Here is a 117,500-nt window from a genome sequence, read left to right as displayed (position 1 = left end):
CAAATTCCCCTCTGACGTCTGCATTCGTGAACGGGCTCTCGAATGTACACACACTTGCACGTGCGTGAGCACACACACACACACACACACACACACACATTTTTTAAAACTTCCTTTCTGTCTAAATCCAGGGGTTTTCATTCTTTGGGGTGGGGTAGGTTGGGGTGAGGAGGGAGAGGGAGGAGACACACTGGGTGCGGGGATTGAATCCAGGGCCTTTCACTTCCTATGCAAGCACATTGCATGAACCACGTCCTAAGCTTGTTTTCTGACACAGCAGCAAAAAGGCCTAATTCTATTGTGTGGCAGTCCCCACGTGGGGGTCAGTCAGCCCTCGGCCCTCAGCCTGAGACTCCACGGGCTCTGCAGCAGAGGCAGCAGGGAGAGCTGGGAGGAGGCAGAAGGCAGTGGCAACCAGGAAAAACCAGTGACTTACTCAGTAGGCCTATGGTAAAGTATGCTGGGCAAGGGGTGTGGTTCGGTCGGTAGAGTATTTGCCCAGTAGGCACAGAGCCTGGTAAATTGCCAAGCCCTGTAAATAAACAGGCGACACTCTCCATTCTGTTACCTCATATTTCCCATCCTCCCAGAGTTTACAGAACCCTTAGATTAATAACCATATCATAAAGGAGGGTGGCTCCTTTGTCGAGGGGGAAACCTTCTACTACTTGTAAAAACAGGGTCTCGGGCTGGAGAGATGGCTCAGTGGTTAAGAGCCCTGACTGCTCTTCCCGAGGTCCTGAGTTCAAATCCCAGCAACCACACGGTGGCTCACAACCATCTGTAATTGGATCCGATGCCCTCTTCTGGTGTGTCTGCAGACGGCTACAGTGTACTTATATATAATAAATACATACATCTTAAAAAAAAAAAACCAGGGGTTGGGGATTTAGCTCAGTGGTAGAGCGCTTGCCTAGCAACCGCAAGGCCCTGGGTTCGGTCCCCAGCTCCGAAAAAAAGAAAAAAACAAAAACAAACAAACAACAAAAAAAAAACCAGGGTCTCAATATACAGCCCTGTCTGGCCTGGCACTGTTTCTGTAGACCCTGTTGAACTCACAGAGTTCCTCCTGCATCCAAAGTGCTGAGATTAAAGGTATGTTCCACCACACCTGGCTTCTCCTGTTTTCAGAACTGGAAACAGTGGTTCTGACAGAAAGCCTGGGTTATCAGAGGAAAGATGGTTTGTTGAATGACTGTATAAGTGTACAGGAGTTCACAGAACAATACACCTTGAAGTGACCAGAATCTAGGGCTTGCAGACACCCTAGTAAGAGGGGAGTCGCTTTTAGTTGAGCGTGCGAGATGTGTTCTTTTTGCAGAGAGTCTCTGTACTGGCTGGTTTTGTGTGTCAACTTGACACAAGCTGGAATTATCAGAGCAAGGAGCCTCCCATGAGGAAATGCCTCCATGAGACCCAGCTGTAAGGCATTTTCTCAATTAGTGATCAAGGGGGGAGGACCCAGCCCATTGTGGGTGGTGCCATTCCTGGGCTGGTGGTCCTGGGTTCTATAAGAGAGCAAGCTGAGCAAGCCAGGGGAAGCAAGCCAGTAAGTAATATCCCTCCATGGCCTCTGCATCAGCTCCTGCTTCCTGACCTGTGTGAGTTCCAGTCCTGACTTCCTTTGGTGATGAACAGCAATGTGGACGTGTGAGCTGAATAAACCCTTTCCTCCCCAACTTGCTTCTTGGTCATGATGTGTTGTGCAGGAATAGAAACCCTGACTAAGACAGTCTTTTTAGGTGGCGTGTGTGTGTGTGTCTGTGTGCGCACGCGCGTGAGCTATGAGTCTATTCTCTCCATCTTGGAATTGGACAGTCTAGGGTTGTTGTTGTCTCAGACCCCAAGACAAATAGTGCCTATTTATTTATTTATTTTTTCTTTTCTTTTTTTTGGAGCTGGGGACCGAACCCAGGGCCTTTCGATTGGTAGGCAAGCGCTCTACCACTGAGCTAAATCTCCAACCCCAATAGTGCCTATTTAACAAATCAAATCTGACCTGGCTTCAGGTTCTCCCAGCATCCCTCAGTCAGGGTAAGGCCAGCATACTCACCCTCTACCTGGAACTCTCCAGCCCAGGGGCTGGGCTGCCCTTCCCCCAGATGCTCTTCCCTGGTTACCTGCCCTGTCTCCCTGCCTGGCCCAACTGGGTCTGCTCGTGTCCACTCTGCTGGACTCTCCCAGATGTCCCTGCCCTGGCTACACTCTCCCTTCTATCTACAATAAACTTTCTTCTCCACTTTGGAACAGTCGTTTCCTTGGTTGTTTTGTTTATTGTTTGTTTTTAAATTTCCAGTTGCCAGGCTCGTGGGGTGAGCCTCTCTTCTCACCTAGCATCTCGCCTGTCCCTGTTCAGGTCATTTCTTTCCCGGTAGGGATAAATAACAGGAAATGAGGAGGCTGCATTTCAACTGTGAAACTCCAGAAAGGGCCTTAGGAAAGGTGAGTTCTACAAATAAGGTGGGCAGTGAAGGAAGGTTCAGGGGTTTTGTTTTGGTGCTGGGGATCCAACTCAAGACCTTGTGTATGCTGAATTACACCCCCCCCCCCCAGCCTTTGAAAAATGTATTTGTAATTTGGCTGGGAATCAAGAAAATCACCTCCACTTCTGTTCCAAGCAAGGGAGGTTGCGATTGCGAGCTGAGCCGCCTCGGCTCTGCGGTCCCGCCCATCGCTTCCCTGCTGTGCCCCACCCCCACCCGGTCCACTGGTGAACACTCGGTCCAGCCCCGCCGGGCCCACAGTTTCATTCTGCATACAACAGCAGTTAATGCGCATGTCACCCGAGAAAGTTCACACGTCACACATGTCCCGAGGCATGTAATTTCCCTCAGAGTCGCTAATGCTGGAGAAAACCAGCTGCGGGTGGAGACGCTAGGGGCTTGAGAGTCGGGGCCAGAGTTTTGTTCACTTAACTGCCATATTACCTACTTGGAGGGGACCAAGCTCCAACCTGGTTGGATCACTCAGTCCTGCGGCTTTCCTGAGGCCACCTTTCTTTCGGCTCTTCCTCTTGTGGTGAGGATGCAGGGCCGGGGACACCAGTGGCCCAGCTCTCAAGTGCCCGATTGACTGTAGGTCATGCCTGACTCTCAGGGCTAAAACGAGGAGTCTCGTTTAACTGATTTTATTTGTTTTGTTTTGGGTTTTGAGACAAGGTCTGTCTTCCTAGCTCTGGCTGGCCTGAAAGTTGCTATGTAGATCAGGCTGGCCTCTAATTCGCAGAGTTTCTGCACCTCTGCCTCCAGTGCTAGGATAAAAGAGACACACGGCCACACCAGCGTATTTGCACGACTTTAAAGGAAAGAAAAATGTACAAATACAGATAACACATACATACCCCCTACACACACACACACACACACACACACACAGTTTCTTCTTTAGATTTCCACTCTGATTTTTGCTCAGTTAACAGAGTCCAGAAAGGGGGGAAAAAATGGAAAAAAAAAAAAAAAAAACAATCCCAAAGTGGAGAGATACTGAAGTCCATCTGTAGACCACATCAGAACAGAGAGAGAGAAGGAAGAGAAAGTCAAGGCTTGTGAGAAGGTCACGACCTTTTTCCCACTGAGGAGGGTGGCTGTCTCACAGTCTTTGGGGCTTCACCGGCTGGGCGGGGCTAGGCCGTCTTGCTGACACAGCTCTTTCTCAGGGGAGTTCTTCAGAGCTAATGGAGCAGCGCCAACACCAGCCGCTGCACCTGCAAGGGCCTTTGAACAGGGGACTTCATCTGCTGGCCACATCATGATTTCTGAATGCAACTATGTGGGCTTGACATTTGCGTTGTGGCTTATAGCTGCCTCAGTTCTGTCACACCTCAGATGCACACCCCCATCCACAGCGCCCTGGGGCCCCATTCTACAGTCATTCTGCCCAGCCAGTAACAACTAAATATGTTCTCTGTGTGTGTGTGTGTGTGTGTGTGTGTGTGTGTGTCTTTTTATCTCTATCTCTGTGTCTCTCTGTAGCTCTGTCTCTGTATCTGTCTTTATCTCTCCCTCTCTCTGTGTGTCTCTGTCTCTGTTTCTGTCTCCAGAGTCTAGCTAGGATAGTCCAGGCTTGCCTCCAACGTTTCATCCTCCTGCCTCAGCCTCCTAGTGTTGAAATTACAGGTGTGTCCCATCACACCCTAACTAAATCCATCAGTGAAAATTTCTGTGGTACTCTGAAGTCACAGTGCTGTGAGCTCTTCCACTGTCCTCAGCCAGTGTCTAGTGACCGTGTTAAAGAAGGTCACCACAACACAAGCCGGGCACATGGGAGACCCTCTAGGCTGGTGGGAGGTACCCTGACCCCACATGCTCCCAAGTCCTTCCCTCTTGTGGATAAAATAAAGCACAGATACATGACATTTCACAGTGTTGTGTTTTATAAAAAGGTAGGGAGGGGGGGTTGGGGATTTAGCTCAGTGGTAGAGCTCTTGCCTATGGCAAGCAAGGCCCTGGGTTCGGTCCCCAGCTCGAAAAAAAAAAAAAAAAAGGTAAGGAGGAAGGAATCTGTTTGGTGGGAAGTCAGGCGTGAGGGGAGGGGGGGCACCTCTGCGGCCCATGATGAAGCATCCCCTTCCCACTGAGGGACCAGTCACAGGACAGTATGGGATAGATTAGAGTTATTCAGGGCATGGGGAGGGGAGTTGAGGGAAAAGTAGAGCCAGAGAAAGGCAGAGAGAGAGAGAGAGAGAGAGAGAGAGAGAGAGAGAGAGAGAGAGAAAGAGCCAGAGGGTCATGAAGCACGTGGAGAGAGAGGAAGGGGAGGGAATAGGAAGAGAGAGGGTAAGGAGTGGGAGCAAGAGAACAAGAGAGAGAAAGGGGGGAACAGTTTTATAGTGAGTCAGGCACACCTGGCTGTTGCCAGGTAACTGTGGGGCGGAGTTAAGAAATGCCAACACAGAGCCCTCAGGATTTCCTCTTAGTTCTGTTCAAATGGTTGTTAGCCTGGTGTGGTGGCTCCCACCTTAATCCCAGGAGGCTGGGGCAGGAGAGTCACAGGTTTGAGGCTAACCTGGACTACGTAGAAAGACCCCATTATAAACGTTATTTATGGGCTGGAGAGACGGCTCAGTGGTTAAGAGCACTGGCTGCTCTTCCAGAGGTCCTGAGTTCAATTCCTAGCAACCACATGGTGGCTCACAACCATCTGTAATGGGATCTGGTGCCCTCTTCTGGTGTGTCTGAGGACAACTACAGTGTACTCATATAGGTAAAAGAATAAAAAAATTTTTTTAAAAATCACTATTTATTACTGTTGTGTATATGCTCGGTGCATGTGGGTGCAGGGGCCAAAACACACATGAGGTTGAAGGAGCACCCTGTGGGGTGCAGTCTCCTTCTGCCTTTATATGGTGTTCCCATGATCAAAGCCAGGTTGCCAATGTGACAAGAGCCTGGACCCACACAGCCATCTTGCCGGCTCCCTCTGGAGAACTGAGGGGCATCTGGGATTGGCTGGGGAAGCCAAGCACACTCTCTAAAATGCTCAGCACTCTCCTGGGAAAGATCTTCCTTTTATTTTAAAGACAGAGTCAGTTCAGGCCTTTAATCCTAGCACTGGGGAAGCAGAGGCAGGAGGATGACTGGGTTCTAGGAGGGCCTGTTAAACCAAGCAAATTCCAGGGCTGTTCCACAGAGAAACCCTGTCTCAAAAACAAAACAATGCAAAAACAGACAGACAGGCAGGCAGGCAGGCAGAAAAAAAGAAAAAGAAAATACAGGGTCTATGTAGCTCTGGCTAGCCCTGAACCTGCTATGTACTTGAGGATGACCTTGAATTCTGACCTTCCTGTTTCTACCTCCCTGGTTCTGGGATTATAGTTGTCCTCCACCTTGTTTGGCAGGAAAGATAACTTAAAGGCCACTGGTTCTGGTTCCAGCACTTATCTAATATTGGAATCTGTCTGACGAGCTTCCACAGAACACATCCTCCTTCCTTCCCCTTCGAGCGTGACTCGGAGATTGACCAGATCTTTGGGATCCTTTGTACCCTGGGGACCCCAATGAAGCAAGGCACTGCCCTGCTGCCTGACTGTGGGACAAGCTCCCATAAGTGGCATGGGAAGGGGCTGGAGTTCTCACCCAGTTCAGAGCCAGAGGGCAGAGTGCCCTGTCTCATAACAAAACAAGACAAGCTAATATCCTGACAGGGCTCTTTTGGGGAAGTGACGTCACCACACCTCAGGATGTGTAAACTAAGGAACATTTTCCTTGGAATAAACTGTGTCCCCAGGGCTTCTTAATGAGCCCTTTCTGTGGGAACAGCACAATGGTTGGACCCAACTGCCTGTTTTCACTCTGTTATGTTATCCAAAACAGAGGCGTATCTTGTTTACTTGGTTTTCATTGAGGGACATTCTTTGTCCTCCAAGGAGTACATAAGAGCTCCTATCTTAGAACGTGTGAAGCCCTGAAAGGTGGCTTTTCCACGGAAGCCTTTAGACTGAACCACTGAGCTCCACTCTGGAGAGGAAATAGACCTTGGCTGCCGGGTCTCAAGAGCCTTCAAGTACCCCTATACTTGGGACTGAGACAGAGCCATTTCTGAACTCCGAGCTCCCCACTGCACCCCCCCCCAAGAGTGTTGGCGCTTCAGCAATGACTGTTGGAAGCAGCTGTGCACTGGACACTGCCTTGGGTTGGTAATGGCACTCAAGAGCCAGCCAGCAGGCTGTGGATGGATTTTCCCCCCTTGGCAGACCCACTGCTATAGATTAAGGAAGCCTGACGCATCTTGGATATTTAATTCTCCAAATAGCCCCAAACTGGAAGCGACCAAAGATAATCAATTAAAGAAATTTGGGATGATGCTTACGCGATTTTGATGAGTAAGAGGCAAAACCGGTTTCAAGACCCCATATGATTTATGGGACAACAGACTATGTTGTTTGGTTTTCCGTCAGCTTGACACAAACTAGAGTCATTGGGGAGAGAGAACCTTAACTGAAAGGATATTTCCCTCTCTTAATGATTGACATGGGAGGGCCCAGAACTGTGGGCAGTGACACCCTTGGGCTGGTGGTCCTGGGTTCTATAAGAAAGCAGGCTGAGTGAGCCTCGGGGAGCAAGACAGTAAGCAGCGCCCTTATGGCCTCTGCATCAGCTCCTGCCTCAGTGATGGAGAGTGATTGGGACCGGGACCTGTAAGACAAGGAAACACTTTCCTCCCCAAGTTGCTTTTGGTCGTGGTCTTTATCCCAGGGCTTAAAAATCTAACTAGGATGCAGAATCAGACCAAAGTGACCCATACTGATAGAGGCCAGAAAGACAAGGATGCGGGGAAAGGCTCTCGGCCAGAAGGAAGCATCTGGGACCCACACAGTACATGGTCACACAGAGCAGTCCATTATGTATGTATGTATAGAGACACACGTGTGATCTGTGCACTTTGCTTAACATAACTTCTAGAGGAAGAAACACATGGTGCACGTATGATGACGGGTGTTGTTGATCCCATCTGTAAAGAACAATAAACCAAGGTATGGAAAGCAGACATGGCACTCTGGCTTGCCTGGCATAGGTAAAGCCCTGGGTTCAATCCCCATCACCATGGAAACAAGACATGCAGCCACAGGCATGTCATCCCAGCACTTGGGAGGTAGAGACAGGAGGATCTGGTGTTCAAGGTCAACCTCGGCTGCTTAGTAAATTCAAGGCCAGCCTGGGCTACCAGAAATCCTGAATTAAAAATAGAAAGAAAGGGGGGGGAAGAGCGCGAGAGCTTACTAGGCCCTCGATCACTTCCTGTGTCCCCACTGTAAGAACTTACCACACGTTGACTGGTAAACACCACATGTGCATATTTTAGAGTTTTGGAGGTGGGAAATCCAACTTGGGTGTCAGTGAGCCATGGGGGTAGAACTTCGGGGCTGGCTGATCTCACTATTTTACATAAAAACCTTAATTCCCTATTTTCTACCTACGTCTCTACTGGGAGCACAAACCCTTCTCCCACTCACGGGTCTCAGAACATCCCAGTACTTCTTGGTATCCCTCAGTACTCCTCAGTGTCCCCTCAGTACCCCTCAGTGCTTCTCAGTACTCAATATCCTCAGGGCCCCTAAGGTCGCTGAGACAGAAGCTGGCTGCTAGGAACAGCTGCGCATCCGAAGGGCAAAAGGCAGGCAGGTGGGAAGGAGGATGGCGAGGTCAGTCTGCAGCCCCACTTGAGTGGAGGTCTATCTACGACACAAATCACGTGTGCACCCGGTTATCACGAGACCACGGCTCGTTTTGATGCTGCTTTTCAAGGGCCCACGAGGGTAGAGCGGCCGGACCCTGTTCCTTGCGACCCTTTCCCTCACGGTTCCCGGATGTAGACCTTTGCTTTGCTTTGTCTTCGTTCATTGCAATTGTGCCGTCCAGAAACGGCCCCTATTCCTGCTCCTTCAAGGACCGACAGCCCACCTTGCACATGGGGAGCCCAGGCTTTGAAAACCCCACCAGTGAGTAGGCCTGGAATTTTAAGTTCTGGATAGAGCCTTGGCAGCTGTGCTGGGGCAAGGGCATTTCTGCGGATGACTGGATTTGGTATAGGCCCTTGAGGAGCCAGCCCTTTGTTTCCAGTTATGTGAGGATAAAGGAGACGATCCGACTTTCCATCCCGGGGAGTGGGGGGAGTGGGGGGGCGGGGCTCCTTCCTGCCTGGCGCTGCCCACCTCCTGGAAAGGGATATTCTCAGCTCAAGAGTCCCTGGGTGTCACTGAAACCACAGCTGCCTGTTCTCTGGCTCAAAACACAGGAAAGAAATTGTTTCCTAAATGGAAAGGCACGAAACCAGCCATGGGAGAGAGGTCGTGGGAGACGCTTCCTAAGTACCTCAGAGTCCTTGGCAGTACGAAGCAAGAACATTCGTGTTTAAATATGCCTTGTCAAGGCTTATTTGGTAGTTAGATCGTCGTGTGGTAACACAGATGAGAGGAATGAAGGCATTCGACAGCCTACAAAAATAAAAAAATAAAAAAAGATCACACCAGGACTAAGGTTGGGGGTGGGGGTGGGGGTGGGGGTGGGGGTGTATCGATAAAGTACTTACCTGGGTTTCATTGCCAAAAGACAAAAGGAAATCACATCCCTCAAAGCTCGGGGGTGGTGGGTTCTACTTGTTCGGATAGATCAGTTTGCCAGAGGATCAACTACCTAGGGTGAGCATTCTGAAAGCTGTCAGAGCAGCCGGAGGCAAGCCCACAGCCAGCCTCAGAGGGAGGAGGAACTATCCTATCCTCCCTGCAATGCAGATGGTGGGAAGGGAAAGGGAGAGGGCCAGGCACCAGGACTCTGAGCTGGCTGCAGCCTGGGCTCTGTAGGGTGGTGTATTTCTGAGAGCTCAGATTTCTACCATTCCTTCTGTGTAAGAACTGATGCAGACAAGCCTGCTAGAAACCGGGGGGTTTCAATCTAAGATTTGAAGGGCTGTCTGTCTCTCCTCTCCTTTCTCTCTGTGCCCCTCCCTCTTCCCCTCCTCTTCCCTCCCCCCTCTCATCTTTGTCTCTCTCCTTCCCCAGGTTCCACCTTTGGGTCACTAGGCATACACCCAGGACCAAACCAGTGCTCTACCCAGCCCAGTGAGGGGATATTTGCTCTCGTTTACTTACTTTTGTCAGTAACAGGATGTTTCAACAGTCTTGGAACTTCACAGGCTGTCTCTGCAGCCTCCTCTCATCCCTTCTAGGACCTGTCTTGTAGGGTATTTAATGAGTCTCCCACCCAGCCTCACAGACTGCTTCGGGTGTGAGTGGGGACTGGGCTATGAGTCATGACAGTCTATCCCTCCCCATCTCCTCGTCCCTCTTCCCCCCACTTCGGATTGCTAGGCTTTGACCCAGGAACAGGCCAATGCCCTATCTCAGCCCCACCCCCACCTCAGTGAAGGGATTATTTGCTTGTTTATTTCTCTAATCCACTTGGAGGGTGTATGTGTATGTGGGTGTGTGTGTGTAGGTGTATATGTGCATGTGTATAAGTATGTGGGAAAGTGTGTGTGCATGTATGTAAGTATGTGTAGAAGGGCGTACATATGTGTGTAAGTATGTCTAAGTATGTGTGCATATGTGTGTGCACGAGTGTGTATGAGTGTGTGTGTGTGTGAGAGAGAGAGAGAGAGAGAGAGAGAGAGAGAGAGAGAGCGCGCAACTTCAGGCCTTCACCATGCTAAGCAGAAGCAGCCACATTCCTCATGTATGGCTTGTTTTGTCTGTGGTTTTGTGTGTGACTGTTCATATATGTGCCACTGTGTGTGGGGCTACAGGTTGGAGGTCAGAAGTCTTCCTTAATATCTTTTCATTTTGTTTCTTTTGACATGGGAGTCTCTTCCTGAACTTGGAACTCACTGATTCTGCTGGATTATCAGCCAGCCGATCCTCCCCAGGGATCCTCCTCCCTCCCTAGTGCTGAGGTGACAGGTACTATGGCTTCCTACATGTGTGTAAGGAATTCAAACGCCAGCCCTCAGGCCTGTGGGGCAGGCAGTACACTGACCAAACCATTCCTCAACACCAAACCAAACCTTATTTTTTTTGAGACAGGATCTCTCTATGTAGCCCAGGCTAGAACACATAACAATCCTCTTACCTCAGGCTCCTGAGTGCTGGGATTATAAGTGTGCAACACCCCCGACACACACACACACACACACACACACACACACACACACACACACACACACTCCTACACTCCATCCTTACAAAATTGGATCTTGGCTTAGTCAGGGTTCCTATTCCTGCACAAACATCATGACCAAGAAGCAAGTAAGAGCTTGCTCTCTTATAGAACCCAGGACCATCAGCCCAGGGACGGCACCACCCACAATGGGCTGAGTCCTCCCCCTTGATCACTAATTGAGAAAATGCCTCACAGCTGGGTCTCATGGAGGCATTTCCTCAAGGGAGGCTCCTTCCTCTGTGATAACTCCAGCTTGTGTCAAGTTGACACACAAAACCAGCCAGTGCAATCGACCCCTTGTCCACCTGACACCCAAACACATCACTGTTAAGCCTCAACCCTTACTTTCTTATTCATCCCCAAGATCTAAATAACTTTGAATCCCATAGTCTTTACAAATTCCTTACATATTAAATTTTCAATCCCTTTAAAATATACAATCTTTTTTTTTTTTCTTTTTTCTTTTTTTTTCGGAGCTGGGGACCGAACCCAGGGCCTTGAACCCAGGGCCTTGCACTTGCTAGGCAAGCGCTCTACCACTGAGCTAAATCCCCAACCCCATCCAATCTCTTAAAATTCAGTCTTCTTACAATTCAAAGTCTCTAAACTGTGGCCTTACTAAAATCCTCTTCCTTCGAGAGGGAAACACCAGGCGCAGTCACAATCAGAAGCGAAACCAGACCCCAACCACCCAGCATTTGGGACCCACGCTCTTCTGGGCTCCTCCACGGGCTCGGGTCACGGCTCCAGCTCTGCCCTTTGGAGCACACCCCTTGTCTCTGGGCTCCAGATGCCTGCGCTCCACTGCTGTGCTCCACTGCTGTGCTCCACTGCTGCTGCTGTGCTTGGTGCTCATCTGCATGGGACTGGCGTCTCCAATACTCTGGAGTCTTCTGCTGCAACAAGGCTTTACCAATGCCTCTCACAGGCTCTCTTCGTGGTGCCAGGCCTCAACTCCTTTGCATGACCCCTTCAGTCCTGGGCCATCAACTGCACCTCAGGCTGCACCTTCACCAATGGCCTTCCATGGCCTCTCACAGTGCCCAGCCTCAGCTGCTCTCCATGACCCCTTCATTGCCTTCAAATCCAGTGCCACCTGGGTGACTCTTACACACTACCAAGTCCAGCCACAGCTGGTATAACCTGGGCTATCTCTGGAACACTGCCAGGAGCCTCCTGTCCCCCCCATTCTTTTGCCTCCTCCCAGGTCTCTGCTGAAACCCCCCACCCCACCCCACCCCCGCTACAGGTCAGGCCAACTGGTGCCCAGATGTGAGACTTGGGTATGGGGATCCAACTGAACGTTACTCGCCCATGGACATCCCCCTCTCGTAGGATCACCGCTTCCCGGAGGACGGGAGAGAAGATCTGCATTGCGACTGCCACAGCCGCCCACTGTGGGTCCGATCTGCGTAAGGTAAGATTAAGCAACACAATTATGGGACAGGCATTGGGTAAACATGACTTCTTTTTAAAGGGTCTTAAGGAGTCCCTCGAGGCGCACGGAACTCGGGTTAGGGAAAAGGACCTTGCTAAATTCTTTATAGTCATTGATGACGTTTGTCCTTGGTTTCCCCAAGAGGGAACTATTGATGAAAAAAGATGGGCCAGAGTGGGAGATTGTCTGGAAGATTTTTTATAAGACATTTGGCCCAGAGAAGGTCCCTGTTCAAGCCTTTCCCTGCTGGAACTTGATTAATGAAAATACTTAGGGTTTACAAAACATGGCCAGATATTCAAGAGGTACTTAGTGAGGGAGGAAAAGCCCTACAGCGCCACTCTCAAGCCTCTTCAGTTTGTGATTCCATTTCTATTGTCCCGCCAGACCTAGAACTCCCCCCCCACCCCCATCCACCCACCAAGTCCCAGCAGGCATCGGCAAAGGTCTCTACTTTTAAAATCTACCCCTCCTTGACTGAGTTGAAAGCCCCATTCCACAGCGAGCCCGGACGAGGTGCCTCCCTCAAAGAATTCATTATCCCTAGAAGAGAAGGCTGTTTCACCCTTGCACGCTGTCCGCCCTAAGCTACCCCCCTACGCCATTGCTCCCCCATTTTGCGCTCCCGTTTTTTTATTTTGACATGTCATATATTGCCAACGCTACTGAAAATGCGAAAACAAAACTTTGCTGGGAGGTAGCTTCCCTTAAAGATTTACTCTAAAAGAAAAGGGAACATCTTACTCTACTGAGGGAATTACAGGCTTTGGATCTTGAGCTAACCTGGTCACTACCCAAGCCCACCCCTCTTAAAATTGAGACGAAGCAAAGTCCTAAAACTGAAAAAAGAAAAAAATCCTCTAAAACCCTTCAAGTGTTCCCAGTCACAGGGATCAAAAGAGCCCCAGCCCCCCCCCCCAGCCCTTCCTAAGGAACGGCTGGAGACCCCGCCCCCGCCCTCGTTTCAGCTGATGAAGCCTCAGATAATGAGGTTTTAGGAGATTCAGGTGGGGGTGGGGGGGTGGGGGAGAAGTTAGACATCAACAGTGTCACCGCCTCAGGTTTAAACTCATAAAAGAATTAAAAACAGCAGCGACACTCTATGGCCCGGTGGCCCTGTTTACTTCATCCATAATTGAAACCTTGAGTGACCGATGGCCCAATGATTGGTATCTTGTGGCGCAGGCCGCCTTGTCAGGGGGCGACTATGTTCTCTGGAAAACTGAATTTGCTAAATAAAAATTGTAGAGAATCAGCAATGCGCAATTCCAAACGCAAAACCTCCAAGTATAAACTTTTAGGTCACAGCCCCTATGACACCAATGAAAGACAGGCTAAGTTCCCTCCTGGCCTCCTAGCTCAGACACAAAACGCTGGTCTTAAAAGTCTGGAAACAACTCCCTGCCAAGGGGCCGGCAACTACCTCACTGGCCAAAATATGACGGGGTCCCGATGAATCCTATTCCGTTCGATCAGCTCTCTCAGATGTGGCTGAAAGGCTTGTCAGCCAAGAGGAAAATGAAAGCGAATTCATTAAACATCTTGCTTTCGAAAACGCAAACCTTGCCTGTCACGCTGCCATACAGCCCCCACCATATTGGCAAGGACATTTCAGACTATATCAAACTCTGAGCGGGCTTCGGTTGGGCTCATAATATCCGCTTAGCCATCGGAGCTGCCCTTAAAGACTTCACCCAGGAGAGCCGCCCAAAGACTTGCTTCAGTTGCAAACACCAGTCCATTTCTCCAGAGAAAGCAGGGCCCGGAAGGCTGAACGCATGCCTCCCTCCTCCTTGCGTCCTCAATGCAAAAAAGGCAGGCATTGGGCTTCTGAGTGCCCCTCCCAGAGGGGCCAGGGGTTATCAGGTTTGTCCCCGCAGAGGGATAGCTCAGCCCCAGAAATATTAGAAAGTGATGAAATCCAGGGAAGAGAGTCTGCCTGAGATCCCTCTTTCCTTTACTCTTCACAGGTTAAGAAAAATGGATCCTTTCCCAGTCAAGAACCGAAGAGGACTTGATTTGCTCTTCCTCCAGCAAGGGGGGCTATGTGTGGCTTTTAAAGAAGAAAGTTGCTTCTACACCGACTATACCGGGGTAGTCAGAGATAGTATGGCTAAGGTTAGAGAAGGCTTAGAACTAAGAAACAAAGAGAACAAGAAGAGAGGTGGTTTGGGAGCTGGTTTTCCTCCTCTCCCTGGCTCACCACTTTCCTCCTCCCCCCCCCATTTTGGGGCCCCTGGTTGGTTTCTTCCTGCTCCTGGCTTTTGGGCCTTGGGCCTCTAACCAGCTCACAGGCTTTATCAGACAACAAATTGACTCCCTGGCATCCAAACCCCTACAGGTTTATTACCACAAGCTTGATTTGGCTGACAGAGGCCTAACGGAACCCTGTGATGATCCTTTAGAAGCTGCGTAAAACAGATTTCTGCTCACCTGTATTGGCGTGGGTACCTGCAAGGGGTACCAGACTAAGTCCTGTAAGGGGAGGACCCTATTGTCCGTCTGAGTCCCCTGAGAAGTAAACCTGATTGCATAGAGGTTGGTGTTAATCTCTCCCTTGGTCAGATTTCACAGATAACACTTCCGTCGAGATCACCAAGACAAAAATTCCTCTCCTCTCCAAAAAGACACTAATACTGCACAAAGTGCTGGGAGGATCAGGTCAATGCTTCCCCGCTCTGGTTAATGTCCATTTATCCTCATAATGCAACCATCCCTGGCTGCTTACTGGCCGCATAAAGAGTTAAAAAGGGAGGAGATGCCGGGAGGAGCCATGCTCTGTCTCAGGAATTTTCTCAGGCTCTTTTACTACAGCCTTTTGTCTCTGGAAAACCCAGCCAGTTGTCTGTTCTTATCAGTTATACCTGCAATTTACGGTTTATGGCTACAGGGAGGGTGGTGATGGGGATGAATTGGTCTTAGACCTTGCGTGGCCTTCCTGCCTGTCTTTTTAAGCCACTGCCCTGAAATAAAGTTTGAGAGCTTGAGCAGACAATTGACTTGCTCTCCTTCAGGCCTCCTGTTCCCCATTCTTTCGTTCCCTCCCAGGTCTCTGCTGACCCCCCTCCTTCCCCGCAGGTTGGGACAGAACATAGCCTCTTTGTTCTCTCAGAAAACACTTCTTAGAAGAGTTCACCTCGGGGCTGGGGATTTAGCTCAGTGGTAGAGCGCTTACCTAGGAAGCGCAAGGCCCTGGGTTCGGTCCCCAGCTCCGAAAAAAAAAAAGAACAAAAAAAAAAAAAAAAAAAAAAAAAGAGTTCACCTCAGTGATGCCAGTCTCCTCTTAATCACCACTAATTTCTTAGCTCCAGCTGACCAGCATCAGTAGTCCCAGTACTGCAAAGGTCCGCTTTAGTAGTTCTGGTATCTTGTTAATCACAGCTGATTCTTCAGCCCCAGCTAACCAAAACCACAGAATCTTCACACTCAAAACAGCAACAACCCTGATAAGAGTCTTTAATCTTCCCTCTGAAATTTCACAAGCCAGGCCTCCATCTTCTGCACTGTTCTCAACATTATCTTCCAAGCTCCCACAGAAATCCCACAGAGCTCTTAACATTCCAATGAATCGTCTAGCTCAAAGTTCCAAAGTCCTTCCGCAGTCCTCCCCAAAACATGGTCAGGTTATCACAGGAATAGCCCACTATGCTGGTACCAATTTGTCTTAGTCAGGACTTCTATTCCTGCACAAACATCATGACCAAGAAGCAAGTTGGGGAGGAAAGGATTTATTCAGCTTACACAATCACATTGCTGTTCACCACCAAAGGAAGTCAGAACTGGAACAGGGCAGGAAGCAGGAGCTGATGCAGAGGCCTAGAGAGACATTACTCACTGACTTGCTTCCCCTGCCTTGCTCAGATTGCTCTCTTATAGAACTCAAGACTACCAGCCCAGGGACGGCCCCACCCACAATGGACTGGGTCCTCCCCCCTGATCACTCATTGAGCAAATGTCTTACAGCTGTGTCTCATGGAGACATTTCCTCAAGGGAGGCTCTTTTCTCTGTGAAAACTCCAGCTGGTATCAATTGAGGCACAAAACCAGCCAGTACAGATCTGAAGCATCCTCTTTGGGTGTTAGTTAAGGGGATCCACCCAATGGTTTCTGTCTTTCCCCACTTTCCTGGGTCAAGGATCTTCAAGTCATCTGTGTGTGGGGATACTTCTGAAGACTTGTAGAGACCCAGATGACAACTCTGTCAGATAGTGGTGAGTGTGTGGTTTTGCATTTTGATTCTTTCTTTTTTAGTTTGTTTCTTTTCAGCACCTTCTTACTGTGCCCAAGGCCAACCTGGAGCTAACTCACTGTCCACACAAGCATCAAGGGTGACTGAGAAGAATGGTCACTTTCAGCAGAGCCAATGAATTATTCAGACCCTCAGGGGTCAAGCCTGAGACAAGCACTTTCCCTGGGGAGTGGGCCTGTCATCAGTGAATTGATCAAGAGAGCTGGCCACTTTGTGACCTTGGATATCTCCTTCAGAAAGGATCAGGGATAGATCTGGGAACTGGATACATTTGGTTACTATAAAGCTCAGGGGGATGGGAGGGCTCGAGGCATTTTACTTACTCTCCCCTGTCAAACCTACCGATTTAGAATCACCTAGAAGATATTTCCACAGATTTAAAGAGGAGGAAAGACTCATCCTGAATGTAAGGGGCATGATGTCATGGGCTAGAGCAGTGGTTCTCAGCCTTCCTAATGGTGCAACCCTTTAATACAGTTCCTCAGGTTGTGGCGCCCCCCATACCATAACATTTTCTTTGTTGCTAAATTATAACTGTAATTTTGCTACTGTTAATGAATTGTAGCATAAATATTGGGTGCAGAATATCTGATATATAACTCCTATGTAAGGGTCATTTGGGTCATGACCCACAGGTTGAGAACCCCAAGGCTAGCGGCATGGAAGGGGCAAAGGTTGGGATGATGGAAAGCCAGATGTGGTGATTAATGTTGATTGCCAATTTAAAAGGATCTAGAATCACCTAGGAGACAAACCTCTGGGTGCCGGGTTGGTGAGATGAGAGGGCCTTTGACATCATCCCGCAAACCATGCATAGTCTTCCCAAATTACAAGGAGAACATGGGTTGAGCATTCAGCTCGCCTCTCTCCATTTCCTGACTGTGGTGACTGACTGTGGAGCCGATGTGACTTTACTGCCTCAAGCTCCCGCCATCATGACTTCTCCACTCCTGCTATGAGGTTGTTATAGCAACAAGACAAGACCAATACCCAATGAGTATATTCACAAGTCTATGCTTCCTGTCCACCATGGCACCTGCTTCCTGTCTCCCATGGTACCTCTGTTTTCTGTCCACCATGGTACCTCTGTTTTCTGTCCACTGTGGCACCTGCTTTCTATCTATCAGAGCAGATCATGTGCTGGACTGTCATAATGTTCTGCCAAGAAAGCACAGCAAGCCCTCCAAAACCGTGAGACAAAATAAATCCCCCATGCAAAGTCAGGTACGTCCACCCCAGGATTGGGAAAAGTACCTCATACAGCTAGCTCTCTGGGCCTCCCTCAGACTGTTGGAATCCTTACCCTGGAGATGGTAACCACCTGTGTAGAACAGAACGGTTGGCTTCCTCGCAATGCCTCTCAGGAGGGCACAGCATGGTGAGCCCCTCCAGAAAAGGGTGCTCTGACATTGGCCAACCCCTGCACAAGGACCACCTTAAAGTTCCCTTTAGCCTGAAACCATGAACTAAGCACTTGAAAGTTGGAGGCGGGGTTGGGGATTTAGCTCAGTGGTAGAGGCCTTGCCTAGGAAGCACAAGGCCCTGAGTTCGGTCCCCAGCTCCGAAAGAAAAAAAAGAAAGGGGGTTGGGGATTTAGCTCAGTGGAAGAGCGCTTTCCTAGGAAGCGCAAGGCCCTGGGTCCGGTCCCCAGCTCCGAAAAAAAGAACCAAAAAAAAAAAAAAGAAAAAAAAGAAAGTTGGAGGCAAGACTGCGTGACATTGGGGCAACTGGATGATGGGAATAACCTGATTTTTCCCGTCTTGGCCTGTCATGGCCAGTGTCCGTGTGGATGGAGGTATATAGCATTCAGAGCCACAAAGGATGAGTTTAGCCAGCAGCTGCCCAAGACAGTGGAGAAAGTCCGTTTCCCTGCAGTGTCCCTTAACCCTAATGTTCCTTCTCTGCAGTGCCCTGCAGTGTGTCTCTCTCCTTCTCCATGAAGAGTCTAAGTCAGTCAACTTCAGCAGTACATCCAGTTGACTCCCTCAGAACAGGCAACGGGGTGTTGTGGAAACGTGCCCCCAGTTGACAGGCAAAGAGCAAGTAGTTGACAAGCAAAGAGCAAGTCTGTCCCGAGCCAGCAGGACTGTCTGTCACCCTAATTACAAGGAGTGGTGAAGGAAGGCACATGACTCATTAAAGAGGCTTCTAATCTCCGCCCAGCGTGGGGGCCTTCCTCCGAGCCTCCCACACGCTCAGTGGAATGGACATTTTCTGTTATGTAATTCGCTCCAGGGTGCCACCAAATCCAAAGGTAACAAAAGCTTAGACCAGTTCCAGCTTTGGTCCAGGAATGGCACTCAACCTAGGGAGAGCTTTGGCCCCTATGGAGTCTGAGATAAGACTCACTTCCTAAGTCAAGGTTATAATTATGTCTCCTTCCTGTAATTGTATTCATGTGCGTGCTGGCACACCCACAGGCCGGCCATCTATATTTGGTTTGTATCACAAACGATGCTCCACAGGGCCTGTCTTATTATTCAGGGAGTGCAGGCTTTGACTGGCATGTTAATCCCAGGGGACTTCAGATAGAATAGAAATAACTAATGCCTTCCAAGAACCATCCTACCACCGCCAACAAGATGAAGGCCGCCTTGGTTTTGCCAACTTCCCAAGCAGGGCAAAGCACTATCTCCACGGAGGCAGTTGGGAGAGGCCAGAGGCTACCTGTCTTTCGGGTCAGGGATGCAGGCATGGGAAGAGTAGCTGTTGCTCTTGGGAGTCTCAAGCCCTCAGTAATGAACAAGAAAGCACAGAGGACAGTCCCCAGGGCGTGGGAGTTGGCAGGAGATAGACTAGGTGTGACTAAGGAGGCAAGCTCTTGGGCCAGCAACATAGCTCGGCTTATGCCACTGAGCCTAAGTTCAACACGTAGGACCTGCATGGTGAAAAGAAAGCACCAAGTCGGGGTTGGGGATTTAGCTCAGTGGTAGAGCGCTTGCCTAGGAAGTGCAAGGCCCTGGGTTTGGTCCCCAGCTCCAGAAAAAAGAACCAAAAAAAAAAAAAAAAAAAAAAAGCACCAAGTCCTTCCCTCTGACCTTCACACACGCACTCTTTTTTTTTTTTTTTTTAAAGTATGTGTTTGATGACATGTAAGCTGAGAGGACAGGGAAGCACCACCCAGAGAGAGCATAATTGCCAGCAATTAATGGTGTCTTCATCCAAAGGCACCCTGACATTCCAACTGCACATACTTCTGTTCCGTACGTCATCCCCGGATTACATAAACCGTCAGGCTTACACCTACACGTGCCATCCACCCCTGCAAAGGCAGCGAGGATTAGAGAAACGGTGGCTTTGCCGACATGGTTCCTTTCCCACGCCAAGGAAAGTCAGCCTTTCGGAACGTGAGGAATCTGACCTTGGCCTAACCCTCTCTCCCGATTAGCCAATACTGACCGGACAACGTCCTTCAGAGGGCATCCATTTTCCTGCCTAGAGCGTTATCAATTTTCAGAAATATCTTCAAGGGTGAACTTGGAAGGGCCCTGCAGAAGGAGACCACTGGGGAGGGGCTTTGCAATGCCTCTGCCCACCGAGTACGGGATTAAATACTTGGGACCTGTCACCACATCCAGGCATTCGGTTTAGTTTTGACACAGGGCCTTGTGGATCCCCATCTGTTCTTGAACTGGATGCGGAGCCAAGGATGACCCTGAACAGAATTCTTTCTGCTCCTTCTGGCTGGAGCCCGGGGGCTGGGACCACGGGCATGCACACTGGGTTTCTGTGAGGTTGAGGATGGACCCAGGGTTTCAATGATGCGAGCACCGACTGAGCCACACGCCCAGCCCATTCTATTTTATTGTTATTTGCTAAGGATGAAAGCTCAGGGCCTCCTACATGCTAGCAAACACTAGCACTGAGCTCCATTCCCAGCCGTGGCCCCTGTTCTCAGACCTTCTCATCACATTCTTGTTACAAGTATTACCTTACAGCATGGAAATTTGAAACCTGCTTGCCGTACAGTGTGGGAAAGTAGAGTCACGTGATCACGTGGTCCTGCAGGAGACTGTCTCGGAGCACAGACGGTGGTGCAGGGAGCTAGGTCCTGAAGAGATGCTGAGGCAGACTTTAGCAGCTTCCCGGGTGAGCCAAAAGTTTCTCAGATTGGGCCAGTGGTTGCCCCTGGCACCCACCCAGGGCCTTCCCACAATTCCGTGAACCCTGCAGTCCATCCTCAGTCCCTAGCGTGAGCTGGCCAGAGTGAACTCTGTTGTGTGCAGCTTTTCATTCTCACTGCCTGGCTGCGGCAGATAGGGCACAGGTATCGAGGCCTCGGGGTCTACACCATCCCCAACCCTTCCTTTCCACGGCTGTAATAGACTGTGTTACAGGACAGAAAAATAAACCCAGAATGATTGCGTAGTCAAAGGGCAACCCAGGGACTCGGACCCAGACCCTTAGCGCTCAGAGCCTGTTGTCCCACTGACACTCTACATGGATGGTGTCAGCCCTCACAAAGGCTTAGAAGCTGTTTGCCCACTCTCAGAGCCCAGGCATAGACTGGAGACACCACAGTTCACTCATTTGTGGTCTAACAGGTTGAGGCACTTGATAGCCAGTATCCTTAGAAAACAGACACACTGGCAGGTTTCCCAGAAGCAACGGCAAACTTCAGAGACTCCTTCCCTGCGGTGGCTTATGGGAGCTCCTTACCACGGCTATTCAAACACTGTGCGCGGTGTGGTCTTGTTTTGTTTTGTTTCTACCAAAGGTGGGTGTGTTGCTTTTGTACTTAAGAGCCCCACTTCGTGACTCCATGCTTGCCTTGTTTTAGAAAAGATGGGAAAGCAAGCAAGTGTGACTGCTTGCGGAGGCCGTGGGTGGCTTTTATTCTCCATGCATTTCTGCTCCGAGCACATCTCTACAACGGGGCCGTACACGTGTTGCTCCTTGCTACAAAGAACAGGACGTCTCCCAAAACCTGAAGCCTAGTGGCGGAGGGCCCTCGGCACAGGGGGAGCAGCAATGCCACCAAGGACCGCTTTTGTTCCTCTAGGCTTTCCCTCGTGGGCACAGCCTGGAATCAGAGTGGGCAGGACACTCTCCATGTGTCACAGTGAGGTCTTCCTTCTGAGAGTACCCAGTGCCTTCCAGAACCCCTGACCTAGGTCGAATGCTCATCCTCTTCTTTTTTTTTTTTTTTTTGGTTCTTTTTTTTTTGGAGCTGGGGATCGAACCCAGGGCCTTGCGCTTCCCTAGGCAAGCGCTCTACCACTGAGCTAAATCCCCAACCCTTTTTCTTTTTTTTTTTACGGAGCTGGGGACCGAACCCAGGGCCTTGCGTTTGCTAGGCAAGCGCTCTCCACTGAGCTAAATCCCCAACCCCTGCTCATCCTCTTCTAAGTGAGTCCCTAGTGGGGGTTACTTTAGTCTCTGGTCTCTCTGTTGGAGTCACCCACATGTAAAGGAGGGCGAACGCCTGAGCAAAACCCTGGCCTTGAGAGGGAGATGTGGGTCAGTAAATGCTTTGTAGAGAACCTGTGTGTCTGTCATGACGCATATGAGTGTTGATTTTGGTTGGTTGGTTGGTTGGTTCTGAGACAGGATGACCTTGAACTTCTTATCCTCCTGCTCCCATCTTCCTGGTGGATGTGGCTCAGTTGGGAGGGTGCACCTAATGAACTGGCAGTGGTGGTGCACATGGTAGTCACGTAGGAAAAGGCAGGAGAATGAGTTTGAGGTTATCTCCGCTACACAGTAAGGTCAAAGCCAGCCTACTCTATAGGAAGGAGTCCTTTTCTCCAGCTACTCAAGGTCACTCTAGAAGCTGGTCCCACTTTCACCTTAGGAGAGAATGTATTCCTGCTGCCCCAAGCTGTCAGATTTGTGATTCTGTGTCAGGCGAGAGAAAACCTGTTCACCTACTGCAATGTTTCCCCAAGGCTCTGTGGCAGAGCTACCAGTTCTGTGAAGTTCAAAGCGGTCCTCTGTGTCCTCAGGGCACCGAGGAAGGTCAGGAAGGCTCTTGGTTTTACGTCAGTGTGGTTACACATTTCTGGAACACAGTGGAGCCCCCCGCTAACGAGTGCCCTGCAGGAAGTTGGAGGTCACAGGTCAGTCGTAGAGGTGAAGCTATAGGCTGCTGGCAGCGTTTACAGGACAGAGACCAGAGGCTCTGAGACCATGGCTTGGCATTTTGAAGTCCAGTGAGTGTTTGACCTTGGAGAAGGTGGGAGACTGACCACCTGTGCCCAGCCAGGTGAGAGAACAATCTCTCTGTGAACCTCAAATGGTCTCTGAGCCCAGATAACTCCTAATTAATAGAGAGTGATTTACCAAACAGGACCCCAATATTTTTCCCTGAGCTGTCTATATTGAGAGCCCCACAAACAAGCATTGGTCTTTCCATCTCATTCCTGTCTGGTCTTTGGAACATTTTTCGTATTGTTCTCTGTTTGGGAGGAATTTAAGATGGAGAAAGGACTTATTTAAATATAGAGGGTGTTGTTAGTAACCAGCTAGAACAGTAGGCAGGGTGGTAATAATAACCTCTGTGAACAGAACATTCTGGAGGCAGAGCTGTAGGACTCATGGCTGTGGGAAGTATTTACAAAGTGCGTTTGCGGGGTTTTGATACAAACATTTTCTTTTCTTTAAAAATGTTTTTAAAGAAATTTAATCTTTAAAAAATTAGACGAGAGCTGGGTACGGTGGCACACTCCTTTAATCCCAGCACTCCAGAGGCAGAGGCAGATCTCTGAGTTTGAGGCTAACCTGGTCTACAGAGTGATTCGAGGACAGCCAGGGGATACACAGAGAAACCCTGTCTTAAAAAAAAAAAAATTCTTTTCTGTCAGAGACTGCTCTGTGGGTAAAGGTATCTGATACCAGGCCTGAGGACTGGAACTGAACTCCAAGGACCCACGTAGTAGAAGTCAAGAAGTGGCTCTTGGGGGCTGGAGAGATGGCTCAGTGGTTAAGAGCACTGACTGCTCTTCCAGAGGTCCTGAGTTCAAATCCCAGCAATCACATGGTGGCTCACGGTCATCTGTAATGAGATCTAGTGCCCTCTTCTGGTGTGTCTGAAGACAGCTACAGTGTACTCGTATATAATAAATAAATAAATAAATCTTAAAACAACAAAAGACACAGCTCATGAGAGTTGGTTCTCTCCTTCCACCATGGATTAAAATCAGGAATTCAGGCTTGTTAGCAAACACCTTTACCCTCCGAGCCATCTCGCTGTCCTTATCCACCGCCCACCCGCACCTGCTTAATTAATTGTTACTGTTTGGGAGGGTGTGCAGGTGCTGTGGCTCAAATGAGGAGGAGGTCAAAGGTCACTTCTGTGGGGTTGGTTTTCTCCTATCTCTATTAACATGGCTGCCAGGAATCAAACTCTGGTCCTTAGGCTGTGTGAGTGCTTTTCCCGTCGGTTCATGGCTCCAGCCCTACAAACACAGTGAGATACATTTGTAACACCAAGTTATAGCAACATTTAATTAAAAGGTTTCTTCTTTTCCTCCAGAGGAGAAAATCCCTAAAAGCTGTGGTTGGCAAAATAGGCCCCACGGAGGCCTCACCCAGGCGGGTGTGAAATGAATGGGCGCCACTGTCCTCTAGAAGCCGCAATGCATGTCGGGACCTTTCCAGGGCATAGCATAGGAGCCCCAGTTGACCAGAACTGAACAGAGCCTGTGGTGCTCTGCCATCGTCCACAAGCAACTTGCAATTTCTCGGAAAAGACAGACCCAGTTCTGTGATGGAAGTGTGCAGGGCTGTGGGCCTGTGGATGGGATGAGGCACCAGAAGGGGTTTGCCAGGTAGGGATTCAGGGTGCGGGTGGGGGGCTGGGAGTAGCCAAGGGCTGTCGCCGAAAAGTTCAACCGAGTATCCTAGAGCAAAGGCTCAACACCTTGAAGGCTTTTATTTTATTTTATTCTATTTTATTTCTGTGTTGGTAAGGACCAAACTAAGGGTCTTATATACAGGGCAAGCAGCTGTAAGCTACTGATGAGCCCCTCCCCAACCTGTTTTTTTTTTTTTTCCTTTTCTTTTCTTTTTTTCGGAGCTGGGGACCGAACCCAGAGCCTTGTGCTTGCTAGGCAAGCGCTCTACCACTGAGCTAAATCCCCAACCCCTCCCCAACCTGTTCTTATGAAACCTTTCTTTCTGTCTTTCATTTTAATTAATTTACTTTGTTTAAAATGATTTATTATTTATTTATGTATATGAATACACTGTCGCTGTCTTCAGACACACCAGAAGAGGGCATCTGATCCCATTATGATGGTTGTGAGCCACCATGTGGGTGCTGGGAATTGAATCAGGGTCCTCTAGAAGAGCAGTCACTGCGCTTAACCACTGAGCCATCTCTCCAGCCCCAGCCTGGAACTTTCTATGTAGAACAGGCTGGTCTTACATGATCTCTCCATCTCGAGCTCCGGAACACAGGGTTCACAGGTGTGCACTGCTATGCCAGGGTGAGCATGCACGGTGGTTTTCTCTACTCCAGCGCTTAGCCTACTGTCTGAACGAGTTACGCTGCGGAATCTCGATTTGTTGAATTAACAGAGGACTGAATAAAGGGGCAGATCAGTGGAGATGAAAATGAAGTTGTTCTGAACAAAGGGCGGTCAGGGACAGAATTCATAGAGAGGTCGGCTTTGAAGTGTGAACTGCTTTGAAGCTCGAACTGCTTTCCCTAGCCAACATGGCTTTGGGCAAGAGAGAGTGAGTTCATTTGTACTTTTGAAAAAGACTTCTGCTTGCGGTGCCTTGGGGGAGGCCTGGCTTGGGTGGGGGAAACTATATGAAGGCTTTGCCTCTTTTGGCAGAAATGAAATAGTTTAAAACTCTGTGAAGTTGGATGATGCCTTCTGCAGATCTGGCTTCTTGGCCCAACATTCTTGCAGCTTGGGGATGATACAGTGCATTAGCTCAAGGCTGCTGGGTGGTTGCCAGGGCTCCATTGGGAAATTGTGCCTGCGGGGTAACCTGCACTCACAGTATTTTTCCAGGCTGGGAACTTTGCCAGAGGCCCATGTCAGGAGACTTTTGCCATGCCTTTCAAGGCTGCCTTTAACTCCTTTACCACCAGGTGGGAACAGGGACCCTCTATCCCGAAAGTGGGTCCACGATCACCACAGATGCAAACAGAAATGTCCATCCTATGTGTCAAGGCAGAAGAGTGTGAAAAAAATTATCCTGGGCCTCTCTTGTTTGTTTGCTTGTTTGTTTGTTTTGTTTTGTTCTTTGAGACAGGGTTTCTCAAATAGTCTTGGCCATCCTGGGACTTGCTCTGTAGATCAGGCTGGCTTCGAACTTCTAAGATCCACCTGCCTCTACCTCCCTGAGTGCTGGGATCCTACCACGGAGTTGTTGGCACTTATCTCTTTCTTTGGGGTATGAAGAGGTTGGACTCTGGAGGCTGACCGACTCACTGTCTTTTCCTGTGGTGACTCTCTTCTAATCAGTACCTCCAGTCGTCTTGTACCACCAACTCCTCAAGCTTTCATTGAGAAAGGTTCCTCCTGAGGCTCATGGAGAAGACGTGGTCTAGAAACAGCAATAGCATCCTTCCCTCTGGTTAGGGAGGGCGTCACCTGCCACAGTACTGAGATGTTGAGGGCCATGAGGGTGTGTGTGGCTGTTGATGCTGTACTCAGGCTGTGAGCCAGAGCCAAGGAATGGTAGCCTCACACCCAGGCTTCTAATTGGGAGGAGGTTAGCTCAACCCAGCAGCTCAAGGGAGCAAGTGCCTCGCTATGTATGGTTGCCGGGACTTGGGTCTCCTCAGCCTTTGTTCCATGGGCACCTGTCAGATGCCCATATCCCTCAGGATGTCTAAGGTGTTCAGCTGTCCGTTCATGATGACAAGACTCTGGTGAGAGGAAGAGAGGAGGTGTGTACGCTTGCTCTGGAAGGTGGGGTGGGGGACTCCCAGATTGCATGGAGGGACTCAGGCAGCATCGCCACTGCCCTTGTCAGCCCACGAGTGACACTATTCGCTCAGGGAATCTAAAGAAAGGAGAAGTGCCACTTGAGCAACCCTGGCAAGCCATAAACAGTTTGGGCGGATCTCTTCTGGTTTTGTTTTTGTAAGACGATGAAGTTTCATCACATGACTTGAGTCTGTGCATCATGTGCTGTTCTAATCAGTATCTTGGGGTTGACTGCGTTGATGACACAGGACTTTCCACCCCTCCTTTGTGACCAGGAGACATTTCCATTCTCTCTCTTCTTATTTCACTTCTCCAGCAGCTTCAAAGTCTTTCTTCTGGTTCTTACTCACGATCCAACTCTTTCTCTAAAGGTTTACCTTCTAATTATGTGTCTCTCCGTGTGGGTATGTGCGCCTGGCTGCAGGAGCCCGTGGGGGCCAGAGATATTAGATTCCCAGGAAGCTGTATGTGCTGAGAACATTTCTCGTCTTCTGCCCGAGCAGTGGGTCCTCTTAACCACTGAGCTGTTTCTCCAGGCCCCATGATCTAACCATTGAGGCATCTCTCCAGGCCCCATGATCCAACTTTTTTTCTTCTTTGTTTTGAGATTGTCTTTCTATGCAGTTTTAGCTGTCATGGAACTTGCTGTGTAGACCAGGCTGGCCTGGAATTCACAGAGGTCCTTCTTCCCAAGTGCTGGGATTAAAGACGTGTGTTTGAGTTCTTTAGAGTTCTGCCCTTGGCCCTTCTCTTTACCTCTTCGTGCTCCTTTGTGTGTGTGTGTGTGTGTGTGTGTGTGTGTGTGTGTGTGTATGCGTGCGTGCATTCGTGCGTGTGCGTGCACGCATAGATGCTCTTTGACCTTTACTAGTTCCACCACTGACTTCATCTTGACCTTGGATAACCCCTATTTCATCGTGTTCCCTCTATGAGGCCTTCCGCACCCCACCAAGCATATTCCCAGGAGCTATTCTTTTTTTTGCTATAGCATATTTCTCTTTTTCTTTTTGAAAATGTCTTAAGTAGCCCAAGCTGGCTTTGAACTTGTCATGTAGCTGCGGATAACTGTGAACTCCTGCTCCTCCAGCCTCTACCTCCCGTGTGCTGAGACTACGGATGTGCCACCACATCCCATTTTTGCAATGTCAGGGATGAAACCTAGGGCCAGGCAGGTACTCTAGCTACTGGGCTACATGCCCCCGTCCTCCCTTCCTCCGATACTGGGCGTCTTCGAGCAAGCGTACACAGTGAACAGACTAGTTTGCTTTCCCCCTTAGTGAGAGACTGTTAGTCACCCTCAGCATTTATCCTCTGCTCTTTCTAGCTAACAGAACTATTGGTTTTTACTTGGATCCATAGCAACTTGGAATGTAGGTTGCATTACATGCCCAGCCTTCCTGTCCCTTAAGCATGCTCATGTGAACACATTCTGGCCAGTGGATATAAGGGGAGCCTCCCCATTTCCCCTCCTCCAAGGAAGCATATTTCGAGAGAATGTTGGAGGCAGGAGATGCCTTGCAAGCAGCGAGACGGTGGGGACCGATGTCCCTAATGCTTTTGGGTCCACACAGATTAACCCTCAGGACTGAGAATTTTATCTTCCTATTTTATCGTGGTAATTGTGGCTATTTAACATGCCGAGAGTCAGTGTCGGCCTCACGAGGTTCGCATAGATGTCGCTCCTGCGAAAGAGTCTCATTTTGGCAAACAATTCCTCCCACCTTTGCTCCAAGGACATCAGTTACAGTTTTGAGAACAACTGTTTTCAGTTTTACTCAGTGAGACTTGGGACCTCATCGTTTCCACGGCTTAACTGTTCCATCGCAAACTCCACACAGTCTGATCAGAAGCTAGCCATTAAGATACGCCTTGGGCGCTTGAATGGAGATCCTTAGGCCGGCCATACAGCGTGCCCAGCTATAGGCGCTGGGGAGGTTTTGTTGCCTTTGGTCCATCTGCAGGTTACGTGGGTGGTCATCTGAAGTGTTGACAGTTGGCTGACCATAGAGGTAGACATCTTGCCAGCTGTGGACCTCATTCACGATAGCAGAGACCATAGTGTCTCTGATCACGATGCTTTTGCAGTGGGCTTTTGATCACAGGCAGCCAGATGGGGTCACGGCCACTTCCTACGGTCCTCACCTTCGTGCCTCTCTGAATGAATGGAGAACAAGTACTCTGTGCACATGTGCAGAAAATCACAGTCCCTGAAGCCATTCTTTAACTGTGGCTATGCAGAGGTCCTTGCAGATTGTCTGCCCATGATCAATAACATGAATTTCAAGATAATCAAAAGGGCTGTTGTGTGTAAGCTAAATAAATGGCAGAATATCCTTGGCCTATGTAAAATGTGGGTTGAATACCAGCACAAACAAACAACAACAACAAAAAAACCCAAGCTGTTGTTGATTTTTGTTTTTTATTCTGTTCTTATACCTCTACCTCCCTTCCAACCCCATTTTACCCTGATCCCTTCCCTTCCAACCCCTGACACTAGGTAGAAGAAAAAAGGTTAGAGGGGAAAGGGGCATAGACCTCTTTCAGCCAACAAAATAGACTACTTCCTGATGATTAGTTGTGTTGGGTTCGTGGCGGCAAGTCCAATCTTCACAAGTCCTATCTCCAACTTCAAGTCTCTGTGCTTACAACCACTTGACAAACCACAAAAGCAACCGGGGGGGGGCAGCAGCTGCCCCCCATTTACCTCCTCTCCAGAGTTCCCAGAATTAAGCTATCTGCAGCTGGCAAAAATCACACCCCTTGTTGGTGCTCCAGGCAAACCATAGCCACCTGCTGTGAAGCAGCCTCTTATCCCACCCCTGGGATTAAAAACAAAAACACATTCCCATAACATAACTGGGTTTTGTTAACACCAACTCTCACTACGCTAAGCCACACCCTCTCCCATATATACCACACTATGCATCTAAACAAATGTTTTTTATTTGAGCTTGTTACTTTCGTGGGGTCTGGAGAGACGGCTGAGCAGTTTTGTTTGGTTTGCTTGTTTGTACTTTGGTGCATTTTTTTCCCCATAAAGATTTATTTTATGGATGTGAGTACACCATCCCTGTCCAGACGCACCAGAAGAGGGCATCGGATCCCATTACAGATGGTTGTGAGCCACCATGTGGTTGCTAGGAATTGAACTCAGGACCTCTGGAAGAGCAGTCAGTGCTCTTAGCCGCTGAGCCATCTCCAGTTCCTGGTGCTTTGTTTTTGAGACAGGGTCTCACTAGGTAGACTTGGCTTGCCTGGAACTTGCTATGAAGACCAGCCTGGCCTCTAATTCACAGAGACTTGCTGCTTCTACCTGATGACAGGATTAAAAGCATGCAACACCATGTGTTCTTATTCTTCCCTTTCTTCCTCCGGATTATTTTGTAGCTACTTGCGGGTATTACATTATTTTAGATAAAAATAAATTTCAGAGTCTACCCCCGAAGACATGTTCTCTTAAAATTTTCTCCTTTTTATGTACGCGGATATTTTTGCCTGCCTGTAGGCTTGTGTACCCCTGGCATGCAGCGCCAGAGTCGGCCAGAAGAGGGCATTGGATCCCCTGGGCTTAGCGTTACATCCGGTTGTGAGCTGTCAAGTAGGTACTAGGAACCAAAGCCTGGTCCTCTGGAAGAGCAGTCAGTGCAGTTAAGCATACAGTTGTCTAAGTGATTTTCCCAACTCCTCTTAATCTATCATTTAGACTCCCCCTCATCTTTCTTTAGAAATTATTTGATAAAGACTATGTCCGTTTTGCACCCCTGAGGTCTGGGCTTCTCATGCTGTAATTTAGCACCATCCTCTAGTCTCTGTTTCCTGTTAATTTGTGGTTGCATCTGTAGGCTGGCCAGAATGGTGTGCTCCGGATAAGACCATCTCAGGAGCCATTCACTCATCTTACCCATCTCTCTCTTCCAAAGCATCTTTTTTTTTTCTTTCTTTCTTTTTTTTTTTCCGGAGCTGGGGACCGAACCAGGGGCCTTGCACTTGCTAGGCAAGCGCTCTACCACTGAGCTAAATCCCCAACCCCTCCAAAGCATCTTTTAAAGGTAAATGTGACCCTTACGCGTGGGTGCAAGTCATCATCAGCCCGAGTAACACGGGTAGCAGTGCAGAAAATGATGGTTTGAGTTGGAAACAAAGCGTGATCCAGCAGTGAATGATCTGCTTGTGTGGTGGGTAAACAGGTCCTGAAGGAAATGCCCAAACCCTGTGTGCCAGGCAGCCTTGAAAGTACAAGCCACCCGGGGTGACTAATGTGAACGGAACAACAGTGACATTGATGGAGAAATTGTGTGTTGCTTCTAAAACTAGCTTTGCTGTGTGGGTGGATGTGCCAGGTGTCCGCTTATAGTCACTCGCCCGCCTTGAGGACCCCTAAATGTCTCCATTCGTGCGTCTCTCAAATTTTAAAGTTGGAGACGTTGAAATGCAAGGTACACCTAGCACCCCACTGAGGCCCCTCGCTTTAGCACTTATCCCACAGTCCGACATTCCCCAGCCATCTGGATGTGTTGACAAGGGTGCTTGGGTTACACCCAACTCCTCCCCACCCTGTTCGCTCCATCTCCTTTACTAGGCCAGAATGCAATCAGGATACTCTGAGGAGCGCAGGACGCTTCTGAGCCACCGAGAAAAAAAAATGAAGCCCACGGAGAAGCTCAGACAGCGCAGGCGCGCAGAATTCAAGCTGGAGGCTCAGCTTAGCTGATACCCCGTAGTGGTCTCAGTTCCCGCTCCGCGGAAGGACCCCGGCAGGAATGCGTATTTGAATTTTTTCTGGGGTCTCTGTCTGCTAATTGCGAAGCTCCGCCCGTTGCACAGCCCTTCCCCCTCCCCCTGAAGCCAAGAGAAGGAGCCTCTGAGGCTAGCTCAGAGTCGAGGCAGACCACGTCCTGAGCCCCTCCTACGCACGCGCAGATAGATAACTCGCGCATGCGCAGTAGGGCCCCAAGACAGCCGGGCGGCCGCCCCTCCCCCTCCCTAGCAACCGCCTCCCGCTCCTTCCCCCGCCCCCTCGGCCTGGTGTGCGCACGCGCGTCCCTTCCGGGTTGGTCCCTCCCTCCCCGTCACCCGTAACAACCACTCGAGCCCTCGCCGCGCCCCTCGGCCCTCCCGTCCCGGCCCCCGTCCCCGGAACCGGCGGTCGAGCGGCGGCAGCCGAGCCTGTGGCACGGCTCTCTCCCCACGGAGCCGCCGGCATGAACGCATCCCGCCGCCCCGCGTCCCCGACCCGGTCCTTCTGACAAGAGGTAAGCGCGCGTCGTCGTGGAGGGTAGGAGCGCGCCCAGGTCCCCGCCTCCAGCCGGCTCTCTCTGCCGCGATGGCCGGGGGCGCTCGCCATCTCCGGGACTGGGGAGCCAGCCGGGTCCCTCCGCCGCCGCCGCCGCCGGAACCCAGCCGGCCCCCTCCGTCCAGCCCTGGCCTGAAGGGAGGCGCTCCCCCGGGGCCGACCCTGGGCTGATTTTCAAACACCAATTATCATGCAACAGAGGCAGCCCCGGCCTCCGGTGCCATTTGGCGGTGGTCACTCCGGATGCCCGCGCAGGGTGTGGATCTGGACTAGACCTCCTAAAGCCGAGATTTGGCCCAAGTTCAGGGAGCTGGCGAGCAAGCTGGTCTTTCTGTGTAGTCACTTTAGGTAAGAGTTTCTTAATACAGGCAGCACGCAGCGCTTGCATTTTCTCCTATACCCGTCAGCACCCGGTAATCATACTCCTTTTATTTGGGAGATACCCGATAACTAATTTTCTCAATTAAAAAAATATAAACGATTATTAGATTCCCCACCGCGCGCCAGCGTTGTAAGGTTTACGAGAGTGAATGGAACGCGGTCTCTGCGCTCCAGGACGCGTCAGCGCCTGAATCGAGATTAATGAAGGTTTGAGTTTGGAGAACTGAGGAGTCTGGCTCCTGGCCTCTTGGTTTGAGAACCGGGAGTGTTAGATCCCTCTCACGGAGATGGAATCTGGAAGGCGAATGGCATGCTTGAGGTCACCTAGAGTTACTAGCCTTTGTAGTTTTCCAACTGTTGGAGGGTGGTTTTCCAGCATAACCTGCTTCTTCCGAGTGCTATGCCAAGCAGACCAGACAAAGTTCCAGACCTGATTAAGGCAATATAAACATCGTAGAAGTTGTAGACAGCTGTAGATAGCAGTCCTCTGAAGTATATCAGAGTAGGGATTTTTGTTTTTTGTTTGTTTGGTTGGTTTTTTAAACAGCTGTAATTTGGAATACCTAGATACTTAGTTTTGAACTTTTGATTGTCTTTTGAGTGTACACAAATAAAATAACATCCTTATTGATTGAGCCTCAGCAGGACTACTGGGCTCGCTGGATTCTCCTTCCTTTTTATATTTCTGTTTGTTTCTCTCCTCCTCTTTTAAGTAGGTGAGCAAAATGTTCTAGATGGCTCTGAACACAAGGGTGTTTGCAGAGAAAGCTGCCCTTGCCAGCGCTGGAGTGATTCTGTATGCGAAGGAGGGCTCCTTGACCTCAGGCCTGAGCATGTAATTGGTTGCTTTGCGGGATCACATCTTCAGGAGGCTGGAGGGTTTTGGAACCCCTTAGCTGGAGCTGGGCCATCTCCCTGCTATTTGTAGACAGTCTCTGAAACTGGAGCATACTATTAGAAAACAGGAAAAGACGAAGTTCCCTTTGAAACCAGCCCTTAAGGGGTATTCATCATTTAAGAAAACAGTAGGGTTTCCACCAGGTTTTTGTGTCATCCCCAGAGTGTTTGCCTTAACATGTTACATTTTTTATTTGGCTCCTTGTAGAAGTTGTTCAAGAGAAAAACCGAATAACTGAATCCTAGGATTTCATGGTTGCCGAGGACTAGATCTCCTGACCTGGGCCAGAGACTCAGGGATGCCCATACAGAGGGCAGAGGGCCTCCCCCAGATCAGTGTGGCCCCTCCTTCCATGTGGGCTGTCTTTGCTTGTTCTTAATGCCTTGTTGTTTCCCGTGTCAGACTGTTTCAGCAAATCCTTTCGTCTGCGTGTTTGGGATTATGACCTGTGGCAGTCTCTAGGGTGTGGTACAGTACGTGAATTCAGACTCACTCTTTTTCTGTAATGTGGTTATTTATTACATGTATTTTTGTCTTTCAGGAGTAAGAAGATTGCTATTGAATTACAACCATGGTGCAAAAATACCAGTCCCCCGTGCGGGTGTATAAACATCCCTTTGAGTTAATTATGGCTGTAAGTACTTCACATTTCAGTTTACTCTGGCTTCTTTTTAAGATTAAACTTGGATGATCTGCAAACTCGTTCGTTGTTATCATTGCCTCACGAGCTGCTCCGTTCTGTGATGGCGACTGTGACCTGCGTCCAGTCTGGCGGTTTTAAGCCACATGCCTGTGAAGCTGTATCTGTGTACGTTTGTGTTTGCAGCGTATCTGGGGTGACATGTGAGCCTGCATCATTCACCTCAGAGAAGGCAGAAGTGGGATCCTGACCACACATTTCCTAGGAATTTCGCTGGTTCTCTTTGTTCAAGTAGCTGCTAGACAGGGAGTGCTGCTCCTTCCTTAAACCGTTTGTTTGAGAGAGAGAGAGAGCTCTGTTCCTGAGGGAATTCATCTTAGCTGGTCTGGGAACTAAACACTGTGGGATGGAGTTTCCCCTGCATATTGATAAGTAGTTCTGTTTAGTAAGTTTTTCCAGCAAATAACGAATCCACGATTGTACAAATAGTGTGGCTGAAGTGTTTGTTTTCTATCTACCTGAATTGGGCTAAGAAGCATTTTACTGGATTAAAAACAAGCTAGTGCCTTGTGAGCCCCTGCCCAGCATCCCCGTATTTCTGTGTTGGTGTCACTCTGGTGGTATGAGGCCCACGTGGAAATGTGTGTCACACAGGAAGAGTACATCTGTCCTAAAAGTCACACACCCAGGGTACACCCGTGCTGCTGGCACCAAGCTCAGAACACGCATAGCCCAGTAGAGAGATGAACTCTGCTGCGTCTGGGGTCCTGTGCCCACTCCTGTCAGAATGAGGATCCCAGGCTGACCTGGAACTCATGATCTGCCTCAGGCGTCCGGTGCAGGGGTGGGGGGTGGGGTGTGTGTCTGTTACAGGTGTGCACGTTAAGCCTGGCTGCTGCCTGGTTCCTGCCCCCGGGTAACTTTACCTGTTTCTGTCCTTTGTGCAGAGAAGCTCAGGTTTGCCTGTTCTTGGAACTTCTCAACAGTATGCTCTGAGATTAGTTAGATCAGTAGTCTTGATAAGCAAAATAAAAACTTAAACCCTCTCAAGGGAACATTGCTTGCTTTTTTCCTGATTGAAGTGTTATTTATGTACAGTGAAAAGGCCTCTTGTAGCTGTTCGGTTTAATCAGTTACAACAATAGTTGTCCACACCTCTGTCAGGTAGGACATATGCATCCATTTGAACAGACAGCTTTGTTCAGCTCTGTCAAGTGTGAGGTCTGTTTGTTGTTATGGTTGGGGTCCTTGTATCTTAAAATAATTGTGTATTTCCCTTAAATATTTTATGTGAATGATTTGTGAGAAAAATGCTTTTCCGTTTGCGTGCTGGCTTGACTTTTGGTTGTATGGGGCAACCTACCCTCTCCCTCGTGCACCCCCACCCCAGCCAGCTGAAGTGGAGTTGTGTTAGAGGAACACACGTGTGGTGTGATAGGAATTGCCCCCGGGACAGGCTGGAGCCTGTGGTGTGGGGTGGCTCCTGGAAGCCGTTATCTGTACCTGGCCCAGCCCCTACGTAGTCCCCTCTGTCCTACTCCCCACTGGCTTTTAGCCTATCCCATCTCCCATGGGTCTGCTGAGCCAGCCATAGCCTGTGGTCCCAGGTTAGCTCAGTGGCATTCCTGGTTGCATCTGAGTTTTTGAGCAGCCAATTCTTGTCACATGGCCCACTTCACGTTCTAGAGAGAGACTGGACCTGTCCTCTTCTTCCTTAGACTGAGTCTCAGGGTGTCCCCTGGGGAGTCACCTGACCTTTCTTCAGTTTGCAAGGCTGCTGGAGTCAGGGAGGAGGTGTGTGTGGAAGCACAGGATGGGGCTGGCAGGTTCGGTTTGCCAAAACCGTTTTAAAAAGCACGATGTGGGCTGGCGAGTGGATCAGCTGGTGAAGGCACGTGCTGCCAAGCCTGTGATCTGAGTTTGTTCCTGAGACCCAGGAGGCAGAGAGAGAGAGAGAGAGAGAGAGAGAGAGAGAACCGACCTGTATTGTCAGTCCTCTGATCTGCATTTGCACTCTGGTGTGCTTACCCTCCGCATAAGAAATGGAAAAAAAAATCTTTTTTCCAAAAGCCTTGCAGTGAGTGTGGTCAGAGGCAGAGGCTAAGCCCTTCTAGCCCCGGATTCCATAAAATGCTGTCTGGGTTGCTTAGCCTTCAGACTTCTTGATGTCCTTTTCGGAATTAGGAAGTTTCCTTTGCAAATTTTATGCAAACTTTGCATAAATTCAAATTCTTAGCCACCCCTAGTTTTAAAAACCTTGTAGGCTGCTTTTCTGTTTGGCACTGGCTAACTTCCTCTTGGATTGTTAATTTTTTTCTTAGGTCTGAAAATAAAATATGGTTCCTTCCTCCTTCCAGAACTAGACCGGTCAGCTGCCCCAGCCCTGTACAGCACCACTCACCTTTTTCCTGACTGATTTTGAGGAGAAAGAGCCTCACTGTCCGCTCTGATTTCTTTATTCTTTATTCAGGCAAAGGGTAGCGTAGTATATGTGTTGTGTAACCAGTAGCCCTGAGAGCAACATTGTAGCTCGAAAGGGAAGGGGAAGGGGAAGAGAAAGGGGAGGGAAAAGGGGAGGGGCGGGGCACTATTCAGGTACTTGCCAGTCCCCAGTCCTGGGAGAAGGCTGTGAGTAAAGGGACTCCTCCAGCTTACCCCTGTGTTCCTGTGAAGCCAGGTCTTGTGACTGTGGATTACAAAAATTGTCAGCTGAGCATTGCCTAGTACAGACAGTGGGGTCACATTTTAATTGCATTTTGATTAAATAAATGAAAGTTACTTGTTGGCTTGGGCATCAACAACATTTTAAAAATGTTAAAGATTTCTTTAGCTCATTTGAATTAGAAAATGGCATTTAAGCAAACTTAGAGCTGAAAGGACGGTGTTGAGCAGGCATTTGTGACACTCTGCAGGGTTCTGGTGAGAGAGCCGTTAGCCTAGAAACGCCTGCAGGAGTGGAGAAGATGGCAGCTCCTTGCCCTACAGTGGGTGAGGGGAGTTGTTGGGACAGTGGTATTCTTGGATCCGTGGGGGTTTTTTTTGCCATCCATGCTTCTGATAACGTGCATTCTGACATAGTTTGTGAAGGTTCTGGTCCACAGTATTTCTACATCTTCAGGTATCAGCTCGACACATTTCCTAGATTTCCACTTTCCCTTCTGCTTGCTTTAGCTGCCTTGTCTACCCAAGGGTTTATGGCCTCCTGGGAGTACCCAGTGTGCTCCACAGATCAGGTTTCAGGGCCTGGCAAAGGTGGGTGTGCTGGGGTGGCACCGTTTCCTTTTGAAAAGTCTAGGACAAACACAGGCTTTAAAGCCCAGCAAGTGAGGCCATGCATGGGGCTGCCAGGGAGACTGACACTCAGACCATGGTCAGACCCTGGCTCAAAGACAAACAGCAGAGAGAATTTTAGGTATGTTAAAGACCCTCGGGGTTGGGGATTTAGCTCAGTGGTAGAGCACTTGCCTAGCAAGTGCACGGCCCTGGGTTCGGTCCCCAGCTAGATGTGGTGTGGGAGGGCAGAGAGGCCATGTTGTGAGAGCTGTGGTGTTTTTCTGTCAAGGACAGCTGTCCCTGTGGACAGGGGAGATGTGTGATGGAAGGGCTCTGATGGCGTTGCCCCACCCCCAGCACTCATAACTGTCCTGGCCTGCTCCTGGCCTGGCCTCCTGCTTTGGGGACCAGGCACACTGGGCACCCTCTCCCTCCTGTCCACATCCTGGTTTCTCTGTCTCTATGCTTGCCACAGAGCCTCCTCCTCGATGCTATAGTCGGACACCCTGAAGATTGTGCCTTTGTGTCATGCAGTCTGTCCCCTCAACCTCTCAGCCTGAGCCCTTGTCCTGTAAGCAATAGGGACCCAGTTCCTAGTTCATTTCCCCCTCAGACTTTGAGCCCCTCAGGGCACATGTGGACTGCCCTCCTCCTGTTGGTTCTGGAGGTGATTCCCTGCTACCTGCTGTCCCTACGGGCCCTTCCTGCCTGCTCCTGGCCCTTTAAAATCTTGTTTGTCGCCTGTGAGCCTGGTGCCTCCCTGCCCCTCATGTCTTTTTATACTCCTTTGCCTCACATGCTTGCCTTTCCATCTGTCTCTTCAGATCTTGTTCAGTGTGTCCTGCCCTGCTCCCTGGTGCCGCTGCAGGCGTCCTCATGTCTCTCTCCCTTCCCTGTTCTTTCCTTTCCCTTTCTCTGCTGGGGGTGGGGTGAGGGTGGGGGATGGACCCAGGGCCTCACACCTCCTGGGCACATGGCCACTGCTGAGTCTCAGCCGCACTTCCGACTTGTCTTTAGTACTTTGTCAGTGTTAGGTCTTTGGCTTATGACTGTGTTTGCTTCTCTTCTCAAAGGCCCTGTGTGGTCCTCAGCAGTGGTGTCTGTCGCCTTGTTTCCCTGGGTCCCGAAAGCACATGGGCCTATTCACCTGAACCCTTGCCTGGATTTGGTGGGGACCCTGCTCTCGGGGCTTTGTGTTTTCTTGGGTCCTTAGGTTATCTAGGGCTCCCTCGAGCCCCTCTGTGTGGATGAACCCAGTGCTTCTTCATCCTGGGAGGCGTGCAGAGCTGTTGGCACACACGGCGGAGCAGTGAGAACCAGCAGCCCTGCTCGCTGTGTGGCTGCTGGTTAGATGGCCCACCGCACATGTGCACAGTGCGCTGTTGCCTTCCTCCCTATTCTGTCCGAGGGCTTTTCCCATTTCCTGTTTAGTTCTCGACGCCTCTAACACAGCTGAAAGGAGGAAAAAAGATTTGCTCAGTGTAGATGCTAACTCCACCTGCGCCCACCCCCAGTGAGTAGCCAGTGATGGGCGCCATATCCTCCTCTGCCCTTTCCTGGTACCTCCAAGTGTCAGAGAAAAGCAAGTCCCTTTGTGCACACAGATGGCTCTGCCCTGAATCTTTTACATCAAATGGCGTTTATAGTTGAACTTTATTATTCCGGCCATTTGTGAACAAGAGGAAAGGGCACTACTGTTTCCCATGAGTCCCTCTGGCCTCCTTAGGGTGCTGGGCAGAATCCTGAGCTAGACTGCATCCTGAGGGGGTGGCTCCTCTCCCTGAGGATGGGAGGGTGGACTGCCTGCTGGAGCCACAGGTCTGCAGTGTTGACTCCAGCGTCGTCATGCAGCCTTTATGATTGTGTGTGCGTCAGAGTTTTGCCTGCATGTGTGTGTGTGCATGATATATGGCTCAGACGTCAGTCAGCAAGGCCATCAAATCTGCTCGAGATCTTGAGCTATAATCGGTTGTGAGCCACCAAGTGGGCGCTGGGAATTGAACCTGGGTCCTCTGCAAGAGCAACCAGTGCCTTAACCGCTGGACCATCCCTCTGGTTCCCTTTTATCTTCTTGAACTGTGTTTTCTTCCCCTCACCTTAGGTTTAATCCCTGGGTCTTTTTCTATTTCTGATCTGGTTCCCAGGTTTATGGTATTAGGCATGAATCGCAGTCCCTGCTGTTTGCTCTTGAGCCAGCCTGGTGTGGCGAGTTCCTTTCCCTGTGGGCACACAGTTTAGGCTGGCTGTAGACGCTTGGTCTGCCTCCGTCTCCAGAGTAGCTGAGATTATAGGGCAGTGCTCAGGTGGGGTGAATTTCTACTTTCACGAATAAGCACGTTGCTCCAGAGGAGAGTTCAGTGTTGGCGCGGCCTGGGGTGGTACAGTACGGTCCGTTCCCTCCGATGGTCACTAAGGGTGTGGTCGGTTATCTGGGTGGTGTGCTGTTCTCTCCGGGCTGTGAGGGTCGTGGTGTATGACCGTGTATGAGTGTGTGGTGGTGACCAAGGGTCCTAGACACACATGCTGTGTCCTGCTCTCTCTGACGAGGTTGTGTTGAACAGAAGCCAAGGTGACTGGGTTGGCCGACTTGCTGTCAAAAAGGCTGTTGTGTTTGCCATCCACGTTTCCACTGCAGTTGACGGTCATTCTTCCTTGCTGTCACTTACGATGCCTCCTTTTCAGAAACCTACAAAGACAGTGGTTTTACTGCTGACTTCAGTGGTTCTCAACTTGTGGGTCTCCATCCTTTTGGGAGGAATATCCTGCACATCAGATATTTACAGTATGACCCACAGCACTAACAAAATTACAGTTACTGAAAATGGTCGGGGTCAGCACAACATGAGGAAGTGTATTACAGGGTCGCAGCATCAGGAAGGTTGAGAACCACTGGCTTACTTGGCTCCTGCTTCAGTAAAGTGGTTTGCATTTGGATGTCTGCCTCTTGGTCCCTATTCTGAGCTCCCTTCCTTCTTGTTTGCATCCAGGCCTCTGATTTGTTAGTGAAACTAGGTCATTTGTCCTGTGTGTTCCCACTGCAACCTTTTGCTGATTCAGTTGTTCTCTTAGCCAGGAGGCAGAGAGGGCCCAGCCTGAGCAGTCATCTGACTGCCGCTCATCCTCCACAGGCCTGCAGGTGGAGGCTAACGCGAGGCGAACGCCCACCCTGCTCCCATTCTCTCCTGAGAGAGTGCAGATGCTGTGGATGTGAGCGCTAAGTGCTCAGTCTCATCAGGGTAAACTGGGCCGGCCGGCTGGCCTATTTATAGTTTCTTTTTAACCTGGTGACTTGGGTGGCATGCTTGTGCTGTGCACCATGGCTTTATTGGCCGGTTTCTGTGGAGTGTATGTAGGAAGCTCTTGGCAGAAGGCTGGTCCATGAGAAGTGGGGTGTGATCAGGTGTCCGCTTGGGCTCTGTCCTGTGCTCTCTCTGCGCTCCCAGTCACAGCCACCACCAAGACCAAGCCTCAAGCTGTCAAGCCAAAGAATCTCCCCGTGGGACCAGCGGGAGCACCCCCTCTTCCCCACCCCCACATCCTGTGGGCCCCCACTCTGTTCTCAGCTCTTCCATGGCTCCCAGTGGTGCTTGGGTGTCCAAGAGCCTGAGAATCAGACGGCCCCAGCCTTGTTGCAGGTCTGGGGATCCCCAAGGTTGCCCCTGTTGTCTTGCACCTCAGACTGTGCTTCCCCATCCTGGAGCTGCACCCTGTGGCTTCTCTACAACACAACACCTGCCCAGTGACTGGCGTGGGGTCAGCACAGTCACCTCCTGTGTCCTGCCTCCCTGTGCCCTGTGGCGGAGCAGAGGCAGGACCCCACCAACCTACAACTGGTGCTACCAACTGGGGCAAACCCAGCTGAAGCATACTCCCAGCTGTGACCCACAGAGACCCACAAAGGAACCCCAGATTACTCAAGGACTGTTTATCTACAGTGCTGCTGTCACAGGTCAGGCAAGACTGACCACCCTCTCCTCAGACCTGCCTTCTTCCAGACACCCCATCTGACTGAAGCAAACATACTGAGACCCACAGAGCACAGACTTGGGAGTTTCCAGCTCCCAGTCAAATGGCAACTGAACTCAGGGAAGTTACGTGATAGTAAAGAAATCATGATGTCTAGCTAGATTAACCTAATGTTGTTTCAAACCAGTGTTAATACCTTGACAGACTACAACCATGGAATAGTTAATTGGTTCTATAGTCCCTTGTCTTCCCAACCCCCACCCTCATCCCTCCTTACCCCTCTGGCTTAGTTGTGCTACCCCTCCGGCCTGTGTAGTGATTTATTTTGATACTTATACCCCACCCGAAATTTTCACTACAAATGACACAGTCACTCCTTCAAAAAGATAATAAAAGGGGGAGATGTGGGACTGTGAAAGGCAGCCTGGCCTGGTTGAGTTATGGCTTCAAACCCTGGAGACCCTGAGTTTCGCTTGATTCCCGGGCACCAGGCTCCTGTCACTAGCCACAGTCCCCATAGATTTGTGGCCGTCAGTCACATGAGGGCAGTGCCCCAAGCTCCTCCACAGGTAGAGGACAGGACCTATAGTCACGTGGGTTTATAATGAGGTACTTAGAGGCCTGGAGGCTTAACTACTAAACTCTCCTTCCCAGACACTCCCTGCAAAAGGTACTTAACCTCAGGCCCACCCTGAGAAGTGGGTACTGTTTTACACATCCTCTTTCCGCCATGACAGTAAATGTCTTAAAACCATGGACTGGGGCTGGAGAGATAGCTCAGTGGTTAAGAGCACTGACTGCTCTTCCAGAGGTCCTGAGTTCAAATCCCAGCAACCACATACATGGTGGCTCACAACCATCTGTAATGGGATCCGATGCCCTCTTCTGGTGTGTCTGAAGACAGTGACAGTGTACTTGTATATAATAAATAAATCTTTAAGAAAAACAAACAAACAAAACAAACCATGGACTGTGTCTCTTCCATCGGATCCGCCGTGGAGAAGGCCTTTGCCTACAGAGCCGCCATACCTGTTCCTCTTTGTCTTGAGTCTGTACAGGAATGAAAGCTGTGTATGTTTTCTAGTGGTGCTGGGTACCTGTAACATGTTGGGTGCTGCCCGTCACCTTTGGAAAGGACATGCTTGGAGGCTGGGGTGACAGTTTTTCTTTTTGTGTGTGTATAAGAAAAATGCTATGTAGTTCTTTCTTAAGTCCCAGCTACTGGGGAAGTTGATGCAGGAGGATCACTTGAGCCTAGAATTTGAGTGCAGTCTGGGCAACATAGTGAGAGCTCACTTGGAGGAAGGGAGAAAAGGAAAGAAGCCATCTGTCTGTCTGTCTGTCTGTCACAGGTATATGCCGCCCTGTTTTGCACCCAGTGGTTGGATGGTCCCTAAGGTCTGTCTTGCTCTTTATCCTGAATGGGTACTGCACGGGTCTGTCTTAGCATGGTTGGTCTGGGAAGGATGCTCGTGTCTCTGCATCACTTCTGCTTCTGGTAATGATGACTTTATCTTTTGTGTTTGGGATTGACCTACACTGAGGGACATCCTAGCCATTGGTCCTGAAGGGTGTGACAGGTGACAGCGGAGCATCTTTTGGTCGGGTGTTTGTGACTCATGCTTGGATCGTGTCCTGAGAGACTGATGTAGATCACAGTCCGTGAGTTGGCTTGAGCTTGTGTTCAGGCTGTGGCTGACCGTCACTGGGGCTGCCTGACTGTGTTTGCCCCACAGCACACCACTCCCGTCGGTTTCCTGCTGAACACAAGGTTCATTCTAAGTAACATTCTTCCCTCTGAGTGAGTAGTTATGGGATTTTCTTTAGTTTTTTGAGACAGGGTTTCTCTGTGTAGCCCTGGCTGACCTGGAACTACCTCTGAGCAGGCTGGCTCCCAACTCACAGAGAGTAATTTTTTTTTTTGTTTTTGTTTAACATGTCTAAGTCTGAGAAGTTCTTAACTGAGTCAGTTTTCTTGGTAGCTGTTATTCTGTGATGTTTGTTCGTCCTAATCAAGAAATGCATTTCTTTTCTTGTTGTGTTTCTTGCCTGTGCACATATTGGAAACCAAGGCCAGAGCTGAAAGTTCAGGTAACTAGATTTAGAAGCAAAACGATTTAGGATAATGGGATGCTTAGGGCTGCTCCCAGACACCAACTTGACCGACCGACTGACTGACCGACCAATCAACCGACCCCTGCATTAGTGGTTAACAGCACTGTTTACAATGCTGGTTCTTACCTTAGCGTGCTGACACTGCTAAGTCTGCATTTCTAGGAGCAGGCATACAGTCTGCGGTGTCACTCACCATCAGGTGCTGTGCTTCTGAAACCTGCTCAAGCTGGAAAGCTGCTGGGTTAGACCCTTCTCAGGGAGTTAAGAGAAAGCAAGAGAAATGTTCTGGTTGTAACATTTTAAACTGAAAATTTGAAAGGAGTAAGGAGTAAGGAACGGGTCCTTCAGCAGCTGTGCACTCAGGTCAGCTCTACTGGCTGCTTTCCTGTGGGGAGTGGGGCACACCCTGGGGGTATTGTCTCCATGCTCTGTGGGCTTCTCCAGAGTGCTGCTCTTTTGGGTAGCCACAAAGTTATGTTAAAAAATGGGTGCTTAACCTGTCTTAACTGTGTGGATGGCTTTATTTGCTAAGTTTCCAGTAGATCTGTACTATATGTTAAATATTTTCTTTTCTTTTTTTTTTTTTTTTTTTTCCGGAGCTGGGGACTGAACCCAGGGCCTTGCGCTTGCTAGGCAAGCGCTCTACCCCTGAGCTAAATCCCCAACCCCTATATGTTAAATATTTATGGTTGTAAAATATGCATATAATAAATTTAAGTGTATTTTAAGTGAGTAGCTTAAGAGTATTAAATACAGACATGTAATTAATTACAATACATCTGTCTTAACCACCATTCCAAACAACACTGTACCAGTAAATGCTGACACACGCCCTAGCCATTGTTCTAGTCTCTTCTGTTGTCAATGCTAGGATGGAACCCAGGGCCATGTGTGTGCTAGGCAAGTGCCCTTCCACTGAGCTACCCGGCTCCAAGTCTGTTTTCTGTCTTCTCTGAGGGCCACAAAGAGGTGGAAGCAAGTTTGATCTTTGGCCCTCCTTTATCTGACTTAGCCTAGTTCTCAAGGTTTATCTGTGCTGGATAAAAATGTCCTTCCTTTTTCTTTTTTCTTTGTTTTTGAAATAGGGTCTTAGAATGTAGCCCTAGCTGGCCTGAAAATTCTTTGTAGACCAGGCTAGTCTAAGACTCAGAGATATGACTGCCTCTTCCTTCCCAGTGTTGGGACGAAAGGTGTCACCACCACACTTGGAATCTGATTCATTTTCAAAGCTGGATAGTGTAGTCCAGTGTATGTGCACACATCTGTTCCTAATGGTCCGGTGTGTGTGCACACTTTAGCTCATTTATTTTGGTTCTTTTTTTTTTTTTTCGGAGCTGGGGACCGAACCCAGGGCCTTGCGCTTCCTAGGTAAGCGCTCTACCACTGAGCTAAATCCCCAGCCCCTTAGCTCATTTATTGATGAACACCTTGGTTGCTTCTACCTTTTGGCTTTGAATGCACACTGTAAACATTTTAAAAATGTTATTCTGTGTGTCTCTGACGTGTGTGCATGTGTGTGGAAGTGAGCAGACCCCTGTCTGGAGTTTATCACGCCTTCCATTGTGAGGCTCTTGGGATCATACCCGTGTTCAAATGCCTTTACCCCGAGTTACTGTGCCAACCCCTGCACTGTACTTTTGAATTTGTTAAGATTTATTTTTATTTTATATGGGTACGTCTTTTGCCTGTGTGTATGCCTGTTTACCGTATGTTTACCTGGTGCCTGCAGGGTTCAGAGAGTGTCAGATCCCTTGGAATGGAGAGATCTCCATATACCCTGTTGTGGGCCACCTTGTGGGTGCTGGGAACCAAATCTAGGTCCTCAGTAAGACAGCAAGTGCTCTTAACCACTGGGCCATGTCTCCAGCACCACACTGTACATTTTAAAAAACTTTTTGTTGTAAGATTAACCAATAATAAATGGTAGGGATTACACGCCTCCCAGGAGTGATTCGTCTTGAACTTGATGACTTGAGGACAAGGTCTGGCTCTAGCCTAGTCTGACCTCAAACTCATGCAGGGGTGGAGGCTTGTGCAGGCCAGCCTAGCTCTAGTGCATCCTTACACAGCCCCAGACGTCGGTGCAGCCATTCCAAGTACAGGTGTGGTGTAGAGCTCGTCTTTCCTTCTGTGGTGTTGGGGCTCAAACCCAGGGCCTTCCCACACAGCACTGTCTTCCCCATGTATCCTGCTGTGGAAGTGGAATGACGCAGAGTCCTCTGTTGTGAGAACTGGTGAGCCCTGCCGTTTTTGGGGGACGACTGTGGCAGAACAAGAGCTTCCTGCAGGTAGCCCTGTGGTTCTGTGCCAGCCTGGACTGCTCTTGGCTTCCGGTCTTCTGCTGAGTGTGACTTAAGCCTGAGTCCCTCAGGCTCTGCGCAGCTGCAGACCTGACAGCAGGGCACGATAGGAACTTTGCTGGGGCCTCTGCCAGCTCCCGGCACTGACCGCTGATCCACGAGGCTTTGACTCTAGCTCATGACACTAGATGATATTTCCCTAGCTCATTACATTCTTTTATGTGGGCAAACACACGGCATTTTAAAGCTGACAGCTGCGATTCCCTGGAACACCAAATGCTTTTCTGAAGGCCACGGATTATCTTACACCCAAAGTCTGTGAACCATTCTACCAAGTGGAGCTTGACTAGGAGGACTGTGCAGGGCGGCTGGATGCGCAGCTACGCGGTCCATTCCGCTTTCTTTATCTTAGTGTTTATATCTCCTCTTCTCGGGTCAGGATCTCTAACCCATGCTGGCCTCCAGCTCCCTGTGTGAGACAGTGACCTTGGACTCCCTACTCACCCTCCGGCCTCCACCTCTCAAGTACTAATATTGTAGGCGTGTGTCACACACTTGCTTTATACAGCTCAGGGGTTGAGTCCAGGGATTCCTAGGTCCTAGGATGCTCTGCCTAGAGAGAGCACTGCCGCAGCCCTGGTGCCCTCGAACCGCTGTAATTGAAGCTGGCCTTTCCTTGGATAACTGAAGAGCGCATCAGGACGCAGAGATGGCTTTCCCATGTGCCTGTGGCCAGGCACTGCCGGCAGCAGTGGTTCGCTTTATTTTTGTGAACAGCAGATAATGCTGTTTTAATAGTTGAGAGCAAACACAAAGAGTGGATTAACATGCTTCCGGTTAGAGCCAAGGACAGCACGAGCTGCCGCGGGATGAGGGTGGGAGGAGCAGTCTGCAGCCTGCTTAGCAGAGAGCCAGAGCTAGGGCCTGTCCCAAGGAACTGCCGGCCCCGTGGTTTACGTCTCGGAGAAGCTGTCCTCTGCTGGCTACCAGGTCCGGCAGAGTGTGCGTTTGTTACTAGAGCTTGCTCATGTGTGAGGAGCCCCTGCCCGCCAGTTTCCTTGCCTGCTTGTTTTTGATGCAGGGTCTGGCCATGTTGGCTGGCCTGGCTCATGCTCCAGGTTGATGTGTGGTCCTTCCACCTCAGTCCTGTGAGCGTCTGGGAGCACCAGTGCCAGCACACTGGGCCTCCTCTACTGTACCCACTTAATAACATTACAATAAAAGCAGCTGCTCAGTGCTTGGGATTGAAGGAATATTTTCTCTTTTAAGAGGGGGTTCTTTTGTTAGCTGGGAGTGAGTGTGGCAAGCACCTCGAATCTCAGCACCCAGCACTGGTGGGCTGTGAAGACAGAAAGTTTGAAGCCAGTCAGGGAACATGAAGAGATTGAGTCAGTCAGTCAGATTCTCTCAGGAATCCGTAACAACCAGACCCTTAATCTGGGTTTTGTTTGAAATCCAACTGGCGATGGGCTGTTGCAGGGGAGGGAGACGTCCTTGCATTGGTCTGTTCGTGTCCACACATGGTTTGTTGACTGAGGAGTGTTAGACAGCTGAGCTGTGTGTGTAGCACTTGGGTGCTGTGGTCCTCAGAGGTTGCTGGATATGGGGAGTTGTCCTCTCATAGCATAGCTTAGGTGGGCTTCGATCTTGTAATCCTCCTGCCTCAGTGCTGGGATCACAGGCATGAACCACCACGTGTGGCCCAAAAGTTTAGAACTTTGAAGAAACTTAGCAAATATTAACTGTGTAGCAGTGAGGCGAGGGAGGACCATGTGTCTCTGGGGGTGGGAAAGGATTCCGAGGCAGCCCAATGTGCCGCCTTCCGGAATCCGGTGGGTCTCTGGAGAGTCAACACATCGCTTACCCTGTGCTGGTTCTCAAGTGTGCAGGGGGCGGCAACGCTGTCTCCACAGGCTGTCTGATGAGCCCATCTGGCCTGGCCTGGAGACCAGCCTGGCTTGCTGTGTGGCTGGACATGCCTGCTGCCGAGCCAGCTGGTGCAAAGCAGAGAGCAAGGGGCAGGGGCAGGGACAGGAGCAGAGTGTACTGTAAACCAGAGCGGCCCCTGCTGTACACAGCCTGAGCTCTCCTCAGCCCCTTTGGTCAGTGGGCAGCTCGCAGTTACCCAGGGGCCAGTTTAGAGTCTCGCTTTAAGAGACCTTCCACCTTTCCCCAGGTCTCTCTCCCTTGGATCCTTCTGGTCTCACCTGCTCCCTGCCATGCCAGTCAGTACCCTTCATCCTCAGCATCCCTCCGTGGTGTTTCATGGCCCACCCAGGCCCTTTTAGGTGGCACAGCATATGTCTGTCAAGCGCTGCGCGTGAGTTTCAGGCTCTAATTTGCCCTCTCATATTGCCTCCCAGTTAGTCTTTGAATGACAGGCCGTGGAGGAGGGCCACCGAATGGACACATGATGACCAAGGGGGAGGGTGTGGAAGCAGAATTCAGGAACTCAGTGGGGGTCATAATGATGCCCACGGCTTGTCTTTGGACCCTATTGCGCAAGGTTGCCTATGTAGGCTGTTGTCTGAGAACAGCAGAATGCTTCCTGGGCTGTGGGACCCAGGCTGGTGTGAACACTTATTCAGGCTGTCTGACATCATTGTGTGGGGAGCGTTAGTACCATTAGCAGGGCCTGCTTCGGGGCAGCCTCCAGCAGGGACACACTCCAGAGAACACCTGGTCTGTGTATTGTGAATTTCTCTCGCCATACTCACCTTTGGGCTTACTTAACGGTGGGATGTGCTAGCTCCTTAGCCAAGCCTTGCCTGTCTTCATTTATAAAGGAGGTGCTTTGTTCTCAGTGCCTAGTGGCGTGAGATAGTGTGTCTTGTCCCTGTCTTCTGTCAGCTTCTCCTGATGGAGGGAGGTCAGGGTGCTAATGTTTACAGTCGGCTTCTTTTTTCACGGTTGGTGAGCTACAAATTAAAACAACAGCTTTGTGACACGGCCTTGTGTGTTTGCACCTTACATTTTTGGGACCTGGGAGGTGATTGCCATTTCATTTGATGAACGTGGGCTTTCATGTGCTCCATGTTCAGAGAGCCATGGAATGAAGTCCTTAGTCTGGCCAGGCCCAGGATTTAGGCCTGAAATCTCAGCTGCTTTGGAGGCTGAGACAGGGGGATTACAAATTCCAGGCCACCCTAGGAAACTTAAAGAGACCTGGCTTCAACATAAACATGCAAAGGTTGGGATACAGAGCCGTGGTGGCGGTGCCGTGCCTGCCCGACTACAGGAAGCCTGCCCAACATGCAGTGCATCAGGGGAGATCCCCAAGCACAGTCACCTGGCCCCTGGCAGTGTGCCCCTGACTGTCCTAGCCACTGCTTCCCTCCCAGGAGCTCAGCGTGCTGTCGTAGCATGCCGGGATCGCCCTGGGACAGGATCTGAAGTACTGGCCTTTCTTAGTCTTTCAGCGGTGCTTTGAGTTGAGAAAGATGATACCCTGTGAGCGATCACCTTCCCCAGGACACTGCGTGTGGGGGTGGGGGCTGTCACACTGTGTGTGTGTGTGTGTGTGTGTGTGTGTGTGTGTGTGTGTGTGTGAGAGAGATAGCTGACCATGTGCGTACAAGCAGCATTTTTTTTTAGATTTATTTATTTTACATATTTGAGTACACTGTAGCTGTCCTCAGACACACCAGAAGAGGGCATCGGATCCCATTACAGATGGTTGTGAGCCACCATGTGGTTGCTGGGAATTGAATTCAGGACCTTGGGAAGAGCAGTCAGTGCTCTTAACCACTGAGCCATCTCTCCAGCCCCCAAGTAGGCTTTATTTTTTTAGAGCAGTTTTATGTTCAAAGAAAATTGAGCCTCTGGGCCCTGGAGCTTTTGGGGCGCCTCCCTCCCTCCCGCCTTGTTTTTCCTGTGTGGTTGATTCTTGCTACTGAAGAGGTGACTTGTATTCTGCTCAGAGCTGCACTTTCCCAGGAGCTCCACTAATGGTGGTGCCTGTGGCCAGACGAACACAAGCCTGCTGCTGTGGAGCCTCTGCTGCAACCATCCTGGCTATTTCAGAATGAAGTAGAGACATTCCCCCCTCAACCTCGGTGCATGTTTGAAATGTTGTTCAAATAACTTAATAAGTGGTAAGCGGCCCACCTTAGGTTAACAAGGGTGCAGCCCCCACACACCCCCTAGCAGAGCTTCTTGTAATAGCATTGGGGTTGATAACTCAGATAAGCCAACTGGAAATGGCCGGAATGGTTAGCCTCAGGACATGCACAGGTACAAGGTGTGGCGTCTTCAGGCCGGGGTCTGGATGTCAGTCTTGAACTGCAGAAACGGCAGGCCTGGTTTAAAACAGAAGGTGCGGTTGACCAAGCCTGCTTGCTTATACTTTGAATTGATTTGAAGACTCAGCAGCTCGCTTCAGCCTGTTACTGTTATGAACATTTCTTGGTGGTAATGCTCGGGAATTCTTTTTTGCAAGATAAAAATGTGTCTCTGTGTGATTACCTACATGAATGAATGCACACACTGTGCTTAAGCCGTGTGCCAGCGGAAGCCTGGAGTGTCAGACCCCTGAAACGGAAGCCACAGATGGATGTGAGCTGCCGAGGTGCTGCGGGGAACAGAGCCTGGCCGGCTCTCTGCAAGAGCCACCAGTGCTTTCCAGTGCTTTCCATCATGGAGTCGTCCATCTCTCAAGCACCCTTAAGTGTTTCTGGATGTGAGGGTGGCGGGCTCAACATGTGTCACCCCATTGCTAGCAAGGGTCGATCCATCAGATCTCTCCGGCAGCCTGGGTGCCCCTCCTCCCTCACTGCTCCGTGTTGAAGAGGATGATTTTCCCAGGGTAGAGGACTGACCCGTCTTCAGTCAAGGGCACACGAGAAGCCCTGCTTCCCCGCCAGAGCCTCCTGACAAGCTCTCAAGAAGAGAAGTATTTCAAGTAAACACTCTAGATGACCTTGTGAACTCAAGACTTTATCTGTTAATTGGGTCTCACTAGGTTCAGTTAGAAGCCGCAGAGGCAGTATGGACTAGACTTCCCCACACAGCCTCAGAGCAGACATAAGTGCTGTCTGTCACCCAGGACTCAGATGGGGCACACGGCCAGTCTTGGTTGCGTTGAGAATCTGCCTTTAAGAAAAAAAAGAAAAAGCCAAGCATAGTGGCTTTGTCATTTCAGCACTTGGGAAGCAAAGGCAGGAAGAGTGCTGAAAATTTGAGGCCAGCCTGGGCTACAGAGTGAGACCCTGTCTTAGAACCGATTGTCAGTTTGTAAGTTGACCATGTGCACGCAAATAGGCTTTATTTTTAAGAGCAGTTTTATGTTCAAAGAAAATTGAACCGCAGCCTGGGCATCGTGGTGCCTCCCTCCTGCCTTTAGTTTTCCCCACTCGTGTCCTGTGTGAGAGTTCTGGTGACTTATAATCTGCTCCGGTCACTGATGTATGTGCCCGTGGGCAGGTGTAACCGGGTGCAGAGTTGCTGATTTACTTTTCCCCTCCACAATCCTTTGCTTTTGCTTCTGTTGGAGATCCCATTGCTGTGTAGACCTGGATGGGCTACCCCGGTGCTGTGTAGAGTGAAGAGGGGGCTGCTACCTACACAGACCCCACACGCCACCACGGGTCAGTGTGCTCCTTCTCCGTACAACGCTGGTGGGTTTTAGAAGGCATCCCCCTTCCTTTCCTGTGATCAGCATCATGTGGGAGCGAAGGAGCAGGCCCGTGGCAGATTCTGACATGCGGATGCAGAATGTCCTGGGCTGCAGTGTCCAGCCCCTTCCCTTGAGTGCTGTGTGCACGCTCAGACAAGAGCTGGTTGTGCATGGGATGACAACTGAGTGGATGTTGGGGAGGCATGCGGAGGGTGCCCTAGTCAGAGGGGGTGTGGAGACCTGTGGTGTCCATCAGGTCTGTTGCTGGGTTCATGCTTAGACCATCCATGTCTCCGCACATGGAGTCTCTAAGATTTCACGTATCCGAAGCTAGCCTTGAACATGTGTATAGCTGAGGACCACTTCGAATTTCTGATCCTCCTGCCTCCACCGCTTGACTGCTAGGTTCATAGCTTGTGCCACCACACCTGGTTTATGTGGTGTTAGCCGAAGCCAGAGCTTCACAGTGAGAGGCAACACTCATATTTTTTTAGGATTTATTTTATGTATATGTGTATACACTGTAGCTGTCCTCAGACACATCAGAAGAAGGCCTAGGATCTCATCACAGATGGTTGTGAGCCACCATGTGGTTGCTGGGAATTGAACTCAGGACCTTGGAAGAGCGTCAGTGCTCTTAACCACTGAGCCACCTCTCCAGCCTGGACACTCAAATTTTAATGGAAGCTCTGAGCAGAAAGCTGAATGCTGGGCACTAGGAAGCCCTGCTGTGTGTGTTCTTAGCTGACCATGTGTGGCCTGTGGGATAGGACTTTTCTATCCTCTAGGATAGAAAGCATAGGACTTTGTGGACAAAATCACCCGGCAGGCACATTTGTCAGCACCATGGACTTTGGGGTTTCTCTAAGGTGAAGTTCATATTTAAACTTCAAATATGTTTGGTTTTAGAGGAAATAGTTTGGGATAATGGCTTGGTATCTATAAGGTTTTACATGCGTCTTTTCTAGCCTAGGACTGACAATGGAGAGAGGGGACACTGTAGTCACCTGACTGACAGTGGAGAGAGGGGACACTGTAGTCACCTGACTGACAGAGTTGCAAAGCCAGCAGTGCTGAGTTTGGGAATGGCCTCTGATTGGGCCCCGTTGTTAGATGTACCTACCTACTTCGGCTATGTTTCAAAGGGGCTCAGGTTTTCAGACTTTTAGTTTCTTTAAATATCTTATTAAGTATTAACACAAAGTTGAGCACAGGCTCAGTCGAGGACCAAGAGTTGAGGCAAGCTTGGGCTGAACGGTGAGTAAGACTCCATCTCACACAACTGAGTGTACTGGGGTAGCCTGGGACTGGGCACTGCCTAGGAGAAGGGTCCCTTCCTCCTCCTCCCATCCATCCATCTTCCTTTCTTTCTCTGTCTCTCCTCTCCTCTCCTCTCTCCCTCTCCTCTCTCTCCTCTCCTCTCCTCTCCTCTCCTCTCCCTCTCCTCTCCCCTCCTCCTCCTCTCCTCCTCTCTCTCTCTCTCTCTCTCTTCTTTCTTTCTTTCTTTCTTTCTTTCTTTCTTTCTTTCTTTCTGTTTTTGGTCTTTTCCCCCTAGACAGGATCTTACTGTGTAGTCCTGGCTGGCCCAGAACCCCTATGCAGACTGAACAGACTGGCCTTGAACTCACAGAGGTCCTCTTGCCTTTGTCTCCCAAGTACTGGGATTAAAAGTGTGCCACCAGGGGTTGGGGATTTAGCTCAGTGGTAGAGCCCTTGCCTAGCAAATGCAAGGCCCTGGGTTCGGTCCCCAGCTCCGAAAAAAAGAAAAAGAAAAAAAAAAAGTGTGCCACCTTTAATCTGTTCCACCTTTAATCTGTGCCAAAGGTAGGTTTTCCTAGTGGCCTTCTGTCAGGAACACACAAGCCCACAGAAGAATGAACTGTGATCTAAAGCAGTTTCCTGGGAGCTGTCAATATCAATATCAATATCAATATCCATAGGTCTTCACCCTGCCCCATGGTACAAGGGATCAGACGTAGGCCTTGTTCTTAAAGGCAAGTGCTCCACCACTGAGCTACCCTGCAGCCTATGCTTTTGAGTTGCAGCAATACACCAGGGTCCCTGAAGATCTGTGGTCCTTCCCAGGAAACTGTTTGGTGCAGAAGTATGAACGCCTTCTCTGGAGTTGACCTGGGCCATCTTATGTTTTTTCTCCTGGTGACCCTCGCTAGCTGTTCTCTGCAGGCCTCTCCACAGATATTTCCACAGGGCTTTTCCTCAGTAAAGGCTTTACAGCCTTGCCCCAAGTGTGTGCTGTAGCCTAGAGAAGAACCTGTCAGGTCATTGTTAAATAGGTCACTGGCTCATCCAAGTACCTAGTGCTCCTGAGTCTTCTGTGACATCCTCCAGAGTCCTTGGCGTAGGGCCTGTGTGTCACAGCTGTGTGTGTGTGTGTGTGTGTGTGTGTGTGTGTGTGTGTGTGTGTACACACGTGCAGGGGGTCAGGGAGTTGGTTCTCTCCTGGTACCTTATGGAATTTGGGGATCAAACTCTGGACATCAGGCCTGCACACTAGTGCCTTTACCTCTCGCCATTTTAAATCAGAGAGTCTTGGATTGAGATTACTTTCTTGTTGCTCTTTTACTAGCTGAGCACTCCAGTGCACCACCATTGATGCCTTCTATGATGTCATGAGGCTGGCAGCCATCACAGTGCAGCCCACCGATGGCGCGGTACCCAGCATCTGAGGGGCAGTGTTGACAATCTCATCAAAGTGATGTTTCCAGTGTTTCATGCTCTGCTCCCTTCTGTCTCTCAGCTCCTTGAGGGCTTCGATGACCTACCAGGGCAGGGGCAGAGGGCACCGCCTCAGGCTGGGCCTGTCTGGTCTGGATGGTCAGTTTCACTGTAACCACGAGTCCTTTCCAGTCACCAGAGGCGTTGCAGTGTCATCACCACCTTCTTTTTGGAGACAGACCCAGGGGACCGATCTTGGGGCTAAGGCGGATGTGGCCCTGCCTCCAGTGCACCTCAAGTGCATGGCTTTGATCTTGGGGTCAGCCTTGTGCGGCATGGTGGAGGTGGCAGGTGTCAGATGAACCTGGATTCTGGAAGACCGGAGAAGTTGCACCATTGCCTCCTCTTTTTCGGACCCTGGTTTGTTTTCTGAGGCAAGGTTGGCCTTGAGTAGTGGGAGGGCAGCTGAGCACAGCACCCTGCCTCTGGGTTGCCTCTGGGTTGTTACTTCCACAGGGAGTGAGTCATGGCGCCAGGACACAAGGACTTGGTCAGCCTGCTCTTCCGAATGTGTTGAAGGATTGTTTCTTGCTGTGGTAGTGAGGGATTATGGTTTAGTTTATGTATTTCACTGACTTTCCCAGGATAAACCTATGCCCAATAATTGCTTTTTGGGTCATATCTAGTGTTCCTTGCTTTGTTAGCAGAATTGTTTGTGAACACAGTTCAGTTTGGAAGGGGGTTTGTTCTTTAAACTGAATTTCTTTTAACTAAGTTTTCCTGGCATGGTGCAGTACTCAGCTCATTAATTCAAAGTCAGTCCGCCTTCACTAATGCGGTTCTCTTCAGCACAGTGCTTGCCTTTAATGTGTCAGCAGCACATCCAGAAGATGGCTAAGAGCTGAAAGCTCTGTTGCCACCCCCTAAACTGCAGGCTCAGAACCCAGCGAAGGGGAGGAGTGGGTGTGGACTCGGTGGGAGGAAGAGCTATCCAGGAGGAGCTTCCTTCTGGGGGAGGCAAGTTAATTAGGACCTGTGTTGTTTTTATTCTTCAGACAACTACTGCTTTAAACACAGTGCAAACGATCACAATAGCTTTCTCTTTCCCGAGCCAGCCCCCTTAGAAGGGAGCCTCAGAGGGCATCTCTTCCTTGAAGAACTGATTCATGCTGGCTGTGCTTTGTTCAGCCCCCTTGACTCATTGGTGAATGCTGGGCGCGCTTAGGAAGCCGGGTATGCTACAGACTAGGACGGCTTTGTGGGGTTGCTGCTGCCCCTCTGGATCTCCTGTGCAGAGCGAGCTGATGTGGCCCTTGGGCTTTGAAACCAGGAGGCTTCCTGCTGCCTAGACTTCATGTGCTTGGGCTCCGTGCCACCTCCAGCCTCTGAACTGGAGCTGGAGGAAGGCCTGCGAGAGGTACCACCCAGTAGTCCTGCACTGGGGTGGAGCTCTGACAAACACCGTGTGGGCCTTCACGTGCAAGCTATAGCATTGTCACACTTAGCCAGCCGCATGAAAGAAAAACAGAACATCCTGTGCTAGTGTCCTTCCTCCCTCCCTCCCTCCCTCCCTCCCTCCCTCCCTCCTTCCTTCCTTCCTTCGCAAAAGAAAAAAGACAGCCCCAGGGCTTGAGCCCATAGCTGTGTCCACATGACTGACTGCATAGCTACTGAGCGATACCCTAGCCCTGGCTTCTGGTTTTGTTTTTTGTTTTTGTTTTGTTTTGTTTTTTTTAATTTGAGATCCTTGTCAACAGAACCTAGGGCATCTATGAAGGTGCTTCCCTCCAAGACTTAGCCCCAACCAGTCCCTTCAACTGTTTTACTTTTTGTTTTGAGTTAGGGTCTCACTAAGTTGTCCAGGCTGCTCTTGGACTTGTGATCTCCTGCTTCTGCCCCAGAGTTCCTGGCATTACATCCTAGGCAGGCTCTTGGCTTCTAATTCCTATCAATATGTGAGTGTTCTGGCTAGCTGTAATACAGCCAGGGCTACACAGAGGAAGCCCTGTATGGAAAAAGCGGAAGAGGAGGAAGAAGAGAAAGAGAAAGCAGAGGAAGAGGAGGAGGAGGAGGAGGAGGAGGTGGAGGAGGAGGGGGGGAGGAAGAGGAGGGGGAGGAGGAGGAGGAGGAGGGGGAAGTGGAGGAGGAGGAAGAAGAGGAGGTTTTCCTCATAAAAACTCTTCCTTTTCCTTTGAATATTGCTAGAGAGGAACAGTAAACACCAGGGCAATTTTCCACACTTCTGTGGCAGGAACATTTGAGGACAAGCTATGTCTATGTTGTGACACTTTAACTACTAAAGGCTGGGTTTTCTGAGAGGCCATTCTCCTGAATTACTGAGATTGCATCCCAGCCAGGCCTTTGAAGTACAGCAGTGATGCTGTTGCTAACGTGGGCTGCTGCCTCAGTGTCCCTGGGCTTCAGGCGCGGCTGTCCGTCCTCGTTCCAGGATAAGGTGGAAGCCCACTTTGCCCCACACCCCTGCAGACTACAGCCTTTTCCAGACATGTCTGTTTCTGTTGACTGTTAAGACTCTGACACTTTGTTTCACTTTATGTGTCTTGGTGCTTTGCCTGCAAATATGTCTGTGTACTGCATGTGTGCAGCGTCTGCAAAGGTCAGGAGGTATAGGAACTGGAGTTACAGACAGTTGTGAGCTGCCAGTGGGTACCAAACCTAGGTCCTCTGCAAGAGAGCTGGTGCTCTTAACCACTGAGCCCTCCAGCCTTTTATTATTTATTTATTGGTGGTGGGATGGGGTAGTTTTGGTTTTGCAAGACAGGTTTTCTATGTGTAGCTAGCTCTCTGGCTATCCTAACTCACTCTGTAGACAAGGCTGGCCTCAAACTCACAGAGATCCCCCTGCCCCTGAGCCCTGCCCCTGCCCCTGCCCCTGCCCCTGCCCCTGCCCCTGCCCCTGCCCCTGCCCCTGCCCCACCCCTGCCTAGTGCTGGGATCAAAAGCATGCACCATCACTACCCAGCCCTGGGGTTTTTTTTTTCCTTTTTTTTTAAAAAAAAATAATTTTAACTTTAGAATTATATAGGATTAGGATCTCCCTGAGAATCTTCTCATGAGTAGTGGCAGAGTAGTCTGTATACCTCTCTGGTGCCCTGCTCTCCAGTGGACAGAGCTAGGGGAGAGAACAGGTTTTCCATGAGACCAGCTTGTCTTGGTCTTCAGGGGCTGTGTAACAGCTTGCTAGGCACAGGCTGGGGCTGCTGCCGAACACGAGGCACTGGTGTCTGTGAGCTCCAGAGCTTTCACAGCAGCCTCTGCAGGCTCCTTCCTTCCCCTTCCCCCTTTGGAAGTTAGTCCCCTGTGCTGATGGTACAGGACTCGTTGGCCATGGTGACTGAGAAACAAAGGCTGGATTCATTGGTTTGCTTAGGAAACCTTTTCCATAATATAAAAAAAAAATGTTTATTAACAAAGACCGTATTTCAGGCATTGAGGTTCTTTTTTTTTTTTTTTTTTCTTTTTTTTCGGAGCTGGGGACCGAACCCAGGGCCTTGCGGTTGCTAGGCAAGCGCTCTACCACTGAGCTAAATCCCCAACCCGGCATTGAGGTTCTTATTTTCCTGCGAGCAAATGGAGAAGTGGGATTTGGTCCTGCCCTGCGGTTGGTACTGCTGGATGGACAGACAGGAAGGGGCCTGGAGAGAGGAAGGAGCTCGAAAGCACTCTCTCTGCACGAGGAAGAGGGCGACTCTGTACCCTTTAGCCTCTGCTGAGTCTGGGTGCCCAGGTGCCCAGGCTGGTTCCCTTGAGGTACAAGGGAGGGGCTCTGCCATGTGAGAGACTGCACGGATGGTGACTTCCTGGGGAGTAAAAAGGTTTCAGTTACAGGCCCTGCTGTGTAGGTGGGACTACACAGCTTCCAGAAGGGAATAGGAAGGCCGGGGGTGGTGGCACACACCTTTATTCCAATCCTTGGGAGCCAGAGGCAGATCTGCAGAGGCTGGGTCTCTGAGTTTGGCCATGTAGAGAGACCCTGTCTCATCTTCCCCCCTCCCCATGTAATGGTGACTTCTGATTCCCCTGTCCCGATGTAATGATAACTTCTGAAAGTGACTCCTTAGGCAGTGGCAAAGAGCCTCCCTCCCTCTGCCATTTCTAGGTGGATGCCTAGTTGCTCTTTCTTGAGAGCTACAGTCTGGAGCCCTCGTGTCCTTGTTTTTTGGTATGTCTGTGACAGGTGTGGGCTGGCTCCCAGCTCCTTCCTACTGAGTGCTTTCAGTGTGTGACACTTATTCCCGGGAAGACTTGGTCAGTCATGGCCTCCTGAGGCTCATCCATGGAGGAATCTGGCAGGTAAAGAAATGTTCCAATCACTGGCTGTGCATGGAGAGACACCTACTGTATGACGTGGGACATCCTGGCAGTCACAGAGTTTGGGATATATTTCAGTGGGGTAGAGGAACAGTCCTGTGTGCAGCTAACCCTGTCCGCACCATCAGTGCCCCGTGCGGGCTGCCTTCCTGCCAAATGTCCTCCCATGCTCCGCTTCCTTCTCTCCCCAAGAGGAGGGCAGGGCTGCCGGCCTACGGAGGGCCTTGCCAGAAGATAAGGAGCCAGTTCTTCCTGCTGCACTGCCAGCTTCCTCCATCGTCTGAACCTCGGGGTATAGCTGCAGTTTCCTGTCCCCATTGCTGACTGTAAGCAGATCTCTAGACCCGAACCCCAGTGAGAACCCAAGACCTGTCCTCTGTGCCCGCACACTCCTGCCGGCCAGGCTCTCTGGGGCTCCCTCGCTGTGCAGCACCTCTGCATTCTGGATCCTCTGCAGCGTGGTGGGCATTCCCTGCCTGCTCTTTGTGCTGTAGCTGCCTCCTGTGGTGCCTCCTAACTGTACTTCAGATGTATATGACCTGCAGTGTCTCAAAGAGCAAATGTGATGATCTTGGAGGGCAGGGGCTGAATGGGGTCCTAGCTACATCCCAGATGGAGTGGCCCTGCCATACTCCTGGCTGAGGTTGCCCACAGTCAGATGGGCATGCCTCGCAGGCGGGTGAGCGGCAACAGCCTTCTCCACCCTAGGCTGTGCTTGCTGCCATGGTGGCTCTGGGGCTGCGCCCGTTTGCAGGACTGTGTAGACAGCTGCTGGCACACATCTCCTCTTACATCCCCTTTGGTTGCAGTTAAGATGGGACATCACCCCAGTTTAGTTAAACTCTGCAGAGGGGCGGCACCTGCCAGTCTTGTGTGGTGTTGCCTGCAGTGCCTTCTTCAGTGAGGGGGCACTCGGCAGAACAGGTGCGGGGCTTCCTGGGCCTGGACAGAGGCCTTAGGCGTGAGCGGGTCCCAGGATGGAGGCCTTAGGTAGGCGTGAGCGGGTCCCTGCAGGGTTCACAGTTCTCCTCTCAGTGGCTGCAGCGTCAGCTAAGTCTGATGCATTACATCACAAGCTTTTCCTTCCCTTCATTTTTGTTTTTGAGATCACTCTTGATTCATACTATATTAATAGAATTGAAAATAATACTCTAGGGTTGGGGATTTAGCTCAGTGGTAGAGCGCTTGCCTAGGAAGCGCAAGGCCCTGGGTTCGATCCCCAGCTCCAAAAAAAAAAAAGAACCAAAAAAAAAAAAAAAAAAAATAATACTCTAGTAGGCCTCCATGAGCTCCTCAAAGCCACTCCCACAGTGGTGACACATTGTAGCAATCTGTCCATCATCAGTGGTAGCCGCTCCAGCATGGGACACGAAACCCCATCTCAAAGCAAACCAAACCAAAAGGAAAGGTGGATTCTAGCGGGTGTGGCTGTTTGGGCTGTGGGCACTGCACTCGCAAAGGTTTTCATCCGTGTACGCTCTGAAGGATGTGGAGTTCATGCTGTGAGCTTGCACATAGACTTCATGTTCAGAGTTCAGGTTTGAGAAACCTGTCTGCTCCTCAGATTAGTTGAATCTGTTCACAATCCTGCCAGCAGGATGCGAAGTGTTTTTCTTTCCACATCCTCCCCAGCGTTCAGTGTTGTTTGTTTCTGCCATTTTGATGGTGCACAGTGTGCCCGTGTGGCTCTCCCTGTGTCGCCCAGTGGCTGCTTTCTCTGCTGCCCATTTCTATAGGAGCTGTTTGCTGTGTCTAAGTTCCTTGGGAAATTGTTCCTGTTTCCCCCTTTTATGAGATGGCGGTCCCAATTTTTAGCACACTGTGGACTTGAACTCATGATCCTTCTGCCTCCAGCTTCAGGTGTCGGAGTTGTGGACATGGACCACCAGGCCTAGCGTTCCTTCCTGCTCTGAGTGGTATTGAGAGGGTTTTGCTTTGTTTTAGATCATGGTAAATATTTAACAAAAAATATCGTCCTATTTTTTCCTTCCATTTAATTCTTTTATTTTATTTTATTTTATTTTTTTTAAATTTTTTTATTTATATGAACACACTATAGCTGTCTTCAGACATACCAGAAGAGGGAATCAGATCCCATTACAGATGGCTGTGAGCCACCATGTGGCCGCTGGGAATTGAACTCAGGACCTCTGGAAGAGCAGACAGTGCTCTTAACCGCTGAGCCATGTCTCCAGCCCCTAATTCTTTTATTTTAAAGGTTCATTTATTTTATATATATAGTACACTGTAGCAGTCTTCGACACACCTGAAGAGGGCATCAGATCTCATTACAGATGGTTGTGAGCCACCATGTGGTTGCTGGGATTTGAACTCAGGACCTGTGGAAGAGCAGTCAGTGCTCCTAACCACTGAGCCATCTCCCCAGTCCCCCATTTAATTCTTTCAACATTTGTCGAAATGATTTAGGTAGAACCCAAGATGCAGCTCAGTTGAATGGGTTCTTAGCGTGGGGAGAGGAGAGGGGTGATGGGCTGGTCCATGGAGAGGAGATGCCCACTGGTCTGTCTCCAGGTCTGAGTAGCCGGCCTCTGGTATGATGCCAGCCTGAGGGAACCCTTCCTGTTGGTTGTCTGCCATCTTGGTTCTTTTGCCTTGCCTATAGAATTGAAGGTCATCTTTCATTTAGCTACAAGGAAAGCCTGCTGGGGTGTGGCACTGTGTTGGACGAGCATTGGGAGGGGGATAATGGGGAGAGGGGCAGAATTGCCGTCCTCATCAGATCAGGGTTCCAGTCCTTGAACCTGGCTCGTCCCCTCCTGTAGGATCAGCTGTACTGCGGTCTAAGGTGCAGCAGCGATGGCTGTCATTTTCTCTCTGTCCTCAGGCCTATGAGAGGAGGTTTCCTACATGTCCTTTGATTCCAATGTTCGTGGACAGTGACACCGTGAGTGAGTTCAAGAGTGAGGATGGGGCTATTCATGTCATCGAGAGGCGCTGCAAGCTGGATATAGACGCACCCAGGCTGTTGAAGAAGGTACTAGAGGACACTGGGAGTCTGTGAAGTGAGTTCACGCTCACCCAGGAGCTGCGGAACTGACCTCTTTCCCTCCTTATCTCTTCCTCAAAGATCGCAGGAGTCGATTACGTTTATTTTGTCCAGAAAAACTCCCTGAATTCTCGAGATCGCACTTTACACATCGAGGCCCACAATGAGACGTTTTCTAACCGGGTCATCATCCATGAACACTGCTGCTATACGGTAAGGTGTGACACCAGCTTGCTGGGGCTCCCAGGCCATGTGCAGACGACAGGGTAGGGTGGCGCTCTGTTCTTGAGCAGCTACTGATTCTCCTTTAGATGAGTGGCACAGTTGGGGACTTGGTGTGGCATACTAATGGGGTGTGTCGTGGTGTGACAGACGGTCAAGGCTGCCAGCTGTTCTTGTTTCTGAGGCAGGGACTCACTCTGTACCCTGTCTTGGAATTTGCTGTGTAGACCAGGCTAGCCTTACTTTGCCGCTGTCTTCTTGCCTTGTCTCCTGAGTGCTGAATTGCAAGCGTGTACCATTACACTCAGCTCCTGAGTAGTTTGCTTTGTGTTTTGAAACTGGGTCTCACTGTATAGCCCTGGCTGGCCTGAATTCACTATGTAGAGTGGGCTGGACTGGAACTCGCTGCCTCTGCCTCCTAAGTGCTCAGACTAAAGGCATGTAGTACCAAGGCCAGCTTCCATTTTGGTTTTAAATATGAAGAGTTTTTTTCACGGCCTAGCCGTGACACTTTATAAGTGTGTTTCGAAGCCGAGGTTTGTGTGTCTTTGCAGGTAGAGCTCTGAGCACCTGTCCAACTTGGTCTGCCCTGCATAGACCAAGCATGAGAATAGCCCCTCCTAGTCTATCCCTCTAGCCATCCGCCTCCTGCACCATCCTTCACAGAGACCCCAAGAGACACACTGAACCCTGGTCACACTTAGCTCTGTCCCTTTTCCTCAAGCACCAGCCTTCCACTGTTTGCCATGCCCAGCAGCCACTTCCCCTGTTTGCCTTCTCCACAGCGCAGTCTCCCAAGCACCCATGTGATTTTCTCACCCCTCATATCCGAGGTGCCTCTGTCCGTGTGGGCCACCATGGATGTGGGTGAGCGGACCAGGGAGCTGGAGGTGAAAGACTTAGGGACGGTCATGAGAGACATGACTCAGAGCCTGTGCGTGTCAACTGCATCTGGGTGATTTTTTTTTTTCCCCTGCTTTTCTCGTTCCTCATGACAGTGATGTCATTAAACATGCCTCTTCTGGGTGCTGGTCAGCTAGCCAGGGCACAGACAAGTGGTGTCTCCACTGCGAACATTACTGGGAACGGGTTCTCTCCGCCTGCAGGTTCACCCTGAGAATGAAGACTGGACCTGTTTCGAACAGTCTGCAAGTTTAGATATCAAATCCTTCTTTGGTTTTGAAAGTACAGTGGAAAAAATTGCCATGAAACATTATACAAGCAACATTAAAAAAGTAAGTGTATTTCTCGGGATTTATGGAGAAGGGAGGTTGGAGTCTCAGAGACAATGACCACAGCTCGTGCCTTCTTCGTCTTGTCTTTACTTGTGGAGGCAAGATATCCACATTTACTCAAACTCGTAAGCTTCCTGCTCCAGCCTCCCGAGTATTAGGGTTACAAGTGTGTACCCCTGGACCCAGTGAGAGCCACCGCCTGGGTGGGTAGGTGGGGCTGACAGGTGAATTCAGGGCCTTGCGCATGAAGCTCCACCAAAGCTTCATCCTGCCCCCGAGCCCCGAGCCCCGTCCTATAAACTGGGAGGGAGACAAGCCTGGCTGTTGGGTGTGTGCTCACCTTAGCTGTCGCACCTTAAAGGGGAAAGAGATCATCGAGTACTACCTGCGCCAGCTGGAGGAGGAAGGCATCACCTTCGTGCCCCGCTGGACACCGCCCCCCACAGGGCCCTCATCAGAAACATGTTCATCCAGCAAGAATCAAGCCACATCCGCAGCTGTCCTTGTCCCAGATGCTGCTGCTGTCAAGGAGGGGCTGAGTGGGGAGGTCCTCAGCAGCCCAGGGACAGTGGCTGAGCCCGTGGTGGGAACCCCTGACGGTGAGCCTGGCCCCGCTGAGGGGGACTCATGGGCTTCTCCCCTCTCCACGGCTCTGCCCAACCTTGTCTCCTCAGGCAGTCCATCTTGCACAGAAGAGAAAGTCTGTCCACCTCTGGCCTTTGGCCTTGCCCCTGACCCTCGCACTTAGAGAACGCATACTCACTTTACTCTTTTTTAAACAGAAGTTATTTCTAATGTCCACGCTCTGATTGGTGGCTGTCAGTGACTGTAAGGTGCTGTCCTGTCCATAGCTTTTTCAGTCATGTGGCTCCTGTGTGTCTTGTGTGGCTCCTGCCCTCAGTGCTCAGTGATAAGCTTTACCCCTCTAGTGATGCTGCTTTTTTTTTTTAGGCCGGGAGGACCTTCAGTTCATATTTTGGTTCACTGAAGCACAGAGCAGTTGAGAGACTTGTCAGTGGTCACACAGCTAGTGAGTGGCTGGGTTGAGAGTGCATTTACAGTGGTTGGGCCTAGGGTTGTGTGCAGAAAATCAGAAAAGGAACATTATTGAAAGACTGTATTTATCTTTCCTTCATTCTGCCCACCTTTGGCAGTCCTTGGGGAAAGGGCAGCTTTTGTGAACTCAGGCCGTGTTGAAGACACAGTGCTGGCTATGCTGAGGGATTGGCCTGCCTTGTGCAGCACGAGTTACAGGGCTGGAAGGAGGCTCGGAACCTCCCTGTCTTATCGGGGATCTCATCTTAAAGACTACTTACTTGCCTGTGCTTATCAGCGATGCCTCCTCCCTATACACTGACAACGCGCCATCCCCACTCCCACCACACCCTGCCCACACCAGCCCCACAGAAGGGCTCAGGGTTCTCTGTGGTAAATAATGCCTGCACGTTAAATTCCAGACAAACTGGATGCCGACTACATCAAGAGATACTTGGGCGACCTGACTCCCCTCCAGGAGAGCTGCCTCATTAGACTTCGCCAGTGGCTCCAGGAAACACATAAGGGCAAAGTGAGTGTCCCCTCCTCAATTCCAGTCCTGAGTTCTTCTCCAGTCCCATGGGAAGCTGAGAACTGAACGGGAACTAAGTGACCACTCCCACTGCCTGCTCCTGCTCTGAAAACCCGTGAGTGTGTCTGCTGTGACACCAGATCCTCAGGGCAGGTTTAGAATGCCAGCCCTCACAGACCAAGGTTGAGCTTAGCAACCACAGAATGCCAAGCTACAGTGCAGAGTGTCTGTTGGTCTGAGGAGCTGGAGGCTAGACATGTTAGAGCATGTTTAAAGTATAGTCCTTAGCGTGCAAAGACATCAGCGTTTTGTGACATTTTTTTTTTCCTATTCTTTTTTTCGGAGCTGGGGATCGAACCCAGGGCCTTGCGCTTGCTAGGCAAGCGCTCTACCACTGAGCCAAATCCCCAACCCCGTTTTGTGACATTTTTATACACACGTATCACATTACCTTTGTTATCCAGGAGAGTCTTGTTCCCCATCAAAGCAATGGGGCTTTGATTCTGACGTTGTAGGAGATTCAGCCCCACAGACATGACACAAGATTCACAGGAAACAGGCTGTTCGGTATGTCTGGCCAGCTGTGGACATTGTCAGATAATGGGAGCTGGGCATCCCGTGTGGCGGGCCTGGTCCATAGGGTGTGCAGTGCCAGCCATTAGGAAAGCCCACAGAGGAGTGGCCGCCTGTGTCACAGCTGTGTAGGGAGCAGAGGCTTTCCAGCTCCTTCAGTCCTCACGGCCCTGTGGGTGAGTGTAGTGTGGGAAGCAACATGGAGGGAGGGTTGGGCAAAGAGCAGAGGCCATGAGGCAGGTGCATGATAGATCAGGAAACTCTGCTCCAGCACCCACTGGGGGGCGGCTGTCCTGCCCTCCCTTCTCCCTTTTCTTTTTAAAAGAAATATAGGTAACTGGTTTATAGGATGAGAATTAAGTTTCATCTACATACTTAAATTGTTTATTTTCTTCATTTTGTGTGTGTGTTTCTTGCATGCACCATGTACATGCAGTGTTTGCACAGGCCAGGTGAGGGCATCATAGTCCCCGGACTGGCATTAGAGACAGTTGTGAGCGGCCCTGTGAGAGCTGGGAATTGAACCTGGGTCCTCTGGAAGAGCAGCCAGGGTTTAACTGCTGAGCAGTCTCTTCGGCTCCCTCTTTATTTCCTAGGGGAGTCGTACTGTAGCTGCAAACCTCACAACAGTCTTTAATTACCCTGCATGTGGGTTAACTATGTCTGCATCTTGGCCCCAAATACTCGGAAATGTTTGATCCTTTTGTGTCAGCCACCCAAGCGCACCCTCCTTCCTCATCCGCGCCCTCACTTGCACATGACTTTGGTTGTTTTCCAATGGCTGATGCCAGGTCAGCAGCACTGCTTCGCCTCAGATGGCCAGGGGGCCTGAGAGGCATGGCCCCCACTCACTCCCTGCTCTCCTGATGTCCCCGCTGCCCTCATTCCTGGGTCCATAGCTATGAGGGAGATCCCTGGCCCAGAGCAGGCTGGGAACACAGCCCCCACCTTGTTCTTTGCTCAGACAAGCATCCTGTGGACCGACCGTAGTGGGTCCTAGAGAAGCCACCATCCTGTCCTCACCAGCACCTGAAGTGTACTGTGTACAGAAAGGCGATCTTGCTGTCAGAGTGTAGGACCGAGGCTGGAAGCTTAAGTCTGTTTGTAGCCAGATGTGGTGGTGTCTGTCTGGTGGGCGGGTGGGCGGGCGGGGCCTACCTAGTGAGTTCTCTCCAGAGCTTCATAGTGAGACCCTGCCTCAAAATAGGCGAACACCACAGGAGGCCAGTTTGCCTCCCGCAGACCAGACGTTGCTGGCTGAAGACAGCCGTCATGATTGCTGTCCCGTGCTCCTGGGTTTTAATTTTGTGAACGTAGTTCTCCAGATGATTGTAGTTTATTAAAGTGACACTGGGTGAGTTTTCTGTCATGGGATGGACCCTGGGTCTTGCGCATGCAGGAAAGCACTGTACCCACACCACACCAACCTAGATCAGTGCAGCTTACCGTTGGCAGGAGGTGAGTCAAGGTTTGACCTCTTGCCCTTCGCCTCCATGGTGGCTGAAAAATCCCTGTTCCCCTAGATCCCAAAGGATGAGCACATTCTTCGGTTTCTGCGCGCCAGAGACTTCAATATTGACAAGGCCAGGGAGATCATGTGCCAGTCCTTAACCTGGAGGAAGCAGCACCAGGTGGACTACATCCTGGACACGTGGACTCCGCCCCAGGTCCTTCAGGACTACTATGCCGGGGGCTGGCATCACCATGACAAAGGTAGGTGAGCCAGCATGCCCACAGCCCTGGCTGACACAGGTGCCACCTGCATGGCATGCTGTAGCCCTGCTGCAAAGGGGGCGGGCCTTCCCACCACACGCCTAGCTGGGGAGACCCCTCTTGAAGCCATTCACACCCAAGCCAGAACAGCCAGCTGTGGGGAAGGGGAAGGGGGACCAGTGCCTTCCGTGCCTTCTATTCCAAGTTTTGTGGAGAAAACACTGAGTGTGTGCTACACTGCAGTCATGTGCTGACTGGACAGCAGTGACACCGCCACCTTTATAATGGCTAAAACTGCCTGGCCTAGTCTCTGCTGTACAGGGCAGCGTCACAGCCAGGGGCATGGCACCCATCTCTGGAAGAAGCGGCCGGGGAAGCTCCCCCACACCCACACGTGCCTGAGCCCCAGAATGCACCTGGCTAACAAGTCTTCTCCACTGACCCAGAGCTGGCCAGCTGTGGGGAGAGGAGGTGCAGCCCGCAGACGTGGCGGGGGAGTGGGAGCTGTGCCTCCTCCTCTCAATCATGTCCTTTCAGATCAATGGCTCCTGAATTACTTCTGAATGTAATTAATTGTAGCTTTAATTTTCTTTTGTTTTAATTTTTAAAGACGGGTTTTCCATAGCCCAGGCTAGCCTTGAAATCTCTTAAGTAACTGACAGGGGCTTTGATCTGTTGACTTTGTCTTTAATACTGTGCACAATTAAGGGGCGATGGTAACTTTAGGGTTTCTGATTGATAAAGGGACTCTTTATGTAGTATAGGCTAACCTCGAACCCAAGATCCTCTGCCTTAGGCTCTTGAATGCAGAGACATGCTAGAGACACTACAACACACATGACTTTATTCTTTTTTTTTTTTTTTTTTTTGGAGCTGAGGACCAAACCCAGGGCCTTGCACTTGCTAGGCAAGCGCTCTACCACTGAGCTAAATCCCCAACCACATGACTTTATTCTTACTGAAAAGTTTTATTGGAAGGTTCAGAGGTTTCCGTAGTAAGGCATTGACAGGCCTGCTGTGGTAGCTCATCCTCTCATCTAGCGCTTAGGAGATGGGAGGATCTTGCAGCCATTCTAGACAATACAGCGAGTTCTAGGGCAGCTGGAGTTGTAGGTGAGACGTAACAAAAGATTGACAGATGGGTTTCGCTAAATGTCAGAAGAGCCGGGTGTGGTGGTGAAGGTTTCTATCCCACCCTTGAGCCTCTGAGGGAGGGGATTTCTGTAAGGTCAAGGTTGACCTCATCCACCTAGCAAGTTCTCAGTTCTCAGCCGGCCAGAACTCCTGGGCTGTAGGGAAAGGCTCTGCAGGAGACAGACGTGAGTGCCGGGGTCCAGGGCCACTTCTGCAGGATGCGCTCTGGGCCACAGTCTGCTCCGCTCTGATGGGTCATAGCAGATTCTACAGTGAGTTTGGTGGCAGCGCTGGCTGTGGAACTTCAGTTTCCACACGTCCATCCTTAGCGAAGAAGGCTGGCTTTAAAAAAATCTTGACAATAATTTGTAAATAATTTATAGGAAAATAGTTTTAGAATTAAAAAACCCAAACTGTGTATTCATAGAAATGATGTCCACTGTAGTGAACACTTAGCTTAGTGGCACCCATGGTCAAATATTGGGGGAGTCAGACAGGCTGCACCCCAGCTCAGTCCCCCTTGGCCTGGCCCAGCCAGCAGCGTGAGCCCTGGGGCCTGTGGTTTGCTGTCTGCTGAGTTTTAAACCTTTTGTATCTGTTTAGGTGCTACCCTACCCATGCCTCCTGACACAGAAGCCAGTGTCTTCCTCAGAGTAGGCCAGAGCCCTATGTGTGTGTGAGCACAGGGGAACATCGGAGCCCAAGGTGTCACAGTCAAGGGCCTTCTGCACACAGCTGCTCCTTAGCCCTTGTGAGGGCTCTTAGAGATGCGTCCTGCCACTCACTCACCATAGCTTCCTCCCTCCCTGCCTTGCTTGCAGATGGCCGGCCGCTGTATGTGCTCAGGCTGGGGCAGATGGACACCAAAGGTCTGGTGCGAGCTCTCGGGGAGGAAGCCCTGCTGCGTTACGTGAGTGCTCGGCCGGGGTCAGGCCCATGCCCTGCTGCCCTGTGTGAGTGCTCAGCGGCCCAGTGCTGGCCTTGGGTTAGCCAGCAGGATGGGCGCCACCGCTGGCCACTCAGACAAGCGTGCAGCACTCCACACTGGAAGATATGCTCCACATAAAGGTCTCTAAGGGGGACACACAGCACGAGTCTCAGGAGGTAGTTCCTGCCCGCTGACTCGGAGCAATTACCCACGTCACACCTCTTCCAGATCCCTCTCTGCTCACCTTCCGTCCTACAGCTGACGGCCTCTTCCACAGATGCTGAGCTGTCTGATCCCAGCCCACCCCTGTCTCTCCCCAAGTCAGCTGCATCCCGGGCTCAGAGAAGAAACTGTTCTTTCAGTTTGAAAACAAAGAATTAGAAAGGCAAATCCCATCTCCCCAGTATTCATAGCTCTTGTTTTGCTGAGTATTCTTTTTTTTTTTTTTTTTTTTTTTTTTGGTTCTTTTTTCGAGCTGGGGACTGAACCCAGGGCCTTGCGCTTCCTAGGCAAGCGCTCTACCACTGAGCTAAATCCCCAGCCCCTTTGCTGAGTATTCTTGTAGGTCCCTGTACCCCAGCCACCCACCCCTACACACACACACACACACACACACACGCACGCTTGCGACGCACGACGTGCACGCACGCACGCACGCACAGTTGCCTCGCTTCCCCACTGTCCCAAGTGAGCCTGTTCTGCAAACCCGCCACATCAGTGCTCCCTGCTCTTTCAGTGCCACCTGCTTTCTCTGCTGTTGATGCGCCTGTTTATTCTCTGCAAGTGAAGTGCTTTTTGTTGTCGTGTGGGGTGTGAGGAGAGTGCCTGAGGTCCCACGAGTGTGTGCCATCTTGCCTTAATCCCCCTCTGTGGCATCGATGCTACTCTTGCCTTCTGGAACTGGGCCTTTGCTTACAGGTTCTTTCCATAAACGAAGAAGGCCTGAGGCGGTGTGAAGAAAATACCAAAGTCTTCGGCCGGCCAATCAGGTGGGTGGGGCCTTGTCTCTTCAGCATATAAAGAACGGGAACTAAATTAACTACTTTTCATTTCTCTTGGTACCACAATCTGATAGGTACTGTTTATCACATGTTCTAGAAGGTTGAGAAGCAAATGATAAGGTTGGCACCAGGCTTTTATTTGTCACTCTGAGGTGCTGTCTGCATGCTTCTAGGAGCCAGACTGCAGGGGAATTCCTGTTGGGTCTTTTTTGCACTCCCCATACCCCCAGTTCTTTTTCATGAATCAGCTTCTAGTTGTGGAATACAGTTGTGAAATGACCAGAGAAAACTGGCTGGAGAGATGGCTCAGGGGTTAGGAATACTGACTGCTCTTCCAGAGGTCCTGAGTTCAATTCCCAGCAACCACATGGTGGCTCATAACCATCTGTAATGGGATCTGATGCCCTCTTCTTGTGCGTCTGAAGACAGTGACAGTGGACTCATATACATGAAATAAATAAATAAATCTTAAAAAAAGAAAGGAAGAAAGAAAGAAAGAAAGGAAAACCAGGCCTGATGGCTCACACCTGTAATTCCAACGCATGAGAGACAGACAGGAGGATCAAATCTTCAGCTCCATATAGTTCAAGGCCAGCCTAAATCACATGAGACCCCATGTCAAATAAAGTGGGCCACCTCGGGTTTGATGGCATCGGTTCTGCCAGGCCAGGGTCTGCAGGGCCCCTGCTCACAGCTGCTTGTCCTGTTGGTGCCTGAGGCAGTGCTAGACCTGGGGGTGTTTCAGTCACTGCAGCTCACTCTATCAGATGCCTACTGTCTGCTTAGGCAACAGCCCAGGGAGGGGGCTCGCCCAGCACTGAGCAGGTTGGCGGGGCTCTTTGGTGTTTATTTGGAGGGTCAGAGCTGGGGTCTCACTAGCCAGGCTGTCCTTGAGCTCCTGATCCTCCTGCCTCTGCTCCCTGACAGTGGGATTTCAGTGTTTTGCAGTCTGTCTGGACTTAATCTGGTAATTCAGATGTTGTTCCTATCCCATTGAGCTTGCGTATTCATACACAAATTGCAAATAAGGGTTTATAGCACTCTAATTTTTTAAAATTAGTATATTTGAGAATGACTAGAATTGACTTTTTTATCCAAAAAGGAAAATTAAATCCACTAGTAAAACTCGCCTTCATCTCACCCGCAGCTCATGGACCTGCTTGGTGGACCTTGAAGGACTGAACATGCGCCATCTGTGGAGACCGGGCGTCAAGGCCTTGCTGCGCATCATCGAGGTGGTGGAGGCCAACTACCCGGAGACGCTGGGCCGCCTCCTCATCCTCCGAGCCCCCAGGGTCTTCCCTGTCCTCTGGACTCTGGTGGGTTTAGATGTCACTCTGTCACGAGCCCGGCATGCTCAGTTCCCAGCTCCCACTGACGCCTCAGCTAGGCAGGAGAAAGCAAACACAGATACAAAGTAGGAGAGGGAGCAGGGTTTTCCTGAGGCCCCAGTGCTCTGCCCGTAGACACACAGAGTGCATGCAGGCTGCCACCCGTCACCTCACCCACACACGGTGTCACACAGGCTTAGTCTGAGGCCCCCGGCTCAGCAGCTGAGGTTGCTGTTCTGTTTCTCACTTGCAGGTTAGTCCTTTCATTGATGACAACACCAGAAGGAAGTTCCTCATCTATGCAGGAAATGACTACCAGGGCCCTGGAGGCCTGCTGGACTACATCGATAAAGAGATTATTCCCGATTTCCTGAGTGGCGAGTGCATGGTACGTATGGGCAGGAAGGTATACACTGCACCGTGGCGTGGGTTTCCACTAAAGGTTTTCTGACCTTTTGGTTGGGTTGCTGACCTTACCTCATTGAATCTGTCCTGGGCCCTGGCTGACATGGCCTGAGCCGCTGGGGGCTTTATTGACGATGCACATTTCCGTTTACACTGAGGACGATTTGTTATGGGATCCTGCACAGCGTGGTATGACTCCTCTTAACTGCGTCAGGAGCTCTGCATCTCAGATCTACAGCTTTTTACAACATTCTGTGGTGTGTGTGTGTGTGTGCGCTCGTGCGTGTGCATGTGCATACATGTGGTGTGCATGCATGCATATGTGTAAGTGTATAGGCTCGAGGTTGACTTGATTGGTCTCCACCTTGTTATTTGGGGCAGAGTCTCACCCAGGACTCACTAATGAGGTGACTCCATGTAGCCCTCTTGCTCCAGGAGAGCAAGTGATGAGGAGCAAGGTTAGAGCACAGGCGGGCTATGGCCCCCTCGACTGCTGTCCCGGGAAAGTTAGCATCCCAGGCAGTTATGACAGAATTGAACCGGAAGGAAGGAAGGACTCACAACTGTTACTCATGCCTTCTGTGGGTGTACGCCAATGTTCTTCTGTGCTCTGAGTCAAACTGAGGCCTTCTGAGGCCTGTTCTATCTTCTCCACAGTGGCTTCTCGGCCTGGCTGTCAGAGAGGTCATTTATAAACTGTTGACTTCCTGTGGACAGAGGGCATTGAACCTCCGGGCCAGGCAAGTTTTGGCTGGTTGGTTTGTCTTCCTCGAGACAGTCTCAGTATGTAGGCAGGCCGGCCCTCCGGCCTCAGCACCTCACTAGCAAGCCTGTCTCATGCCCGTGTGTCTCATGCCCGTGTTTGTGACTTTGAGTGACGGCAGGGCCATGGTGCTGTGCTACAGGCTGAGGGCTGTAGTCTTCCTTTCTGTGGAGTGGCTTCTGGATCGATGATCTAGAAAGGACTTAGATTTTACACACCTGAATGTGAGTTTGTTTTATTAAGGTCAATTAGAAAATTTATACTAAGAATGAGTTCTAACTCAACGTAGCTTTTTTCAAGTAAATTCAAAAGAAGTAGTCCCTTGTTAACTTTCAGCTGACTTATTGTTTGGCCTGGGTTACTTAGAAAGTTTGCTTTTCTTTTTTGGAGCTGGCGACCGAACCCAGGGCCTTGCGCTTGCTAGGCAAGCGCTCTACCACTGAGCTAAGTCCCCAACCCCAAAAGTTTGCTTTTTTTTAATCTTGGTTATTTCTTTTTCCTTCTTTTTTGTGGTGCCGAGGATGAGACCAAGAGCCTTGTGCATATTGGGCAGTGCTGTGCCGCTGAGCTGCACCACAGAGAGATTGTAGATCTGTGGCTCAGGAATAAAGCTGACAGCGGACTGTCCAACGGTGCAGTCAGTTCTGTCACTTCTCATGTAGGTCAGCTTAGTAAGCGAGCTCTGTACCTCACGAATCTTAGTGTGAATCCCGCGGTAAACCAGCTTCAGCTTGTTCCCATTTATTCAGAGTAAACCACACGTGTGTAAGTGGGCTTTACAAAGATTTCACTAAGTACTACAGACTATTGGATAATGTTGCCAGCACTCTGCTTTCTCAGCCATTTCAGGAGGTGGGTGTGGGATGAGAGGCAGCCTGGCCTCTCTAACTGCTGTGCTTGCTTTTCTAGTGTGATGTACCAGAGGGCGGGCTGGTCCCCAAATCCCTGTACAGGACTCCCGAGGAGCTGGAGAACGAGGACCTGAAGCTCTGGACGGAGACCATCTACCAGTCTGCCAGCGTGTTCAAAGGAGCCCCACATGAGGTGCCCACCTTGCGGCCTCATCCGTGGAGAGACCCCTCCCCCACCACCTGGGCGTCCCTCAGGGCCCTTGGCTTCTCCTGGTCTTGTTCTTTAGGTTCGGTTGGCTCTGATGTCAGTCAGTCAGGGGCAGCACTGAAGGGCAGGGCTGTTCGCAGCTCCTGCATTTCGTTGGATGGTTCTGTGGAGCACATTTTTGCTCACCCGTCATTTGTGTTTCTTAGTCTTTGCTGCTGTTTGTCCGTCTGGTGAATGAGGAGAGATGAACCGTTCTCTTGTTTCCCTTCTGCCAACATGGATGTGGTGGCAGATGAGAAGCTACAGTGGTCCTGTTTGACATGTCCCTCTAGCCTGTCCATGTGGCGTGACATTGCTGGCTCATCCTTTGCTTCGCTCTAGGGCGAGTGTGTTGCCCAGTGTCCCTGTGGGAGGCTGTGCTTTACACAGAGCAGGCCCATCCGTCAGTGTGCTGCCAGCTCCTTGATGACTTTCTGCTGTGGTAACCCAGGTTCAGCTGCCTGGCAGTTTCCGTAACTCTGTGTGTTCCCCAAGAGCTGCAGGTACACGGAGGCAGGCTGAAGAGAGAGCCTGGGCTGTGCTGAGAACAAGCAGGCACAGATCCCGTGTGCCTGCCACCTCGTTGTCCAGTGCATCGCAGGGAACCTTGGAGTTCTGACTGTCTCAGAATCACTTGCCTTCCTTCCTCATGTAGAGGCCTTTATGTAGGCAGCTGTCAGTTTTATCTTGTCGCAAGGCTCAGGGGCCTGTGGAGTTTCCTGTGAGTCACAAAGCACCTGTCACTGTTGGAACAGTAAAGGCGTCCTTCTGCCTTGGGGTGTGAGTAAAGCGCACAGCAGAGGCAGTGCTGACGAGACTGAAGGCTGATGTTGGAGTCCCAGGTGCTCCGTCAGCACAGGGCCAAGGTCCTGGCCAGAGAGCTCTGCCTATGGGGGCTGCTCTGGTGAAGAGAATATGCCATATCCTTTAGTGCCACTTCCTGCTTCCAGAGAGGCTATTATGCTTCTTGGATCTGCTGTTCTGACCTTCAGAGGTCATGGAAGGGTTGGGGGAGGCAAGACAGTGGGCTGTACAGCCACTCCTGAAAGTGCAGCTCACAGCTTCCTCACAGATCTGCCCTTCCTTCTGGGACACTTGAGACTGATGCAGAGTAAATTCCAGGACACTCGGGCTTGACACTGCATCCCCAGCAGTCACCCCGAGCGAGCAGCAAGCGAGGACAGAGCTGATCTCTCCACCCACCCTCCCGCATGCCTCTTCCTACAGCACTGTGCTCTGACAGCTCTGACACTGAGCTCTAACACTGCGCTCTGCTGTGTGCGGCCTCAGGGCTCCCCAGCTTGAGGTGGTCCCCTGCGTCCCATGTCCATGCTTGTGTGCTTCTCCAACTTGCTGGGAAGTGGGGCTCAGGTAGCTGGCAGTGCCTTGTAGGACACTGTTTGATAGAGTGGGGGATAAGTTGGCAAGTGGGCATGTGGATGGTTAGGTAACCTGTGGCAAAGAGAATTGCCCACTTGACCTGTTCTGCCCCTCCGCCAGGCCACATCTGAGCCATAAAGCCCCTGGAGAGGGGCCATCCCTGCCCTAGCTGGGGCCAGGCCTTGGGTTGCACATTGGTTGCTGACAGGATCTCTCTCTTCAGATTCTCATTCAGATTGTGGATGCTGCCTCAGTGATCACCTGGGATTTTGATGTGTGCAAAGGCGACATCGTCTTTAATATTTATCACTCCAAGAGGTCTCCCCAGCCACCCAAAAAGGACTCGCTGGGGGCCCACAGCATCACCTCTCCAGGGGGGAACAACGTGCAGCTCATAGACAAAGTCTGGCAGCTGGGCCGGGACTACAGCATGGTGGAGTCTCCTCTGATCTGCAAAGAAGGAGAGAGTGTGCAGGTAAACCTGCGGCCTGCACTGCTGCAGACCCTGTCCTGACAAGGAGGGACCTGGCCCTCCAGTCCATATGGCTTCTGCCACCAGAGCAGCACAGATGAGCTGACTAGTGCCACAAAGACTCAGGCTGTCCAAGGGCACAGAGGAAGGAGAAGCCCGAGACCAGAATGAAGTGTGGATTTCCCTAGGAGTGCACATGCACCCAGTGCCAGGTGACAGGGAAGAAGTGCTTTGTAGACACCCATCTGGGTTTCAGGTGACTGAGATGTGACTAGGCATAGCTTTGCCTCCAGAGGAAAGTCACACGGACAGAAGCAAGAAAGGAAAAAGTGCAGAGGGCACTGTCAGCTCTTGCTAACAAAACACAGGCCACTCTCTACTGTGCTGGTTCCTGTTGGCCCCTGAGACTCTCTCCTCCCTGTGTGCTGGCTCCCGCAGCGCCTCTGGTACTAAACGCCTCCTTCTCCCTCCTCTGACCTCACAGCGGCCCCCTGCTCTCCTGTAGCTAAGGCTTTCAGAAGCCGGCTGCTGTGACAGTGTAAATAAAGGGTGTCTTCCCGTCTTAAAAGCTGGCTCTGCCCTGCGTCTCTCCCCAGAATGGAAGACATCACTGGACAGATTGCCCAGGTGTGCTAGGGTGGGGACAGGAAGGGCAGAGAAGCTGCTTCCTGACGCAGATCTATCCAGATAGCAGCCTGCAGCCTGCCCGTCTCTAGGGCCCGCAGGCTGCTGGGGTGTAGACATGGTGCCTGACAGAGGATGGCACAGGCCGCCTCAGTGCCTCAGTGGGAAGGGCATCATTAGGTTGTTTGCTCACAGTTCTGAGCTTGGCAGAATGTCCTGAGTGCTGCTGTTCGCTGTTGCAGGGGTCCCATGTGACCAGGTGGCCGGGCTTCTACATCCTACAGTGGAAATTCCACACCATGCCAGCCTGTGCTGCCACTAACCTACCCCGAGTGGACGACGTGCTGGCTTCCCTGCAGGTCTCCTCGCACAAGTGCAAAGTGATGTACTACACAGAAGTGATCGGCTCTGAGGATTTCAGGTTCGTGCCTGAGAGGCTCTGGCAGCAGGGCTACTTGTTCACTGCAGATGTCCGGGCCATGGGAGAGGGAGTGTAGCACTTGCTCTGTGTAGTATCACCTGTGGGCAGCCATGGGAAGCAGCTTCCGGCAGTGGGATAGTCATGTCCTTGCCCTACTTTACAAAGGCTGATGGGTAAGAAGCAGATAGAGATGCTGCGGGGTCCAGGGCATTGTGAGGGGCTCAGGGCTCAGGGCTTAGCGGCTCCTCACTCCTGGCTCTCTGTTGGTTCCATCTGCAGAGGCTCCATGACCAGCCTGGAGTCCAGCCACAGTGGGTTCTCACAGCTCAGTGCCGCCACCACCTCCTCCAGCCAATCGCACTCCAGCTCCATGATTTCCAGGTAGTGCTGCGAAGCCTAGTGCGGAGGGCGCCTCGACTGCTGTGCTCCACCCACCCCGGATGTGCAGACTCCTCCCCTCTAGATAGCAGCTAGCTCTCCAGATGGTCACTAGTCACCTGGTCCCCAGACCATCTTGACAGGTAGTTTTAACTCTACCCCTAACTTTAACTCAATAGCCATAGATTTTGTATACAGCGTGCACAAAATCAAACTGGAGCACAAGGGCTCTCGAAAGAAAAGTAGTTTATCTACAGTAAGAGACTGACTGGTCTCAGATGTCGATGCAAAAAATTTTTCCAACAAACGCCACCTTGTCCACTAGTGAATGACTTGTGTGACACCCTGCAGAGACTCACCACCTCTTCCTCCTCTTCCTCTTCCTCTTCCTCTTCCTCCTCCTCCTCTTCCTCTTCCTCCTCCTCCTCTTCCTCCTCCTCCACGGAGCTGAAGCTGCAGCAGGCAGCCCTGAAGCTGCAGCAGAGGCCTCGGCTCCCTGTTAGTGGAGGTGGCCTGTGGATCCAGGACAGCCCTTGAGGTCCCTTTCCTCTAAGGACTTGGCAGCCTGCAGGAGCACCTGGTCCTGGGGCAGAGCCAGCCCACTCTGAGCAGGCCCTCGCGGCCCAGGAGGGGCTGCCAGGGCTCCTCTTGACTCCCGACATCACCGCCATCATTAAACATTGCTTTCTCTTTCCTCCTCTTCAAATCTTTTGATATTTTTCAGAGCAAAATTTTTCTGTCCGTGAACTTGGGGGAGGGGAGAGGGGAGAATTCTTTCCCTCTGCTGAATGCTGCCTTTCCTCCTCATTGGGCAGCTCTGTGCCCTCCTAGCACCCAGGGTCCTCGGTCCTCCCAGTACCCAGGGTCCTCAGTCCTCCCAGCACTCAGGGTCCTTAGTCCTCCCAGCACCGGGGTCCTCAGTCCTCCCAGCACTCGGGGTCCTCAGTCCTCCCAGCACCTGGGGTCCTCAGTCCTCCCTGCACCCAGGGTCATCAGTTCTCCCAGCACCCAGGGTCCTCAGTTCTAGCACCCAGGGTCTTTGGTCCTCCCAGCACCCAGGGTCCTCTCAGCAGGGCGTTTGGAAGCAGTAGATCACACTTGCCTTTTGGAAGTGTGGCAGTGCAAACTCTAGCAATGCTCTCCAGGGTGGCGCATGGCTTGCAGTGGCTTTGGGTATGCGGGTGGATGTTGTGGGTATGTATGTAGGTGCTGTGTGTGTGCATGAGGGAGTGGGGTGCTGCTGGGGAGGGGCCGTAGGGCTGCACTTGTTCTGTCTGCATTTCAGAGAAGTGGATCAGAGGCTGGGGCTGGTTCGTCTCTCTTTTTTTTCTGATCCTGACTTCTCAAAGCCTGCTGTTAGAGCAGCTCCTCAGTTTACAGCTTTTATGGGAAAGCATGCTTCTTACCGAGCTGTCTAGAAGTTGCAGGTGGCTGATCTCCAGGCGCAGAATCTGTTTGTGTGGTAACAGTGTCTAAAGATGTGTGCCAAATCAGTATGGCCGTGAGTGTGTGAGGGGAGTGGACTCCGATGTGGATGCTGCCCTGAGGCGCTGGCTGGCGGTGTGATTCGAGAGCTCTGTAGAGGCTGTGGCATGTCGGCAAGCATGAGGGGAGACGGCAGCAGCCTGCTTGGCCAGTGAGCCCTCTGGCTCCTGGCACCCTGAGCTATGCTTGCTGGCCGTTCTGGGTCCACTGCTGTGCATTTCATGTGTGTGGGGGCTGCTTGTACACGCACAGCGGGGCTGTGGCTGCCGCGTCCACACTGCTTCAGTCAGGGCTCCCCAGCTCCAAGCGAAAGGACCTGAAGATGCCCCTGCTCTTTCTCTCTTCTCTCTCCTTTTCCCTCTCCCTTTCTCCATGTCCCAGATGGCGATTTTGCTGACAACCTCCAAGAAAGCGCTTCACTCGACAGCCCACATGTGCCCAGGGATGTTTGTAGACCTATCTGAGTCGCAGCCATGCCCCGGGCTGAGGAGCTGCCCCTTTAAGTCCATTCAGAAGTGTCTCTGTTCAGCCCCTCAGAGCTGAGAGCATCTTTAAGAGCTCAAAGCACACAACTACACATTCACAGGCCTCGAGCTTCCCCAGGCCACAGGGCACTGGCTGCCTTGTGAGGGAGGCTGGCTGTGAGGTGACTGTGTGGCGCACAGAGCTGCTTGTCCAGTGCCCAGCACTCCCCTAACATGCTGCTCCCTGCACTCTCTGGGCTCTCCTGTTTCTAGTGTCTTAACTCACTCCTTCCTGAACCATTATTTGCATATCAAATTCTGTAAATGTTTTGTAAACATATTACCTCACTCTTGGTAATACAATACTGATAGTCTTTAAAAGATTTTTTTATTGTTACAATAATAAATGTGAACTGTTTAAGAAGAGTGTCCTTTTCTTCTTGGGAAGGCCTCTAGGAAGAACAGAGATTGAAAAGAAGCTGCTGGTGCCCAAAGGCAAGGGGGGCCACGCTGCTGAGTGGATGGTGGGTAGTCTCTGTGCCTCTCCAAGGCCTGCTGTGCAGTTCAGCACATCAGACATGTACTGCAGAGTGGGTTCTAGGATAGCCTGGGCTACATGCCAAAACCCTGTCTCACAACCTCGCTCCTGGTGTTATTGTGTTGCTTAAGAGTAAAATAGATTTCTCGGAGCAGGTGACTCTGGAGTTCAGGACAATAGGCGGCCAGAGTGACCTCCTCCTGGCTCTCCTGTTTCTGGGGTCTGCAGAGGCAGCAGAGCCCAGGACAGCAGGGCACAGGTCAGGGAGGAAGGTCGTCATGGTCCTTGCAGGGTGCAAAGACAGAACCTCTTCAAAGGGAAGAGCGATCTCTATCCTAGCTGAGTCCTCGATCTGTCCTTAGAGGGCACAGCTGGGGTGTCCGATCAGACAGAAAGCAAGAGACTCCCCAGCGTGTTCATTACCCGGCGTGTGAACCCTGCTGGGTGATGATTTGCAGTCAGGATGGAAAATGGCTTGACACCCATCAGACACTTCTGCTGAACTTGCAACCTGAGGAAAGACTTAAGGTTGGTCAAGGCAAACCTGTCTTTCCTCGGCTCCAGGGTCACATTCTGTGGAGATGAGAGACAGCCTAAGAACACACCAGGCTTACGAACATCCAACCCAAAGTGCTGTCTGGACTGTTCAGATCTGACCACCCTGGAGTGGCATGCCCTAGCTAGGCCAGGTTGCTAACGTGTGTTCATCCTGAACGACACCATGCTTTTCTTTGACAGAGTTTTGGCATGTAGCCCAGGCTATCCTAGAACATACTCCGAAGGCTGGTCTGGCTTGAAACTCACTATCCTGCCACTGCCTCCCAAGTGCTGGTATTACAGGTGTGTGCCACCATACCCAGCCCCATTTTTTCTTTGATTCGAAATCTAACCAAACCTAAACCTTGGGGTACCTGCAGTTCTCAAGCACCAGGGGAGTTTTTATCAATGTCATGAAACAAACCAACTGGACCCAGTTCTGCCTGAAAAATGAAGGCTTTGACAGGATGGCTCAGTGGGTGGGTGCTCACCGCCAAGCCTAAGGACCAGTGCTCCACTGTGAGGACCTTGGGCTCCTCTGACCTCCATGCCCATAGTATGCCATGTACACCCACAGCATATACACATGTCATTTAAAAACTGAAAACCAAGGACTTGGAGGCATTCTGGGAAGATGGCAATGCTGTCCCCACATAAATACAGCAAGGGTAAAACCACTGGAGTGTTGAGTCCTATGCACCAAAACGGTAAAATGACAGCGTTCCACAGTAATAGTTCCAGTGTCCATCCCTCTGCCATGAAACTAGGCAGTAAGTTACCTTAGAACGCCCAAAACAGCCATCTCTTGTCAAGCCAGTAGTCACGAAACCCTCGTGGACTCTGAGGAGAAAGCAGAGGTTGTCTGGAAGATGACGTAGCAGGGATGCTCTGTAGCCTGGGGTCTTGCTGGATAGGTCTGAGGCAGCAACAGACTGGCCTGCCTGACCTGCTGCACACTGAGCAACCAGGGGTGTGGGTGGCTGCAGGGCAGCCCTGGGAACAGACGGGCCTAGCACTGTACCACCAAAACTGAAGAGGGAGGGAACCTAGGAGCACTCATGCAAAGGAACATCCACAAGCCAATGACCCAACATTAAAAACTGAATTTTAGGCCTGGATTGTGGGTGGGTTCAAAGAATGCTGGCCCAGCCTGTGGAAGCCCTGGGTTCTATCCACAGTCCCACATAAAATAGAGAGTTTGTGTGTACCCTTAAGCCCAGCACTGGGGAAGCAGAAGAGTGTGGGGGTTCAAGGTCACACACACACACACACACACACACACACACACACACACACACACACACACACACACTTTGTTGTTCAAGACAGGATTTCTCTGTGGCCCTAGCTGTCCTGGAACTCACTTTATGGACCAGGCTAGCCAAGAACTCACACAGAGATCCTCCTGCCTATGCCTCCCCTTCCCCTCCAAATTTTAAAAAGTGAACTAGAATATGAAAATGGATGGGGTTGGGGATTTAGCTCAGTGGTGAGCGCTTGCCTAGGAAGCGCAAGGCCCTGGGTTCAGTCCCCAGCTCCAAAAAAAAAAAAAAAAAAAAAAAAAAAAAAAGAAAGAAAAGAAAATGGTAGGAGCCGAAATACTCAATAAAGCGGAGGGAGAGTCTCAGAAGGGCAGAGACGGAACTCACAGAACTGAGAGGGTAAATGACCTCATACTCAGGCTGACAGCAGGGAGCACAGAGCAAGGGAAAACCCAATCCCAAGTGCAGGGTGGCATGTGATTGACATCCAGGTGAGGGTCGGAGCCAGGACCCCTGAGCCACCGAGCCTGATGACCTCAGTTCCATTCCTGGGACACAGACAACAGAAGAAGGCATCAACTCCTGACCTCCTCCCATGCTCTGTGGTACGCACGTGGGCGCCTTGACACACACATGCGCACGTGCGCACACATGCACGCACGCACGCACGCACAATTTAAACTTTAAAAAAAAAATTCTTGGCCCATGTGGATGAGGCCTGAACTTCAGGTGAGCAGAACACTTAAGCCAACAAACTGGCTTCGGAGTCTAAGGGCCCTGGTAAAGCTGGCCCGTTGCCCTGATGTGGGAATCCCGTACCCAGGGCCTTTCTAGAGCTCTGGGGACGCTGCCTGTGACTGCTTGGAGCACTGAATAGCTGGTGGACAGCCTGGCTACAAAGCTAAGACTAGAGAAGTGGGTGGGGTTCTCGGTGGCAGGTGTAACCCGCAAGGGCCTAGAATGACGAGAAGGGACATATAAGCATCGTGTTTACTGATATTCAGTGTCCAGCCCGTTCAGAATCGGATAGTAAGGCAGCTGTAGGAAATGTCTTCTGTTTTGTTCTGGGACAGGGTCTTGTTCTAACTTAGACTAGCCTAGAACTCACTATGTAGACCAGGCTGGCTTTAAACTCACAGCAATCCTCCTGTCTCAGCCTCTGAGTTGCTCAGATTATAAAGTGTATGCCTCCGTTCTCAGCTAATTATGGGAAATTTTAACCCAGTTTCCCTCGGACCCTCATCCAGAAGTCAATGTGGAGGCACATCAGGGAGAGGGCAGCTAAGCGCTCTCCAAACAAATATGAACTAGACGGTTAACGGGGAGCCATGAGCTATGGGGCGGGGAGTTCTCATAAATTACAGAGACTTACTGGCGTCTCAGCGAGTGGCCCAGATTGAACTGTTTCAGCCATACACAAATGCTTCTTTAAAACAGAGGGAAGGGGCCAGGCATGTGGCTCTGGGGAGAGAGTGCCATAGGTTCCTTCCCCAGTATCACATAAGGCCATGTACAACTCATAGCTGTAACCCCAGCTCTCGGAAGGTAGAGGCAGGAGGATCACACTCTCAGGGTCATTCTCATCTATAGGTCTAGTTTGAGGCCAGCCTGGGTTACGTGAGACCCCATCTTAAAAACAACCCGTTTCTTCCATTACCTTGTAACAAGGGTGGCGGTTTGTCCCTGTTCGCTTTGGCCAGGTCAGTGTGCCTTGAAGGAAAGATACAGGTCATGTGGTACAGGTGCTATGGACAGGCTGTCCTGAAGCAACTCACAGTGGCCCCAGGACACGCTGTGGCCATGCCAAGGACATCAAGCCAGGGCTGGAGCCAGGGTGAAGGCATCTAGCCACTGAGTGTCCCTTGCTTTTGTTTTTCCGGAGGGGATTAGCTGTCCCAGTTAAATCTGAGACGCACTACCACACGCTGCCCAGGGCTGCTCTCTCTTCACGGGGGAGGACTGGGCTGCTGCTCACCCTGACCTTGGGCTTAACCAGGAAGAGACAATCAGGAGCTCTCACTGTGCCCTGCTTAGAGGTAGGAGTCAGAGCTGCTGCCTGTGCCTCTCCTAGCTCTGTCCCCAACCCATGCCATCCATTGCTGTGTGTAGTCAGTCCACAGCTGAATTGTAAGCCCAGGCTAGCCACCCTGTTTGCCAGTCTTGCCCTGCCTAGACCACTTCACACCTGTGATGGGTGGCTTCTGGGTCTGTCGCCCAGGGGGAGCCTGCTCAAGTGGTCCTGGCTCTATTGAGTGGACCTCATCTGATGCCAGCTCTTGTCCCCAGGGCCAGGCAGGAGCCCCGAGAGACCCTTGTGCTCAAGGATCCCTATTGGAAGGGATGAAGCCTTTAGGAGGTGGGGCTACTGGGAAGCCTTTAGGTCAGGGAGCTCTGCTCCAGAGCGGTGGGGCCCTACTCTGCTCTTGCTTCCTGCCCAGCAGATCAATGCCTTTGTATTTTACCATAAAAGGAATATGGAGCCAATCAGCTCTGGCCCAGGGCCTCCAAAACTGTGAGCTAGAACGAAGTGTCCCTTAAGTTTGTTGTCCTAGATCTGTCAGTATCACCACTGTTACCAAGTGCCTCTGTAACGGAGGGAGAATTAACCTTGTTTGCTACATTGTGTACGGCAGATGACCTCCCATCCCCTCAGGCCGAGATACAACTAAGATTAAAAGGCTTACATGCATGCCGCTCTCCTCCCACCATCTTGGGAAGCGATTTTCCCAGCTGCCTCCCAGCTAGAACCCAGGCCTGGTTTTGGACTGGAACATCAGCTCTTCCGGTCTCCGACCCGCTAGGCACCGGTAAGGGTCTATGCTATATTTTCTTTCTCTTCAGGAGAGGACATGAAATGACCGCGGAGAATGGAGCTAAGACATTGCCCTGTAGCTCCTCAGCTCTGTAGCCTCTGGGAATGAGGGGGGCAGACCATTTATTGGGGTGAGCACCAGGTCTAGAGCCCGGGGAAGCTGACAGAGGAAGACGGTGGCCAGGAAAAGGCTTCTGGCTCTGCCTCTCTTGTCTCCCTCAGGCTGGCCTCCTGTGAACTGCTGGTGGCAGCCCCCGTGGAGTGTGGGACTCACCAAACTGGGAGGTGTGCCGTGCTCGTGGTTCTGCCCTGTCTAAGCCTGAGATGGCCCGCCCTGTGGAACCAGCCCTGACATCCGATGGAGTCAAGTTGACTGATGTCTTGCAGGCCCTAACTTTGTAAGTGGGAGGTAATCTGACCTCAGGCCCAGTTACCTTTTCCTCCCAGGGCCTCTCCTCCTGTCAGCCAATGTCCGGGAGTATGTTTCCCTGGTAGGAAGCCCTGTCACCCAGGCTGGACTCACAACACACAGGGCATTCAAAAACCAAACCAAACAAACAAAAAGTTTTTCTTCTGACTTGAAATGAAAATATTTTCATAGACTCCTAAGGAAACTATTGGCCCTGTGGAGAGGGCAGACTGATCTCAAAGGCTGGAAAAGGAAGGCCCAGCATGCCCGGCGCCTCTCCAGAGGGACAGTGGGAGCATCTGTCTGTCTGTCTGTCCGTCCATCAGCATCAAGAGCGGTGGCAGGAACAAATGGGGAGTGTGTTATTTTCTTGCTGTGGCAAGTTGTCTGACAAAGAAGACTTAAGGCAGGAAGGGCTTACTTGGGTTCACAGTCTGAGGTGCAGTCTGGGATTGTGAGGAGTCACAGCCGGTGAGGCAGCTGGTCACACTGCACCTAGTCAGGAAGCAGAGATACGATCGCTGGTGCGCAGTCCACTTTCCCCTTTTCATGCGTTCCAGACCCCGTCCTTGGGAGGGTGCCATGTTCATTCAGGGCAGGACGTCCCACCTCAGCTAACCTAGTCCAGAAAATTTCTTGAAGACATAGCCAGAGATGTTCACCACCACAGGGAGCCAAACCGAACTGTGCCTGCCTCCCATCCACCCATACCCTCAACTCTGGGCAAGAACTCTGGGGAAAGAGGCACTTTCACAGAGAGGCACCTGTCCCCACCCCCATCCCCTGCCACCATAAAGGGTTGTTATCTACCCGAGGCACCTGCATGGGTACAGAGCTTGGCTTTGTTTTGTTTTGTTTTTCAAGACAGGGTCTCACTGTGTAAAAGCTCTGGCTGTCCTGGAACCTACTTTGTAGACCAGGCTGGCCTCAAACTCACAGAGATCTGCCTTCCTGGTTAAAGGTGTGCACCACCACGCCGGGGCCAGCACCATGCCTCTTTATAGGGGACTGTGCCCAGAGGCGGGCTGCTCAAGGGAGTACGGGGAGAGGAATGGAACAGGGTGGATGGCCAGCAGCTTCTGCCTCTGGCCTGAGCACCCCTGAATCTCTGGCCACAGGCTTATTACTCCCTAACACAGCAGATCTCAACCTGTGCGTCTGGATGTATTTGGGGATCAAACGACCCTTTCACAAGGGTTGCCTAAGACCATTGGGGATTAAAAAACAAACAAACAAACAAACAAGATATTTGCACCACAATTCCTAACAGCAGCAAAATTACAGTTATGAAGTTGCAACGAGAATATCTTTATCGTTTGGTGGGGGGGAGAGGGGCGGCACCACGACTGGAGGAACTGTATTAAAGGGTGTCAGCACCCGGAAGGTTGAGAACCACCGTTCTACAGAGAAACTCAGGCCCCAGCCCAGTGTGAATGTCAGATGAGAAGGGGAACAGATGTTTCTAGAAGTTTCTGGAGACTCAGAGGGAATAGGGCCTGACACTTCAACATGGCTGAACACTGGGGATATCAGGCGGCCGGCCTGTCCTGGTGGGCCCATGGTCTCTTCAGTGGAGTTGGGGAAGGCGAGACCTTTCTGAAGCGCTGACCGGGGACCTGCGCCACCCACTTACCCAGCCCATGTCTATCAAGTTCTTCTGTATCTACCTTTAATGTTCCTCTTCTGCGTATGTGAGACTCCTAACAAACACATCAGGGCTTCCAGCCAGGACTCAGACAGTAGGTGGGAGGGGAGGCTGGCCAGGGTGGGTGGGTTGAGGTGGGTGACCATTGCTTGCTTCTCACAGTCTCCCAGCCTTGGCCCGAAGCTGCCAAGGATAGACTGAAGGGTTTCCCAGGGCCATCACTTCCCACTGTGCAGGACGAATCAAGGACGGCCACAGCATCGTCTGTATAAGATGCACACGGGATCCTCAGCCACTCGGTTTCGCTGTCTCAGAGGTGTGAGGCCGTCTCCAGAGGAGCAGCGGATAGGTTCGTGTCTGTTGACTGAAGGCCTGGAGTTCCCCCGAGGACCTTCGCTAATCTCCACTTTACTTAGGCTTCTCAGTATTTGGAAAGGATTCAAGTTGGATCAGAGCCGGCTGCAGATTAGCTGACCAGCCTAGGGCGCGCCCTGGGAGCTCTCCCACCATGGCTCTATAAGCCAGTGGCCAGTGTCTCTTCATGTTCCCCTGTTCCACACAGGCTTATGTGGCAACCCAAGGACGCTTGCTTGCCAAACTGTTACTGGTAGCAGCATTCTGGCTCAGCCTGGCTGTCCCAGAGCCCCTGCCTAGGGCATGGCCTGTTTGATGGTCTAACCTACCAGTGCAGAGTCCTCTCCAGGCCTGCTCTGAACTAATTCAGGGCCCCAGTTCCAGCCCTGTTGCACATTGGGGAAACTGAGGCTCTGAGGGCCTGGGGTCTGTGCCCACTGTCTCAGCTAGCAGCAGAGAAAACAGGGGCCAGTAGAGCAGTGCCTAGGGACTCCCGACCTTGGCATTCTGACCCACCATGGCCCAGGGGGCAGGCCTGCTTGAAGGCATCCTCAGCGGGAGCCCAGACCTATTCCAGCAAACATGGCTGCTCACCTCAGGGCAGTCTCCACTTCAGCCAGAAAGGCCTGACTTCATTTTCCTTCAAATATTAAGTGCAAACATGTCTCCCCTTCTAACCCCCAACCCTCCATCCCCACCTCTCCACCCCTACCCCTCCACTCCCCACCCCCACCTTTCCACCCCCCCCCCCCTCCACCCTGCCACCTCTCTACCACCCATCCCTCTACCCTCTGCCTCTTCATCCCCCACCCTCCATCTCTCCACCCCCACCCTCCCCTCTCTATCCCCCACCCCCTCCACTCCCCACCCCACCCCTCCACCCCCCACACCCCCTCCTCCACCCTCCACCTCTCCACCTCCACCCCTCCACCCCTCCATCCCCAACCCCACCTCTCCACCCCACCCCTCCACCCCCACCCTCCACCCCCATACCCCCTCCTCCACCCTCCACCTCTCCACCCCCACCCCCACCTCTCCACCCCTCCACCCTCCATCCCCACCCCTCCACCCTCCACCCCACCCCTCCCCCCCCCCCCCTCCACCCCACCCTCCACCCCCCACCCCCCCTCCACCCCCTCCACCCTCCACCCCACCCCCCCCCCCTCCCCCTCCACCCCCTCCACCCTCCACCCCCCCACTCCCCCCCACCCCCCCCACCCTCCACCCTCCACCTCCTCCCCCTCCCCCCTCCACCCCACCCCCCCCCCCTCCACCCCCCTCCACCCCTCCATCCCCACCCCTCCACCCCCCACCTCCCCCCACCCCCACCCCTCCACCCTCTACCTCTCCACCCCATACCCCACTCCTCCACCCCCTCCACCCTCCACCCCCACCCCCCCCCCTCACCCCCCACCTCTCCACCCTCCCCTCTCCACCCCCCCCCCTCCACCCCCCACCTCTCCACCCCTCCACCCTCCACCCTCCACCTCCACCCCTCCACCCTCCACCTCTCCACCCCTGTTCTTTGTTCTTTCTATTCATCAAATGCAATGCAAACAATGCAGTCCAGTCCTTACCCTGCAAGAGCAAGGTGGATGGGACAAGGAAGTGTAGGGAAGGCAGAAAGTGCTTCATGGGGTCAGAGAGTTTGACAGTGACTTCACCTCTGCACCACCACCACCACCACCACCACCACCACCACCACCACCACCCCTCCCCCCAGGCTCCATCTAAGATCCACCCTTACTTTCCTCTCCTCCTTGGGTACAATCCTTTGCCTGGAACCCAGAGCAGCGTCCGCAGAGACAGTTCAGACCAGCTAGGAGTGACAGTGCCCTGTCTGTCCCTGAGTGGGGCCACGGGGACAGCAGGTGTGGACCAGGCCTGGTCAGGCAGGCTTCCGTGTGCCCCGGCCCAGCCACGTGCAGTGGGGGCAGCTAGCTTCAGGTTGGAGGAGAAGCCTTGTCTAGAGTGATAGGGACACCAACTTGTGAGCCTTGAACTTGTGAGCCTGTGACCCACAGGAGTGAGACACTTTTTGGGGCGCGAGGGCCCTCTTTTCCAAACCGTCTTCACACGAAAGTTGCTGAGTACCCCACGGGTCCTGTGTCAGTGTTTACTTGGTAGGGAGCAAGCGTGCATGTGTGTTCGAACGTGGGGGGGTTGGGGGGCTCTGCCGTCTCCTGGAACACACGGTTTGTTTTCATTTCCCCTTTAGAACACTTCAGCCTCCTGAGAAATTTCTAGAGAGAAGCTCGAGGGAGGGATACACTTTGAGAGTGGCCTTTATGGACCACCGGCTTGGCTCCTCGGCTCCTCCACTCATCCTCTGTGGAGTTCACCCTACAGATTTGAAAAAGGCACGTGGGCTTTCCTCCCTCCCTCCCCTCCCCTCCTCTCCCCTCCCCTCCCTCCCCTCTCCTTCCCTTCCTTCCAGTTAGGAGTTTGCTGCTCTTTGGAAGACCTGGAGTTTGGCTCCTGCGTCTACATCACTGAGCTCACAAATGCCTGGTACTCTAGCTCCAGGGGTCAAACACCCTCTTTTGTCTCTGTGGGGCACAGACACACACACACACACACACACACACACACACACACACACACACATTTTTTTTTTAAGTAAAATGAATTAGAGGTAGGCGGAACAAGGAGTTCAAGGCCAGCTTTGGCTACATAGATATGTTCAAGTCTAGCTTGGGCTACCTGAGACCCTGTCTCAGAAACATAAAATGTGTGTTTTTGTGTGTGTGTGTGTGCATGTATGTGTATGTATAGGTGTGTGTGTGCAAATGCATACATGTGCATGTGTGTATGTGTGTATAGGTGAGTGTGCACATGTGCATGTGTGTGTGCGTGTGTGTATAGGGGTGTGCATGTGTGTATAAGCATGTACACATGTGTATGTGTGTATAAGTGTGTGCATGCATGTGTGTATAAGTCTGTGCACGTGTGTATGTGTGTGCATGTGTGTATAAGTGTGTGTGCACGTGTGTGTATAAGTGTGTGTATAAGTGTGTGCATGCATGTGTGTATAAGTGTGTGTGTGTGTAAATGATTACTGCTTCCTCTCTTGATTGAGACAGTAGTAAACAGCACTTGCTGCTCTTCCAGAAGACTCAACATGGCTGCTCACAGCCTTTTGTATCTCCAGTCCCAGAGGATCTAAGCCCCTCTTCTGGCAAGAAGGGATGCCTATGGTGCAGAGACATATGTGCAGGTCAAACAGCTGCACACATGGGGGAAAATTCTTTCATAAACGAGTCTTCCTCTGTTGAAAAGATTTATTGTGCTGGCCGGCCACAGCACCTGACTGTCCCCAGGTCATGTGGCTGGCCAGCTTTACCAAGGAAACGGAACAGAGGAAGTGGGTACAGGATGGACGTGGTCACCTTGACATTTGGGGGAGCCCTAGTTAACCCGCTCATTGATGCTCTGAGTTCCCAGAGTGTACTGTCTGAGCTCCAGGTGAGCCAGCACCCTCTTCCTCCCTCCCTACTCCCCAGAACAGGACAGAGTGACCCACTGGAATGTCACTGCCCCTCAGGAACACCACCTGGCTCCCCACATTGTGAAACCAGTTTGTTCCAGTTTTTCCAGATTGTTGGTATGCTGGGCTCCATTGCCTGGGGTATGGAGCTGCCCCAGGCCCTGTGGGATACTTAGCAGCAGCCCTGGCCTAGGGAGGCAGAATCGCCCTCCCCAATTAAGACTCACATGTTTAACCCACACCCCTGAAACGGGGAGGAAGAAAGCAGAGTCTATCGAGGTCAGCCATTTGCCGGTGCACGAACAGTGAGTCCAGGACTGTGGTGTCAGCTCCAAGTCCTGGTCCTGGGCTTCCAGCTGCCTGGTGCTCTGTACTTGACAAATGCTGCAACAGATGCGACGTGTCTGATTTCAGTGACAGGTGCAGCCCAAATCCTTCAAAGGCAAATCCTCACCCAGAAAGCCCTGTAAGTGCAGAGGCTCAGAGACGACTTGTGTGAGTCTCCTTGGCTCTAGAAGAGACGCGCACAATTCAACGCCAGGCCAGCCCATAAGAGCCAGAAGTTGAGGGCCTGGTGTGGTGGCGCAAGCCTGTAGTCCCCGCCCTCTAGAAGCTGAATCACAGAACCACCACAGGCTCAAGTCCAGTTTGAGCCACACTATTCTGAGAGAGCCTGGACTATAGAGTGGGATTGCAGGTTCTAATTTCGTAGAGCAAAGAGTTTATTGCAGCCAAGTTCTGAGTCCACTAGGAAGCCAAGGCAGAGGAGCTAGAAGCTACAGGCTGCATCACAAGTACAATCAGAGAAAAACGAGCGCGCGCTGTTTGCTCAGCTCCGGTTCTCCATTTATACAGCTCACGAGGCCAGCCAGGGAGAGACCGCAACCACAGTCACAGACCGGCGCCCCACGTTAGCTAAGATAATCAGGATAACCCGCCATGGGCATGACCAGAGGCATCACCCAGGTGAGGCTGGATTCTGTAAAGTTGCCAGTCAACATTATCTACCCCGTCTCAAAAACCCAATATCCCAGGTCCTGGAAGCTTTGTTAGTGCCTTCTGCGCATGCTCTGTCCCACCAGGTGGTCCGCCATTGGTGGGACCTCAGGGGTTTCTCCTGAGACAGAGGATCCACGGCCAGGCATAACATCCCAAGCAAACAGGGACCAGAAACAAAGGTCTTGCCTCACATCATGCCAAATCAATGCCAGCTTCTACTGGAGGCTGTGCTCCGCATCCGGTGTACAGCATCCGAGCCGACACTGAAAACCCTGCAGTGAAAATCCTTACTTGATGGTCGATTTCACTCATGGTTACATCCTGGCTCTCTGTTTAATGATGGAAGCAATGCATGCTGGGGGAATTTTTTTTTTTTGTGTGTGTGTGTGTGTGTGTGTGTGTGTGTGTGTGTGTGTGTGTGTGTGTGTGTGTGTGTGTGTGTGTGTGTGCGCATGTGTTTTCAGAGATCAGCCTCAGGTGTCTTTCTTCAGGAACCAATCCTCTGATCTTTCAGATAGGGTCGCTCACTGGGACCTGGAATTTGCTGATTCAGCAGGGCCAGCTCTTGGAGCTCCCAGGATTCTCCTGTCTCCGGGATTACAGGTGCATGCTGCCTTTTTTATGTAGGTTCTGGGATCCAACTCAGGTGCTCTTTACCTAAGTAGCTGTCTCTCCATCCCCAGGGAGTTTTATTTAAATAAAAAATACATTCAGATGGGAGTTGGGGGGAGAGGAAAGAGAGAGGGGGAGAGAGAGGGAGGGAAGGGGAGAGAGAGAGAGCTTGAGAGCCCAAGAGCAAGCCTGCCTAAGGATGCAGTGTGTCTATTCTAGGAAGGGCACAGGAATTCATTCACGCATTTGATTTTATAATTGTACGCTTAGTGGCTCTGGTGCAAAGTATGCAAATCAGAGGGAAATTACATGCTAATGAGCAGCACATTGGTTCTATTTTCGGCCCCCTTCTCCTGCCTCCTTGGGGGTACATCCAGCCCAGCAGATGGGTGGTTGGGTTTTTTTTTCCCCCTTCTCCCAGCCATTCCCCTAGCCTTCAGGTCAGACTGAGTCCTGCCTTTGGACTGTAGACTGTGGCAAATTGAGGCAGTCATGGGTGGACCAAGTCATGGGAGCCTCCTGCCCTTTGTTGGGCCTCTGACCACTGAGTGGCCTTGAGGATGGACTCCCCACTGTTTAGATCCCTGACATGTCACCTCAGGATGGCGTGCTTGCACAGTGATCCCTCAGCACCCAGGCTGGCACACACGTAGTGACACTCTGAGACTAACAGCTGCAGCTGGAAGCCATGAGTCACTGCTGACACCAGCATTAGCCCAGAGTGTAGTGTCACAGGCTGTCACAGCCAGCAGAGACCTGCTTTGTCTAGAAGGGAAAGGACAAAAGGAAGAAGACTGGATATGAGGGCTCTGACTCCACCATCATTCAGGTGGTTGGACGCCTGGTCCCGGGACGCGGCACAGGCATGGTGACAGGAAGGAGCAGCCTTGGCCTGCCATGTGTAGTTTCTTGGACCAGGGGGTTCTGCATGAAGCCCCTCCAGGGACACCAGAGGCCAAGGTTACACCATTCCCACAGAGGAGGCTCAGGGCTTGCCATCCCCACAGCGAGGTGGACACCCATCCATCTAACTGTATCTGCCTGCGACACCCCTCTAGGAACATCCAGGCCATTGTGAGAAGTCTGGGGCTCCAGCCTGCAGCCTCTCCCCCTTCCTGTGCTAGCCAGAAATCCAAACCACCACCCAAACATCCGGGGCCCTCCTTTACAGATTGGTTTTATTTTTAATCATGTGTGTATGTGCACGTGTGACTGTAGGAGTTCTCAGAGGCCGGAAGAGGGCATCAGATTCCCCTGTAGCTGGAGTTACAAAGGGTTGCGAGCCTCAGCGTGGGTGCTGGAAATTAAGCCCAGATCCCCAAGAAGAGCAGCCAGCGCTCTCGGCTGGCGAGCCATCTCTGAATCCCTTCCCTCACCTGCCATGCCCCTCTCTCGAGAGCTGTGCTGAGCGCTGTGCCTCTTCACCCTGGAGGCAGGCCTGTCATAGCACATGGGGAAGGGGATACTGTTTCTGAGGTAGGATGAGGCCAAGGGGGCCGCTAAATGGCTCCAAGATGGTTGACAGGCTGCTGTGACAGAGAATGGTCAGACCTAAATATCAGGTATGCTACACATGGGGATTTTGCTTTCCTAATAAGAACATCCTGAGTCCTCTTCATGGGCCCTGTGTTTTAGACTGAGGTGGTCGGGGTGGTTCTGTAGGAGTCCTGGCATTGGGAACATCACTGAAACGGCATCCACTCAGAGCCACTGTCCACTCAGACCGGCTCTCCCCTCAGACCCGCTGTCCATGGCACTGACTTTGCACTTCTAGCCTTTGGATACCTGAGAGAGGGAATCTGAGTCATTCGGCCATTACAGGCTGGCCCTGAGTCAATGCATGCCCTGCTTGGCTGCCCATCCCCAAAGAGAAGCAACCTGTTATGCGACGTGGAGAACTTACTAACTTTTAAAAAAAGCGAGGCCAGGGAGGTGGGGGCTGACAAGACGGCTCTGTGGGCAAAGGTGTTGCTGCCAAGGCTTACAGCATGAGTTCAGTTCCTGGGACCCTCATGGTTGAGGGAGAGAACTGACTCCTATTGGCCAGTTGTCCTTAGACCTTTGTAAGCCATTCTTGACATGGGCACAAAATAAATAAAACGTGCACTAGAAAATGCCGTAAGTATCTCTCCCCTCCTTGAGGGACGGGAATACATTAGTTAAACATCACAAAGAGCTTCACACAGACATTATAGAGGCTGGTGACACCTTTGGCTCTGTTACCTACACTTAACAGTTGCTAACATTTTGGTGGTTGGTTTTTTCTTTTTAAATTAAACATTAGGTATCATTTTCTTGACATTTTTCCCTAAACATTTTTAGACTTTTTTAAAAGTGACATTTCAAGCACGTGTGGTAGCACATGCCTGTGATTCAGGCACACAGGAGGTGGAGGCAGGGGGATCAGGCGTTCAGGGCCGTTGTCAGTTACCTTGTGAGAGTTCAAGGGCACACTGGGCTCCCGTAAGACCCTGTCTCACAAAACAAAAACAAAGTTATTGTTTTCTAATTAGGAAAAAAAAAAACTGCCCAGGGTTACAAAAACTAGACAATGACATTTTCTTACTTAGCTGTCCTGCTACGGTCCAGACTCTCCAGACTCGTGTGTGCTGCTTTTAGACGCTGTCTGTACCAGATCTGCCTCCTTCTGGTCATGTCTGCTCATCCCACAGGACCCAGCGGAGGGCTGTGCCTGGCCTGTAGTCACTGCAACTCTTATGTCACCTTTAGTCTAGAATGAAATCGTGGTACGGTTTGGAATATATTTGCAGTGTATTCTGTGTGCTAGAAGCTTGGTCCCCAGTGAAGCGGTGTCTCACAAGGACCATGTGATAAAAGCCAGTATTGGGGTGATATAACTTTACAAGGGGTTCCTATAAGGGTCAGGTCATTGGAGGAGTGGAGCGCTAATTTTGGGTTCCTTAAAAACCCAGTTATGCTATGTGACTATTTTTGTTTTAATCCCAGGTATGGGACATGGGGCTGCTTCCGATCATCTATAGCCATGGAATATGATTGTCTCGTGCTCTCCGAGGGACGTGGCTTTCGCCAGCCGCAGATAGTTCACCTTTGGGACTCTGGAGAAGGTATAAACTGGGGAGCCCCCAAGAGGGCCTGAGGCGGCTGCTGGACTCTGCTGCTGTGTTTTCTAGATTGCTGTTTGGAACTCTTCTGGCAACAGAAGATTGGACTTGCCCCCAAGGATCTCTGTAAAAATAAATTCTTGATGCCCCTAGTCAGCAGGAAGTAGTCTAAAGAGGCCTATGTCCCCTTTCCTCTCTAACCTTCTTTCTCTCCTACCCAGTACTGGGCGTTGGAAGGGACTAGGGTGGAATAGGGTTGGGAAGGTGGTAGGTAAAAGAACCTTATAAAGTATCCCAAAAGTGGGGTTGGGGATTTAGCTCAGTGGTAGAGCGCTTGCCTAGGAAGCGCAAGGCCCTGGGTTCAGTCCCCAGCTCCGAAAAAAGAACCAAAAAAAAAAAAAAAAAAAAAGTATCCCAAAAGTACGCCTACAGGGGCATTGCTGTTGGTGTCAGTGGGCCAAGCAGTCCTGCTCACAACCGGCTCCTGCTTCTCTGCCATGCTGGGAGGCTGGTCGGGGCTCATGCCAGTGTTTCCACACAGTTCTGTCTCCTTGGACAAGTTTTCTTTCTTAGTCTTATGAGAGGGGGCCTGAGTGTCACAGCGCATATGCCGGGGTCAGAGGACAGTTGTCTCTCTCCTTCCACCTCTCTGAGGCAGGATTGATTATTTCGGCCATGCTAGCCGGCCCTCAATCTTCAGGGCATTTCTCACTGTAGGCTGCTAGGTTCCAGAAGTGCACACCACCACCTCCAGCTTTCGTTTGCACGGCTTCCATGCGTGGGACTGCGCTATCCAGTGGGAGCAGTAAGCGCGTTTACCTGCTGAACCATCTCACCAGCCCAATCTTTTCCTGAAAGACCCGGCCTTGAATATTTTGTAGCAACAGGAAATGGACTAAGACAACTGGCCTTGGTGGTGGAAGAGCCCGGGCCAGGGAACTGAAGTACCAGGCTCCCAGCTGACATTTTGTATTTCCCAAGGCCTGCTGGGTACATCCTAGTGCCAAGCCAGGTTTGATCAGACTCCCTGTCAACTTTTGGGCTAGCCTGGCTCATAGACACCAGAAGGCTGGGGTGAGGGCTAGTCTTCTCCATTGTTAAAGGTCTGTTGGTGAAATCTGGTAATGTGGGGGTGGTGCTTGGGCACTGGCAACATCCGGTTTCCTGCCCGTCTGTGAGGAACTATTGCTTGAACCAATTATTTCATGCAGGGGCTGCACAGTGCCCAGTTCCCCTTACACCCACTCACTCTCATGTAGCCCAGGCTGGCTTGGCCCTCACTGTGTAGCTGAGGATAACCTTGGCCATCTGATCCTCCTGGCATCAGTTCCCGAGTGCTGGGATTCCGGGCGTGTCCGCCATGCCCAGTTTATGCAACACTGGGTAGAGAACCCAGCCATGCCTTTTCCTTACCACTCTTCTCCATCCTTATTCCTCCCAACCCTCAACACTAGGGGGGGAAGAGAGAAGGCTAGAGGGGAAAGGGGGCATTGGTCTCGTTAGCGCCCTTCCTGGACCCTGAGGATACTGCACACATGTGTACACACACACACACACACACACACACACACACACACACGCACACACACACACACTTCCCGCTGATTAGGGGCATTGGTCTCGTTAGCGCCCCCTCCTGGACCCTGAGGACACTGCACACATGTACACACACAAACACACACACACACACACACACACACACACACACACACACACACACACACACACACACACTTCCCACTGATTAGGGGCGCTGAGTTCCTTGAAGCAAATCCAACCTTTGCTGTCAGGATACCTCTGAGCAGCAGGAGCAGCTGCGGCAGCCTCTCTCTCCCGGCTCTGGCATTTTCTACCGTCTCAAGAGTCCCCGGCGTTCCAAACAAACTGTCTTCAGCGGGCAGAACCATGTTCCTGCCAGATTACGAGCTAAATCTTAGTCAGCTGCTGTGGACAATCTGAGGCAGCCCCATGTCCCACACCTGGGATCAAAACAAAAACATTCCTATAACACTGCTGCGTTTTTAGGGAAGCCCAAATTCTCACTACATATGGTTGCGAGGAGTGAGTTCACTCAAGGATCCGGAAGGCACTGCTGCTGAAGTTGCTCCATTCCTGGCAGTGGGAGCTCACAGCGCCGCTTGTATACTTCTCTGTCAGCAGGAAGCACACACAGTGCGCCCTGGGTGCCATCGGTGTCTGTGCCCATCGTGGCCAGTCTTCCAGTTGGATTCTAGGTCTCAAAGGTTCCACAGTTCTCTAAAATAGCACTGCCAGCCGAGGACCACACGTCTAAACAGAGGAGATCCTGGGGATACTTGGTATTCATTCTGTAGTAAGGTTTAGGGAAAACAGTACAGCACAGTCTGCATGGGCGTGGCTTTCCTAGTGGGCGTGGCTTCTCAAGTGGGCGTGGCTGCCTGAGCGAATTACTCTTGTTGCGGTTTTTACTGGTTTTGTTCCTTAATTATTTGCTTGGAGCTAGGTCTCAATAAACGGCCCTGGCTGGCCTCGAACTCACACAGATCCTCTTGCCTCTTCCAGTGCTAGAATTAAAGAGGCGCATTTCACCATGCTCGGACATTATTGTTGTTGTTTTTAATTATTTATTTTAAGTATATGAGTACACTGTAGCTGTCTTCAGACACACCAGAAGAGGGCATCAGATCTCATTACAGATGGTTGTGAGCCACGATGTGGTTGCTGGGATTTGAACTCAGGACTTCTGGAAGAGCAGTCAGTGCTCTTAACCTCTCCAGCCTTATTGTTTTTTAAAGATTTATTACTTATTCATGTGTTGATGCTTGTGTGTGTGTGTGTGTGTGTGTGTGTGTGTGTGTGTGTGTGTGTGTGTGTGTGCATGTGTGTGGTGTCCTCAGGGTCCAGGAGGGGGCGCTAGATCCAGGAGCTGCAGTCACGGGTGGTGATAAGCTGCTGCTGTGGCTTCTGGGAATCAGAGCTCCATCTTCTGAAGAGAAAATAAGCGATCTCACGGTCTCACCAGCTGAGCTGTCTCCCCAGCCTCTGCCTTTTACATAACTCAATCCAGCTGCAAATTCATTCTCCTTCTCCCTCAGTCTTCTAAGCGGTAAAACTGCAGGGTCCAACTTTCTAACGTCATTTATCCCAGTGCATTCCCCCCTCTGCTGGGCAGTCTGTCGTGTGGGCTCTAAAATTTGCTCCCTGGCCTTCTATTTTCATGACTGGTAGCAAATGTAGCCATCGCTACAGGAAGCAAATGAGGCCTCATACACTTCCCATCCCTTTTTATTAATAAGAGAAAATTACTGTGAGTGTGTGCATGGGTGCTTCCTGGTCCCTGCCCTCAGGCCTTTGCATGCACCCTCTCTCTGCCTGCGGCACTCTTCCCCAGGTCTTTGCACTTGTTTTAAAGAAACACCGCCCGCCTGGAATCCTCGAACTTCCTAGAATGGCCTCAGCATCTTTCCCCACTGGACTCCAGCTCCCTGAGAGCAGGGAGCTCACAGGACAGAGATAGCAGGTAGTCGTCACTGCACTGTGACCTGAGCCAGACTCTGTGCCAAGGAGGAGACAGGTGGATGGATGGTCAAGGGCATGAGCGGCCCCTACAGAAGATGGAGAGTGCTGGATCCTGAGACGGTGGGACTGGCATTTCAGGTGGCATCTCATCTGGGTTTTTATCTCACTGCCTCCTGGGCAGGGATGAGGGTAAGCTCACCTCAGCACGGCTGGGGGAGGGGGCAGGCTGCGAACCTGGCCAATGCCAGTGGACTGAGCTGGGCTTGGCCAGGGCTGGTGTTACCTGCTCCTCCTGTCGGCAGAGGGTGAGACCAGAGGGAACCTGGAAAGTGTTTTACACATGCATGGGTGCTGTGTATACACATGTAGTGTGCATGTATGTTCATGTAGTATGTATATGCATGCATGATATGTATATATATATATATGACTGTGCTTGTGTGCATGCTGCTATGTATATGGGTTTTATGCATGTCAGTGCATGTGCTGTGTACCTGTGTATACATGAATATGAATTCCTGTGAACTCGTGTGTATATGTGTATACGTGTGTTCACATTTGTGTACATGTGTGCATATACACATAAATGAGTGTGTTTTTGTGCATGTGTATATGTGGATGAGTGTGCATGTATATGAGTATGTACCTGTGCATATGTGGTTGAGTATGTGTGCATGTGAATGCATGTGTGTCACAGGAGGCTCTGGGGGCAGGTGGGATGCAGGGTTGTGGATGCTCTGAGTAACAGTCCATCTCCTCCTCCTAGCTGGGGGCTATGTTCTTCTTATCTATGGACTGGGGACCACTCACCCACCGTATTAGTTACACACAGGCCTACCTGGCCCTGGAGAGTGCCTCTGCAGACTGGGATGGCCCTTCCTGACAGAGTGGGGCTGACAGCCCGCGTGCCGGTGTGCTAACCCAGCCCCTCTGAACAGCCTTGCAGATGACATTACTGAATGGGGCTGGGGAAGGGGCCCAGGTGTCAGGGAGGCGTGGCTTGAAGGGTCACTTAGCACCCAGAATGAAGGGGACACGGGAACCTGATACACAGGTTCTGGGCGGATGAGGGGTGGGGTTTGTGGGTAACAAGAAACCCCCCGAATAGCAAGAGCCCAACAAACAGCACCAATGGTTTGGAGGAGGAAACAGTGACCTAGGAAGGCTCCATCCAGTGGCCTGTTGTAGTCCCTGCTTAGCCACTGTCCCTGCCAGTAGGCACTGGCCCATGTAGGACTAACCTCATTCCTGAGGCGACAGCGCCACCTGCTGGAGATTGTGATCCTGTGTGGCTCAGGACCTTCCTGGCTTTGGATTTCCCAACCTGGGTGTCCCAACCTGCATCTTGCACTGATTCCCACCAACCTGCCTCACCTACATCTTTATCTCCAAAGCTTAAAGTCCAGGGGTAGAACCACAGGGGAACACACGGGTTTAGCGTCCAGGGAGGATGGCTACAGAATCTCTTGAGACTCTTGACCTGGAAGACGCTACACTGCCTGCTTAGCTCTCACCTCCTCCAGGAAGTCCTTCTGCCCTATCCCCATGAGGGTGGCATTCCTGCCCCGGGTCATGTGCTTACCAAACCCTCAGCTTATCACCACTTAACTCGAAAGTCACTGTCCTGAATTATGACCAAGCCTTCTTTATGAGTTGGGGGTCTCCTGTAGCCCAGGCTAGCTCAGACTCACTGTGTGTCCTGGCTAGTTTTATGTCGAGATTGCATAAGCCAGAGTTATCTGAAAGGAGGAAACCTCAATTATGCCCCCACAAATTCAAGCTGGGCATTTTCTTGGTGATTGATGGAGGAGGGCCCAGTCCATTGTGGGTGGTGCCGTCCCTGGGCTGGTGGTCCTGGGTTCTATAAGAGCTGAGCAAGCCAGGGGAAGCAAGCCAGTAAGTAACATCCCTCCATGGCCTCTGCATCAGCTCCTGCCTCCAGGGTCAAACCCTCTCTGAGTACCTGCCCTGACTGCCTTCCGGGATGGGACTGAAGTGTACATGAAATTAACCCTCCCCTCCCCACATTGCTTTTGGTCACAGTGTTTCATCACAGCAGAGTGACCCTAAGACAGACGTCATGACGAGGGACATTTACCCAGGTTGGTCATTATCAGGGCTGCTGGGTCGTTCCCTCACTGCTCAAGCAGGCTGGCTGGCTTGGTGATGGAGGGTGGGGATGAGATACTACACCTAGGAGAGAAGGGAGTCTGCTTGGACCACACCCTTGTCTCTGGTTTGTGAGCTGGGCCCGTCATCTCTTGCTGTAGGATGACTGGCGGAGCATTATAAAATACCCCCCCCCATCTGAAGCAGTCTCACGATGTCTGGCCAGCTCTCTTTGTGGGTAGGACAGAGAGAGGCATATCTGTGTTATCCTACCTCCACTGAGAGGTCCTATTTGACCATGTGATCAAGCTTGGCGGGGGGTGGTGGTGAGGGGAGGTAAAGGGGACCAGCACAGTGTCCTGATGTTATTTTCTGTGGGAAGTAGAAGGGGCCTCCCCTACGGGAGTCACAGGACACAGTCTGGTCTCCAGTGCCAGTGAGTCTCGGGTTTGACAAGTCTTTTCTGGGCCCCGAACTGGATTCTGCCAGGAGCTGGGTGGCATTGGCTCTTCCATGGGCCAGCCTGTGAGAATCAAGAGGACCACGAGAGGCAGTGGCTAAGGAAAGGAAGATGGGTGCCCTAAGAAGTACCTTATCTTTTGTGTTTTTGAGACAGGATTTTGTTGTGTAGCCCTGGCTGTCTTAGAAGTAGCCCTGTAGACCAGGCTGGCTTAGAACTCACAGAGATCCATCTGTGTTTCCCTCTTGAGTGCTGGGATTAAAAGCCTGGGCCACCACCGCCTTGTGACAGGTACCATGAGGAACAGACAGTGGATAATTCTAGCAGAGACTCCTAGAAAATAGCCCTTATGGGAGGGGGTGCTGCTTTCCCAAGATGGCAGCTCCTGGTGTAAAGGGGCTTTGGATATGTGGAGGGTGCTGACCTCCTGGATCCCCAAGACGCCACCTCCTTTCTCTGTCCTCCAGTGGCTAGGCCTCAGGGACTGGAGATGGAGTGGGGTTTAACCTGATGATCTTCCTTCAGGGAATTAGCTGGACACCTACAAGGCCCCAGCTCCACTGGTTTAAGGACCTGCTCAGCCTGCTGGGCAATGTGAAAACACTGTGTTGTGAGGGTGTGGACTCTGTGAGTGGATTTTTGAGGGAAAGGGAGTCCACAGGACAATTCTTTTCTGCCCGGGGGCTGGGAGTATAAGTCCAAGTGAGATAACTTTTTGCCTAACATGTACATGGCCCTGGGGTCCAATCCCAGCATGAGGAAGGGTGCGTGTTAAATAAATCTTAAGGCTGCAGCTTTCTTTCGGCCCGACACAAGGTTTCTCTGTGTAGTCCTGGCTATCCCGGAACTAGCACTATAGACCATGCTGGCCTCAAACTCAGAGATCCTCCTGCCTCTGCCTCCTAAGCTCTGGGTTCAAAGGTGCGGTGGTGCACGCCTGTCACCTAGCACTCACAGAGGGAGGAGGAGGAGGAACAGAAGTTCAAGACTGTCCTCAGCGTGATAGTGAGCAGGAGGCCAGCCTGGACCACATAAGACCCTGTCTCAAAAAAATATAACAAACCTGGACCCTCACACCTGATTCTGTCTTCCCTTGTCACCATAGGAAGTGTCTGTCTGTTTGTTGTTTACCTATTTTCACGTGTATGGGTGTTCTGCCTGTGAGTCAGCACTGTGTGTGCAGTGCCAATGCGGTCCACTAGGGGGCATCAGATTTCCCCCTGGAACTGGAGATCTAGACAGCCGTGAGCCGCCATGTGGCTGCTGGGAACCAAACCCTGGTACTCTGTACAAGCAAGTGCTCTTAACCACTGAGCCATCTCCCCAGCCCCATGCGTCTTCTATATTCCCCTTGTGCAAGCTGGAAGGTGGCTCGGAGGCAGGGAGGTCATAGTCAGCCCCTGCTTTGGCCTGGTATGAATCCAAAGCTGCTCTGGGGAGCCCAGCTTTTGGGGGGAGTTCAGTTGGTCTGTGGTATCAGGAGCTAAGAAGCTCTGGGTGTTCTGCTCTTCAGACACAGAGGTTTTCTCAGCACTAGAACCTTCCCTCCACCTCGCTGACACCAGGCCCGGGGAAGGTGCTGAATCCTATCGTAGTGTGGGAAATTGGGGTTCAGAGGGACCTGGGATGAGGTGGGAATGGAGCCAACCAGACCCCAGCTGTGGGAAGATGAATCTCCCTCACCCGTGGAGGGCCCTGCCCTGCCCTGTTCCCTGCCCTTCTCTCCGTCTTCCCTGGTAGGGCCTGCCATCTGGTGCTCCTCCCTGCTGGAGCCTATTTGTCCCTCAGCCCCTCCTGTGGATGCACATCCGTGGACAGAGACCCATGCTCCAGGCCATTTGCAAGTCCCCCAGCTGTCTCTTCACGCTCAACCTGTATTTGGGCCCCCGGGCTGCGGCTTCTTCCAGGTGTGTTTTGTCTCCTTGGTAGCCTGTAATCTCAGGACTGAGTCACCAGCAGCTAAGCTGTCCTGACCAGACAGGCGCTGGCATTGAGGTGAACTCCATCCTGCACGTGAGCTCTCAGCGCTCTTCCCGGGTGGTCTGGTTGGTAAACGCATCCCAAGCCACTCAGCCCAAGGCAGAAACAGTCACTCCTCTGTGTTCTCACCTTGAGTGTCCAGAATGCATAGCCTCAGGGAGGATGTTCTCAGTTCCTGGTGATAAAAGCTGATGCCTGGAGTTCCACTCTGACACTGGGTTGTCTGAGGTGGGAAAGCAAGCAGAGGTCTCCGTGACTCATGGAGGCTGGCAGCTGAGTTACTGCACCACTGAGCCGTGCGGCCTGGGCCCTCCCTTGCTGAGATTACAGACTTCCAGGGAGGCAAAGGGCTTGCTTCCCTCTGTCAGGTGCACGTGTAGAAGTCAGAGGGCAGCCTGCAGGGTATCAATTCTCACCTTTTACCATGTGAGCAATGGGGGTCAAATTCGTGTCATTAGGCTCGGAGGCAAACCATGCTGAACCAGCTCGTGCTAAAATACCAGCTGCTGTAAGAGGAACCCTGCCAATGTCAGCTGCTCCTGTGTCCACTCAGAGAGGTCATCCATCCTCAGATCACCAAGGCAGTGGTCCTCAGCTACAATTTACAAATTCATAAGGTCTGGCTGAGGAAAGAGCTTGGAGCTCTCTGTGCTCAAAAGACTAGCCTGTGTCTGGCTTCCCTGTCCTTCCCACCTCTTCTGCCTGAAGCACTTCCAACAAACAGGCACAAGAGGAACTTCACCCCGGACCAAGAGTGGAGCGAGTTATTAAGTTTCTCTGTATTCTTTGGTAAGCCTGAATGTCTCATACAACATCATCTTTGTTATTATTTAGGATTTCAGCTGGATGACGGTGTCAGTGCACCCCTTTATCCTCAGCACCAAGGAGGCAGAGACAGGCAGATCTCCAAGTTTGAGGCCAGTCTGGTCTATGGAGTGAGCTCCAGGACAGCCAGAGTTACACAGAGAAAACCTGTTTTGAAAAACAAAAACAAAACAAAACAAACAAGCAAAAAATTTCAGTCCCACACAAAAATTATCCAGCATGTTCCTACGTTCACTGTCTTTGCTTGTGGCTCTCTCATTCTCTAGGAGTTCACTGTGCCTCCCATTGAAGCTCACACTTGGTGACTCTTTCAGGGCTGGGTTGTAGTGGAGGAACTCTTTCTCAGGATTTGCATGTCTAAGCACATCCTCTCATCCACACGCCTCAAGTGATGGTTTAGCTGGGTATAGGAGCCTAGTTTAGCTGGGTATAGAATCCTAGGATGCTGGCTTTGTTCTCTTAGCTGCCATGGTCCTATTCTCAGTTCCAGTAAGTCTGCTGAATTATATATATATCATCACTTCTTGGTAAGTTACTATCTTAGTCAGGGTTACTGTTGTTATGATGAAACACCATGATCAAAAGCAACTTGGGAAGGAAAGGGTTTATTTAGCTTATGCTTCCACATCATTGAAGAAAGTCAGGACAGGGACTCAAGCAGCAGGAACCTGGAGACAGGAGCTGATGCAGAATCCATGGAGGGGTGCTGCTTACTGGCTTTCTCCCTATGGCTTGCTCAGCCTGCTTTCTTATAGAACCCAGGACCACCAGCCCCAGGGATGGCTCCACCCACAATGGGCTGAGCTCTCCCTAGTCAATCACTAATTAAGCAAATGTCCTACAGGCTTGCCTGCAGCTCCACTTTATGGAGGCATTTTCTCAATTGAGGCTCTCTCCTCTCCGATGACATTAGCTATTCAAGTTGACATAAAACCAGATTTTTAAAAAAAAAAAAAGTCTGGATAAATAGTTGTCTTTTTATCCTCAGATGTGCCACAGTTTTGTTGAAATATCTTGAAATGGGTGGATACTGAGTCTCCTTTTAGTTGTTGAGAAGGGTCAGCTCCCCTCCTCAGCAGCCCAAGTTCTATGCCATCGTGTCTGCTCTCTCCGGAGTCTCAGTCTGTCCTGTGTTTCTTCACCCACGCTCCTGACTTTAATTTATTGGGTCTGTTCACTTCTGGGCCACGTTTTTGGTCACTTCCACTCTCCTCAGGGTGTCCTGCCAAGTTGCGTCCGTCTGCTGAGCTTTACATCTTGAGAATCACACTTCAGCCTCTCGAGGTTTCCAATGGGTTCCTCTCCGTGAGCACCTGCTTTTATTTCACCGAAGCCAGTTTCAGGGTTTCAGCAATTTCTCACGGTCTTTCATGATGCCAAACATTTTTATTTGAAAATCTTCAGATTTTTCTATCCTTTCCATTCACATCTGGAGTGATTTAATCCCCACATGGTCAAGTTTTTCCAGTTGTCTTTGGGGCTAGCTTCGCCCATGGATTTGGGGACAGGATTGACTCTTTCCCTCTCCCTCCCTCTCTTTCTCTTTTCTCTTTCCCTCATTCTCTCCCTCTCCCTCTCTTTCTCTCTTGCCCTCTTTCTCTCTCTCCCTCTCCCCATGCTTCCTCTCTGTCTCTCTGTCTCTTCCCCCTTTTTCCCCCCTCCCCCCATTGCAGTCACATGACTTGTCCTTTCCAGTGGCCTCGCTCCAGGATGATGAAGTCATTTGAGGTTTCTCAGAATGCCCATCTACTGAGGAAAACCCAGGATATCAGGCTGTCAAGCCCCCCACCCCCACCCCTGCCCCGGGTTGGCCCTGGCTAACCCCTGCACCCCTCCCCCACCTCTCCAGCTGCTCTAGCTTGGGCAGAGCTTGGCGACAGCCCCCGCCCCATTCTTTTTTTCTTTCTTTCTATTTTTATGATTTTATTCTTTAGCTGAGACAGCAGAGGAGATGAGCCGTTGTCCACACATTACACTTGGGGCTTGCCATGAGCAGAACCTGCCCAGAATGCCACAGGTCCAAGCCAAATGACCAAAACTAGAGTGTTTTGGTTATGGCAAGGCAGGCCTCTCGGGTGGGCTGGCAGCCGGGGTTAAGTTCTAGACCACTGAGTGACAAATGTTGTGATCCCCCCGCCCCAAATTTATTTGTGTATGGGTTTCCACTTGCATGTGTGTCTGCACTCCACCTGCGTACAGTACTCTTGGGAGCCAGGAGAGGGCGTAAGAGTTCCTCTGGAACTAGTCATAGAGGAGGAGAGCTGCTTCGTGAGTGCTGGGAATGTACCCAGCGTCCTCCACAAGGACAGTCAGTGCGCTTAACAGTCAAGCAGTTTTACAGTCCCTTCATTTATTTGTTTTTGTGCAAGTATGTATGTATGTATGTATGTATGTATGTATGTATGTATGTATATTTGAATGCATGTCGGGGCCAGAGGACAACCCAGGGTGACATTCCTCAGAACTCTTATCCATTCTATTTTAAGACAGGGTCTCTTTGGGTCTAGAACTTTCCGGTTAGGCTAGGAAGCCCACCCCAGGCATCCCGATTCTTCCTCCCGAGCACAGAAGGGATCAGGAGTGCATACCTCTGCCTGGCTTTTAAATACGGGTTTAGAAATCAAATTCATGTCCCTGAGCAGACAGAGCAAGCTCTTCACCAGCAGAGCCCTCTCCCCAGCACCGGATTTTGTCTGAATCGTGGCCTCACCCTGTAGCAGGGCCTGAACTCTGTATGTAGCCCAGGCTGTGGTAATCCTGTTGCCTCTACTTCCTGATGACTGGCACGCAAGCAGCAGACATGGCTTGAGAGACAAATTCTAGCCTGCCGAGTAACGGTCATGCCTGTGTTCCAGCCAGCAGCCCTGCTCTCTGCTCCCAAGGCATCCACGGGGCTCACGGGTGCCTCTCCTGGATCGCTGCCCTATAGCTTCGTGCTTTTAGCCTGTATGCAGTGTCTACTTCTCTGGTCAAAGCTGGTGGTGTCAAGAATGAGCAACCCCTGTCCGTTGAACGGAGATAGTTAGCTTACTTGCTACTGAGGCTGTATCTTTTGGAGGGGGCAGGGAGGTGTCTCACTATGTTGCCTTGGCTGGCCTAGAACTTACTAAGTAGATCAGGTTGGCCATGAACTCCCAGACCATCTGCTCTGCCTCCTGAGTGCTGGGATTAAAGACCTGGGCCACCCCTGCACGGCTGAGGTTGCGTCTTTAAGATTCTCTCCCTAAAGTTCCTTTGGTTCTACTGTATGGACTGACCTAACATACGAAACTTTGTAATATTATCCTCTCTTAATACTTTGGCTCCCCGCCCTTTTATTAGAAGGTCATTAAAAATAGAAAATCAGCATAAACTTCCAGAGTCCTGGAATGCGAAGAGTTGGAAGGTTAATTTTTAAAAAATGAAATCCCATCACACTGACCCAGATCTGAGCCCAGCTGCTTGAGTTCTTCCCGAAGGCTGTGTACAGGCGACCTATCGTAAATTACTATTCCAGCTTGAAAGCCAGCGGCGGGAAAACTTCCTTGGAAGATGAACTGTGTTGTTTTCTTTCTTAATTGAAGCTAATGGTTAATTGTTGATAAGCCATTTTATCGAATTATAACATTAATGCAGAAAAATGCACAAATTGTAAGCCTGCAACGTGACTAGCACTCACACGTGGACACCCTCAAGTGGCCTCCTCCAGATCCCCAGTGGGGGTGGGGACTTTAGCTTCGTCCTGCCGCCGCTAAGGAAGGGAGGCTTCTCCTTGGTAGGGGCAGCGGAGAGGGGCGGGGCCGGTCCCAGGGTCTGCGCCGAGGAGGTAGCGCCAGCCCCTGAGGGAGGGGCTGCAAGTACGGAAGGTAGCCCGCTAGGGGCAGAGAAAGGAGTGATTGACATTTAGGTAGGCTGGGCCCAGGAGGAAGGAGCTGGTAGGAGGGGGATATGCAGAGAGGCTGTGTGGAGTAGCCCTGCGTTTGCAGCCCAGCAGCTGGCCTGGGGAAGATGGACAGATGTGTTACTTCTCTAGACCTTGGGTCTTAAAAAAATTAAAGAGCCTGGAGCTTTCCGATGGACAGGAAGGATGACAGCAACTCACAATGTTACTCATTGCAGGCCTTGAACTCCTGAACTCAAGCAATCCTCCTGCCTCAGCTTCCTGACTAGCTAAGACAACTCATGCCTAGGGTCGTACATTTCTACTTTGCCAGAAATATTTTCTGTTTTACTTTTGTAAACACTGAGGGTAGAATCCAATCGAGGTTCCACACGCCCTAGGCCCCCGCCCTACACTGATCAGTAGCCTCAGCCCTCCAAATGCACCTTAACAGACACGCATCTCACAACACCACAGATTTAGGTCTCTTGTAGCCCAGGCTACCTTCAAACTCTCTGTGTAGCCCTTGGATTCCTGACTCTCTAGCCTCTGCCTCTGGAGAGCTGAGATTGCACCTCAACACCCCTAGCTATCACTGTCTTGTGGTTTTATGTTTGTTTTCTCTTTTTCTTTTTGTTTTTATTTATTTATTTTATGAGTACACTGTAGCTGTCTTCAGACACAGCAGAAGAAGGCATCAGATCCCATTACAGATGGTTGTGAGCCACCATGTGGTTGCTGGGAATTGAACTCAGGACCTCTGGAAGAGCAGTCAGTGCTCTTAACCGCTGAGTGATCTCTCCAGCTCCCTTGCATTTTGTTCTTTGTTTTTTGTTTTTTTTTTTGTTTGTTTGTTTTTGGTTTTGTTTTTTTTTTTTTTTTTTTGGAGCCGGGGGCCGAACCCAGGGCCTTTCGCTCGCTAGGCAAGCGCTCTACCGCTGAGCTAAATCCCCAACCCCTGTTTTTTGTTTTTAAGACAGGTTTTCTCTGTGTAGACCTGGCTGTCCTGGAATTAGCTCTGTAAATCAGACCTGACCAGAACACATGGAGATCCACCTGCCTCTGCCTCCTGAGTGCTGACGTTAAAAGTGTGCACCACCATACCTGGCTGTATTTAAGAACAGCTTGCTTCCCCCCAACATACATGCAGAGAGAGAGAGAGAGAGAGAGAGAGAGAGAGAGAGAGAGAGAGAGAGAGAGAACAAAATAAAGACGTTTTACTACCATTTTGAGTTTTTCAAGAACAAACCAGCCTTGTCTGCACTGCCTTTATCTCATGTGCCTTGGGCAGGCTAGAACTTGTCACTTAGGGGCCTGGTCCTCAGCGTGTGGTGTGCTGGGAATATTGACTAAGGAGGGGAAGTCAAGGACACCTTTCTAGGATGGTTACCCAGACCTAGGGGTGCTGGCCTCATGGGGTTTCCAGGATTATCAAGTAAAAGACGTACCCTGCTCAGGAAAGCTCAAACTGTAGGCTAAGTATGTTTACGTGCACATATGAATGCATGTACATGCTATATGCACATATGAATGCATGTATATGCTTATGCATATATGAATGTATATACATGCTGTTTGTACAAATGAATGTATATACATGCTATATGCACATATGAATGCATGTACATGCTATATGCACACATTTAGTGTCGAGGGATGGATTTACACCAAAAGGTTGCTTGTCAGAAGTTCCCTCTCTAGCTAGGCACACTGGGTTGGATCCTGCAGCCCCTCCAGGGTCACTTGAAAAGATCCAGAGATGGTGCTCAAGGGTCAGGGTGGCTCAGTAGACTCTTGTCACAGGGCAGTGACACTCAGCCACCTACAGCTGTGGCATTGAGGGTGGCAAACCTGTTTTTTCCCCCAGCATTCCTCCTTCAACACTTGGCAGACCCCGTGTTTATTTATGTTTTAATAAAAACAAATGAGACATACACCGTAGGCAACTGCCCTTGGGCTAAGAGGACACACCTGGCTCCTCTCCATCAGGTTCGGCTGCAGCTGCAGCGGTGTGAGCCCTGAGTGGAGCTGGGTTTCCAGCAGTTGGGCTCTCGAAAGCCACATCCCTATCCATCATTAACACTCTGTCGCCTGTAGACTCAGAGACCAGCCTGGGATGCAGCTAGGGAGACCATAGCCACCAAATAATTCAAGTGTTATCCTGGGCACCACGGCTCTGAGGTGAGTTTAGGTATCCTCAGGGAGAAGTGAAGTGGGGAAACTGAGGCCTGGGATGGTGAGGGGTCATGGTTGTCAAAGGTTGATTCAGGGCAGAACTGTGATTTGGCCAAAGGCTCATCGTACTGGCTCTCCGCCCAGGATACACTCCAGGTTTCTAACCAGACACGCTCTGGTTAACCCGAATAAGGTGTTTTGTTTTTTGAGACAGGGTCTCACCATGCGGCTGTCCTGGAACTCACTGAGATCTGCCTGCCTCTGCCTTCTGAGAGCTGGGATTAAAGGCAGGTGCCACTGAGATGGACAGAGGTGTGTTTTATAAGGTTCACTGGCAGCACCAACAACAGGCAGCAGTAACTCTTACTCTGGCTGCTAAAAAGTAAGGCCTGGGGCTAGACAGGCCCAGAGGGAGGCTGAGCTGGGGGAGGGGGAGGAAAAGGGAGGGAAGGGAAGGGGTGGGGGAGGGGGAGGGGAGGGGGAAAGAGAAGGGGAGGAGGGGGGGGAGAGGGATGAGAGAGGTGAAGGAGGAAGAGGGGAAGGGCAAGAAGGAGGGAGCGAGAAGGGGAGGGGGGAGGGGAGGGATGGGGAAGGGGGGATGAGGAAAGGGGGAAAGAGAAGGGGGGGAGGGGGAGGGGAGAAGGGAAGAGAGAGAGGTGAAGGAGGAAGAGGGGAAAGGGCAAGGAGGGAGAGGGAAGGGGAGGGGAGGGGGAGGAGGGATCCGGGATCCGGGAATGACAACTGCAGCAAGGTCACAGGCCTGGGAATGTCTGAGGAACTCTTATGGTGTCACCTGCTCTGTGGGTAAGAGGTGCTGGTGAACTGAGCGTGAAGAGAACTGAGATGAAGTCTGTTGTAGAGCTCTAGTCTCTAGACCTAATGAGACCATCGCCATCGTGAATTGCCCTTGCCTGATGATTCTAGCTGAGGCTAAGGTAAAGAGATTTATATTAATTGTATTGGCAAAGGAAATCTCAAAAAAGTCCAGCAGAGACTTGGTTCTCTGGTTCAGTCTCTTGGAAGAGCGTCTTGAACAAGCATAGCAATCCTAGAAAGGAAGAACATAAAGTATATGGTTTGAGTATTAAAGGGGCACCAGGAAGTGAAATGGAGGTGAATCCTGTGTTCAAGAATCTTAAACTGAATCCAGGGAGTGCCTTGCAGCAAGATCCCGCCCAGCTAAACTTAGGTCCAGGTATGGTAGTACAAGCCTTTAATCCAAGGAGACAAAGGCCAGTAGATCTCTGAGTTCAAGACCAGCCGAGGACAGAGCAGGTTCTAGGTAAGGAAAAGCTTAAATGCCAGCATTCAGGAGACAGAGCCATGCAGATCTCTGAGTTCAAGGTCAATCTACAGAGCAAGATCCAGGACAGCTGAGCTTAGGCAATGAGCAAGTTGGAAACCAGAAACCTGGTAATAGAATAGGGGGCCACGTTCCAACTCCAGCAAGCAGCAGAACTTGGCAGCTTCGGCCATGTGGTTCTGGTTTTAGAGTTAAGAATAGAAAGAACTACTGGGACAATTGATGCTGGTCAGCTGGAGCTAAGAAATTAGCAGTGATTAAGAAGAGACCGGCATCACTGAGGTGTTTTCTGAGAGCACAAAAAAGCTGCGTTCCATAGACAGCCAAGGTTGTACCTCATGCTGCAGCTCGTCTTGGTAATGTGTGAGAGTCACCCGGGTGGTACTGGGTTTTTTTTTTTTTTTTTTTTTTTTTTTTTTTTTTTTTTCAGAGCTGGGGTCCAAACCCAGGGCCTTGCGCTTGCTAGGCAAGCGCTCTACCACTGAGCTAAATCCTCAACCCCGGTACTGGTTTTGAAGGTGTGAAGGGGTCATGGAGAGCAGCTGTGAGAGGCCATGGAAGGCCATTGGTAAAGGTGCAGCCTCAGTTGCAGTTGATGTCCCAGGACTGAAGGGGTCATGCAAAGGTGTTGAGGCTTGGCGCCATGAAGAGAGCCATTGAGAGGCTATTGGTGAAGCCAATAGCAGTGGAAGACCCCAGGGTATTGGAGATGCCAGTTACATGGGACGACCACCAAGAACAGCAGCATCAGCGGAGTGGATCAACCTGAGCTTAGAGTGCGACAGAGGACAGAGCTGGAGAAGTGACGCCAGCCCTTTGGAGGAGCCCAGAAGATCATGTGTGGATCCCAGACCTTGGAACAAGAAGCTATAACACTGAAGTTGTGTTGGAGACCCCAAGATGTTTGAGACGCCAGACCAGTGGGCTATCTGCTGAGGAAAGCTGCTAACAGGGAGGGGAACCAGCCCAGGAGGAAGAAGTTTGTACTCAACAAAGACGAAAAAGGAGTTGGAGATCTGAAGACTGCTTTGACTTTAGACATGGAGACGCAGAGTTCGGAGTTTGCCCAGCTGGTTTCCTGCCTTGCTTTGGGGATTACAGTTAAGTGATTGGATGAATCTTAGAAGAGACTTTGAACTCTGGACTTTTAACATTGTTGATGCTACTACAGACTATGGGGACTTTGGAAGTTGGACTAAATGTATTTTGCATTATGCTATAGCTAGGTATGGCCCCCATAGACTCATGTGTTTGAGCAGGCCTATGGGGGCCAGGGAGTGGAATGTGGTATGTGTTCACAGCAGTAAAACCCTAAGATTGGGTCCCCGCAGCCATGGAAGAAGCTTGGTGTGGTTGTGTGTACCCGTTATCCTAGTGTTGGAGAATCAACAGGAGGACCCCAGGGGTCCAGCTTATCTCACTGAGTGGGAGAGCTCTGGGTTCAAGGAGACAGCCTGGGTCAGGTAAGAAGGTGGGGGGCTGCTGACATGGTTCAGTGGGTAAAGAGGCTTTCGGCTAAGCCTGGCCACCTGAGTTCAATTCCTGGAACCCGTCTGATAGAAGGAGAAAAGTGACTTCCTCTTTCATAGTGGTAGCAGAACATGTGTACACACAGACACACAGACACACATATACAGACATACACACACACACACACACACACATATTAAGTTAAATGTAATAAAAAAAAATAAGGTGAGGGGTTGGGGATTTAGCTCAGTGGTAGAGCGCTTGCCTAGCAAGCGCAAGGCCCTGGGTTCGGTCCCCAGCTCCGAAAAAAAGAAAAGAAAAAAAAAATAAGGTGAATAGAAATAGATTGATGTTGACCTCTGACCTCTACAGGCATGGGAACACTGCTACATGTACATACAAGTTCATGCACGCATGTGCGCACTTACATAGAGACACACACATACCCACATGCACTCACACACACATACACACATACACACACACATGTACTCACACACACATGCACATACAGATGCACACACACAGACAGCCTTGAAAGACTGATTAGGATGATTGAACCTATAATCCCACTCTTCAGGAAGCTGAGGCAGGAGGATTGCCATGAGTGAATTCCAGATCATTATAGTACAAACTGAGGCATTGCCTCAAACCCTCTCCCCCTTAAAAAAAAATAATAATAATAATTAAAAAAAAGAGCACCACAGCTGTGGGCTTCCACTGACTTCTCTCAGGTCCCAGTTTCCCTCCAGGGAGAAGTGTCGACATGGAAGGCAGAGTGTCTCCTTTCTCATGTCCTGCAGTGACATCTTACCCTTGACCTTCCTCCTGGGAGGAAGGACCCAGGAGGGACAGAAACAAGGGCAGCAGGAAGTTAACAGGACCAGAGGTGACTGGGCCATGAGTCAGAGGAGTCTCCATCTGCAGGATGTAGGGGGTGCCTTGCCAGCTTTGAAGGTGTCGTCCGATGAACTCTCTTGCCTCGGTTCACTGAGGGAGCCCCAGGCAAGCAGGGTGAACAGCTAAGCCAGAAACACAGACATGTTTGTGTCTTTCCACAATACTGTTCTGTACCAAATAACAATAAATTCACAAGGTCATTCTCAGTGGCTCCAAACTTACCACATAGGTCTGATTCCCCTTGATAGGTGGCCCAATATTAACTCTCAGTTCACACACTGACTTTGCACCGTAATGTTTATGTCACAGAACGGCCAAGCGGCCTCGGAGGATGCTGAGTTCAGAGGTCATCTTGACGTCAGGGCTGATAATGAAAGACAGGGAGGGACCAGCCATTCAGGTACAGGTGTCAGATGGAGGGCTGGGGACACTTTGAAGAGGGCTGAGTGTCATAGGCAGGGGACCCTGTGCTCTAGATGGAACCCAGGGACAGAGGCAGGAATCTTCCCACATGGGGACTCTTCCTGTCCTGGGGTAGATTTGTGGGAATGACCTAGGTTCGATCTTTGGGAACCCCTTCTTTTATGGTCCCAGATGATAGGGTTCCATCTGGTGTGATTGACGGCCTCCCATGTCTTGGCGTTTCTGAGGCAGTTGGACAGGTTCCCAGGGTCGTTATTTATCAGCATAACTTATGAACTCGTGCCTCCTGGTGTGCTGGCCGATGGCAGGTGGCTATTTGTGTAAACAAGATGGGGACATTGACATTGAGACTCAGAATGGAGGCAACTCAGGTCCAGGCTGTTGCAAGTCATTCAAGAGCGGACTCAGTCCTCGACAGACACGCAATAGAACACAGAGGAAGCCAGAGCAGCCCCCCCCCCGTTTTCTACAGCCCCTCAAAGTAGGTCCCATAAGGACCTTCCAGGGGCCCTGTGATGAAAAGATTCTGAAGCCAAAAGCCAGGTCCGGCAGTGCATGCCTATAACCCCAGTACTTCAGATGCTGAAGCAGGGGATTTGAGTTGAAGGCGGTCTTAGGCCATATCGCAAAACCCTGTCTCAGCAAAGCCCAAAGCAGCAATAAAGAAATCATCACCAGAGAGGATATTCACATAGCGGGAAGTTCTCCATTTGAGGGGCCCGGGGGTGGGGGTGGGGGTGGGGCTCTGTGGCTAAAGTGTTTGCCACTTAAGCAGGGGGACCGCACTGAACCCACATAACGCCGGGTGGGTACTGTGCGCGCGCGCACACACACACACACACACACACACACACACACACACTATAAATACATACTATAGTTATTATCATACGCACGTCATATACAATTATATGTAATAAAAATTTTAGGTGGCTGAAGGCTGTTCTCCAGCCTTCCTGAGCTCCAGCCTCCGCAATGGCTTCCAGATCCTTGCACAGGAAGGAACCTAGCGGTGTTGGGAGGGGGAGCTGAACATGGTGTTGCCTTTAACCCCAGGAACTGGTAATCCTAGAAGAAGAAATCTCTGAGTCTCGGGACAGTCAGGGTTACAGAATGACTCTCTCTCTCTCTCTCTCTCTCAAAATGTTTTTTCTTTATTTTAATGACTTCTTAAAAATATTTATTTATGGGCTGGAGAGATGGCTCAGCGGTTAAGAGCACCCGACTGTTCTTCCAGAGGTCCTGAGTTCAATTCCCAGCAACCACATGGTGGCTCACAACCATCTGTAAAGAGATCCGATGCCCTCTTCTGGTGTATCTGAAGACAGCTGCAGTGTACTTATATATAATAAATGAATAAAAAAAAAAGAAAATATTAAAAAAATATATTTATTTATTATATGTATGTGAATATACTGTCTCTCTCTTCAGGCACACCAAAAGAGGGCATTGGATCCCATTACAGATGGTTGTGAGCCACCATGTGGTTGCTGGGATTTGAACTCAGAACCTCTGGAAGAGTAGTCAGTGCTCTCTGAGCCACCTCTCCAGCTCGACATGCTATCTCAAAACAAAACAAAACAAAACAAAGAAAGAAATAAAGAAAGAAAAACAGGAAGAAAAAGGAAAAGAAAAGAAAACAGAGAAAGCAAAAGAAAAGACGGCTCTGTTCCTTGTTCTCTTCGCCACAGGGCCTTTGCGCTGGCTGACAGCACTCATCTCTTTCTCCAGCTCTCAGGAGAGCTCTGTTCTCTGGGCATGCTCAGACCTCAGGACCTGGTTCAGTTCTGTCTACTCACCTTCCTGCACATTCTTCTTCCTTTTTTTTCAGTTTGTTTTCTTTCTCTTTTCCTTCTTTCCCTTTTTAATTTTTAATTTTTTTTGAGTTAAGGTTTCAGAGATTTAGAGATAAGCGGAACCGAGGCCATTGACCTCTCAGGTCTGATCTATAAGGACTAAAAGGTATCTTAGCTTAAGGGACGACTATACTAGGTAGAAGCTCCGATCTGTAGCCAGGATCAAGGATGCTGGCACGGCTCAAAGTGGGCAAAGGCAAGGGATGTGCTTCTTGCTGTTTTTGTTTGTTTGAGACAGGGTTTCTCTGTGTAGCCCTGGCTGTCCTGGAAGTCACTCTGTAGACCAGGCTGGCCTTGAACTCAGAGACATCCCACCTGCCTCTGCCTCTGCGATCAAAGCTGTGTGCCACCACCACCTGTTCCTGCCCATTCCTGAGTTCCCCCCAGTGCCATTCACCCAGTCTTAGACAACTGATTACTGCCCACCTTTCTTTTTTTTTTTTTTTTTTTTGGTTCTTTTTTTCGGAGCTGGGGACCGAACCCAGGGCCTTGGGCTTCCTAGGTAAGCGCTCTACCGCTGAGCTAAATCCCCAGCCCCACTGCCCACCTTTCTTACCAAAGCAAAAACTGTCTCAGGACCCGTGTAATACATGGACATATTCAAGAGATCAATTTTGAATCAGCAATGGGAAAAAATTAATTACTGAGAAAAACACATGAGCATTCGCTAATTTTCCAGGAAGGCAGTGTCAGGAGACACACCCACGGCCCTCCCGGACTGTCCGTGTACACTGTTACTGTAAATTTCACACTTCAGCAAAGGCCTCAATCGTCTGACCCTGCAAGAGCCCGAGTCAGAGCAGAGTCAGCAGTAAAGGCGCTGAGTCAAGCCAGCCGGAAGAGCCAGCCTAGTCTTACTACGATGGGACTGTCCCCAAGGGGAACCACTCAGCAGAGCGCTGGTTGTGGGGAGGTCCTCACAGGAGAGCAGAGGCAGAAAGGCTGTGGGGTTCAGATGATAACATGGGGAGGTGAAGCTCTGCTACACCCACCCCCGGACTGACAGGAAGGCTTCAACAAGGCAAAGACCCATGACCAGGGTTACAGACTTGGGCTTTTCCTAAAGCAGATGGCTGCTGGGAGAGCCTGGTGTAATCCCCGTATCCCAATTCTCACAGGCTGGGGTAACCCCTCCTTAATCAGTGAGTCTAATTTGGTTAACATGCCAAACACTTGGTGTCCCCACTCCCCGCTGTTTAGATTTTTCTGGCCACCGGAATTGTTAGCCTACTGCAACCCCGATTTCTTTTCTTTATAAAGTACCTAGTTTTGGGGACTTTATACACCAAAGTAATCAGATGGTGAGATTGTCCACCTCCCGGTGGCTGACTCCCTTCCTTGCTGACAGTGAAGGCCCAAGTTGCAGTACTAGGATATCCCTCTCTAGAAGGAGTATTCAGTAAAAGCTTGATCTAACTGGCTAAAACTGGATCTGTGGACTTGGGGGCAGATCCGTCTCCTAGCAATGCCAACTGTGGCCAGCTCCCAGCTGCAGAAAGATGGAGATGAACCCGAAGAAACAGGCTTGGACCCTGAATCCAGACACAGACGGGGCTGCATGCTTGCAGCTTCAACCATGGTCCTTGTATTAATGCACCTCTGTGGGCCGTAGCCTCCTCTGAGAGGGAACTCAAGAAGCTACCCTTGCGGGTGGCTCATGCTCTCAGGCCCAAGACAAAAAGGGCAGGGATTGCAGATCTGCTCTAACCTAGTCTGAGAAATGGCTTCCCATTCCAACGGAAGCTTACACAGATGTAAAGGGAAGGGACCTAGGTCCTGGTGGTGGGAGACAGTTCAAGGTGACCGCAAAGCATGTTGGGTACTCTGTGGCTCTGATGAAAACCTTCTTCCCTTCACAGAGGACAAACAGAGTCCACACCGGAGAGAGGTCCTAGCGTTGGAGGGCCTTCTGGGGCCTTCCCAGCGGGCATTTTCACCCTTTGGCTCCAGTCCTGAGTCCTGCTTCCCTCTTCCCTCTTCACCTAAGCACTGAGTAGCAACTGTCAGGCCCTGAGCAGCCGGCGTCCACACTCCTGGAGGGTGAAAGGCCTTTTCACTGCCTTCTGGCTCCTACCAACGTAGGTGGGCACGGACCCAAGGCCTTTCAAAGAGAAGGTGTTTCCCATGTGTGTGCTGAAGACCCACCCTGCCAGACAAACACACCCACAGAACGGTTTTTAAAAACTAATAAAACTTTTATTTAGAAGCAGTTTCAGGCTTACAGAAGAGTCACCCAGCACACCCAGCAGAAAATCTCAGGGCTGCCCTGAGGGCTTCCGCTTCACACCCACCTCAGAGCGAGCACAGCAAGCTGGCTGCTCTGAATGACTGAATGACTGAATGACGGGCAGAGCTCACGCTCTACTTCGGGCTCTACATCTTGGTGTTTTATAGGCTATGAGTTTTGACCAGTGAGCAATATCACGTGTCTGTTACGTGGGAACCATCTAGAAGAATATAAATGTCCCTCCCTCACATCCCTCCCCAACCTCTCCAATGCCTGGGCATTGCTAAACCTTCTGAGACATTCTTTTCCATCTTGGCCTCCAGGAGACTGCTAGGGACCTCCTCAAGACCTACAAGGGATAAGTGAGGGGCCTCAGGAATCCCATGGTTGTCTGAAGGGTTCAGGAGGCACCTTGAAGTTTTCCCTGAGTTTTGTATTGTCTCATCCTCCTCCCCTCCCCTCCTCCTCCCTCCTCCCCCCCTCCTCCCCCCTCCTCCCCCTCCTCCTCTTTTCTCCCCCTCCTCCTTCTCCTCCTCCTTCTCCCCTCCTCCTCCTCCTCCTCCTCCTCCTCCTCCTCCTTTCCCCCCTCCTTTCTCCCCCCTCCTCCTCCTCCTTTTCCCCCCCCCCCTCCTCCTCCCTTCTCCCCCTCCTCCTCCCCCCTCCTCCTCTTCCCTCCTCTTCTCCTCTTTCTCCTCCTCCTTCTCCCCTCCTCCTTCTCCTCTTCCTTCTCCCCCCTCCTCTTCTCCTCCTCCTTCTCCC

General features: G+C 51.0%; 1 protein-coding gene across 1 annotated transcript; it reads left to right on the top strand.

Annotated features, from left to right (window-relative positions):
• The first annotated feature begins 31,216 nt into the window (after positions 1 to 31,216).
• Sec14l1 (SEC14 like lipid binding 1) lies at positions 31,217 to 78,342 on the top strand. The gene is made up of 17 exons (XM_032912111.1): positions 31,217 to 31,481; positions 33,343 to 33,435; positions 60,563 to 60,712; positions 60,806 to 60,937; positions 62,053 to 62,181; positions 62,543 to 62,780; positions 63,639 to 63,748; positions 65,845 to 66,034; positions 67,990 to 68,078; positions 69,015 to 69,085; positions 70,245 to 70,416; positions 70,682 to 70,816; positions 72,506 to 72,640; positions 74,298 to 74,549; positions 75,413 to 75,591; positions 75,871 to 75,972; positions 77,836 to 78,342. The coding sequence occupies exons 2-17, from the start codon at positions 33,373 to 33,375 to the stop codon at positions 77,849 to 77,851; spliced, it is 2,163 nt and encodes a 720-aa protein (XP_032768002.1). The 5' UTR covers positions 31,217 to 31,481; positions 33,343 to 33,372; the 3' UTR covers positions 77,852 to 78,342.
• The last annotated feature ends 39,158 nt before the right edge of the window (positions 78,343 to 117,500 follow it).

The sequence above is a fragment of the Rattus rattus genome, chromosome 9, assembly GCF_011064425.1.
Source record: "Rattus rattus isolate New Zealand chromosome 9, Rrattus_CSIRO_v1, whole genome shotgun sequence".
NCBI lineage: Eukaryota > Metazoa > Chordata > Mammalia > Rodentia > Muridae > Rattus > Rattus rattus.
The sequence above is the reverse complement of the archived record's forward strand: the minus strand, read 5'-3'. Positions and strand labels throughout refer to the sequence as shown.

Coding starts and splice junctions, on each gene's coding strand:
- Sec14l1 (XM_032912111.1), top strand. CDS start 33,373: ATGGTGCAAAAATACCAGTCCCCCGTGCGGGTGTATAAACATCCCTTT. Junction 63,749..65,844: donor AGGAAACACATAAGGGCAAA/GTGAGTGTCCCC, acceptor CTGTTCCCCTAG/ATCCCAAAGGATGAGCACAT. Junction 75,592..75,870: donor ATCGGCTCTGAGGATTTCAG/GTTCGTGCCTGA, acceptor TTCCATCTGCAG/AGGCTCCATGACCAGCCTGG.